Source organism: Chlorocebus sabaeus, chromosome 7, assembly GCF_047675955.1.
Source record: "Chlorocebus sabaeus isolate Y175 chromosome 7, mChlSab1.0.hap1, whole genome shotgun sequence".
Lineage (NCBI taxonomy): Eukaryota > Metazoa > Chordata > Mammalia > Primates > Cercopithecidae > Chlorocebus > Chlorocebus sabaeus.
Window position 1 is genome coordinate 139,977,127 of NC_132910.1, and position 144,179 is coordinate 140,121,305.

Consider the following 144,179-nt stretch of genomic DNA (forward strand, 5'->3'; position numbering starts at 1 on the left):
TTTGTGAGGAAAGAGTCCCCACATGATGCATCATTCCAACTTCTGATTGAAAAACAACTGCTACATTTAGGCATGAATATGTAACTTGTGGTAGTGATCACGAGGGGTGACCTCATTTCATGATAAAGCACCCCATTATTTTGCTTCTGCTTAGAAAAGTATCAGAAAAGTCAGGGACCATTAGGTTAAATGTAAAAAATAAGACATAAGCAGCACGCAGTAAAAATATAATGTGCTATTCACTGTTTAATATTTGTTAAAATGGTTCCATCAGTTCAAGGACTGCTTGTGCATTTCCTGTTTTACTTTCTGCCTTCTTTTTGTTCCAGAGAAATCAGGCACGAGTTACTGGGAATGCTATTTTTAAAGTTTATTAAAGAGATTTGATGAAAAAGAAAATAGTTTCTTTAATTTCTTATACTCGGATTTGCTCTTTGGAATAATTCCTGATTAGGGACAAATACTCACTGGAAACTTCTTGTGTGCAGCGTGTCAGGATGGAAAGAACGAGGACGTGGCGGCTGGAGTAAGAAGTTGCTTTCCGTTTGCAGCCGATGGCCAGTTGAGTGAGCATGCTTCACCTAGCTTATTTCTTTACCTTCATGTCCTTGTCTATTAAATTAGGGTGTTTCACCAATGGCTTTCCAAGTTATCTTTAGCATAATCTATAATATTAAGAAAAAAACTCTAAAAAGTTTTCAGAAACTCTAAAACGTAAAAGCTTATTATATCAAAATCAATAAGTTGATTCTCCACCAATATGCTTTGAATTTAACAAAATGTTTCTTATTTGAATTAGGTAATAATACATTTTCAACTAATATTCACTATCTGGAAATTTGGGGCCTTCTAGAATAGCACTAGCATGAAATTAATCACGAATAGGATGTTAAGATATAATAATGATACATTTGTCCCCTTTGATTGAGCAACAGTAACTCAAGACCTCTTCGATATGACAAAAGAACCTGTGGAGAACACGTAAACCTAAGTTTGTAAATGAGCAAGGATGTTCCTTACCTTTAACACAAGCCCAGACAACAGCAGCAGTGTGTGTGACCTACCAGTAGCAGTGTGCGTGACTTCCCAGCCCTTTACCTTTAACACAAACCCAGACAACAGCAGCAGTGTGTGTGACCTCCCAGTAGCAGTGTGCGTGACTTCCCAGCCCTTTACCTTTAACACAAACCCAGACAACAGCAGCAGTGCACATGAACTCCTGGCCCTTTATCTTTGCCTGTAATTTTTCTGGATTGCTTGTAAGTACGTGCAATGCTCTAAGACATGACTTAGATTCTTTTAAAACTGTAGACTCCCCCAGGAAAGAACTACTTCATCTTCTAGAATTGGGCATAAATGATTTTCAGGATTCTTGAATCTTCCAGAGTGGGAGAGAACGCACAGACCTGGGAACCTCGAGAAGATGCGACAACGTTTGTCTCCACCCCACTTTGCTGTGAGACAGTTTACTAAGATCAGTGCATAGCCCTGCAGTGTGCCCTGTGTTTACTGCTGAAAATTCAGGAGAGAAACAAACCAGCCAACAAATCAGAGTGAGCAACTCACTTCTATCCTACCTCTCACGAAATAATAGAATTTTTTTATAAAGGGAAAAAACCAAGAAAGAGTGTAAGAAGGTCTTTAAATCAGTTCAGGCTGCTATAACAAAAAATACCATAGACTGGGTGGCTTAAACAACACGCATCTATTTCTCAAAGCTCTGTAGGCTGAGAGGACCAAATTGCTGGCAGATGCGGTGCCTGGTGAAGGCTGCATCCTGGGTGAGGCCTGCTGTCTCCTCATTGTGTGCCACGTGGCGGGGCAGCAGAGAGGAAGCCAGCTCTCATGCTCTCTCACAAGAACACTAATCCCACCGTGAAGTCTCTGCCCTCATAACGTCCGCATCCAAAGGCCCTGTCTCCAAATGCCATCTCAACAGGGACTGGGGGCCCATAGAAGAATAATGGAGGGACAGAAATACTCAATCCACAGCAGGAGGCCTGCAGAATTCCTAAAAGAAAGAAGGCGTATTAAGCCAACAAAGAAAGAATGTGGGGGGAAAACAGCCTGGAAGAAATCTGAAAGCCGATGACAAGAAAATGCCATTGACTAGACATGGATTCCGAGGAGCTCCGAGTTAAGGCTCCACAGATAAAAACTGCTGTGGGATAGTTGTTGGGGGTAGTTAATACGGTAAGGACAACAGAAGCACCCGGACCCCACTGGCCCCTACATCTGCTTCCCCTTTACGGAGCAACGGTCAGGAAGAGCATTTGCCGCTGAGAAGGGAGGACGTGAGATTTCCTGAGCAAGAGATTGAGGAGCGTGCCCAGGGAGCTGCCAGCATGGGAGAAAGAACTCATCCATCCTAAGAGCCCTCAAATAGCACCTCACCAGCAGTTGCTACCCATGACTGACTCCTAAAACAGAAGGGCCAAATGGACAAGGATTTCAAAGGAGAAGACAAATCCACAAACATTTTGGCAAACCCTGTGCCAGGAATAAAATACACCAAACTCAACGGAAAGAAGCACTAACAGCAACCTAATTAATAAATATAACAAGTATAACTAATTATGACAAGGATATTAGAGAAGATGATACATACCTTACAAAGAGATACCTGGTGATCTCAGAATTTTAAAAATATAATTGTCAAAAACTTCATGGGTGATCTAAAAAGTAAAATGCACTCAATTGAAAAGCAAATTAGTTAAAATATGTTTTTGTAAAAGATTCTCCCAGTAAACTGGCCAAAAGATTCAAATATGGAAAGGGTTTGCGAGTTAGAAGCACAAAGAACATTCCAAAACCTTAGAAATGTCCATGGGAGAAGTGCCAATGGAAAGTGGAAATAATTACAGTAATGATAGAAATTGATTTCTAAAAGCTGAGAAACAACTCAAGTCTCCATATTTATAAGGGTCACTAAATGTCAAGAAAGATAAAAAATAGTGAGAGAGGCCAGGTGCAGTGGCTCACGCCTGTAATCCCAGCACTTTGGGAGACTGAGGCAGGCGGATCATGAGGTCAAGAGATCGAGACCATCCTGGCCAACATGCTGAAACCCTGTCTCTACTAAAAATTGAAAAAATTAGCTGGGCATGGTGGTGGGTGCCTGTAATCCCAGCTACTGGGGAGGCTGAGGCAGGAGAATCACTTGAACCCAGGAGGCGGAGGTTGCAGTGAGCCAAGATCACGCCACTACACTCCAGCCTGGTGACAGAGCAAGACTCCGTCTCAAAAAACAAACAAAACAAAACAAAAAAATAGTGAGAGAATCCTGATTTAGTCCATGTTTTACACCAAAAAGATAATTTGAGGAGTCCTTAGAAATTGGCGTATTAATGTGCACATGTGTGATACACGTAACACGGACCCTCCATTACACATCAGGAGAAGGCTCAAAAGGAAACACAAGTAACTGTTAATCGTGGCACTTCTGGGAAGATGAGCAGATTAAAAAGATGAAAGGATGAAGAAGGTCTTCATATAACTTTATATGGATTGCTTGAATCTTTTATAATTGAAACGCTTATGTGTATTATTTAATTGGAAACTAATTTAAGAAAATTAATACTATTTAAATTAATACTCTTTTAAATAGAAATTTTAAATTAACAATATTTAAATAATAGTATTTTACTTAATATTAAAAGTAGGATAATTTAACATTTAATAACTAGGAATATAAGAAAATAATATGAAATATTCCACCACTTACTATGTAAATTCATATCAAATATATAAAATGTGACAACTAAAAGAACTTTCATAATTAGAGAAAATTTGGAATAATAGGTCTTGTTAACCAGTAAATGTTTATAATGCTGTACCAAATATTGAGCTTTCAGAAAGTCATGCTAACAAGAAGAAGAAATTCTGTAGCCAAAGTCTTTTGACAATATGTTGGACATGGTGCCTGCACATATTAAAGGAAATGACATAAATTAAAGGGCCTCACACATTAAAAAGAAGTAGAAAGACTTGTATCAATTTATCCAACAAAAATAGCTTTATAACAAGTAGATCTGGTTTGCTTAGGAAGAAGTAACGGAGAATTTAAATGTCTTTCAGAAGGAAAGACATAAAGGATCATCCCGGCTTTTCTTTGAAATGGAAGTATTTATTAGCTGGCACTAGAATAACTTTCGGTAAAACTCAGGAGCCTAACCTCACTTCTTAAAATTAAGTTGATTTTATGGTGGCTCACTCCTGTAATCCTAGCACTTGGTGAGGCCAAGGCGGAAGGATTGCCTGAGCCCAGGAGTTAGAGACCATCCTGGGCAATATGGCGAGATCCCATCTTTACAAAAAAAAAAAAAAAAATGCAGAAATCAGCCAGGCATGGTGGTGCGTGCCTGTGGTCCCAGCTATTTGAGAGGGTAAAGTGGGAGGATTGAAAAAAAAAAAAAAAAAAGCACCCAGACCGTCAGCATGTGTTAGCTATAGCACCTGGACACGGGTCTCAGCAGCACTTTCTGAGTGAACGAGGGACGGGCTCTAACAAGCCCTCGCACGCCCACGTTGGATTGGTGATGCTGATGGTCCCCGCATGAGCAGAATGCCACCGTCTAAACTGAGGAGCACTTTGCTTTCAAGGCCGTGTCCACCACAAACCAGCTATAAAGATCCTAAGCAAATAATTTCCTGATTTTACAACATTAATATCTGTCTTGCTTCCCTTCCCAGTTCAAACGAGATGGTCAAATGAAGCATATGCTAGTGTTCTAAGGAAAAGGAATATTGCATAATAATAGAAATCATTCCAGTACAATGTCATCATTGCTACACACTACTCTCCTTTTCAATATTTCAACAACAAAACAGATTTTTACATGACTTTGCTCTGCAGACTGTGAGTGGTCAACGCGGAAAGTGCTGGAATTTCCAGACATTATATCTGTGCCTTGTAAAGTCACATGAATGACGAGACCTGCTGACCGATAATTTGGGTCAGGTGACATGATGTGTCTGCCCATACAACATGCGGGCTCGATCTTTAACCCCTCAGGTTAGCCTGTAACGTTGGGGAAAAAAAAGAAAACCAGGGCAGGGAAACTCGCCAAGAGCAAGGGACACAGTATGACGGCCACAGAGAAAGTGAAGGAGGTTAGAGACGGGCACGAGGCTGCCATTCACACCCAACAGAAGATTTAAATCTGAGCTTCTGACTACTGATTCCTCTGTTCACTCCCTGTATGCACCGAGAGAGGAAATGGATCCGTTCTTTTTTTTACCACAAGATTAGAAACAGCTATTCAAAAGAAAAGGCAATGCTGATCACTCACTGAGTAATCTGATAACGTTTTTAATTCCAAAGTAAATACACAAACCCTAAGTCATTCTCTCACAATCATAAAAAGGCTTCACATTTCTTACGGACAATATGTCTTTGGTTACAAAAAAATAGTTTGAAAAATAAGGTAGATAAACTTTGTACTGAAGTGAAATTGAAACACTACAGGAAATGCTTACATTGTATGGAATTAAAGGCATTTTTCATGGAAATATATCTAAGGCCCAATTAGCAATTCTAAAAAATGTGATAACATGCATTCACTAAGTTTTAGTCAGTCTTACAGCCTGCACAGATACTGACTTACAGAGGTGTCTATAAAGTAATGAGCAACTCTACAAGCTCCATGTAAAAATTAATAACAATATCACCCTATGGATTAATCACACCTCTATACACTTTACATGTATTAACTTATTCATTCCTCACAACAACCCAATGAAATAGCTGCTATGATTATGCCCATTTCAAAATGTAAAAAATGAGGCACATAAAAGTTAAAAACTAAAACTGTCCCAAAGCCAGCTCTGAAGATGTAGCATCTGGACCCTAATCTAGAATCTGGAAGCAGAGTTACTGACCACTGCATGATATCTTGCTCCACGCCTCACGCAAACATGCAGCCCTAGTCACATTGCAATTTATAATGTAAGCCATCAAGAAGAATGTGTACTGGAGTGGAAAGGTTAAGACTGTGAGAGGAATAGATGATCGAAGAGCGACTCTGAACTCAGTAGACTCAGGGCAGCTGTATCTGATATAAACAAGATTACAAGTCCTAAGAAGAATTCAACATAGGCTGAGAGTACACTGAGATTGGAACCCAAGCATTGACCTGGTAACAGTGAAGATGAGTTGATATTTTAAAAAATTACCCTAAATTCAGACAGTTGTAAAGGATTTAACTTCCAGCCTATTTTAATACTGAAAAATGTAAATAATTGGTTACATTATTAGCTTAAGTATATCCAGTGATATTTACGTATGTATAAAATTAAGCTTTTACACATAAGTGCTTTTAAAAGCCAGAAATTGTACATTGCTTTTTTCCCCTTAAACCCATTCCATCCTCACAGAACATTAATTTATGTAATATACTTATGCTTAAAAGTCTTTTATCAATAACCCAATCGTATTCTTCAAGCAACATTCTAGATATACATTGAAATTTGTTATATTTATTTCATGTGACCATAAGTCACATAAGTATTTAACAATTTCTTCAGAACTGTATTATTGTTATGGTTCTTAGAACTCAATTTTAAAAACACATGAATATTTTTTAAATTTTAAGTGATTGATAAACCTGAAGTCAGTTGTTATTAGAAATGCATCTCTTCATGAGATGAATGGAGCTGATTTTTTCCAGTGCGTCATATTTCCACGGATGTTACTGCTACCATGAGGTTGGATTCAACATCTGTTTAATTCCTGTTTTCACTTTTATAGATGTAATTTCTAAAACCTTGTTCCCATAAACAAGTAGATGGAAATTGAAGCAGTTTGGTTATAGCAACGTCACTCAATTGTTTTATATCCTTCTGAAGTATATGCTGAAAATTCCGTAATCATTTACATTAACAACAGTCATAGGTAATCATCCAGCAGCTTCTCCTCCAGAGCAAAGAAGCGGACACTACCTGGTCCACGAAAGCATTTTCACGCAGTCATCGGAGCCATGAACTCTCTCCACAGCGCTATCCCTAGTCCTTCCTTTAGGGCTACTCCAGGGTTTTATAACTTGGGTCAGGCTCACAAAAAGATTCCTACCTGGGAAGACGTGCTTTCCAACTGGGAACGGGGAGGCGGGAAAGGAAAGGCCAGTTCTTTCATGCCAGGAGTGTTCTCAGGGAGATTAATTTTAGGAAAAACTAAAATGAAGCTCGGATCTGAAAGTGATATCTCTTATACGAAGTCTTGCACCTGCTGAAAAGCCTCTGCTTACCCCCAAGACATACATTCCTGTGTGAGTTCAGGTCTGTGGATTTGGGAGTATGTGGGAAGGACACGCCCCCAGTTAGCCTCAGCCCTCCCTTCTGTGAACGTGGAGGTAGAGATCCCGCAGCCTTCTGATGACAATGACAGTGTCCGGCACATGGTGCTTGACACTGACCTAACACTCAGTGGCTCAGCACCTTCCCTGGTCCTTATCACTGCAGCTCTGGCTCCCTGCATCCTCTTCCCGGGGTCACCTCGAGGCCTCTCTCCTGTCCCTCTGCTCTGGGGTTAAAATGTCTTCTTGCTGCCTTCCTGCCCTCCCAGTCCCAAGTGGCCCCATCCCTGCTTAGCACAGTCTCCTGTTTTCTTTCCATTGTAGCGTCTAACCTTACATGATTGTCTCATCATGTTTTGTCTTGTTTGCTTGTTTCCTTTTATTACGTGTTGCCGACTCCTGGAAGGTTGGCTCTGTAGAGCAGGATGACATCTGCCCAGAGCGTTGAGAGGTGCCCAGCAGAGGAGAGCTGTTGTAAACGATTGTTTGATGAGGTAAAGGAGTGAGTGAATGCATTAGTTTGCCATGGCTGCCATAGCAAAGCACCATAGACTGGGTAGCTTAAACCACAGACATGTATTTCCTCACAGTCCTGGAAGCTGGAAGTCCAAGATCAAGGTGTTGGCAGGGCCAGTTTCTTCCGGGATCTGTCTCCTTGATGTGCAGGTGGCAGCCTTCCCTCCTTGCCCTCCCTCGGTCTGTGTCCATGTGCCTTCCTCTCCTCTGCTTCTAGGAGCCCTGTGCACAGACGTTAGTAACAACTGTATTTGTAATGGCCAGAGTCGAGACACAGTCCAGTGCCCATCTGCTGGGGAATGGACAAACGCACTGTGGGTCACCTGCATAAGAAAGACACTCAGCAATGAGAAAGAACGGCTGACAGCGAAACGACTCAGATGAACCTGGAAGCAAGATGGTGATAGACGCCAGAAACAAAACACTCTGCAGAGGTAGGTCCAGTTGTGTGACACTGCAGGAAAGGCAAGACTTTAGGGACAGAAAGTATATCAGTGGTGGCCAGGGGCTGAGGCTAGAGAAGGGGGTTGACTTCAGAGGAGCACTAGAGGATTTGATGGGAGCTGGAAAATTGCTGTGACTTCATTGTGCTTATGGTTACTGGAGTATATATCTTTGTCAAAACCCATCAAAGGTACACATAAAATGGGTAAATTATATACAAATTTAACTCAATAAAACTGATTTTACAAAAATCAGCGCATATCAAAGATTCTTTAGAATCCATGTTTTCATACAATAGCCTACCATGGAATTTTTGCAAATATATTTTTCACATATATTTTGGGGGAAATACACACACACAAACACACACACACATTTATAGGTAAACAAAAGCAAATCGAATGGTAGGTTTTATTTGCAAAATTGTTGAGAACACTAGGGCAGTGGAGGGCCATGTCAGGCTGAACCTCGGCTCTCCCCACAGCTGCTGAGATGGTGCCTCACACGTTCCCTCGTTTGACTTCCCAGACCCCAAAGCCTCCTGAGCAGTCAGCGAGGACGCCGAAGGGCCCCCCGAGCCATCGTTATTTACCTCCATTGACAGAAGCACATTTAAAATTCGGTGTACACTTTCCCCTCCATATCATTTAATAATGTCATATTGAACTGTTTCTCCAAGCAATAAAAAAAAAATCCTTTAATGCTATAGACAAAGTATAATAGCACTCAACAGAGAGAAAAGAAATTTGAGGGGCCTAGATTTCTTACTCTCCAATGGAAAAAGTAAGAATTTTGGGGAAAAAGCACTTTTGCCTAGAAGAATGTAGTCCACAGAGGACAGATGGAAAGGATATTTGTGTTTAATTTAAATGTTCTGCAAAAGTTCACACTTCCAGCACCACGGCAACACCCGCAGGTTTCTGGAAAGCGACGAGAACACTTTATGCTGAATCCTCAGCAGGATCTGAGACCTATTAGGGGTTTTGAATCCATCTGGAGCCTGAGGAATCTCTTTGAAATGAGGCAAACCAGGAGAGGGCTCTGAGGAGACTTGCACACAACCTCCAATCACACACGCAGCCCGAATTCCCCAAGTTTCATGTTCTGGTTAATTAGAGATCCCGGTTTCATAGTCACTGACTGCTCTTTCTTCGGGGGCTGGTTTGGTTTAATGATTCCTGACATTTCATCCACCACACCAAGCTTTTTTACAGCAATAAAAAATAACAGCCTCTCTCCCTGACAGCAGAGCAGGTTATTCGATGCTGTAGCTAGAGGAACGGTTATGGCTCTCCTCTGTGCTAACTCACGGCACGATAGGTGGAACATCAAGAACAATTACATCAAATGGCCATGGAAACAGATTCGCAGGATGCGCAGGTGAACGCCCGTTTCAAGCTTGACACTCTCTTGTGTCTTGTGCCGCTTCCAGCAGCAAAGGGTTCTCACAACTTTCCACTCCTCGTTTGAGTGTGGGAAGCTGCCAGGAAGCCTCCTTTTGAAAAGCTGTGATCTGAGGGTCCAACCAAACCTGGGGCTTTGAGGACTGTCCCCAGGATGCAGCCCGGTCAGTGCCTGTGCGGAGGCAGTGATCAGAATAAGAGTAGTGTGGCAAATGCAAAAAACTGGTGACAATCCACTGTTTGGGGCCAGCAAGGACTTGTTGAGGTCGGCGCTAAGAACTGTGGATAATGACACAAGCAGCTGCCCAAGGGAGCCTGAGGGAGAACAAGGATTAATGACCTCAGAGACTTGTTCTCTTTCTAGTCTTTTCCTGAAATGCCAAACCATGGAGCCAGTTATCAATCAAGGGGGTGAAATATATCCATGGATGGGTTTGGTTTGCTACAGTGACAGCCAGCTTCGCTTTTGAATACCCTTTGAAAACAATTTTTACTGTGCAATGCTGGAAAAAGCCAACAAATAATAAACCTGTCGCAGTACTCACCAAGAGCTCATAAATACAAAAGTCAGCCTTGCAGCTGCAAAGAAAAGCCGTTCCTAGGCTTGAAAGATTGTCAGTACTCAATCATTGCATCTGACATCAATTTTCATTTCAGGCTGTGATTTGGGGCGACTCTTATCTTCAGCACTCCAGAGGCGGGAGCCTCCTGCTCCCACTGCGCGGTCTTGGGGTTTACCGTGGAGGTGCTGCCATCAGAGGGAGAGAACAGCAGTTCTTTGAGTTCTTTTTAATTTTCCCAGCTGTGCTACAGCTACACACCAATAAGCTCATCTTTTCATTTAGTTCAAAAAACTATGCTGAACTGCGCTAATCCTGCAATTTTGGTGATAAAATTTCAAAAGTAAGAGAAACGCGTTTAATGACAGCCATAGGCCCTGGGCTCTGCCCAGGAGCCCGGTGCTCCTCCTCCTGAAGCAGTTCTCATTATGCCACGTTCCCCGAACACTTTGTTTCTGTCTATCCGATTCTTGTCCGCCTTCTCTGCCCTTAGGGAAAAATCATCACACAAACCCTGTTGAGAGAAATGAGAACTTGGCTGAGGAGCCCTGTTTCCTGTAGCTTTCGTGGGATTCAGCTGAAGCAAATGTGTGACCAGATTCTTCAGAGGAGGACCAGGAAGCTGCCTGCCAGGTTCTTCGGAGGGTTCACTGTGAACAGGAGCAATTTGCTTCCAGGAAGGCCAATGTTGCTTCTAATCAAGGGAAAGTTTCCAGGTTCTCAGAAGGTTCCCATTTCCTGAGAGGTGCCAGGTCACATACTTTGGTGTTGAAACTAAAAGTTACTGGGTTTGGAAGTGACAGCCACAGGCCTGTTTTCCTCAGCAAGGTTTTTCGCAGTAGTGAGAGGTCGCTTGTTAAACGAGTTGTCTTTTTCCACGTTCGGTTTCCTCAAGCCTGGACCACGTGGGTGGCGGAGAGGTACCTACAGCCCGCGGCAGGGCCTGCTCTTCTGTGAATCTGATACAGGTCACCTCGTGCTTCCTAGGGAGCATCTCCCCTTGTCGAGCCTCCATGTGCAGTTATTTTTAGACCATCTCCCTCTGTTGAACCCCTCTGAATCGAGTAGACCATTTGTGTACAAATGTGACCATTTGTTTTTTAATTTTCAGTTATTTTTAACTTCAGGTTCCAGGGTACATGTGCATATTTGTTATGTAGGCAAACTTGTGTCTCAGGGGTTTCTTGTAGCCAGGTACTTATCTTATCACCCAGGTACTAAGCCTACTACCCAACAGCTATGTTTTTCGGATTCTCTCCCTACTCCCACCCTCCACCCTCAGGCAGGCCCAGTATCTGTTGATCTCCTCTCTGTGTCCATGTGTTCTCATCATTTAGCTCCCACTTGCAAGTGAGAACATGCAACATTTGGTTTTCTCTTCCTGCGTTAGTTTACTAGGGATAATAGCATCAGCTCCGTCCATGTTCCTGGAAAGGACATGATCTCATTCTTTTTTGTGGCTGCATAGTATTCCATGGCATGTATATACTACATTTGCTTTATCCATTTGGCTTGATTCCCTCTCTTTGCTATTGTGAGTAGTGCTGCAATGAACATAAGCATGCATGTGTCTTCATGGTGGAGTGATTTACATTCCTTTGGGTATGGACCCAGTAATGGGATTGCTAGGTCATATGGTAGTTCTGTTTTTGGCTCTTTGAGCAATCACTGCACTGCTTTCCACAACGATTGAACTAATTTGCACTCCCACCAACAGTGTATAAGCGTTCTCTTTTCTCTGCAACCTTGTCAGTATCTGTTTTAACTTTTTAATAAAAGCCATTCTGACTGGTGTGAGATGTTATCTCATTGAAGTTTTGATTTGCATTTCTCTAATGATCACTGATGTTGAGCTTTTTTTCATATGCTTGCTGGCTGCATGTATGCTTTGTTTTGAAAAGTGTTCATGTTGTGATTTGTTACTGTGGTTAAGCAACTATGTCCCAAATGGTTAAGAATAGATAAATCGCTCCCAAGAAAGACAAAGAACTACACCATTAGTGGTTACCTGGTAGCATACAAGACCCTCAGACCTAGAGGGACTTCCTCCAGGGACGAAATGCTGACATAGCAGGAACCCTACAGGCTGTCTCTCCCGACGCCCCAGTGCGCTGCTTTCATGGAATGGTCCCACAGATGAATGCTCAGTCCTAGCAAAAGAAAACTCAACAACAAAACGTGTTTCTCTAATAGAAAAAGTAATGTTGTCTGTCCAGAATTTCCACAGAAATACTGGTTTATACACTCACTATTGACAAATTAATCTCATTTGAAAACAAGTAAAATATAGCTGCGTGGTATACTAAAAACATATCCCTTTTTGACAATTGCTATATCAAAAATAATTTACTCAACTACTTTTTACTGGCTGAACTGATCCGTCGTTAAAGCCAAAATAACCTGGAGTCATTCTTGAACTTGGTCACATCTAATCAACCTAAAACCCAGCAATACAGCCTTCAAACTGTGTCCTGCATTGACCAATTTTCACAACCTCTACCAATTGTACTTAGTCATCTTATGACTCCAGCCTTTTTAATACTCTTCCAGTTTCTGTCTTTCCATTTCAGTTCATTCTCTACACAGCAGCCAGGAAGCTCTTTGTAAAACATAAGCCATATCATGCCAGTCCTCTCCTCGAGCACTACAAGGGGTTCCAATGTTTGGGTTTGGCAAACTTTTTCTGAATGTGGCCAAGTAATAAATAGCGTAGGTCTTATGGGCCATGTGATTTCTGTTGTAACTTCTCACATTTTCCACTGGAGCATGGAAGCAACCACAGACGATGCTTAAGTAAATGGGTGTGGCTTTGTGCTAATAAAATCTTTGTTTACAAACCCAATGCAGGCTGATTGTGGGCCAAATTGGTGACTCCTGGAATAAAAGATCATACATGACCTTGCTTCTGGCTCCCTGTGCTAAAATTCTCCCACTTAGTAACTTCACTTTAATCGTAATGCTCTCCTTGCTGTTCTGGAAAGTGCCCAATACAATCTCACCTTGATTCCTCTGCAGGTGCTATATGCTGTCTTAAAACACTTGATTTACATACATGTGTCTGTGTAATAAATCATGCTGGAACTTGGTAGCTTAAAACAATAAAGACATGTATTATCTTTCACTATCCTCTGGGTGGACTGTGCTCAGCTGGGTGGTTCTTCTTTCACATGTGGTGTCAGGGATGCAGTCACCTGGAGGAGGCTCAACTGAGCAGAAACACAACAGACAGCTCATTCACCTGCAGGCAGCTAGTACCAGCTGGTATCTGGATGCTCAACTGGAGGTAGGTCCTCCTCCACATGGCCTGTTCATGTGGCTTGAACTTCTTATAACATGGTGGCTGCATTACAAGAGGGAATGTTCCAGGAGCACAGCAGCGGAAGCTACACATCTCCAAGGTTCCAACCTTGGAACTCACAGAGCATGATTTCTTCTACAGACTGTGCATCACAGCAAGGTTCAGGGGAGGAATCTGAAAACACCTTTCAAGGGAAGGATGAGGACACAATTTGCATCCCTCTTCAATCCACTAAATGTTCTTCCCTGACTGTCTGTTTTCTTTAGGTTCAAATGTGACCTCTTCAGACAGGCCAGTTGTGGTCACCCTTGCCCTGTACTCCAAACACTTTTTATCTGCTTGACCTAATTTTTCTTATTGCTATTGTGCATTGTGTATATCTGTTTGTTCATTTTCTTGTTTCCTTTTTCTACTGCTAGAACAATGTGTGTTCCCTCTTTGTCTGTCTGTTCATGATTCTCCCATCAGTTCCTATGATAATTCCTGACACAAAGAGGGCATTCACTAACTGTTTCCTGAGTGAAGAAGTGTCAGCTCTATAATATGGACTGTGCCAGCCATAGAGGATAAAAAGATTAATCAGATCGTGTTTCTGCTCTAAAAAATCTCATGACCTAAAACTGAGAGCCTGCTGATCTGGAATTGATGCTGTGGCTTCTCAACTCCAAAAGTTTGGAAGAGAATCACAAAGTTGTGTCATTTATAGGCAAAGGTCAAAGTGCTAAAAACAAATAGGAATACTACACATTTAAATGCATGAGAATACATAGGGCTTCCCACTTCTGCCAATAGCAGGGACTACCAGAGCTTCTAAAGGCATTTTGAAGTTCACTGTGAGGAGTGTCAGACTGATTACCATTTTCAGCCAACACTGTTGAAAGTGGCATTTACCAGGTTTTTTTCATTTATATTTTAATTCTTAAATTAAGGAATAAGAAATATATTAATAAACACCTTAGTGATATCTTCATGGTATAAAGTATGACTTACTTTATTAATCTACTAGCATGTCTTATTTTCTGTGATATTTATATCCTGCTAAATGTCAGGGAGAGAGATGATATCAGGACTGAGAAAACATGTTACACCATACGTGATATTTTCATTAATATTTAAGACAATTTTATTTACTAAATAGTGAAGCTCACAGAGAAATACAAAATAATAGCAATAAACAGTAAAATTTCCTAAAATCTAGATATCCTATTTTTCATTTCCAGTTTTAGCAATTTCTTGATTTTAAAGAATAAGAGGCTGGGTATGGTGACTCATGCTTATAATCTTAGCACTTTGGGAGGCCGAGGCAGGTGGATCACCTGAGGTCAGGAGTTCAAGACCAGCCTGGCCAACATGGTGAAACCCTGTATCTACTAAAAATACAACAATTAGCTGGGTGCGGTGGTGCACACCTGTAATCCCAGCTACTTGGGAGGCTGAGGCAGGAGAATTGCTTGAGCCTGGGAGGCGGAGGTTGCAGTGAACCGAGATCGTGCCACTGCACTCCAGCCTGGCCAACACAGCAAGACTCCATCTCAAAAAAAAAAAAAAAGAAGAATAAAAGAATAAGAGACACATGTTCACACTGTATATGTATTTTGGGAAAGCTAAAATAAAATGATATGTAGTATATACAAATATCTGATGTGTGTATATACATACAAACACACATATACCATATATATGGTGGACAATTTTTAAAAATGATTTTTGCATTTAAGATTTAATCTTGTTCTCATGGTAGCATAGATCTTAAGTTAGTATTGGCCAGAGGTAAATCACTCCAACAAACCTAGCAATGCTGCTGCTGTTTCTCAGAAAGATCAGAAGAACCTTGAGGGAACCCAGAAAAAAGAAAAAGGTTATGGGACAGCAGGTGTGGTTAGAATGATGAGCATTAGGGTAAAGGTTAACTGTGCAATAAAGAGACAAAAATAACATCACTCAAACAAGATAGAAGTTTTTTTGTTTCATACGGCAGTCCACGTGCGGGCAGGCAGTGGAGGGCAGTGAGGTGCACCTTCTCAATAGTGCTTCCACTGGATCGAGGTGGCTTCTGTAGCATTGGTTCCTGCGCTGTTATTGAGTACCTTGTTTGCACCTGCACACTGGAAGTCAGATCACCACCACATTCCCACATTCTTTATCCTCGACAGCGAGAAAGTCTGTGTGCAGGGCAAACTGCTTATTTTCATATATGTAATCTGGAATTTACACACATCGCTTTCGGTTGCGTGTCTGTCAGCAATGTTTACACGCACAGCTCCAGATGCGGTCTCTAGCTGGGTGGCCAAGAGCCCCACAACAATTCAGGGGGTTATAATCCTAAACGGAAGGAGGGGAGAATGAAGACACAGAACACTTAGCAGTCCGCAGCTTGGTGTAGCTAATTCTCCCATCCCCCAAACTAACTGATTATCTTTACTTAATCTAGACGAGAGAGTAGTATTTTTAGTACTTGAAGAATTTAATAATAGTGCCTTTGTTCTCTCAGAACAGAAAAATAAATTGAAAGGAGATCACACTAGAAAAAGAATACCTTTTCTCCCTCTCCAAATGTAGACAACACGCAAAAGTCACAGACCTGCAGGCCACACAGTTGTAAGCACACACACTTGCAAGCACACCCACCTGCAAACACATGCACATGCAAGCACACACACCTGTAAGCACACACCTGCAGGCACACACAGCTGCAAGCACACACACCTGCAGGCACATGCAGCTGCAGGCACACACAGCTATACAAACACACACGCCCGCAAGCACACACAGCTGCACAAACACACACGCCCACAAGCACACACAGCTGCACAAATACACACGCCTGCAAGCACACACAGCTGCAAGCACACACACCTGCAGGCACACACATCTGCAAGCGCACACACCTGCAGGCACACACACAAAATGAGCGTAAGAGAGAATGTGCTCAGTACTTGGTCTGGTATTCCTTGATAGAAACAGAAATAAAGAGAATAAAGGCAATTATGTGTTTTTAGAGCTGCAACATGAAAGCAGGGGTGGACGGGGGGCGGGGGACGTTGACTGAAAACCGAACCAAACAAAAAAGCGCAGGGGAGAACACAGGACCAATTCTCTCATCAAAGGATCTTCTTACTGTGGCCGAGTGTGGTAGCTCATGCCTGTAATCCAAGCACTTTGGGAGGCCAAGGTGAGTGGATCACTTGAGGTCAGCAGTTTGAGACCAGCCTGGCCAATATGATGAAACTCTGTCTCTACTAAAAAACCCAAAAATTAGTAGGGCGTGGTGGCAGCGCCTGTAATCCCCGCTACCTGTGAGGCTGAGGCAGGAGAATCGCTTTAACTCCAGAGGCGGAGCTTGCAGTGAGCCAAGATCGCGCCACTGCACTTCAGTCTGGGCAACAGAGCAAGACTCCGTTTCAAAAAAAAAAAATCTCATTTTGAACTCCCACTCGAGAAATACACAGCCTAAGTCGGGTGATTATACACAGTAGCCATGTTCTAATATTCTTGGATTAAACACCAAAAAGTAAAAGTAAACCATTTTTCATTTAGAAGATATTCACAGACCTACTACTGATACCTTCAAAATTTCATTTTTATAAAAGAATCTAAGAACAGGTTTCATATATTCAACAGATTTTTCAAGGGAAAAATAAAAGATCCAAAGAGGATGACAAGAAGAGATGAAGAAAATACTAAACAAATAATTAAAGCTGTAAAATCAGCCTCCTAGATATAACTTTGTACTTGCCAACCTATTTTATATTGGTAGTTTGTTTTTTCAATGATACATATAACTTTATGTAAGAGAAGGAAAAAAATGTGTACATAAAACCTCAAAACCTATTTATTCAATGTCATTGGATTTGTTTTAAAACAAATCACTTTTAAAAACTATCAAGACACTATGTAATAGTCTGGTGTCTTGTTATTTCCCATGGCTATTATATGAGAAAGCAAAAGGAAGAAAAACGTTGCAAAAAAAGGACAAGAGCTGAATGAATTTATATAAATTATTGACAATAAATGTATATCACCGTCATTCATTACATAATTGAGGTTCACTTTTAGAAATCTATTTTTTGTGGTTACATATTGATAGTTTATATAAGGAATTCATTAAAAATATTTAATCATAAAAATTGAGAACAGAAAAAGACATTAAAAGTTGAATAAAATTTCTTAAAATTTGTCTGCATTTCTATCATGATTTCATTTGAAAATATTGTGAAATTAGCAAACAAATATGTTTTACTCCTTTTATAGTAAACCGAGAAGCTCTTCTATCAACTGCACAAAGTAATTGACTTAGAGTGAGATTAGGTTAGACTCTGGAGCCTGAACAAAGCTTCAGAACAGGGATTAGCATGCTTTATTTTTATTTTTATTTGATTTGATTTTACTTTATTTTATGAGATGGAGTCTTGCTCTGTCACCCAGGCTGGAGTGCAGTGGCATGATGTCCACTCACTGCAACCTCCATCTCCCAGGTTCAAGCGATTCTCCTGCCTCAGTCTCCTGAGTAGCTGGGACTACGGGCGCCTGCCACCACGCCCAGCTGATTTTTGTATTTTTAGGAGAGACAGGGTTTCACCTTGTTGGCCAGGATGGTCTGGATCTCTTGACCTCATGATCTGCCCGCCTCAGCCTCCCAAAGTGCTGGGATTACAGGTGCAAGCCACTGCGTCCGGCGTAGCACGCCTTTTCTATAAAAAGCCAGAGAGTGAAAATTTTAAGCTTTCTCTGTTGCATTCTCTCATACATTCTCTGTTGCAACAGAACAAACTTTCTCAGCTTGTGGGCAAATAATAGTCCCAGGCCTTCTTTGCTGATCCCTGCTCTACAGGATTAGCCAGGCAATCGGAATAATTCTCAGTTCATACATTATCTCCCCAATGAATATGTAATTACCTATATACGTAGTTACATTTTTTTCTCGTATAACACTCATGTTCATTGCTTAAAATTTATTTACAGTGCGTTTTAACAAAACTCCCTCTCCTCTCCTTTCTTACAACAGCTAATCATCAGTCATAGGATTGCTTTTGTTTTTACTTTGAAAGTTTATAATTTATCAAATATCCCAAAGTTCACACGTATTTGTCCTTGTATTTGTGTGGAAGGAAAGACTAACCTACCATATAATGCTGACTGACACTCTAGGCCTTGAAGGAAGCATATCATGCCTGCTATCTCGGTTCCTCTCCACCACCGTGCCAGGAGCTGGGTGCTGATCCACATGTGAAGCCTGGGCCCACAACAGCTCCCTGAGTCTCCCAAGGTCACACAGCTGACAATCATAATGTCAGAATTTGAACCTTTCTCCTAAATGTAAGGCTAATCCCTTCTACCTTTCCTTTGAAAATCCTGAGCCGGGCAGGGTGGCTCACACCTGCAATCTCAGCACTTTGGGAGGCCAAGGCGGGCAGATCACGAGGTCAGGAGTTCAAGACCAGCCTGGTCAAAATGATGAAACCCTGTCTCTACTAAAGATACAAAAAATTAGCTGGGCGTGGTGGTGCACGCCTGTAATCCCAGCTACTAGGGAGGTTGGGGCAGGAGAATCGCTTGAATCCAGGAGGTGGAGGTTGCAGTGAGCCGAGATTGTGCCACTGCACTCCAGCCTGGAAGACAGAGACAGACTCTGTCACACAAAAAAAAAAAAAAAAGAAAGAAAGAAAGAAAGAAAAATCCCAGTACCATCTACATACTTAGGAATTTCACAATTTACATGACCAGAGCATAGGCCAAATTTGTTCCTTGCCTGTTTATGTATGGCCCAGAGCTAAGAATGGTTTTTATCATTTATCATTTTAAAATGATTGGAAAAAAATTTAAAAAGTAATATGTCATGACAAGAAAATTACATACAGTTTAAATGTCAGTATCTATAAATAAAGTTGTATTGGAGAATAGCCATGCTTATTCATTTACATGTTGCATGTGGCTATAGGACAGAATTGATTAGTGGTAACGGATACTGTAGAGCTTACAAAGCCTGAGACACTCTCTACCTGCCCTTCACAGAAAAGCATGCCAGCTCCTGGTAGAGTCTAGAGACTACTTCTCTCTCTTTTGCACTCAATCTATCCTTCTAACTAGGTATTTCCCTAGTGCTCTTAATCATACTCAGCCCACTTTCATTACAAAAAAAAAGACAAAAACAGAAACAAATCCCAGGCAAACAAAAACATCTCCCACTTTACCATTTATTCCCTTCCAGCTACCATCTTTCCTCTCTCTTCATAGCCAAGTTAGTCTGGAGAGCTTTCAACACTTGTCTCTGTTTCCTTATGCCCCACTCGCTCATCAACCCACACCATATCGGCTTTGGCCCGTCACTTTAACAAATAAGCTTTTAGTAATGCCACTGCAGAACAGAGATATATTTCAGTCCTTATTTATCTTGTCCTCTCAGAAAGATTTTGTACTACTGACCGTTTTCTCAGTTCTGGAGCAAGTTCGTTCCTTTGCTTCCATATGCAAAAATGTATTTGCTTTTGCTCCAACTTACTTTGTGACTCTTAATCTGGTCCTTGTTCAGATTTATTCTCCTCTTACCCGAATTTAAGTATCATCATTCCTCAGGAACCTGGAGATCCTCCTCTCTTCTTCCAATCTCTGCAACCCATAGACAATATTGCAAGGCCCGCTAAGTTGTCTGAATATGAACCAAGTCAGAGGACTTCAGGAAGGATAATTTCACAAAGACAGCAAATTTGCTTTAACCAATTACATGATGAAGCAACAAGATGATGTCAGTGATAAAGTAAAAGCATATCATCATTTTTCAGAAGAGGGAAGAAAAAATGTAATCAAAATCTTTGGGGAAAGCAACAATAAAAGAGTACAGAAAGACACATGGTCTCCATGAAACAGAATAAAATGTAATATCATTTTCAGAAATTAGCTAAATTTTTTAAAAAGGGAAACTATTTAAACATGGCACTTGGTATATTCACCTTTGAGCGGTCAGCCTTTCCTTTTGACATATATCTATAAGCAGCAACTGGTATATATATATATAATGGTAAGAAATACATTCTATTTTTATATTGACTGGTTTTCAATTTTTAGATCAATCTATACACAAAGAAGAGAAGACAATATAACGCTGTTCTTATACAATTTTAAAAATTTTAAATTATAGTTGATAAACAGTAAAATTTCTGCAGTTGAGGGCTGTAGAAGGACATTGAGATCCTGAATTTACATGGTGGGTAGTCAAGTTATAAAATAAAGACATTGAAATTTAAGTGTGTTAATATCATAAGGATATAAAATGAAAGGAATTGAGTACAGTTCTACCAAATATTGGGAAGAGAAACAAGAAGTGCAGGAGTGAGGTGAGATGAGAGAAAGTCAGCTGAGCTTGTTATCTGTTGTCCCAGGAAATCACTCGACAGAGCTTGTGGTTGATACAGCAGGTAAAGGGGGAACATGGTATCTGTGACAGAAATGTGACCCCCGGGAGAAAACTAAACAGGAGGGCTCTGTGCAACCAACAGGAGCCAGGCGAATGGACTCTGCTCTTGCTTTTTCATTCTGAACTCTTTGAATTATCTATTTACATTGTGGACTTATTACTTGCATAATAAGATAAAAACAGTAATTCAAACAAGTAAATTGGAGTTTGATTCTATTTAAATATTAAAATTTAAAAGGAACAAAACTAAAAGTCCTGGAAGTAAAAATTAGAACGCCACAAGAAAATAGATAAACTAAAAACAATTTGTTGAGATATTTATATTCTCAGGCATAAAACATCTTAATTTCACTGCCAAAATAACATGATATATTCTTAAAATAATATAAAAAGTGTATGTTAGAAATATATAGAATCACAAAGCTATTTGTCATTTCACTTCAAACAACAACAACGAAACGGTAAAACCGTCTTCAGTTCTAGAACAACGTGAGATGAGAAACCTTAAGTGTTAGCCATCCTTTGCTTACGTGATCCCCGTGGGCCCCACAGCGTCCGGATCTATCCTTTGCTTACGTGATCCCCGTGGGCCCCACAGCGTCCGGATCTATCCTTTGCTTACGTGATCCCCGTGTGCCCCACAGCGTCCGGATCTATCCTTTGCTTACGTGATCCCTGTGTGCCCCACAGCGTCCGGATCTATCCTTTGCTTACGTGATCCCCGTGTGCCCCACAGCGTCCGGATCTATCCTTTGCTTACGTGATCCCTGTGTGCCCCACAGCGTCCGGATCTATCCTTTGCTTACGTGATCCCCGTGTGCCCCACAGCGTCCGGATCTATCCTTTGCTTACGTGATCCCTGTGTGCCCCACAGCGTCCAGTATGCAAATCTTTCCTCCGCTGTGAAACACCGCTGGGCAGCACAGTGTGCCGTACATAGCTGTAATCTTCAGTAATGGGGAAGTGCTCTGTAGATTCCCGCAGGTAGTTTCATTACTCCCAGAAGCTTTTAAGCACCTGTTGTTTTTTAGTCTTAAATTCTCATGAATATCTTTTACATTTTATATCTAAGGAGAAATAAAAGCATAATAATTATATTTAATTATTGAATAGCTTTTTAATCACAAGTATCTATGCTGGAATCTGAGGGATATTTAATGCAAAAGTCATACTTGCCCTCCATAGTCAATTTCTTTCTGCAGTGAGCTTATTGCAACATGCCCAGTAGCGATAAGTCCATTTTCCGTATATACACAAGCATAGAATCTAATTTTCCAAAGGCCACCTAGGAACACAGTCTGAATCACACCAGATACATACATTGCTTCTCTTTTTTGCTGAGAGATTGTTGTTCAGCATCTGTTTGCACAATTCCAGTGATGGGGAGAACACGTAAACAGATAGTGGTGATTTGTTATTGAGAAACACTAGAAACACTAGTTATTAGAATATTCTATCTTATATTGCATTGAAATTTGCTTTCCCTTTAATCCTATTAGTCCTGGTGAGGTATGACCTTGATTTTTATTTTTATTTTTTAAATGTACTTATTTTGAGACAGAATCTTGCTCCATCACCCAGGCGGGAGTGCAGTGATACATTCACAGCTCACCACAGCCTTGAACTCCTCGGCTCCAGCAGTCTTCCCATTTTGGACTCCCGAGTAGCTAGCACTACAGGTACATACCACCACAGCTGGCTAGTTTTAAAAAAAAATTGTAGAGATGGGATCTTGTTACGTTGACCAGGCTGGGTTGAAACTTCTGTCCTCAAGCAATCTTCCTGCCTCTTTAAAGCAACGTAGACTAATTCTATTATTTCTTGCACTTTGCACTTCTTCAGGCATTCAGAGTTAGCCTTAAGGCTTTGAAGGCTTCTTTCAACTCAGTCAAATACGCTGTTTTATACTTTGGTTCAGGGCACAGTTTTGAAATCAGACAGACCAGAGTTCAGGTTCTGTATCTGCCACTGACTAGCCATAAAGCTTGGGCAAGAGGCTTAATGTGTACAGAGCATCATGGTAAGTGATCTATAAGTTAGTTGTGGGATAACACATATGAAACACTGATAAATGACTGATGTGTTTGAATCATTTATCATTTTTGTAATGTTAATATTTCACAGGATGTTATGAAGATCAAACACTATAATCTGCAGGACATTCTAAAATTTGTCAATGCTAAAGCATTGTGTAATAGTAGTTGTTATTTCTAATTATCTTTCATCGCTCAATTATAATGGTCAACCTAACTGAAGACAAAACTAAGAGTATTACATTCACAAGCTAAGTATAACAACCCAAACTACTAGATATGCTACACTTTCTGTTTTTAGAAATGTCTGCTAATGACTTACAATCAAGCATTAGTTCTGAAATAACCTTTACAAGAATTTTTATCCTTAACATATATTGGTTCTCTATGTAAACTATTATGAAAATGAGCCAGAATTGAATATTTAAAATAAACTTTTTGTGGAACCACCAACAGTTCCTAAATATTCAATATGACAATTGTAGAGTAAAAATGAATGCTATTATATCAAGGAACGCATATTATTATTTTGAGTGTCTACTCAAGAACTTTATGATTTTCAACAGTAAGCATGGTACTTTGTGTCTCTTTCCTTGGAGTTTATGAGTCTCGCCAAAGCCCACTGACATGAAACTAATCCAGGGGCCACTAAATCATGTCATTATGTAACTGTTAGCCCACAACTAGCAGTCATCTTAAAAAAAAAAAAAAAAAAAAAAAAGACACATAGAATTTTATCACAGTATATTTTATCAAAATTTGTTTCTTTTTTTTAATATGAGTGTTAATGAAAATAGTATTCCAGGTAACACCTGGACAATTCACATACAAATGTTTGTTAGAAATAAGCAAAGAAAGGAAAATACAGCACTTTACACTGAAATAAATAAAATGCCTCTTACTTTCTAAGCTTAAAAGTGTAAATTGCACTTAAGTATGAATTATATTTTATATCTTTATATTTAACTTAAGTTAAATATAAAGATTTAACATTTTGAGAGATTTCTCCATACATCAGCTATTCACTTCCTTTAGGCTTTATTTTTTGTTTTCATGTGCACAAAAAAGCAAACTAAAAAACCAGAAACATCAAACTCAAAATACATATAAAAGTGGTCCATCTATGTAGTTTATAGTCCAAAAGTTTCTGATTGATCAAAGGGAATCATAAATTATTATTTCAGGGATTATTTCCATTCCTCCCTAGAATCATTTACCACCTTTTAACTTATTGCCAATGTCTGCATCACCAGTGACTATGATGTCACTTCGTGAATTTTCAGGAACCTAACGTCATGCAATCTTAGGTAAAATGGGGAGAATATTTGAAAACAAACCATAATTCAGACATTTTTGTGGTGGCATTATCTCACTGATTCATTGTATTACTTACAATTAAGGATGAAAGGTAGACCAAATAGACCTACCTGTCAATGGCCCCTCTTTTATCAAATTAAGACATTTTGCTTTAGAAGACCTTTACTTCACTATATCAGAATATAGTAATATTAACCATCAAGTATAAAATCAAACTTCATTTTAAATTAAACACACATGTGAATATGACAAAATTTATAAAATATGTTTGTTGTTATTTACAGAGTTGATTATGCCAAGTGGAGAAGTAGGAAAAATAGCGGGAAATAATGCTTAAAAGTATGTAAGAATTTGTAAAAGAGAAACAAATTTGAACCATAAAAATAAACATTAATGCTAGGGACTGAATTATGTCCCCCTAAACTCAAATGATGAAGCCGCAGCCCCCAGTGTGATGGGTATTTAGAGTTAGGGTCTTTGGAGAAATATTCAGGATTAGATGAGGTTGTGAGGGTAAAGCCCCCCAGCCCCCAGTGTAATGGCATTTGGAGAAAGGGTCTTTGGAAAATATTCAGGATTAGATGAGGTTGTGAGGGTGGAGCCCTCATAGTGGTATTAGTGCCCTTACATGAGGGCTGCCAGAGAGCTTGCTCCCCACCACCTGCCCCATGTGAGGAGAAGGCAGCATCTGCAAGCCAGGAAGGGAGACCTCACCAGACACTGACCATCCCAGCACCCTTACCTTGGAGTTCCAGCCTCCAGAATTGTGAGAATAAATTTCTGTTGTTGAGCCACCCAGTCTATAAAATTTTGTTACAGCAACCTGAGCTGACTAAGACAACTAATATGTTTTGAGCTCTTATTATATTCCATTCACTGTGCCAAATGCCTGACATGCATTTTATCGTTTGATCTCCATGAAAGCTCCTTGAGATAGTTATTTTTACTAATCTGTGTTATGATGATAAAAGCAGAGCCTTAAAAAAATGTCTTAGGGCTGGGCGTGGTGGCTCATGCCTGTAATCCCAGGACTTTGGGAGGCCGAGGCAGGCAGATCACGAGGTCAGGACATCAAGACCATCCTGGTCAACACAGTGAAACCCTGTCTCTACTAAAAATACAAAAACAATGAGCCGGGTGTGGTGGCGGGTGCCTGTAGTCCCAGCTACTTGGGAGGCTGAGGCAGGATAGTGGTGTGAACCCGGGAGGCAGAACTTGCTGTGAGCCAAGATCACGTCACTGCACTCCAGCCTGGGTGACAGAGCAAGACTCTGTTTCAAAAAAAAAAAAAAAAAGTCTTAGTCCATTTTGTGTTGCTATAAGAGAATACCTGAGACTAGATAACTTATGAAGAACTGCAATTTTTTTCTCACAGTCATGGAATCTTGGAAGTCTGAGAACAAGACACCAGCAGGTTCAGTCCCTGGTTCCAAGTTGCACCTTGTTGCTGTGTCTTCTGGAGAGGAGGAACACTGTGCCATCACATGGCAGGAAACAGAAGCAGCAAAGTCTACTCCCGCAAGCCCTTCTTATAGCAGCCTTCATTTATTCATGAGACAAAGCCCTCATGACCAAAACTCCTCCAATTGGACTCCACTTTCCAACACTGTATCATTGAAGGTTAATTTTCCAACACATGTTTTCATGCTGCTGATAAAAGACATACCTGAGACTGGGTAATTTATAAAGAAAAAGAGGTTTAATGGACTCAGAGTTCCACATGGCTGAGGAGGCCTCACAATTATGGCAGAAGACAAAAGTCACGTCTTACATGGCGGCAGGCAAGAGAGAATGATAACCAAGAGAAAGGGGTTTCCCCTCATGAAACCATCAGATCTCATGAGACTTATTTACTACTATGAGGACAGTATGATTCAATTACCTCCCACTGAGTCCCTCCCACAACACTTGGGAATTATGGGAGCTACGTTTCAAGATGAGATTTGGGTGGGGACCCAGCCCAACAATATCAACGTGAATTTTAGAGGACACACTCAGATTATGGTAAAAGGTAAATTAACGTTTCCTAATTCAGATAGCTAGTAAATAGCTGAGCCAGAATTCAAACACAGATCAGTCTGAGGCAAAATGCAGACCCATAACTGCTATTATTTATGTCACTGATTTACAAAAATAAGTTGTAAAATAAATTTAGTTACTAATTACCAGTGTTTTTTGTTGTTGTTGTTGTTTGTTTGTTTGTTTTAAAGAAATCGACTAGGATCTAATTGAAATTATACAAATATATTACAAAAAAACGAAAATGTCATTTTATTAAACTTCTATTTCAGGAGATAGATATAGATAGACAGATGAGTGGATGAGTGGGTGGATGGATGAATGGGAGAATACATGGATGGATGGATAGATTAGATAGAGATAGATAGATAGATAGATAGACAGACAGATAGATAGATAGATAGACAGATGCAGACATACAGGTAGAGGCCATGTAAATGCATTTCTGCTGTAGAAATGCTATGTTCCAAAAATTAGTAGATGGAGAAATAATGGGGGATGGATCACCAACCAATGGGCATTAACCTATTAGACTGTTGTGAGAATTGAATGAAATAGTAGATACTACCCAGGATATAGTGAGTGTTCAGTACAGATACAATTATTTTTGTCAATAAAGTTTTAGCATCTTCACCCTACCATCCAAAAAGAGCTAAGGCTGCCTCCATGTTAGGCTTTTACAAGCTTTGGGGGTCTCTCAATATTATCTAATCTAGTAGTTTCTAAGATTTTACTCCACTGTATAAGGCAGATGTAAGCAGCCTAGATGAAGTGAGGTGAGAGTCTTGTCTCTGAGCTCAGCCTGCCCTTTATGATCACTCAAGCATCAGTCCCAAGTCCACTGAGGAAGTCGTTGCTGGCTACCCCATCCACCGCTTGACTTATCACCCTGCTTGGGTCACTGCTTGATAGTCTCTCCTTCTCTATCTTTATTTATTGATTTTTTTACTTTTTCCCCACTTCCACCAAGAACAAATATTAGATCTATGATAGTAGGACTTAATTTCTGTCGTTCATCAGCTTGAAATATGCCTGAAACACAGGAGACAATCAATAAATATTTGTTAATTACTTATAGACAAGGTCAAATCAGTGGAATTTACTTTGATGCCCATCCAATCTTCCTTAACAGGGATGTTCGGGATCATTAGAACCCTCACCAAGAGATAACCAATATTATTGTGAGGTGCATTAGAATTTTAGGAAGAAGTTACCTCTGATTGGCACTGCAGTCCACAGCTCAGGAAGGGCCAGCGAGGAGATCCAGGCAGAGCTGCCATCACCAGCAGAGACTGACAGACAAATCGCTCGGAAATCTGTCATTCCCTCTTCTATCCCGGGATTTCCCAGCTGTGATGACAGCACATTCAGCTCTTGTGTCAGACCCGGGAGGAGTGGAAGCAAAACAAAAAATGTATTAAAATTCGACTCTTATATAAATGAGAAAGACAAATTTAGTATAAATAAATATTGCCTTTTTTGTACACCAGATCCCTTAAGGATAAAGTGTGTTTTCTTATATAAATGAGTGATGTCTGTTAACCAGGAGGTTCCAGAATCCCAGTGCAGCTTGTGAAATTTATTGAGTGCTCCCTTAAATTATCTGACAAAAATAGAATTAGTTTTAAAAAGTATCATTTTAGGATCTGCCCCAAAGTTTGTTTCCAAAGATATAGGATTACATTTTCCCTCAATTCTACCAATTTCTTTTTAAAAAGATCCTAAAATGATAATTTTTTTCACTTTTTCCCCATATCTACCAAGAACAAACATTAGGTCTATGACAGCAGGATTTAATCTCTTTTCTTCATCAGCTTGAAATATGCCAGAAACACAGGAGGCAAACAATAAATATCTGTTAATTACTTATAGACAAGGTCAAATCAGTGACTTTACTTTGATGCCTATCCAATCTCCCTTTACTTAGCATTCAATTTCTTCACTGGAAACAGCCTTGCTCCCCTTCTCTAATCTCTGAAACCTGGTTTTAAAAAGCCCCTAACCCTTGAATGGGATATGCATTTGAATGGAATGTGCTGGAAAGTTCCAGGCTGGCAGGTGCAGAATAAAGAGGAGAAAAGATTATTCAGATAATCACCTTCAACCCTTAGGAATCTGGCATAAGTTGACCAGGGCACAAGCTGCCGCCCAGCTCAGAGCAATAATACCTCTCTGAGGAGAAATGTCACAAACTTTTTACACAGACAAGTGATGTTTGATTTTTCAGTTTCCTCCTCTTGTGAAAAGGATGATCTCAATCTCCTTTGTCCCTCATTCTCAAATCCTTCATTGGTAATGTGCCAGTCTGTCTCACTTCTGTTCCAGGTTGGCATCGTCACTCAAAGCTCTGCACTGAGGATCACTCCTTCCCGGGCTGTGTGCCATGTTAGCCCGAGCTGAACCGTTTGCTATTGTTTAGATGCAACCCTACCGCTTCGTTCTATGGTTCCCTGGAACACTGTGATTATCATAATGGGTGTAATTCTAGGTGAGCAAATAACTTCTCAGAGAGCATACTTCATGCCCCCAAGGAGCATAAACCCTTCTAAGGAAACAGGAGCTCGTTAACTAACCTAAATGAGCACATATGCTTAACGGCACCTGAAACCGCCCTTTCAGGTGGCAAACTACAAACCCTGAGTTCCAGAATGTCACCAACATCAAATCACAGGACGTTTCAAAGAGGGGCGATCCATGTAAGAGCCTTTGTAGACATTGTCTGTGTCTGAGCATGGGTTATCAACCTGCAACTGTATCATCCCCAGTCAAAGATGTGGCAATGTCTGAAGATATTTTTTGTTTGTCATGATTTGGGGAGTGAGGATGGTGGTTGGGAGGAAACACCTCTGGGATCTGGTGGGCAGAAGCCAGGGATCCTGCCTGTATTTGCCTTCTGGGCTGCGGTAACACCACACCACAGACAGGGGCTTATACAACAGAAATTTATCTTCTCACAGTTCTGGAGGCTGCAAGTCCAAACATGCGAAGATGGGGCATGCTTTCTCCTGAGGCCTCTGTTGGTGGCTTACAGACGGCTGCCTTCCCTCTGTGTCTTCACATGGCCTTTTCTCTGTGCATGCATGCCCCGGTGTCCTTCTGTGTATCCCAGTCTCCTCTTTTTACATGGACACCAGTCAGAATGGATTACAGCCCACCCTGATGGCCTCATTTTATCTGAATTACCTCTTTAAAGGCTCCATCCTAAAAGGTTTGTCTGCAAAATCTCTGTCTGAAGTACTGGGGATTAGGTTTTAAAATATGAATTTGAAGGGAACCAGTTCAGTCTTTACTCTCTGGACCTCCAAAATCAATCCGTGTCCTTCTCACTAGCAAAACATATTCAGCACTCCATCTCAACAGTCCCAAAGTCTTAACTCATTCCAGCACCAACTCTAAGTCCTAAATCTCATTTAAATCTCCTCTAAATCATATGCGGGTGAGACTCGAGGTATGATTGATCCTAGGGAAAAAGTTTCAACAGCTGGGAAACCAGACAAGTGAGTTACATACTCCCGTTGTGAGACAGGCATAAGCTGGGCATTCCCATTCCAAAAGGGAGAAATCAGAAATAAGAAAGAGGTCGGGGATCCCCACGAAGTTCAAAACCGAGGGGAGCAAAATCCATTAGATTGAAAGCTCAGAATTATCCTCTTTGGCTTGATGATCTGTTCTCCACACCCACTAGGGCGGAAGACACATCCCCAGACCCTGAGCCCAGCAGCACTCCCACCAACCTGGGCGTAGCTTGGCCCCTGAGGCCCTGGGGGAAGCTGGCTCTGCTAAAGCCAAAAAGGAGGCAGTCTTGGCACCCACATCTCAGGGCCAAATTCTGTTTTTCAGGGTTCTCCAGTGAAAAGAAATTAATCCATCTTAATGACCCAATCGCCCCTTAAAGGCACCACCTCTCCAAAGTGCCACATTGGGAACCAAGCCTCAGCATGAATTTTGATGGGGACAAACCCTATTACTGTCCTTTAACAAGACTGGGTGAGTTCTCATGGGAGTGGACTGCTTCCTACAACAGTGGCTTGCTATAAAGTGAGGTGACCTCTCATGGTTTGCCTTTTACACAGGCCTGCTTCCCCTTTCTCTTCTCTGTCATGTATTGATGCAGAGGAGGCCCTCACCAGAAGCCACCAAATGCAGTTGTCAAATCTTGAACTTCCCAGCCTGCAGAACCCTGAGATAAATGACCCCCTTTCCTTTTTACATTACCCAGTCTCAGGTGTTCTGTTACAGCAACACAAAGCGGACCAAGACTCTTGGCAAGTCCAAAGTCTGATGGAGTGGGCAGGGAGGCTGGAAACTCAGGAAGGAGTTGCATTCCAAGTCCAAAGGAAACCTGTGGAATAATTTATTCCTGCTTGGGGGGGGCCTGTCTTTGTCTTATGAAGGCCTTCAACTAATTGGATGATGTTCACCCACATTATCGAGGGCACCCCCTTTACTCAAAGTCCGCTGACTTAGATGATAATCTCATCAACACACACACACACTCTCTCTCTCTCTCTCAAAGAAACATTCAAAATAATGTTTGCCAAAACACTTTGCCACTGAGGCTCACCCAAGTTGAGACATAAAATTAATCATTACACTGACTCATCCTATAATGCTCAAGGCAGTCCCCCAAAATAAAGAATTATCTGGTTCAAAAAGTCAATACTGCTAAAGTTGAGAAAGCCTAGCCTAGAAGGATAAAGAGGGTATCAGAAAGGGCATTATATAAACAAGAGAGCCTAGAGTGGAACAAAATAGAATCTAGATGTTTTGAAGGCAAAATTATTGGTGTACTCATTTTTCAGGTCACTTGCACATAAATCTCAATAGAAATGCTCATGAAACAGTGTGTGCTGACTGACAATATGTGGGCTCTATGAGTGAAGCAATGAGAGGAGAAACATCACTAGTAAGAGTTTTATTTGCTTTTACAAAAAAGTAGCTGCAAGGTTATCTGTAGTGCTTTATAATTACAAACACACTTTCAAAATTAGATTTTCTTTCCTTTTCCTGAGTTTAGTAAGCACTTTCGTTTCTGGTCATTTAACCAACTCCTTTAGTTCTCGAGTTCTATAAAGTTGACTCACAGAGGAATTGAACCCTTGACTGGGGACTGACTGCTGGCCATACCTTCCTAAATATCATCTCCTTACTAATCACCTCCTTACTAAATACTATACCAATCCTCAGATGCATATGTTTAAGGACAAATCTTAATTTGCAGAATATTTCTCAAGCTGGTTGGTAATGCCCAAGTGGTCCTCCTTTAGGCTGAGCAGTGTTAGCTGTTCATGATTACCATTTCTACTCTTTTGTTGCTGTGGTTAAAATAAAAATAAATGTATACAAGGTGTTTTGCTTTCTTTGAGTCAAATAATTTTAGTTCAAATAAAGAATACATAAGGAAAGCTAACTGATTTGCATCAGTGATTAAACCCTCAGATGAACTTGTGATTAACTCAGCTTAGAAGTGAGGTAAATTTAGACTTAGGGAAGCAAGATAGTGTAAATTTATATTGGACTAAAGTCAAGTGATGTTTTATATAAATGTGACTGATAGAACTGGTTAAGACTATTCACCTTAATCAACTGTAAGTCAGAGAAAGCATACCCTAGTTATGGAACATAATGCAATCAAATGTATAGATTCGTTGTTTCACATTTGGATTTGTCATGCAGATGTTTCTCATTAGAAAGGTTTCTGAGATGGTTTGGCTCTGTGTCCCCACCCAAATCTTAACTTGAATTGTAATCCCTGTAATGCCCACATGTTCAGAGAGGGACCAGTGGGATCACAGGGGCAGTTTCCCCCATGCTATCCTCATGATAGTGAGTGAGTACTCATAAGATTTGATGGTGTTATAAGTGTTTGACAGTTTCTCCTTCACACACTCTTTGTCTCTCTCTCAGTCTCCTGTTGCCTTGTGAAGAAGGTGCCTGTTTCCCCTTCTGTCATAATTATGTGTCCTGAGGTCCCCACAGCCATGCGGAACTGTGAGTCAATTAAACCTCCTTTGTTTATAAATTACTGAGTCTCAGGTAGTATCTGTATAGCAGTGTGAAAATGAACTAATAAATAAATTGGTACCAAGGTAGTGGGGCACTGCTATAAAGATACTTGAAAATGTAGGTACAACTTTGGAACTGTATAACCCACAGAGGTTGGAACAGTTTGGAGGGCTCAGAAGAAGACATGAAGAGATGGGAAAGTTTGGAACTTCCTAGAGACTTGTTGAATGTTTTTGACCAAAATGCTGATAGTGATGTGGACAGCGAAGTCCAGACTGTGGTGGTCTCAGACAGAGATGAGGAACTTCTTGGGAATCAGAGAAAAGGTCACTCGTGCTACTTTAGCAAAGAGACTGGTGGCATTTTGCCCCTGTGCTAGAGATCTATGGAACTTTGAACTTAGAGAGATGATCTGAAATTGGAACTTGTGTTTAAAAGGGAAGCAGAGCATCAAAGTTTGGAAAATTTGCAGCCTGATGATGAGGTAGGAAAAAAAAAAAGTTTTTTCTGGGGAGAAATTCAAGCTGGCTGCAGAAATTTGCATAAGTAACAAGGAGCCCAATGTTAATCACCAAAACAATGGGGAAAATGTCCCGAGGGTATATCAGAGATACTGGAGGCAGCCCCTCCCATCAGAGGACTGGAGGACTAGGAGGAAAAAATGGTTTCGTGGGCCAGGCCCAGGGCCCTGCAACTGGGTGCAGCCTCAGGACTTGGTCCCCTGTGTCTCAGCCTCTCCAGCTCAGCTGTGGCTAAAAGGGGCCAAGGTATAGCTCAGGTCGTTGCTTCAGAGGGTGCAAACCCCAAGCCTTGGTGGCTTCCATGAGGTGTTCAACCTGCAGGTGCACAGAAGTTATGAATCAACATTTGGGAACCTCTGCCTAGATTCCAGATGATATATGGAAATGCCTGGATGTCCAGGCAGGAGTCAACTGCAGGGGTGGAGGCCTCATGGAGAACCTCTGCTAGGGCAGTGCAGAAGAGAAATATGGGGTTAGAGCCCTCACACAGAGTCCCCACTGGGGCACTGCATAGTGGAACTGTGAGAAAAGGGCCACCATCCTCCAGACCCTAGAATGGTAGATCCATTGACAGCTTGCACCATGCACCTGGGAAAGCTGCAGGCACTCAACACCAGCCCATGAAGGAGCTGCCCAAGGCTGTGGGAGCCTACCCCTTGCATCAACACACCCTGGATGTAAGACATAGAGTCAAAAGAAATTATTTTGGAGCTTTAAGATTTAATGACTTCCCTGCTGGATTTCGACTTTCATGGGGCCTGTAGCCCCTTTGTTTTGGCCAATTTATTTCATTTGGAATTCAAGCATTTATCCAATGCATGTACCCATCGTTATCTTTGAAGTATCTAACTTGCTTTTGATTTTACAGGCTCTTGAGCAGAAGAGATGTGCCTTGTCTCAGATGAAACTTTGGACTTTGACTTTCAGGGTTAATGCTAGAATAAGTTAAGACTTTGAGGGAATCTTGGGAAGTCATGACTGGTTTTGAAATGTGAGATGGACTTGAGATTTGGGAGGAGCCAGGGGTGGAATGATATTGTTTGGCTCCGTGTCCCCACTCAAATCTCATCTCAAATTGTAATCCCCATAAACCCTACGAGTTGAAGGAGAGACCTGGTGGGAGGTGACTGGATCAGGCGGGTGGTTTCCCATATGCTGATCTTGTGATGGTGAGTGAGTTCTCATGAGATTCACGGTTCGTAAGTGTTTAGCGGTCCCTCCTTCACACACACTCTCTCTCTCTCCTGCTGCCTTGTGACAAAGGTGCTGCTTCTCCTTCCACCCTGATTGTGAGGGTCTGTGAGTTATTTAAACCTTCTTTGTTTTATAAATTACCCTGTCTCAGGCTGTATGTTTGCAGCAGTGAGAAAATGGACTAATACAGATTTTTCTAGAAAAACTTATTTTCATTTGTAATACATTTAATTACATAGTAGTCGACTTATCCAAAGACACATTGTTTCACTCATTACAAAGTAGTGGTAAAATATGTACCTTTCTTTGAACTAAACTGTACTTTTTAAAAACTTTATTATTTTGGAATAATTTTATATTTATAGAAAAGTTGCAAAGATAGTCCAGAGAATCTCTATCCACCCCGTTAAGATAATTAGATGAACACCATTAGGTTAGAGTGGCTAGAGTGGCTCTAGTGCCCTGTGATCCCACATAAGCAAAGTGGAACTTGAGCTGGCAATCATAGGTCACCAGCTGTGCGTTTTCCGACTTCAACCAATATGCAGTTCCTTTGCTCTGTTTCCACATTCACCCTATAAATCCCCACAGCCCCTTTGGTGAAGCCCTTCAGAGCTTGTAGTTTGGTGCTGCCTGGTTAATGAATCCCTGTTTGTTCAAATAAATTCTATCTTTTAAGAGTCCTTACCTAGTTTTCCTTATTACTAACATTTCACATCACTATGGCACATTGATCAAGACAGAAAATGATATTGGTATCTCTTTTACTTTCACAGGGCTGCTATAACAAATTGCCATAAACTTGAGAGTTTCTAGTAACGGAAATGCATTCTCTCACAGTTCTGGGGTCCAGAAGTCCAAGACCCAGGTGTGGCAGGGCTGCCCTCCCTCCCTATGGAGGCTTTAGGGGACATTTTGTACCTTGTCTCTTCTGGCTTCTGGTGGCTGCTGGAGTTTCTTGGTTTGTGGCTCCTATCTCCAGTCTCTACCTTCATGACCACGTTGCCTCCTCCTCTTCTCTTCTTGGAAGTCACCATTCAACCCACAACCCTGCATTCCTATTGACTAAACTTCAGACAGTTTTTCCATGAATCTCCTCTTTCTGTTTCAGCATCTAATCAGGGAACCACGATGTTGCCCTGCCACATCCTGTATGTGATGGCTCCCCCACACGTTACCTGTTTTCTGTGACCTTGAGAATCTTGAGGTGTACAGGCGAGTTATCCCACAGGAAGACCCCCATCTGGGTTTCTTTGGTGTCTTTCTCATGGGATTTGGGGAAGGAATTTCACAGAGATAAAGTGTTTTCCTTGTCACATCAGATTAGGGACACATGGTATCCACATGACACCACTGAGGATGTTCACCTTCATCACTCATTCCATGTGGCTTTGCCAAGCTTTTCCTCTCTAACTGTGCTACTTTGCTTTTCTTTCTCTACTCTGTCCTGTGGAAACAAGTCACTAAGTTTAGTATATGGTTGGAGAGGAGGATTAAGCTCCAACTTCTATAGAGTAAAATATCTACACAAATAATTTGGAATGTTTCTGTAAAATAATGTAACTTCTTCCCCATTCATTTTTTCATCATTTACTACTTATGTCAACATGGACTTGTGTATATTTGTTCTATACTTTTGGTTATTTCCCAATACTCTGTTGTTTATTTTACTACTCAAATGATTACAGCATTAAATGCGGAGCCCCTTCAGGTGGGCTTCTCTTTCCCTCTGTCACACTCCCATTCTCTGGGGGGGGGGGGTTTCATGCACTTTTTAACTTTCTGGTTCTACAAAATGCCCCAGGCTTTTCTCGTATGCGTGGTTTATGTTTTAAAGCCAAATGAAACATTAAATGCTCAACTATTTGATCGTGCTTGTCTGAAATGAGGAATGGCATTTATGGATACCTTCTGTGACTTTGTAAGTAAAAACAGGGGCACAGTTTCATAAAGTAATGATTAAGCAAACAGCCAGTCGAAGGAGTTACGTGAGACACATAACTGCTTTTCTTACAACTAAAATGTCTGTGCCTTGGGCAGAAGGCAGGGCAGTAACACTGAATTCTAATAACAGAGTTAACAACCTTTAGCTCTAGCACAGACTCCGCTGAGATGATCAATTCCCTGTTGGTACAAGCCTCTCCTGGCTGTCGACTCAGAGCTCCCCATTCACCTACATTTAACCTCTGTCAGTGGTTGTAAATGTACAGACAATTCTCTCTCATAAAATCACCAATTCAATGATTCGTGTTTTCGTAGAACAGTTTTGGCTCTTGAAACACAAAAAAATTTTACAGTGTAGATGTGGGTCACTTACCCCAGAAATGAACTGCAACCAAACTGCCCGTGGAAGCTGCACGTACACATTTGGAATAATCAGCACCACCCAGGATTCTAACTTCTGTATTTGTTTATATTTTCTCTAAAAGAAAGAAACTAAGAGAAATTTCCTTGATTGTGGCTAGACTTCTCAGGAAGAAGGCTGTATCTTCTAAATACTGCTTGGTCACCAGCACACAAAAACAAATTAGCCTTAAGGTATTATATAGCAATAAGGATAACTTCTGTAACATATGATATTTCACTGTTTTCAGCATACACACGTGTGTGCACACACACACACAAATGCATGCTTATTACTTCAGGTAAAGGGTCCTTCCAGATGGGCAAGGAAAGTATTCTCAATATATTCTCACTCTGTGGATGAGGAAGCCATGCTATGGACATGGATGAGGAAGCCACACTATGGACGTGGGTGAGGAAGCCACGCTATGGATGTGGATGAGGAGGCCACGCTACAGACGTGGACGAGGAGGCCACACTACGGACGTGGATGAGGAGGCCATACTATGGATGTGGATGAGGAGGCCATGCTATGGACGTGGAGGAGGAAGCCATCTCTTACTCTGTGGCTTGGTAAGAGAGATGAAATTTCCTGGCACAGCAATCACAGTTACTTAATTGCAGAGCCACAAATTCAGGAGGATTCAGGAATGTTCTCTAAAATCCCTTTGTATTGACAAAGTATGTGCAGAATATCAAAATATGCAGTGTATCTACAATGTTTTTTAATGTTTTTATAAAACATAATGGGTTTAACCCCAATTAGAAATCCAAAAAATCTGCTATTGAATAGTCAATCTGTCTCAAAACTCAAACGGAATGTATATGATCCAACATGTTTACAGCCTGATTAATGAGGCAGTTTTCCAAAATTTAGTCTGGCAACAACAAATATGCTAAATCCTTGACATGTAATTTCAAGGAAATTACGTGCATATTAAAGTCAAGGTGGAAAAACATGTGGGTTACTTACTCTGGAGCAAGGAGTCATTTCCATAAAATGTTTCAGCAGGATGTGCACTGTGAAATGTAAATTAAGAGGAATGACAGGGTGTGCTCTTTTGTCTTTCAGCATAAAATTTTTTAAAATACTGTATTTTGCCTTGTTATTTTCACAAAAGCATTCAGCAACCTTTAAGATTTTCAACATTACATTTTGACAAGCAAAGAGAAGAGTAATCTGCGGGCGGCCCCCTGAAATAATAACCAGAGGAGTGCTATAGGAAAGAACACCGTGTCAACTGCTAGAATCTTCACCGACTACACTTCTCTGGGAGTCAGAATGAACGTCGTCATGACTACTTATTACACAGAATGATTTTACTTTTGAAATCCAGATGAAGTCACTAATTCTTAAGGGTAGAGCATCCCAAGCTCTGCAGCCACCTGTTTAAGAGTAAAGGAAGGAGAAAATTAAGCAGCCAAATTATTTCAGGTTTTTTCTCTACTTGTCCCATTAGTCTTCTTTTATTCTTCCCGCTGAGATAAATATGATGTAAAATCGTCAAATACAAATTGTGATTAACTCTCTCTGAAGAATCAATCTAATGTATTTGGATGTTTGGTTTTTAAATGCAGTTAAGAAATTACATCCCCTAAACTGTTAATTAATGCTAAAGCTGGCAATTATTCTGTTTATTTTCAGCATCAGTTTTGGAGAATGCTCAATTTTCTTCAGGTTTTCAGGTTGTGAAAGCAATGGCATATAAACTGACTTTCTTTCTTTCACTTCTGCCGCTGGCATGGACTAAGGGTTAGTGTGGCACATCCTTCCACCTGCCGCTCTTTCCCACCTACCTACGTCTTTATATTAAAGTGGAGGGCAAGTAGAGGACATAGAGTCCGGTCTTGTTTTGTAGTCACTCCTGATATCCTGCCTTTTAATTAGCATATTTAGACCATTCATGTTTCATGAGATGATTGATAAAATTGGATTAATATTTACCATGTTTGAAGATGTTTTTCATTTTTTGAATTTATTCCTTGTTTCTTTGAGTTTCCCCTTTTTTTCTTTCTTCTCTTGTTTAAATAATTTATATGATTTTACTTTATCTTCTCTTTCACCATATCATTATTTTTTTTAAAAAAAAAAAGGCTCACACCTTTAATCCCAGCACTTTGGGAGGATGAGGCGGGCAGATCACGAGGTCAGGAGATCGAGACCGTCCTGGCTGACACGGTGAAACCCCATCTCTACTAAAAATACAAAAAATTATCCGGGCGTGGTGGTGGCACCTGCAGTCCCAGCTACTCGGGAGGCTGAGGCAGGAGAATGGCGTGAACCCAGGAGGCGGAGCTTGCAGTGAGCTGAGATCACACCACTGCCCTCCAGCCTGGGTGACAGAGCAAGACTCCGTCTCAAAAAAAAAAAAAAAAAAAAAAAATCTTAGTGGTTTCTTGAAAGTACGTAACACACAGTTTTAAATAATCTAAGTCTATCCACAACAGCACTATCCTACTATACATGTACTGTGAATTTGTGGAGCAGGTTCACCATGCACTGGTTAGCAACTTGTCTGAGTGCCAGGAGATAGAGCACACTTAGGGGCAACAAGTCAAGACTGAGAATTAGCACATGCAACAGAAATGTAGGATTGATCATGAGCTAGTCCCTCAAAGCTCAGGAAAGCTACATAGAACAGACGGAGCCTCGTCTGTGTGTGACCCACTTACCCTGCAGCTGAGGAATCCTGGGAATAAGGCTGCCCTGGGATTTACACTCCAAGAGTCACATGAAGTGCGGGGCTGAGGTGTTGAAGAAACTTCTATTTGTGGGGAGGAGGGACTGTTCCAGCCATGCTCTCCTTATACCAGGATGTTGCATTTCTGCAGTTATAGAGCAACCTTCTACTGTTGTTCTTGAGAACTACAAGCGAGAAAGGGAAGTTAACTGGGTCAGTCCAAGACTGCCTGGAGAACTGTCCTTCACAAGTAACAGAGTATTTCCAATGGCTCCTTCATATCTCTGTGACAGGCGGTCATGCATTTCACTTGTCCACATGCTATAATCACTCAACACGTTGTTACTATTACTGATGTAAATCAAGTTACTTTTTAGATCAGTTAAGAATGAGAAAAGTAAAAGATTGAATTTTACCTTCATTTTCTCCTTTTCAGCACTCTTCCTTTCTTTGTGCAGATCCAGGTATCTAACCAATATTATTTTCCTTCTTCCTGAAGAACTTCTTTTAACATTGGTTTCAGGGCAGGTCTTCTGGTGATGAACACTCCCAGATTTTGTTTCTCTGAGAAAGTCTTTATCTCTTGTTCACTCTGGAAGAATCATTTCTCTTGTCGTAGACTTCTACATTGGTGTTTCTTCTTCTTTCATTATCCTCTCCCCTCCACACTCCTCTAGATTGCGTGATTTCTGATGAGAAGTCATCTGTAATTCTTATCCTTGCCTTTCTATAGATAAAATGGCCCCTGCCCCAGGTTCTTTCAAGATTTCTTTTTGGGCCAGGCACAGTGGCTCACGCCTGTAATCCCAGAGCTTTGGGAGGCCGAGGCAGGTGGATCATGAGGTCAGGAGATTGAGACCTCCTGGCTAACACAGTGAAACCCCGTCTCTACTAACAAATACAAAAAATTAGCCAGGAGCTTGCAGTGAGCTGAGATCCTGCCACTGCACTCCAGCCTGGGTGACAGAGCGAGACTCCATCTCAAAAAAAGAAAAAAAAATTCTGTCTTTTTGAAATTGCTTTTCTACTATTTAAATATGACACCCCTAGATGTAGGGTTTTGTTTTCCAGTATTTGTCTTCATGATCTTCTCTGAGCTAACCTGATAGGTGGTTTCATGTCTTCCATACATTTTGGAAAGTGTTTTGCCATCATTACTTCAAATATTTCTTCTGCTCTATTCTCTCTTTTTTGTCCTTTGGTAAGTTAAATGTATGTTTTGCCTTTTGCAATTGTCCCACAGTTGTTGGATGTTCTGGGGTTCTTCTTCTCACTTGTTTTCTACTTGCATTTCCATTTGGAATCTTTCTATTGACGTATCTTCAAGCTCATTATTTTTTTCCTCAGCTATTTCAATCTACTGTGGAGATCCTCAAGGCACTCTTAATTTCTGTTGCTGTGGTTTTGATTTCTAACATTTTCTTTTGATTTTTAAAGTCTCCTTCACTCAGTTAACATGTATCTCTTTTGGCATGTTATTTGATATTTTATTAGATTCCTTAAGATATTAATCATAGTTGCTTTACATTTCCTGTCGGCTAATTCCAAAATTCGTCCTTCTGATACTGGTTCTAATGCTTGCCTTGTATCTTCAATCTATAATTTTTCTTGGCATTATCTGTAATATTTATTGAAAGCTAGTAAATAGGTAGGTAGAGAGAGAGATTCATAGATAATAGAGACAGAGGTACATATAAACACATAGATATACATCAATGGGTATATATCTATATCTATACATATATAAATACCAACACATACATTACATGTAAGTATACACATACACACACACACACATACACACACACAAAATGGGAACTTAGGTAAATTGGTCTTCAGTGCTAGGATTTATGTCAATTTTGCAGGTCTTGGAGTTTGTTTAGTGTTTGTTGGAGCTATGGGTGCCAGGGGTTTCAAATGCCTCTGATGGCCTTGTTTTTGTATCTTTGGTGGTTTTAGTGTTCCTGTAAGATAAAGTCTGTCTTTCAGCTCTTTCACCTGGAATCGATTGTTACTATCCTGGAGCCTGTTGGTGTTGCAGTGAAATGTTGGGGAGAGAAGCACACTCAAGTCTCCTGTGTAAGTATGAGTGTTTTAGTGGCACTTTGTCCCAGGCTGTGACCTTTATAAGTGTTTCTTAACTTTCCTTCTCCGCTCAATGGTGATAAAAGAAGGCAGAGGTGGCTGGCTCATAGATACTTTCCTGCCGCAGGAGGAATGGGGCCCTGGCAGTCTTTTTTCCCGGAGAGCAGGCTTTGGTTATAGAGAAGACCCTGGGCATATTTTGTAAAGATTACCTTTCCCTTCCTTCTGCCACAGCACCGGGGATCTCTCTTGCCTTCCACCTTGAGGCCTGGTGGCATTCCAAGTTCCAACTGGGTTGGGGCAGCGAGCAGGGGTCCCTAACACTAGGGTCTCCAGAAGGTTTTCACTCTCAAAACAGTCTGCATTCAGCCTCCAGCAATCCGTCAGAATTACCACTTACATGTTCATGCAGGTTTATCACTCCAGCTGCTCCTGCTCTAGGGAGGCTGATCTCGATCATGACGCTCTGCATTCAGCTGCATCCTCAGCTTCGGGCGCCAGCGGCCCTGCGACCACAGGTCTTCAAGGAGTCTAAGAAAAGTCATTGATCTATAGTTTGTTCAGTTTTTTTCTTATTGTAAGAACAAAATGTTTGCCTCCATGCTCTTGATATGTCAGAGGGAGATTGTAACAGGAAGTCTGCAAACGTGGCCTTCGAACATTTTCACTTGGTAATCTCACTCAGGACAGTTCTGGAAAGGTATCACTCTCTAACTCAGGACTAAAGGCATACAGGGCCAATAGTGTATTTCAAGAGCCAGGTGTTCTAGCTTTAGGCAGCGCTACCCTGAAGTGATTGAAGACAGGTATTTGGCTATTCTCTTAAATCTAAGGAATTAGACTAATTAATCAATCTTAATAACTAATTTCAGTGAGTAGGAAATTGGACTACTGGGATATTATGTTTTAAACTAAATTATACTTCATATTATACTGCAATATATAACACAATCTAAGAAACTTAGGGCGTAGATGTCACCTCTACTATCTATCTATCTATCTATCTATCTATCTATCTATCTATCTATCTAATCTATCATTCTTTTGAGGGAGAGACAGAGAGACAGAAAGAATGTGTGTGTGTGTATGTGTGTGTGCATACGTGTGTGTGTGTGTGTGCGTATTTTCCCTGCTTTAGCAATTCCATATCCGTTCTCCACCCTCCTCCATCCCTCAGGAAACTGATCAATAGAGACTAAATTGAAATGATCTCTTGCCTTCTGGCTTTTGGTTGGATTCACCAAAGGACAAGAACACAAATGGAGAGAAAAGTCTGAAGTTGTTGCCTTAATTCCCTGAGCTTATTTCCTGTGTGTTCCCCTGGGATTAGGTACACTCTCCAACACAAATGGAGAGAAAAGTCTGAAGTTGTAGCCTTAATTCCCTGAGCTTATTTCCTGTGTGTTCCCCTGGGATTAGGTACACCCTCCAACAAAGTGCATAGCTCCTCCCTCCTGCTGTCCTTTTCACAGGAGTCATCCCTCTAGGGATTTCAACTGCCCCTGCTTGCTGCTTAGTCATATGCGATTTATAAAAGCCCAACTGTTTATGTGTTTGACCTCTAGACCAATCCCCAGGGTCTAAGGCCGAATATACACAACAAAGGAGATAGGGTGATAGCATCATTCCCAAAGCTCCTTTTCTTTACCCTCATCTGTTTCTGAAGACTAGACTACATTAATGTGTCAAAAGAGGAAGGAAGAAGGCTGAGTTCTGGCTGCCCTGCAGGGAGCATAGACACAAAGCAGCCATTGCTGGATGTTCTAGGGAAGTCCTTGTATTTCTGAGCCCAAACCAGTAGCTCTTTTTTTCAGGAAATAATAAGTTCTATTGGCTTTGTAGTTTCTGGAAATTTCTAACAAATTCTGGTAGTGTTGATTGTCACATTTGCTTTAGATGGTTGAGAATTTTGCCTTTTAAAAATATCTTAACATATGTTTGACTGAAAAGTTAGGAAAGAATATCAGAGTCCATTTTAAACCCAAGACAGACTATTGAATTAACAATGACTATTAAATAAACCACATACATTTTCCCTCCTAGGAGATGTCGAGCACAATATGGAACTTATCTCTTTCTGTACTTTATACTTGAGCTAGGCAGTGTATATATCCCCCGAGCTAGGCTGTGTATATATCCTCCAAGCTAGGCTGTGTATATATCCCCCGAGCTAGGCTGTGTATGTATCCCCCGAGCTAGGCTGTGTATATATACCCTGAGCTAGGCTGTGTATATATCCCCCAAGCTAGGCTGTGTATATATCCCTTGAGCTAGGTATATATCCCTGAACTTGCCCAAATTCATGACTTAGTTTTCTCACTTTCTGTTAGGATCTTCTAAGCTTCAGTTATACCTGTTGAAATTCTATACTTTATTCAAGGATTATAATGGAGAGCAACTTCCCTATGAAACATATTCTGATGTTTTCAGTCAGATATTTATAGTCTTTCCCTCTTTTGCACAATCATTGTATATTATTTATTTCTGCTTTATTGTCTTTACATTATATATACATATATATAATATGCACACACACATATATAGAGTCAATATTCATTATATTCCTATTTCATAGGTTCGTTCTCTGAAGCTGCTATTAATGCTGAATTTGTGAACACTGAACCATGAATACTGAACTGTGGCTCCCGTGGAAAACACAGGGTTAAACCCCTGCAGGTCTTTGGTCATATTATTTTTTTGCCCACCCCTATCCTGGTCACATTTTTGTCAATGTATCAATACATAATCTTGTTTTGTAGGTTTCTGTTTAAAGTCACCTTATTTAATACATGCTGTGATTCATTAACTTCGAGCTCATGGCCAACAGCATTCATGCCTGAGTGAAGCTTATCTTTCACATCTGTTTTCTCCATGAGGCACACACAGCCTTCTTGTGCTTCCCTGCTCTAGTCGCATTTCTGCACTATGCTCAGGGGCCACCTTAGACAACAAAGTCGCAAACAAAAAGCACAAAAATGCAAAAAGCACAGCACTGTAAAGGCTGCCGAAAGGACATTCACTTGCAGCGTGAGGGCTGACACGGGAAGGCGGAGCATCTCCTTCTTCTACCTCAGCTGAGAACAGGCGTGTTGGGTGGCAAATCTTCCGCCATTCTGCAGGTGCCTTTCACAGGGAATGACTGTGAAAGCACCGCATTGTTGATTTGCGTCTCACAAATAAATTTTAGTCAGTAGGCAAATTTGCAAATGTGGAATATGTGCAGAATGAGGATAGACTCTGTGTGTGTGTGTGTGTGTGTGTGTGTGCGCGCGTGTGCGCATGCCTATTATGTTCCTGCTCTATGCCAGATACTGGGTTAAGCATTGTGGTTTACAAAGGAGGATATCACAATTTGGAAATGAAGATAATCAAATAAACTGGCACATACAATGTGGTATAAAATACTCAAGAGGAAAGCACGTGGTACTGAGGCCTCATCACGAGGTTACCCAGTGAAGCATCCACCTTCAGGAAAGGTTTCCTGGAAAGAGTTGCCAGTGAGTGGAATCCTCAAGGACAAGTACAGCAGAAACCTTTCATGCTTTATGTCGTAGCAGCATCTAGTATGGTGTCCAAATACACTACAAGTAAACAAAGATAAAGCTTTAATTAACAAGGTCCACTTAGGTTACAAATATGAAATAGGAAAATATATATATATATATCTCTCTCTAACTGAAGCTTGGACATACAATGACTGCTAAAGTCCTGGAGATGCATTTCCGCCGTGGTAATTACTGAAGCCAAGCAGGGCACTTTCCTGGTGGAGAGACATGAGGTGAGATGACATCACGCATGACTAAATGGGGACAGGCAGAGCATGAAGAGACTGAGAGCAGCCCAAATCCAGGGAGACTTGTCTGTTATGCAGAAGAGGAGGAGATTGAGAAGGAGTCATGCAGGGAGTAGAAAGATCATCTGTTGTGGCATTTTAAAATCAAGGTAGACATTTTAATGGAGAGAGTGGTAAGCATTGGAAAGAGTACAAGTAGCATGAAGAATGAGAAGCATCCATTCACTGAGGTTCACAGCTAGAAGGTCATTACTGACCTTGGCAGACAAAGTCTCAGCCGACAATTGGAGTCAGAAGCTAGATTGCAGGACACTGAAGACTGCAGTGAATGCCATGTGTATGTCTTGACCTCTAACTCCCAACACACTGGCTGTTTCCACCTCCTCTAACATGCTGTGCTTCCTCTGAATCGGGGTGTAAACATTATCTTCCTTCTTATTCAGTTAACTCCTCCTTAAAGGTACCTGGCTCAGATGTTTCTCCTTCACTGCATCTTCCCTAAACACCAGCTGCCATATCCGGACTTCCTGTTACACATTCTGACAGCACACTGTCACAGACTCTCGTTCCAGGTCTACTTGATGATCTGAATGGGGTCTGCCTCCCCTTCCCACCACTGGACGAAGACTGGGCTCATGCCTTGTTTTCCTGACAATGGTATCCACAGTACCAGAGATGTTCCTGGCACATGTGTTTTATTCAACTGAGAACTATTTCCTATAAAATACTAAAACCTCCTTGCATTTAGTCATTCATTTAGCTTCTCTGCAGTGCCTTTCATATGCAAAAGTGCTTCATAAATATGTTTAAACAACCAAACAATAGTTAATTAAGACAGAATAAAAAACGAATAGGAACTATTGAGTTGGTCACAGAACATCTAGAATCTTCCTCCAATACAATATGATTGGCGTTCTTTGGTCATCAGTCTGTCATCTTTTCCAGGAATAATGCCTGGTACAGAGTTAATGCATAATAATTTTTGTTGAATTAATAAGTGAGTGATTAAAGTATTAGTTATGGTCTAATTTATGTCTTAAGTTTATAAACTTATAGGGCAAATTTCCAAAAATGTCAGAAAGAGCTCCGCAAGGCAAGAAGAGTATTTCAAAGGGAATTCTGGGTCTTCTTGTAAACTTTACTATGAGTAAGAAAATAAAAAGGCATTTAAAAATCATAAGAAGGATTTTTCTAATGAGCTCAAATTTGAAAGGCTTTGAATAAGACACGTAAGACTTGAACATTACCAAGGACACATATGCAGTAAAATTATGAGTATTTTTTAAAATATGCTAAAGCCAGAATAAGGGGAATGATTAAAAGTAAAAAAAAGTTACAAATTTTAATTTATCCACGGAGTGATAGGAAACATTAAAAAATGGAGTCTAAGGTCATCAATATCTTTAATACTCAAAAACATGCAAAATTAAAAACACACATAACAAGTGTGACTACACGCTCACTAGCATGGCTGAACAAAACACTGATAATAGCAAGCCCTGGTGAAAATATGGAGCAACTGGACCTCTCACATGCCATTTATGGGAATGTAAACTAGTATAACTACTTGGAAAACATTTAACATGTTCTTATAAAGTTAAATATAAACTTATATTATGTCCCAACTTTATTACTGTGAAATGAAAGCTTATGTCTGTAAAAAAGACTTGTACTTGAATGTTCATGGCAGCTTTATTCATAATAGCTCCAAACCAAAACCAACTCAAATATCCATCAATAGGCCAATGGAGAAGCAAATGATGGCATACCAAGGGATGCATCTCGAAAACAAAACAGAATGCATACATTTCCTCAAAACTATTTAAGTGAAATTATTCAGATTAAAACACTACAGACTATATGATTCTATTTGTATGAAGTTCTAGAACAGATAAAAGTAATACATGGTGATAGAAATTAGATCAGGGTTTGTGTGGGATGAGTGGTTGGGAAGGTCATTTGGAAGGGACAAAAAAGGATGTTTTGGAATGATGAAAATATTCTTATATCTAAAACGTGACGGTGGTTACATGGCTGTATACACTGTCATGGGCATATACATTGGTGTGTTTACAATGGGTGTGTCAATTGTATGTGGGTGTATACATTGGTCAAATGTATTATACTCTGTGCTTAAAATAGGTGCGTTCTTTTTATTATATACAAATCATGTCCCCATAAATTTTTTAAAACTTTTAAATTTCAAATTATATGTTAACTATAAAAAGAATGAAAATAGACATCTTCAAATCTTGTTTTATTTCTACTCTTACTGCTGAAAAATAGTTGGTAGAATTGACATTGATAAAAAAGAAAACCAAAATCAAATTAACACAGAAGATTGTATGGTAGCATCTAGCTCTTCTAAATAAGTTCAAATTTTAAAACACAGATATTATACCCTGTGGATGTTGGTCAGTGTTCTTCGTTGCCATAAGCAGAATTCACTCTGGTGGATTTAAACTGCTATGGACTGAATCGTTTCTCCCCCACAATTCTTACGTTGAAGCCCCCCCTCACTGTTCCTGTATACAGAGATAGGACCTTTAGGGAAGCAGCTGAGGGCTATTGACGTTGCAAGGATGGGGACCTGAGTTGATGAAATTGGTGTCTTTCTAGAAAGGGAACCAGAGAGCTCACTCTCTTTCCTCCACGTGAAGACATAGAGAGAAGGCGGCTGCTTGCAGGACAGGAAGGGAGCCCTCCCCAGAAACCAGCGTGCCAGACCTTCACCCAGGAGCTACAGCCTCCAGAACTGTGAGAAAATAAATTTCTGCTATTTAAGCCACACAGTTGATAGTGTTTTGTTGTGACAGCCTAAGCAGACTAATTCAAACTGAAATTCTTTATTATAGGGCACTGGAGATCTTAAAGAATCTCTGGGAGGAAGTCAGTTTTGATTGTTTCTCAAAGATCTACTGCTTAAACCTCTGCTGGAGCCCCCAGGAAAACAAAGTGTCTCTGGCTCACGTCCACAAGACGAGCCCTCATTTCTCCCGTGGTCACTGTCTCAGCTGCCACCGTTCATGTGCCCCTGTCTCCCACCGGGTGTGTGCCTGGCAGAGCCTGGTGGTCCCGGCCCCAGTGTCCACACCCCCAGAGCATTGAGGTCCGCTGCTGGGAAGATGGCTGAGCTGCATCCGGGGACTGTGAGGAGCACTTCAGGGAAGACGAGAAAAGACTGGAAATATTCTCTAGCCAGAAGAGAACACAAGAATCACACAGCAGACCTGTGATTCTTCAGGTAAGCCTGACATTCCTTTGCCAGATTGCAAAGCAGGCTATTAAGGAGATAGATTTTGAGTCTTATAATGAAACAAAAGTAATAATAATAATGAAAGACAACACAATTTTATCATGAACTAGGTTTCTCAGATTGGTATACCTGGGTGGTCTCAGAAGGACATCTGAGAGTCTCCCATACTATAATTTGCACAGGATTCAAAAATGTGAGAAGTTTTTTTTTTTTTAAAGTAAAAACATTATTGATTGATTGATATCATCCTGAAAAGAAGTTCATAGGTAATCAATATAAGAATATGAGCAGACACACATCAGCTTATCAAATTTGCGAATGACACAGTATCCAGGCACAGGTTAAAAGAGGTTGCCTCTGACAGCAGTTCTAACTTTTTTCTGCTGCCTCAGCTAGTGTCTCCCCTACTGTCCCCACCATCACTCTGACCCTTTCTGGGAGCACTGGGTTAGGACGACACTCCGTCCACTGTTGATGTGTTTGACCGGGGCAGTCCATTTCACCTCCCGGGGCCTCCAGTTTCTCTTCTGCACACAGAGGTGACTCCCAAGGCCTCTTCAACTTTTCGTCCTCGTAACTCTTATGACACCTCTTGGGCCTGGCAGCTCTTTTTCTTTTCCTCCGAAAACAGTTTTTAATTTGCCGCTAACTGCAGGTGGGTTCCCTGAAGTTATCCAACTGATACGTCACTGAGCATTTGGAAATTGTTGGTTTTGAAGGGCAGATGAAGAGTAAAGTTTTTTTTCTGCAACATCTTTGTTCATGACTGTGCCTTGTAGTATACCCAGGGAGGGATTTAAAAACAAACCAAAAACTGGAGGAGCAAGAAAGAATGAGGAAAATGATAAATTGTGTTGGAAATCATCTAACAATGAGCCCGTTTCAGGAAATCCTTCACCACAGGGAGGATCTTTACAGGGTGTGGCGTATGGAAATCCTTCTGGGTGAATGCCAGAGAAGGTGGAAGCCACCATGACTCTCACAAGAGAGGGGAATCCAGGCAGCCTCTGCGCTTGGACCCAAGGCCAGGCCGAGACAGTGACACCCTCCGTCTGCTTTCTTACTAGCACTCTCGTCACAAGAGCAGCAGCCTTTACAGTTAAGCAAAGTGCAAACTCCTCTGACCTTCGGGTCTTCTGCAATAAGGTCAGTTGGCTGTTTTTAATATTTCATTTTACGGCTTTCAGAAAACCCCCTCCCATGTGAAATGTGAAATTTTGAAAGGGTCCAAGCCGTATCTCACATGGAAAGGGACACCAGATAGCCATAATTTACATCTTAAAGTTATGAATACAAAATTAATTAGAAGATTGTACCAGGGTGACAGGTAGTGAGAAAACAGCTGTTCCTGATTTAACCTCGGTTTCATTTCTCCCACAGAGCCTAAATCTCAGGGAGCTAGTGAACTCAATTCCCCTAAATCGTCTCTATGCGAGTGCAGTCATGCTAGTTCAACGCTCATAAACATCGAGGTCTAGCATCACTTGTTCGAACAATACATTCGTTCTGGGTCTCAATGGGAGAATGTCAATAAGCCCTTTGCATAACTCTAAAGAGTGTATGTAGCACTGTGAGAAAATGAATCAGAATAAATGGAAACACCGAATCTCCAAATTCATTTCCAAAATTAAAAACCAGCTACCCACAATTGATATTTTATACGTCTGTATACTTTCTGGTAAAACATTCTTTCAAATAAATTCACAAGTCATGATCCTTGAGCAAAAACTAGCAATACACTTTCTTGGGGCCATTTGACTTCTCAGACTTGCAGAGAGAGGAAATGAAGACTGTTAATACAGAATTTCTAGGTTTTTGTTACAGTGTTTGTGAAGGACCCTGATCCTGTGTGCCCCACCGGTCCCTTTTTCCATAGACACGTGAATCAGCGGGAACTGAGAACTCACGTTGAACACCAGGTTCTCTGGCCACGCATAAAAAGCAAATCCTTTCCCCAGAATGCTGCACGTTTCAGCGTAAGATCTCTTCTTGCCGAACATGCTCAAACTGTCCATTCCCTTGCTCTGTTACCTGCTCTTCATATCCTGCTGAGAACAAATGTGTCAAATGGACAGATTGCTCTGCCAGAGACAGTCAGCTTCTGTCAAACTAGGAAAATTAAACCCAGGCCTTCTGAGGAAAACAAGGTTTCAAGTCTGTGCCCTGCTCACAGCTGCACACCCCCCTGGCATTCCAACATTGGCCCCATGTTGATTCCAAGCTCAACCGATCAGAAATCTCTCAAGCAGCCTCTGCTTCAGCTGACACAGCCAACTGGCTACGAGCAAGTGCTGTTTGTCAAGCCCCAGTCGGAATTGCTGACCATAAAACACGAGATAATGATAAAAATTAGCTCCAGAAGAGAAGTTTCAGTTGTCTGCACTTGTCCTTTCCGGGTTTTATGGCCCCTGGAAACCCAGGTATTCTTTACTTCATCCTCTACCATGATTTAGTATTTCAGGGGAGTTTGTGATATTCTCTAAATTGGTGTACCTTTCATTGAGGATTAGGAAAATAGCTGAATTATCATTAATAGTGTGAGTCTGCTAATTTATTTGTGACGGTGAAGAATTCCCTATTGAAGAAGATAGTCAAAGATTCTTCATGGGGGCTGTATCCGCTGGAGCTTTTCCCTCTGGGGTGTTTCTGGTCCATCTTTGACCCAGCGTATCTGAGGCCTGTCTAGTGCCCTGAAGGCTTTTTGGTGAGCTCTAGATGGATTTTAAGATTTTTACATAAATCTCAGGGTTCTTTATTTCCTCTACATGAATATCCCAAAGAACAGATGGCTGGGAAGTTGTTGCAACACAAAGTAAGATAGAAATAGAGATGACCTTTCTTGCTCAATTACTGTCATTTGATGCTGGCTAATTTGAAAGTAGCAAAATGATGTCTACCTCTGGGTATAACTCAATTTCCAGACAAATTATATATTGCTCTAAAGGTAAAATCTATATTCATACTCTTGTATGTGAGACAAAATTTTTTCTAAGAAGAAATGAGTAATTTTTTAAGTAATTTTATAACCAATTCTACCTGTGTTTACCATTTGCTTCCAACCAAAAGTTTTATTTGGACTTGATCTTTCAGAAGATTGAAACATTGTGTTCATAAATACTGTTTTGTTCTTTCGGTTTTAATGGGCCGACCTAACCCCTACCCCCGTTGAAGTTTTGTGGTATATTTATTTAGCAATCAACTATTGGGATGAAAAAATAATGGCCCCTAGGACACGAAACCGTGAATGTATTGCTTATTACGCTTTGCTGGAATTTAGTATAAACACACAGAAACAAGCATCATATTAAACAGCTATGAAATTATTGTACAATTGACAAATGAAATTTTTTTAAAAAACAACATACTTCTTTAAGTATCTCTCAGTGTTCATTCTTCCAAGAATAATTTTCTTTAATTAATTGGTTAGGCATTTATTTAAGCCATTTCTTTAAATTCTAGGGCAGAGACAACAATCTATGTCTAATTTGTTTTCCCAACCACAAGTGGATTTGAACTGAAAATTGAAAGGTGAACTGGAGCTGCAAACTTATTTTAGGAAATCTTGCAGTTACCATAAATTAACCAAACACCAAAGAACTTTCAGATTCAGCTGGTAGTAAGAATAGTGTGTATTCAAATGTGTTTATGAATTTTCATCTTGTTTCTAATCTTTAGATAATTTACTGTCTATCCTTTATATGTTCTTTCTCAGCCTGTTGCAGTAACTAAATAAAAAAAAACTATTCTGAAATCATAATGACTCCAAAACTAAATCTCTCCAGCGATTAAACAGTTCTCTTCTCTCTACACTTTGCCTTATAATTCTCTCAAGGCATCTATGTAATTATTCATTTGTCCTTGAGGTTTTGGCAACTTTTTATTTGTTATGAGCCCATGAATTCAGTATCTGGAAGATGGCCATTACTCCCACATTACATTTGACCACATTACAGGATCAGACATAGTAAATATAATACACAAAACTTATGGGTTTTCTAAGGAGGGGCCCATACAATACCCAACAAAGTGTGAGAGGTGAAAGAACCTTGAAGTGGTCATAGATGCAAAAAAATATGTGAATATAAGTTCTGATCTATGGGAGCTGAGGGAGCTAGCAAGGACATCTCCTGATTTTATAGTTGGAGCATTTAAGGACAGAAGATAAAGCAGAAATGTGATTTGTAGCCACCACAAAACACACCTTCCTTGCTAATACCTGGCCTTTTAACAGCCTTCTTTTGAAAACACTTTCTGTGCTATGGATGTGTTGTATTTCTATGCTTTTGACAATTGAGTAGATTGCTAATTAATCTCCTAGGAAAAGGATCCAACCTAATTTTTATTGTTAGTGAGGTAACTGCTAATCACACAGTGGTTTACTTAACAGAGTGAATGACTAACACACTCACCTTAGGAAGTCTGTGAAACAATAAAATTCCAATTACTCCAGGCAATTTGTGTTGTTCTGCCTAGTTTTTAAACAATTCTTTTAGCAGCTGGGCCTTTTTAAAAAGGGCATTACTCACAAGAGACTAGTGTACAGAATTGATTACAGTAAGGACAGCACATTGGTTGCCTTGTTCTCCTCGAGGGCTTGACATGGACCCCATGTGGGTTTGTACACACACACACATTGCATGGATCCCCTGTAGATGCATACACACACACACTGCACGGAACCCCTGTATGCATGCACACACACACACACACTGCACGGAACCCCTGTATGCACATGTACACACACACACACACGCACGCTGCATGGACCCTGTACCTGCATGTACCCACACATACACAGTACACAGAACCCCTCTATGCATGTACACACACATACTGCACAGACACACACACCTCCCGCACATGGAAACCTTCTCAAGGTCACTCAGCAAATGATACAGCTAAACCTTGAAATCATGCAGACCGGCTCTGGAGTGAGGCCATAGTATAGTATCTTCAAGGAACAAACTAAAACTGGTGATGACAAAATGACGAGCAGCACTTTAGGAAAAAAGAAAACATTTACTAACTGGCTGGAAGAGATCATTTAGCAGGTTCATTTTCAAACCGCATCCCTTAGATCTCCAGTTTCTTAACCTCTTTGACCCCGTGTGTTCTAATCTGTAAAATGATATAATAACCGTAACTACCTCAGAGGATTGTTACATGTATTAAATGATTTAATCCACATGGAGCCTTTAAAATACTGCCAGGCGTATAGTAAGGACTTAATCAGCTTAAGCTACTATTACTCAATTCGTAAACCGAGTGCCTACAAAGAACAATGCACTGAGGGTTTTAGGGGATAAAGAGAGTCAGTAATACATAATCCTAGCCCACAAGAAGTTTGCAGCATACTTAGACAGGAACTAGATAAGTGCTTTAAAAAGTTTCTAAGTTTTGTAGGATGTCAATACTCAAAACTTGCCCCAGTCCGCTGGGCCCTTAGTGAAAGGGAAAGGAATGGGTGCAAACTGCGACATGTGGTTGCCGGCGTCCGATTCCTTAGCAATGGGCGGCAAAAGCCCAGTTGCTCCAGGCAGCAGACTCTCAGATACACTACAGTGTAGCAAGGAGGACCACTACTCTCCCTCCACAGCCTAACTACAGGATTGGCATGAAGCCAGGCAGAGGAGCTGCCCAGCCAGCGGCTTGAACCAGACCCTAGCTTGTGTCATGCCTGGAGAGGTCCCAAGCGCACCACACCAGAGTGAAAAACAACAACAACAACAAATAGGTCCTGCCTGAAAGGTGAGCTTTGGCACCTCACCTTGCTCACTAGAGCACCATCGCTAATGAATGCCAGGTTCTCACCAAACTCACCAGATTATCAGTCTGCCTCCTGAAAGGAGGAGCAAGTAAGGGGACTCAGTTGTCCTCCAGAGAGTCAGATGGCACCACTGTGGGGAAGAAGAGGTTCAAACTGAAAGAGGTTTTAGGTTCACACAGTGACAGGGATACCAATTGTCCTGAAATGAGAAGTACAGTCTTGTAAAATGAAGAACGGTCGTGCTCACTGTGTCACTGATGCCCCCAATAAGAAACGGTAGAAAGAACAACAGAAACACACTCTCCAAATGCCTCCCTGGAGAATTAGGCTAATGGCAGGAAGTCCCTTCTCTACGACGCTAGGTGCAAAAGTAGGGAGAAAAAGAAAAGCATTCTCCACCCCAGCCCTAACACACACACACACACACACACACACACACACACACACACACACGATCACTTCTAATGGCAATCATGAAGTCTCCCAAGGAAAAAATTCAAGTTCCTAGCAACAATAACTTTTTTTATAGATGTCGAGATATGCAAGAGGCAGAGAGGGTATAGTATGAGAAAAGAATAGGGACAGAAAAATAAAGGGTACAGGCAAGACAGGGCAAATGAGAGTAATGTACAAGTAGGTGCTGGAGCTGGAGAAGCATGGGAGCTGTCTTCTAGGTCCCTGGGTCAGCATCCATGGCTGGTGACCGTCCTGCAACGCTGGATCTCAGCCTGTACACAGTGGAGAAGCACCGACTATCTGGATTGGGGAAAGTAGACAGTCAGACAAACAACAGACTAAAAGGATTCAACTAATAATAGACACAATTCAGAAGGCTGCTTTGGTTGTCCCAGCAAGAACATCACAGCTTTTCTTCCTCCTTCAAACTTAGATCAACACAATTTTTATACGTGCAAGTTGAATGTTTGTATGCAACACATCTTAGCATACAAGTACATAATGTTCTTTATAATTATTTTATCCAAATTGCACTGAGATCATTCTAAGTCTGAATTATAGAACTGGAGCAAGCCTTGGCAGTCATTTGATCCAACCCTGTCGATTTCTCGCCGTAGGAATCAGAAGATAAGGAAAGTTGAAAGTATATTCTTACAAGGTCACAGAGATTCTTACAAGGTCACAGAGACAGCTAACGACTTTATACGTTTTAGAAAACAAGTACTCTGCCTTGCATTTCTAATAGACCGTTATTTAATTTTGAAAACATCTTTTAATCCAGCACTTCGAAAGTGATCAGCTTTTAATGGAATACCTTTTGCCCATGAAAACTGAACTTTTGAAAATAACATCTGGTTAAACAAAACAAAACAAAACAGAAAATCCTCTCACAACAGATGTAGTGTAACTAGATTACAACTTAATATCACAACTGACCTTAAAAGAAAATGCTAAATCTCTGTGTTCAGACACTTCCTGAATGGGTAACTACGCTATCATTTCAAACACCCTCATTACATAACAAGAATGTCGCCCTGACTTCATCCAATCACAAGATTTTTGACATAAAAATATTTCCCATAAATATAAAAATTATTGTCTATAAATAATAAAGCCATGAACAATAGCCATAGAGCTGAGATATTAAATCTTAAGAACAAGAGCCATAAAAAAGGATGAGTTTGTGTCCTTTGTGGGGACATGGATGAAGCTGGCAACCATCATTCTCAGCGAACTATCGCAAGGACAGAAAACCAAACACCGCATGTTCTCACTCATAGGTGGGCATTGAACAATGAGATCACTTGGACGCAGGGTTGGGAACGTCACACACCGGGGCCTGTCGTGGGGTGGGGGAAGGGGGGAGGGATAGCATTAGGAGATATACCTAATGTAAATGATGAGTTAATGGGTGTAGCACACCAACGTGGCACATGTATACATATGTAACAAACCTGCATGTTGTACACATGTCCCCTAGAACTTAAAGTGTAATAATAATAATAAAAATTTTTTAAAAAGAAAGAAAACAAAAAGAACAATAGCCAAGAAGCTAGGATATTTAATATGCCACATTTTAATTGTGAGAAAGGTTCTGCTCTTGGTATGAGCTCAGCTTTTCTTTCTTTCTGGAAATTTTATATTACTGGTACTTGATTTAAAGAGATGGAAATTTTATATTACTGGTACTTGATTTAAAGAGATGAATTCCTAGAATAAAAATATGGCAAAGAACTCACTGGCCAACTTTTCAGATGTTTTGCGGGTTTTGCGTATCTAAAAGATAGCTAAGAATGTAGCCCTCCTGTGATCATTAGATTGTGCCTTGTGTCGAAAAACAACATCTCTTCCAGAATAATCTCTGTAAACCACCTCACACACTTTTCAATGAAGCTTAAATAGAAATGTTCATTAATTAAATATACAATATGCTTAAATACTTCCTTGGTTTTATTCTATCTCCAAAGTGACCTCTAAGCAGGTTTAAGCAAATGCTTTAAAAAATATCAATTATTGGAGGTCCGAATGCTTTTAGCTATAGCTGCCCAAGTGAGTTGGCAAAAGGCAGACAAGGTTTTCAGAAGCTTTGGGACAAGGATGTGCTCTCCCCTGGCCATGGAGTAACAACCCTCTGATTCCTTCACTGGTTCTAAAGTCTATATTTAGTTTAAAGATGTTTTAGAATAACAATTCATGACTTTTTTCTTTTTTAAAAAATTTCAATTTAGCTACTTTGCAGACAATATTTTGTGTATTCTACCATTTTCCTCAATTCCAATGATAGAAAAAGACAATGATTTCCCATCCCTCAAAGTTTCCAAAGAAAGACGAAAACTTCCACTCCGCTCCCAGTTGGGAAAATTATAAAAGCAACATCGTTAGTCCCCCTTTAAACCCTTCTGCTGTCCCCAAGGAGGCAGGAACGACTGTTAATTAGGGCCTTAGAAAAGAAACGCTCTGGGTTTACTTTTCTTTTTATTTTAAGATCTTCTTGTTCAACAGAGAGCTGAGAACTTCCGCACCACTGCTAACTGACCAGCATGTAGAGATATTTTTATGTTCATCTGTATGATTTATCCCTCTTTCTTCTCCTTTTCTCTCAAATTTCAAATGGCTTAGAATTGGGAGATACACAGATCAGAAGACAGCAAATTCAATCACAAATTTACAAGGAAAACTGAAGTACCACATTGCAAGATACACTCCAAGTTTAAAATGGCCAACATAGGGAAAGGAGAGTACGGAAAACACAGTAGTTTGGAAAATATTTAACAGACATATTATATTATGTTTATTTTTTCCACCACAATTTAGTATCTAATTGGTAACCAACATTTATCTAAGGGAAGATGATGCCGGAGCTTCAGGACATTGTGATGACAGGAGTAGCACCTCTCTTACCTCCCTTAGCCACAGGGTCCCACGGTTGTGTTTCTCCTGGCAGCATCATGAGGACTAAAGCGTCAAGCCTTCCTCCCGGGTATCAGTCTGTGCCCCAGCCCCACTACAGCTGTACCGACTTCTCAGCTAACATAAGGTTGTCCTACAAGGTTACGTAATGATTTTCCACCTTCCTCGTAGTCTTCACCGGTGCCATCTCAGGCTGTTAGCCCAATCAGGTCTGGGGACTCGGGCAAGGGGACACGGGGTCTCACTACAGAGGTGGAGTCTGAGTGCATCAGGCAAGGAATGAGGCACAAGCACAGATGGGCCTCGGACTAGAGAGAAGACGTGGAGCCAGGTCCCACCAGACCCTGAAATTAGAAAAATCCAGATGATGTCTGGGGGAACGTCATACCCAGTTCAGGATTTTTCAAATTTGAGCCCCACACGATGGTGATTGCAAAGCCTTACTGTGAGTACCACATGGAAAAAAAACTCTCTACAGAGGGAAGCTCACAAATTCATCTTGCAAAGACAGTTTAACAGCCTAGGAGGCTCTGGCTTCCACATAAGAATACATAGATTTTCTTAAAGGAATTATTTATTTAAAATATAAATTGTGTCCCTCAGAACAAAAGATGTAAGATAGCTAACAATTCTAACTAGTTTCAGGGAAAAACAAGTAAACAGCATAATATTTAGGTGTCACCAGTTAATGACCCCATAATAAATAATCTGCAGTTGAATAAATAATCCTTTAGGCTGAGCCCTGAAATGCCAACATTGGCAAAATTCATGAATCTTTTATAGGACTTAGTTAACAATAGATTTTAGATCAGCCAGGTGTGTGCTCCAGGAAAAGCAGAACTCCGGGCGTTGTAAGACTCTCTGGCCCAGCTCACAGATACCATGTCAACTATGGCGCCATTCTTCTAACAAAGATAACAGCATTTCTTTTGATTAATGAGTTGAAGTTTTTCAAATTTTTTTCTATTAATGGGTAATCCAAAATAGTTATTTTAGGCTGAAAATAAAGCAAAAAGCAACAAGGAGCTCACAGCTGTATAATCTGCCCCTTAAGGGTTTTGGTTCCAAAATCAGATCGATGAGGCTGGAGTCCGTGCTCAGCTCTGAGTCTTTGGGCAAATTACTTCATCACTCTGCCTCTGTCTTCTCATCTTTAACATGGTCAGAATAATGGTTTTTACTTCACAGGTTACGGTGAAGATCAACTGATGCAGCTGGTGATCTGAGAATAGTACCTGGTGCGTATGATGTCCTCAGCACATGAAACATTCGTAATATTGTTGGTTTGAAACTGCCCTTGCAAAAGCTGTAACAGAGAGAAAATTATGACGGTGAAAGAGATCTGATGAAGCCGACTCCATCTTTGCTTCCAGCCTCCAAACTGCCCTTGTTCATTTCTGTCCAAGCTAACTAAGGAGGAATTCAGTTCATAGTTTAACTTTGAAACAAAGATGATAGCAGTCCTTTCCTAAAACAAACCCCCTCCTTGACTGGGGGCAGAAACACCTTTGTGAAACTAACAAATCAGCCACCAGATTAGAAATGATGGCTCAGGAGTCACGCAGTCGGAAGCTAGAAGATCACTGCACTTCCCCGATTGCTCCAATGGGTAACATTACTGTTGTAAAACCTAAGATTGCTGTTCCGGGCATTTTTCAAACCCTGCATTCTTATGGATGAGCTGGTGCCACCCAGACTGGTAAACTGGCTCATCCTGTCTTGTGGCCCCTACCCAGGAACCGAGTCAGCACAAGAGGACAGGCTTGACTCCCTGCAATTTCATCCCTGGCCTGAACAGCTTTGACTCACTGCGATTTCATCTTTGGCCTGATCAATCAGTGTCTCCGTTCCCTGGCCCCTGCCCACTAACGTATCTCTGAAAAACCCTACCGTCTGAATTTTCAGGGTGGCTAATTTGAGTAATAAGAAAGCCTTGGCTTGACCTTTCGCCAGCTCCACACATACGAAACTCTCTGCTGCAATCCCGCTGTCTTGATACATCAGCAGTGGGCACAAAGAACCCACAGGTGGTTACGGTGTTAACAGTGAATTCACTACGAAGAACCCACAGGTGGTCACGGTGTTAAGGTGTTAACAGTGAATTAACTGAACCTCTTGCTTAACTACAGAAGCAACAAAAGAGAAAAATACAGTTTTGTCTACATTCAACTTTGGTTAAGGTGCAATGGAACTGATCATTTAGAATTGCAGCTCACTATAAATATTAAATAAACTAATTTATTAACTCTTAAGTGTTTAAGACCCTGCAGTCAAACAGGTCAAGCAGGATCTTGCAAGTATTTAAAAGTTCTTGTCTTTAGCCATTATTTTCTCTGATAATGCAGTCAAGGAGGCATCATTTTTAAACCACAAAATGTTTGAATCAAAAGAGTCTGTTTTTGTTTTGTTTTGTTTTGTTGACACAGTGTCTCGCTCTCTGGCTTAGGTTGAGTACAGTGGAGTAATCTCGGCTCATTGCAAACTCTGCCTTCTGGGTTCGAGGGATTCTCCTACCTCAGCCTCCTGAGTGGCTGAGATTACAGACCTGCACCACCACGACAGGCTAATTTTTGTATTTTAATAGAGATGGGTTTTCCCCATGTTGGCCAGGCTAGTCTCGAACCCCTGACCTTAAGTGATCTGCCCACTGTCGCCTCCCAGAGTGCTTGGATTACAGGCGTGAGCCATTGCTTACAACAGCCTGTTTTTCTAAGTACATTTATTCTCTTTGTGCCTGTCGCAGAGCACAAGTTTTGCTGCTTGGCTATGATGTAATTTTTCTTTTGAGCATCTCTGCATACACTTTGACTGTGGCCTTCATCCCGTGTCAGGTTTGCAACTGCAATTTTCACTAATCCCCATGAGCACTTTCCCTGACAAGGAACAGAGAGCCAAGGCTGTTAACCTGTCAAGGGGGCTGGGCCACATTTTAGATATCACAGGCCTTTGATTCCAAGCAATACTTTTCAGTTGACCGTTCACTGAGAATTTAATACATATTTAACAAAGATCATAGAGAGATGTTTACCCCAGTTGCCCCCCAGAAAGAGTCCCTACACTAGAAATTCTGGTTGATTTCAGAGAAGCCTGTAACCTGCATTAAAATTCAAAAATATATTTTCAATAAAGATGTTGGTTCAAATGTATTTATTTTCCTTGAGTAGGCGATACATGCAAGAAAAAAATAAACAGAATATACAACCTCTCGACTTTAAACTTGAAAAAAACTCATCTGAAGAAAAACAACCTGAGCTTAAGCCGTGGAGCTGGTTGGATCAGTGGCTTGGAAGACCATCCCCGCATCCAGTTGGAAGACCATCCCCGCGTCCAGTTGGAAGACCATCCCCACATCCAGTCGTCTGACACTAACAAGGAATCAGAGGTTGCCAGATCCACTCATCTGTTTCCACTCATCTGTTTACCTGTTAATTCAAAACCTTGAATATTGGGTTCTAATATTTACATTTTCAAAAAAATTCTAACAAGGTTAGGGCTTATTAAAGGAAGAAAAAAGAAACAAGTTAGCTTAGAAACAAGAAAGTATAATTTTTTCTCTCATGAACTTTCTTTTAAAAAAGACACTAAGAAAAAAGACAATCAGAGAGAGAGAGAGAGAGAAATAGATTTTCAAGAACAAAGCATACTCAGAATTAAAAAAAAAAAAAAAAAAAAAGAGCCTCAGTCAAAACACTACCCATAAAGATAATTTGTTTCAGGATCAGACTGACCACCAGGAAATTTAGTGTTTGAAGCAAGTTTGGTATTCAGAATAATAATTGTAATGAGTTGAGAGCTACTTTTCAGTCCAAGTTTTTAGCATAATAAGCAATAATCTATTAACACAGGCAGAAGTCAGCACGAAGTGAAGTGTTACTTACACATTACATGCGTTACACTTGCTGAAATCTGGGGAGTGTTTTAATTGTTATTCTTGAAGAGAAAAATGTCGAAGAGAAAACCTGAAGGTTACTTAGAGTCTGTGAGGGGCTGTAATGCATGACTGGAGCCAGAGCTTGTCCATGAAGATAGTCCTGGCATGCTGTACCCACGGGAAACTACGCCAAGCTTGCTGCTCAGAGATACTCCTTTCAACCTTGGATTAGGCAAATTTAAGAACCGCAAGCTAAGAAAATAGACGTGGACAGTAAGACCCCTGATTCGAAGCACAGGACAGTTGTTATGCCCCCTCCTGTAGTGAACAGATGGTGACGGTTAGCAGATTTCCCCATCATCATTAAAATGAGGGCATGGAGCCAGGTTGCATTCATGAAAGGAAAACAGTCTTACTAAAGGACAGTAACTTTTCATTGTTGCACCATCTACCCTTTCTCTGAAGCAAAATGCAAAGGGCCAGGAGACTTCAGAAAGCCGAACACGACTCGCCGCGAGCTGACACAGGCCCCCCTGTGCAGAAACTCCTGTATTTCTTTGCCTCTGCTTGGGTAGCACAGAGACACTTCAAATTTACAGGCACAAGCAGGAACCCTTGTTGACATCACCTCTCAAGAAGTCCTTTCGCGGTGACCTCCTGCTCAGCAAATAGCAGCTCCTGAGCTGTTGGAGCCAGGATTCCGGTGATCCCCCTTCATCCTTCACACAGTCTTGTCTCTAGATGCCCCAACTACCATCTAGTCCTGTTGACTTTTTGTCCACAAAGCATCCTGGGTCAATGTATTTTTCTTCGCTTGTACCGCTATTCCCTTCCCGGGGTTCATCTCGCAGAGGAAAGGGCCATCGTCTCTGGAGGAAGGCAGCACCCTAGTGAGCCGCTCCAGTCACTCCGTGCACAAGGAGCTGCCTTCAGTTAGAAAGTGTTAGGAAGGCAAGGCCCACGCTGCTCTCCCTGGGTGTCACTGACGCTTCTTCAGGACCCAGGGGCTCTTTCGTCAGCAGGTGATGGATCCTGCCAGGACTGGTCCTTCCCTTCAAGGTACTGGGTTCCCTTTTGGCCCAGGGTGTGCCTAGAAATTTCATCCAGGAGGTGGGGCCTGCAATGGGGGCCTCATGACTCTGCCCACTGCACTATCTTACCGTAGATGAGCTGGTATCCAAGATGCGAAATGAAGTCTTTATTCTTTGCTCTCCTTTTCTTAAGCAGATAGGAGGAATCTCTTTTGTTGCTATGATCTGTACCGCCTGGGGTTTGGGGAGGGATGGCACAAACAGTCCCTGAGCCACACCAGTTGCTGTCTTTCTAGAACACATACCCTCCCGCTCCCCGCCAGTCCACTGTCTGTAAGCCCAGTCCAGCTCACCTAGGACCTCAGAGGACTTCAGCCCACGGTGGTGAGGCTTGTCGAGAAACTCAGGTTCCTGCTCCTGGAATGGATGATTACCGTCGGGCTCAGGCTGGTCCAAATGCTCTCTGCATATGTGGGTGCTGGCTGAGCCCAGCATGGCTTTCTCCTCCATGGCGACAAGGCAGTACTGAGTTCAAAACAGTCCCTCCCACCCCAGTTACTGCGCTCTCCCTCCCCAACGTACACAGATTCTCCCTGCCACTCCTGCTGCCCGGAGATGGGGAGAAGGGCATCAGCAAGTCAGGACTGTCTCCCCTACTCTCCTCAATACCTCTTTCAGCAGTGTCAGGTTAAAAGCAGGTGCTGTGGTGGCTCACCTGGTTTTTGGCTTTGTGACAGTGCTTTTCTGAGCGCAGAGGGTGGTTAAATGTGGCATTCCAGTCAGGGACAAACCGTGTAGGCTTCGACCCCACCATCTTACTTGCTCGTATACTTACAGTTTTTGATGCCTTTAATTTGATTGTTCTTTCTTTTTCTTTATTTGGTTGCTGTTGGGGTGTTAGTTCATTTTGGGCAGCTATAAAGGAATACCTGAGGCTGAGTTTTTCTGTACACATTTCTGCAGGATATACAAGAAGCATGGCGCTAGCATCTGCTGCTGGTGAGGGCTTCAGGGAGCTTCCAATCATGGTGAAAGAGGAAGGGGAATTGGCACGTTGTGTGGTGAGAGAGTGAGAAAGAGAGAGCTGCCAGACTCTTTCAAACAACCGGCTTTCACACGAACTAACAGAGCAAGGCCTCATTCATCACTACAGGGAGGGCCCAAAACCATTCCTGAGGGATTCACCCCTTAGGACCAAAACAGCCCCCGCTAGACTCCACCTTCAACACTGGGATCACATCTCAACACGGGATTTCCAGGGGATACACAGCCAAACTCTATTCGGGGAAATTTCGCTTTGTCAGAAGAACTCCCTTTAGCATTTCTTTTAATGTAGATCTATTAGTGACACAGCTTCTGTGTTTTTTTCCTTCTCTGGAAATGTATGTATTTGACTCTCATTTTGAAGACTGTTTTGCCAGGTATAGAACTCCAGACAGCTTGTTCTTTTTCATCTCTTTAAAATAACATCTATTTTGTTCTATTGAGAAATCAACTGTCAGTGTTATTGCTGTTTTTGTGATTATAATGTTACTTTCATTCTCTGGCTGCTTGTTAAAACTTTCTTGCCTTTGCTTTTCAGTAGTTCATTCACGTTTTAAGTAGTAGTTTTCTTAGTAATCATCTTTGTGATTCACAGAATTGCTTGAATCTGTGACTAATTCTTTCTTTCATAAATTCTGAAAATTCTCAGGCATTACCTCTTCAGGTATCATGTACTACCACATGCTCTCTCACCTTTCCTTCTGGGACTCCAGTTACATGTATCTTAAACTTTTTCACCATGTCCCATATATTCTTTATAATCATCTTTGCTTTCCATCCTTTTTGCTCTCCATTCTTCAATCTGGACATATTTTTACTAACCTATTTCCAGCTCACTATTTCCCTTCTGTTGTGTCCAAACTGCTATTAAATCCATTTCGGGTATTCTTCATTTCAGTAATTGTACTTTTCAGTCGTAGAATTTCTATTTGATCATTTTTTATAGATTTAAGTTCTCACACAAAATTCTCAATCTTATTTTATTGAACACACTAGTTGCAGTTATTTTTAGATGCATGTGTGATAATGCCAGTGTCTGAATCACCTTTAGATCTGCTTCTACTGTCTGTTTTTTATCTTGTCCTAGTCTTTGAAATGTGCTAATTTTTTTTATCGAATGTAGTAATTTTGCATGAGAAAAGAATAGAGTCTTTGGATGTTTTCCACCAGAGGGGAGTCACTCTATTGTCCTCGGAGAGCTGACATGGAATATATAAAACATCTCACATCAGTGTCATCACAGATAACCATGCCGTTCTGAGATGGTTGTAAAGATCTGAGATCTTATAAAGGATGCCACCAGAGGCTTCCACTAAGAGTCTGGGTGTTTCCCACAGCTTTTCTTCCTTGGCCATTCCTAAATTCCAATTTCAGTTTCCTAAATACCTTGAGATTGCAAAAACTCTGCTGCTTTCTTATCGGCTTTTCATTTTCTGACCCTACACATGTGAAGAATTCAGAAATGACTCAATGGATGAACAACAAATGTCAACCTTCCCTCTCTATGCTCCCTTCTCTCTGGGTTCTTGGCACCTCTCTGGCTGCCGTGGCAGTCTCAAACCTCAGTTTTTATTCACTGATTTCAAATCACTTCCATAAGATAACCCAATGCTGTCCAGCCCCCTCCACCTCCTAGCAGCCCTCCCCTTCACAGCTTCTCAGCCTCCCACCCTGCTCCCCGTCTCTGACTCCTACTCCTGCCTCAGCAAATAACCCGAGAAAAAAGCAGCACACAGAATGTGGAGTCTATGCTCAGAGATCTTTCCCTGTCTCTGGATCTTCATTCCTCAAAATCTGGCTGTCTCAGAGGCACTCTGGTGCTGTCAAAGAGACACATTTTCATAATTTATTGAGCTTTTCAAGTTGTTCTCAGAGGGATCATTGGCAGAACTAAAGGGAAAGTCTCTGTCATATTTAAATTTTTCTTTCTTAATGAAAATAGTCTTTCCTTAGTAGATAACATGGGCAAATGAATAATTTTCTTTCACCATCCACTAAGTTTGAAAAGAGAAAGTAAAAAGATACCATATTATCATTGCATAAGGAAAAATTGTATGCACACTATCTTGTTTGAGAAAATGTCCATTTAAATTTGCTTTTTTAAAATGTAGATCTCAATGGGATCAGAAATAGGGGCAAACTTACTGCATCTCTGTCCATCCCAGAAAAGTCCCAGTTATGTGCCATCATCCTCTATGATATACACTTAATTTCACGAAAGCAAATTGTGACTTACCTTTTTAATTTTTCTTGATTGCAAAACCTCTTCTGATTAAAATTAAATACTGTAATTTTGGATGTTTTTTTGTTATCAGAGTGCCTTTGTTGTATTCTTTGTTACTAGCAAAACTAGGGATATTTGGTAGTTAATGGTCCTCACATCAAGAAAAACGTGCAGAACTCATCCACGATTCACTTAGAAATAGGCAATCTGCCTAGTTCAGCTCACACCAAACAGAGGGCTTGAAGAACTAACAAATTTCTTCCAGAACTAGAGTGAAATAACCACTGGGCATAAGAATTTCTAATACTGAACACAGAAATAAAAACAGCACATTTTTCTTTCTTATTTATATTATTGTCTCTTGAGAATGTCACGTTATATTTTCTATACAATTAGTCTATTCTTACCTATGTTTACATACATACCTTATGTTTGCCAAATAGGTGTTACTGAAGAGTTTTGTAAAAATCAACACACATTTCCAACTCTACAAATGAGCATTGTATTTAAATGAATCACGTTAAATAATTTCTAAATGGAAGAACCTCCCCAGTTACTTTTCAGACATACAGATGGCCAAATTAGTCACAGTAATGAGTTCTGACTCCCCTTCACTATTCCTCTCTCCATCTAGTAGGGTTTAATCAAAGGGCTTGTAAGGATTAATTCCTTATTAATACATTAAACCAAGGCTGATTGATAACCTTCTATGGACTTTTTTGGAAGTTTTTCTCACTAAATGACACCTGTTAGAGGATCCTAGCAGATAAGTCATGAAGGCAACCTTAAAATGAATAGCCACACTTAACCTCCCTGTATATTTATTAACCAATCTGTCTCACCCCAAGTAGAGTGCAGGGCACCAAATTAAAGAATGGCATGTCTTCCCTGCTGGTTAAGCAAGCAAAGTACCATCACGCATTGCTTAACGACTGGGATAGGTTCTGAGAAACGTGTCGTTAGGCAATTTTATCATTGTGTGAACACACGTGGTACTTACACAAACCAAGATGGCACAGCCTACTGTACACCTGGGCCACATAGTATAGCTTACTGCTGTGAGGCCACAAACTTGCATAGTATGTGACTGTTCTGAATACTGTAGGCAAGTGTAACACATTGCTAAGTATTTGTTTATCTAAACATAGAAAAGATACAATCAAATACAGTACAAAAGATTTTAATGGTACACTTACCATGAATGGAACTTGCAGGACTGGAAGTTGCTCTGGGTGTCACTGAGTGAATGGTGAGGGAATGTGAAGGCCTAGGACATCACTGTCCACTACTGTAGATGTTAGAAACTCTGCACACTTAACCTCAGCTTACTGTAACATTTTTACTTTATTAACTTTTTGACTGTTTTGTAAGAACATCTAGCTAAAAATGCAAACACATTGTACCATTGTACAAGAATGGAAAGAAAAACATTTTTTAATAGAAAGAAAAACATTTTTTCTTTCTGTTCTTATTTTTTCAACCTTTTTTGTTTTAACTTTTTCTTTTTTACTTTAACTTTTTCTTTTTTACTTTTTACACTGTTTTGGTAAAACTTAAGACACAAATACACATGTTAGCCTCGGCCTGCGCAGGGCCAGGATCATCCACGTCACTGTCTTGTACCTCCACATGTTGTCCCACTGGAGGGTCGTCAGGGGCCACCACACGCACGGAGCTGTCGTCTCCTGTGAGAGCAATGCCTCCTTCACATACCTCCTGAAGGACCTGACATTTTACAATTAACTGTTTACGCTTCACGTTTTTCTAAAAGTAAGAGGAAAATACTCTAAAATAAGTATAAAAGTATAGTATAGCAAATACACACAGCGGTAACACAGTTGTTTATCATGATCAGTTTTTATCTATTGGCCAGGTTGGTCTCAAACTCCTGGCCTCAAGTGGTCGGCCTCCCAAAGTGTTGGGATTCCTGGCGTGAGCCAGCCTCAATGCATTCTTAAACTAATGCTGACCGTGTTGGCAGGGCGATCAAAAGAAAGACAGCCCTCCCTGAATGACTGTGGGTAGTTATGAAGCTTAGTGCAGTCATGCACTGGATGAGGACACTTCAGTCAACCACGGCCTGTGTATGTGACTGTGGTCCCATGCGATTATAAGGGAGCTGAGCAATGTGTGTGGCCTATGGCGTTGTAATCATCTCAAGGTCTCAGCACAACACATTACTCACGTGCTTGTGGTGATGCTGCACCTGCCATTCATAGAAAAGTATAGCACCTATAATGACACACAATAGATAAAAACTTTTTATATAAAACTGATGAGTTCAGATGGTGGCAAGTGTTCCTCAACCAGGAACCTTCAGAAGCCTACGGTGTGTATAAAGAATGCTTTGCACTGCACGAGCTTCAGATAGCTAAACAGACTGAAAAATATCTTACCGGTAAATAAAGCAGTAATTGAGCAAAAAACTTCTCTAAACAAATTTAGTCTTCAGTTACTTATTCAATTAACTTTAGATAGAGGTTGACAGAAGCAAAAATGACTGGAGCCCTCATTTGGAGGGGATGGTGGTAACATGATCAATTTCCAAAATGAAATGTGAAGATACACTAGCAACTTGATTAACACTCCCCCTAAAATAAAACCAATAGAATTTGAGAAATAAAAACTACCATTCAGGCTGTTTATATGAAGTCTCATTAATATTCACAACAATCAAGAACCCAAATTCCTAAGTAACTCTTGTGCCAGGTACTCCCTACCACTCCGGACTGGAAGAACCAGGATGGAAACTGAGCTTTGTAGACTGACGAGACCTACAGTTATTCAGTCAAATCGGTCCAGTCTCCAACCCCTCATCCAGTGGTTGAGAGATTTGAGTTTGTTTTGCCTGATACTGTTTTAGTTTTAGAATTTGTATAAAAACTAAAAACACATTAAACTTATTCTGTTGCTATTTTCCACATTTTGAATAATGCATATTTTTTGGTTATAAAATGTCAGAGAAACACAAAAGAATAGAGCAATTCAAAAAGCAGAAAAATCACTGGTTATGCCCCTCGGCAGACACAATCATTGTTCACATTTTGGTACCTATTCTTCTTCTCTTTTGATGTATGTGTATGTTGATGTTGATGTTGATGTTGATGTATACTCATTTTAAATGTCATCACTTCCATTGTCATCAGACTATCTTGAAAACAGGATTTTTCATGGCTGCCTTTTCCCATTTTTTTGGTTATACCACCACTTCCTTAGACACTATTTCTGTTGAATCTTTATTTCCAATTTTGTTTATACAAATTCTGTTGCTACTTTTTTCTAAATTTATGTCTTTGGAAGCCAACAACTGAGCTATTTAATCAATGAAAATATTTTTGATAACAATTCTTTTGCAAGAAAGACTTGTGGAAAAGCTGGTCCTCTATAGAAATTGATTGTCATTTTATCACAACTCATGGTTTGTGAGTTTGATGAAGTGCTTATATATTTTTAAGCTCAGATACAATCAGACAGCATTTCCTTCTCGAAACGTGTGATGACCATTTCTTCTCTAATTCCTTCAATTGTTTATTATTGAATGCTGCTGATTCCTTTGATACACTTTCCAGTGAGTCACCTAAACACAATAATCCCACACTGAGGTGATCGATAGAAAAGGCCGCTCTCAAAAAATGCTTACAAAAACCGATACCTTTGATGTGTCTGATACTCAAAGCGCACTCAGGCTAAACACTAGGGTTTTAAATTAAAGGGATTTATGATGGTATGCTGTCCAAACATTTATAATTGCCAAAAACAGACTTCTAAGTTTAAAACATAATGCAAAAAGAGTACATAATGCATAATGCAAATCATTTCACCTGCCATCCATCAGTGCTTTAAACCAAATTAGACTCTTGAGAAGCAAATATATATATATATATATGATAACTGAGAGGAATTTTTGTTACATGAGAGGAAATCAACAGGACTCAAATTCAAATCAGTGAATCCATTTGAAAAGATATATAAATACAAAATTGGCAGATGATAGCACTGGGCTAGCAAACAAAGGAGAAAAATCAAGTATAATGAATAGAAGCTTTTTGGAAGGTTTAGCCAGAAACCGCCACGCTAGGTTCTTTTGGTCAACACGTCTTCCAAATTTCCATCTCTGACACTGGCACACACTCCAGGCATGGAGAGAGGCCAGAACTAACAGAAGAAAACGGAGTTGCGGGAAAGAGTGTCCTCAAGCTCCGAAACAGAAGGTACAATAACCAGAGACTTACATATCTGCAGAAGCTCCAGCACCAACGCCATTTTACTGAATGCTGGAAAATAAAGAAGAAGAAAAGTCATGAAAATGTCAAATACTCTTAAAAGCATGTATTCCCCTTTAAAAAAGACAATGTCTTAAACGTTAGAGGTCTTATACTAAATAAGCAACAAGGAGAATTATCAACTGCATGCTCACAGCAACATCTGAGTTGGTATTTTGCTTTGTGTACTCAGAGGGCCAAACATGTTTGCAAGAAACTGTCTTTAAGTCTACCCTGTCCCAGAAACCCAAATGGGGGAAAGAAAATCCAAGGCTGAATTTGGAGAATTTAGTATTTCAGAAACATTTGCTATATGTGTCACTTTGTTTACCCTTTCTATGATTTCTTTTACTACTGGATCTTTAAAATATATATATATATATATCAAAAGGCTGGTTCGTTTTATTTCCTTTTCAACTCAGACACTATTTTCTTCCTTCTCCCTTCTTTTCATTTCTTTTCTTTTTCTCTTCTTTCTTGTCTTCTGCCTCTTCCTTTCTCCTTCTCTTTCTCCTTCTTCATCCCGTTTGCCTTGCCTTCTTCCTCCTCCTCTCCCTCTTTCTCCTCTGCTTCTTTCTCTCTTTTTCCCCTCTCTCTTCCTCTCCCTCTACCTAAATCCAAAATTGCAGCAGAAGTGTTTATACTGGTGTAAAAAGGTCATGTTAGTGGTGAGATTTTGACTGACAGGTGTCAATTCTGGTGACAGCCTATAGAGTGGACTTGAAATTGGTTTTGTGATTATAGCACTTTGACCCAAAAAAGAAGAAATATGGTTTTTTTTTTCCCCTGTGGGCCAGCCTACAGGTGAAAGCAGTTGATCACAAGGCCAGATCATGCCATTTGGATTCTTCTAAAAAGGTACAGAATTAATAAACAGGAAGATTTACAAATCCTAGTATTGGACATTTTCCAATTCCAAAAATTGCTTATTTTTTCTTTGCTAGTGACATTTTTTCAATGTAAAATTACCGAGAACATGAGGAAATACTGTCAGCAAATAGCACTGGAGGAGAAACACGCATCATCCAACTTCTGAATTTATTATTCAGGGTAAATAAAAATGTAAACTGATTGCAAATAAAGCTGCCAATTAAACTTATAAAATTTTCAAATATTCCTGTGATGACAGAGGCAAAAGCTTTTTTCCTTTTTAATTTACTTATGTTCTGAACAAAACAGAAGCCATGCAACAGAGGAGCATCAGGCAAGAAAAACAACAGGTAGAGTGATGAATGTTAAAATCAATGTGTTTCTTTCATGCCTGGCGGGCAACTCACGCCTGTAATCCCAGCACTTTGGGAGGCCGAGGCCATGGCTGGGCGCAGTGGCTCACACCTGTAATCCCAGCACTTTGGGAGGCCGAGGAAGGTGGATCACTTGAGGTCAGGAGTCCCAGACCAGCCTGACCAACATGGTGAAATCCCATCTCTACTAAAAATGTAAAAATTAGCTGGGCTTGGTGGCGCACGCCTATAATCCCAGCTACTTGGGAGACTGAGGCAGGAAGAATCACTTGAACCTGGGAGGCAGAGGTTGCGGTGATCCAAGATCGCACCACTACACTCCAGCCTGGGCGACAGAACAAGACTCCATCTCAAAAACAAAAACAAAAACAAAACAAAACAAAACGATTTCTTTCAGAGATTAGTGATTTTCTTAGTGTACATCATGAAAAGAACAGTGTATTTACAATGAGCTACAAGTGTTACCTATATTTTGTGGAGATTTACAATATTGCATGTTTTTAATTCAAAATAAAGAAAACTATGATGTTCACAATGAAAATCAAATCGCGTAGTCAAAATTCAGCAGGATTTTTGTTACTAGCAATTAGTGAAATACCTCGTCTCTTGAAACAGGTGTCATTCATTTTCAAGTAGGTTTCTAGGTTGAAACCTTTTTTGGCTTTTTAATCTTAGGTCAATAGTGGAAATGTTAGCACAAGGAAAGTTAATACCGATTTTCTCACCTTAGACTAACAAGATTTCTGGATTGCATTGGCAAAGTGTTCAATAGAAATTTAGAAAGGATACTTTAAGAGCAGGAAATCCCTTGTCAGGCAGAAAGCACTACAGGCAGACAATTCTCACGTCCAATGACTTCTACATTAAAAACAAATGTTTCATACAATGGAAATCATTTCATTACCCAGCTCATTCCTCTTATCTGGAGGTAATTTTTAACAGATTCCAGCCTCCTTTCCAGACACAAATTTCCAGCCACTCTCCTTCAAGCCCCAAGAGGCCATTTCATAAGCAAGCTAACATTAATTCAAACAAGATTCATTTTTTCCATCACTTTATACCCTAGAAAACTGATACAGACTTCCCCAGATGAAGTTTAATACAGAACATAGGTTTATGAAGTGTGGAACCTCATTTCAAATGTACACATAATATATCGATATAGACTTTGGGAACATTTTCAAAGAATACAAATGTGCTGGGCTCAAGGCTTAAATGGTCCTTTTCACTGAAATACAGCTCATAAAAGATTTCAGAAGGTCAGAAAACTTTAAAATTTAGTGCCCTTGTTTGAGCTTTCCCAGAATGTTTTAATTTAGAAACTAAATTGTATATCCAGCATGCAAATGTGTAGTGTAAGCAATTCATTAGCTTAAACGTATTTGACCACTGAGGACCTGATTATGAATTTCAAAGCCTGAGTGCTTAGAGAAAAGGTGCATGAGTGAAAACCATGATGACAATCAATAATATATGATAATACATGAATAATAAAATGTCCCCAGACGCAAGAATGTGTTTACTATTAGTAGATATGCATTGAAGACCATGGTTATTCAAATTCTATATCCTGCCTGAGAAATGTCAACAAGGAATCTGATGTAATGCATACAATTGTCTTTTACATGACATCTTTCTTAAAAGCTTGGAAATGTACACCAATCATATCCACCCTTCCTTATGGGCATGATATCTATTATCATACCCTTCCTATGTAAATTTATATTTTATCCTGAGAAATATGCTCTGCAATTAAATTGGACTATGCAAAAATAGCTTTTTTTTTTTTTTCACTTAGTTCAAATTGTCATTTCTGTTTAATGGTTTTCTCTCTTCAAGGTAAGCATCCACTTCATTCATCCAACAAATGTTTGTTAGTGCCTATTTCGTGTTGAGATATAAGACTGAAAAAATATTTTGCCTTTCAGAAGCTAAAAATTAAGAAATCTGGAATTAGGTTTAGGGATTTTTTGCTTTTTCTTTTTAAGAAGATTTGTTCAACTTCCATCCATATGCCTTTCATAATATTTTTATCTGACTTACTTCCATTATTTTTGTTTTATGCTGATTTATAAACATGATTTCTTCTCAAAAAGATGAACTTAAGAGGATGTGATGGTTAATCTTATGTTTCAAGTTGACTGGGTTAAGGGATGCCTAGAGAGCTGGTAAAATATGATTTCTGGGCATTTCTGTGAGCGTGCTTCCAGACGACGCTCCCTGCTTCCGGGGCAGCATTTGAATCAGCAAACTAAGTAAAGAAAGCTTGCCCTCATCAATGTGAGTGGACGTCATCCAACCCACCAAGAGCCCTGATAGAATAAAAACAAATAAACAACCAACAAAGAACAGAGGGGCGAATGTGCTCTCTGCTTGAGCTTGCACATCCTTCCTTTCATGCCCTTGGGCAAAGGTACTGCTGGTTCTCCATTCTTTGGATTTGAATTCTACTAACAGCTTTCCTTGTTCTCCAGCTTGCAGATGGCAGACTGGGGGGACTTTTCAACCTCCATTATTGCATTAGCCAATTCTCAATCTCTCTCTGACTCTCTACAAACACACACACACACATGCACACACACACACATTTGGTTTCACATCTCTGGAGAACCCTAACAAAGAAAAAGCAATCTATGATTCTACTACTCAGAAAGAATCTCTGCAATTGATTTGTGTGCTCTCTCAATGTTCCTTCCACACCATCCTGCTTGCAAGTTTATCCATCACAGGGAGGAGCCCTCTAGTCAGAAGCAGATTGACCGTCCCTCCACTGACCTCCAGGCCTCTATTTGTAGAAGTCAGGTGGGATATTCCCAGCTCTGAATACTCCTGACCAGGTCTCCTAACCACTGCCTGCCTCACTCCATCGTGACTAATCTCACTGCACGGTTTATCCCTATTTATGTCAGGCACACGAGAAGCCGAGTCTTCCCACTTTTTCTAGTGTCCTGGCTTCTCGTCTGCTCCTGATTCGCCTTCTCAGAACTATACATTAATATTATTCTTAACTTATACTTTCCCATCACCTCAAACCCTTACTCTGTGCCCCCAGAAGCTCTCATGCCATCAGACTTTCATTCAGTCCTCTTTATCCTTAATACATTTTCTTAACTATTTTTTGGTAGCTTTCTGCTCTGAGGATACTGTGTCCCCTGAAGCCTTTCTTGAAAATGAGAGTCTTTTTGGCACCTCGCTGCTGCATCTGGACCATTCTCCTACAAACACTGTGCTTTGAGTCTCATGTGGTTGGAGGCTAGTCACCTCCGAAGGTGGAGTTGAGACAACCAGGTGGGAGGGGGTTCCTGGGGAAACTCCAACCAGCCTGCCCACTGAGGTGCAGACTCAGGAAGTTCAAGACCTTTGCATCAGGGAGGAGCCCAGCCTCTGTTTCCCTGGATGGAACCTGGGATTCAAGCTGCTGGTGGGAGGGCTCTAACAGGGACTCTGGCTTAGTAAGAGTCTCTGCTTCTCCCTTTTCACCTAATAAAACCCTGTCTCACTCACCATTCAAACTGTCTGAGAGCCTGAATTTTCATGGTCATGGGACAAAGAACCCTGTCTTTACCTGAACTAAGGAAAAGCCCTGAACAGAGTCACCTCTCATTCCTGGCAGAGTTCCCCTATCCCTCTGACCACTGGCTTGCACATGCCCCTGGTTTTACTTCTAACTCACTGACCACTTCTCAGCCACCTTTGCTGCTTTCCTTTGTCTCTGATCTCTAAATGTTGGAGGGCTTGGGTGCTTAGTCCTTTGATCCAGGTCTAATTGGGTCTCAGAGTCCTAATTGCCTCCCAGAAAGCCATCTTGATTTCTTCCATCTAAATTAAAATTGGTCCCATTCTTTCGGTTGCTCAGACAAAAGCTAACATCATCCTTATAGAGGTGTCCTTGACTTCACTCTTTCTCTTTCACAGTCATCTAATACATCAACACATTTATGTCCTAAATGCCAAGTTCTACAATCTCTAACATATGTCCCTTGTCACATTTTAAGATCTCGAAAATTGGTTATGGAAAAATGAATTATATCTTATCTCAATCGGAAGTTCTAACTGAGAGCCTCAATTGTGTATTTTCTTTGTGAGTTAAAATTCTTTGCTTAAAACCTTCCATGGGGTTCTGTTTTACACTGAGTAAACCCAAAGTCATTAAAATCACTGAAAAATGCCCACACTTTCTGCTCGCCTTACCTCTGTGGGAATTTTCCCTTTGGTCAGTTCTTTCAGCTATGTTGGCCTCGGGGCACACACGCGTCTCAGGCACTTTCCACTTTACTGTTCCCGCGGCTTTCGACGCTGGTCTTTTAGATAGTAATGTGTGTCACTTCCTCGCCCTCCTCAGGTCTTTCCAGGAAATCCTCATCTCAGTCAAGCCTTCCCTGCCCGCCATATTTAAACCCGCAGCACCAGTCCCTCCAGTGTTCCCTGCTGCCCTTCTTCATTACACTTTACACCTTAGCACTCATTACTTCATGACATGCCATGTATTTACTTGCATATGTTGCTTCCCTTGCTATCGCTCTTCTCCTGCTAGAAAGTGTCATAAAGGACAAAACTTCCCAGTTCTTCGTTTTTGTGTTTTATTTCCATAGCCTTTGTGATAAAACTACACTGGGTCAAAAATTGGTGCTTAATACTTCTTTATGAAATGAATGAATATTTAATGTAGATGTAATTCCTTTTTTATAAAATTACGGCCAAGTAGGGTATGTGTCTCCTCCTCTTATCAGTAGTAGTTTGGAGAATATACAGTTGATTTTTATCTGGGATACACTAAATTTGAATATCTTAAATATGTATTTTAATTTTAAAAAATATAATTATAGATTGTTATGATAATTATAATTGATATTATAAATATTATAACAATATATGACAATTGCAGATCACATTTAGTAAACTTTGATATATCAATTTTTATGCTAAATATATTTATTTAATATTTGATTCAGTTTTCATTACATGCCTTTGAGTTAGGTGATATAACTGTTTTAGAAATTGAAAAAGTAATTCTCAGAGAAATTAAATGAGTAGCTCAAGTATTCCAGTAGCACAAGAGCTAGAAGGCTGGCATTCCAATTCCAATCCAACCCATCAAAACCCTTGTTCTAAATAATTCATTATTCTGTCTCTGAAAGTCAAAAGCAGAAACTATGGGGAAAATCACACTGGTTGTATTTGCAACACTTATTCAGATGTACCCAGTTCTGCTGTTTATCACCAGGCCTTCTATCCAGAGGCACCCCTGTTCATGGGTTCTTTATTTGCATTCTCTTGCAATCAGCTGCTGTGATTCATAGACGTATATGTGACCTTTGTAGAGGTTGGGACTCCAACATCATCTACGATACTCTGTAAATAGTCTGGTTTTACTTACTGATTTTTTGTTTCTTTCCTGTTTTGTTTTGTTACACTATGGCTGCCTGCACGAAGTAGAAATACATGCTTCCTTGTTCAACTTTGGTGAAGAGAGAAAGCATCTTCCACAGCATGAAAGCCTTTGACTTCTGTCTGGTTGAATAAAATAGGACACATGCCTTCTTATGGACCCACAACTGTCACCTGGGGAATGCTGGCCTGGATGGACAAAGCCTAGTTTCCCCAACCAATTGGCTGTTAGAGGCGTAGGGTCACTGTGACTAGCTTAATCTAAGATGAATTCATGCTTGGAAGTGAGGATGGAGTGGCCTTCCAGGAGGGAGACACTTGAGGTGTGTGATTGGAAAAGAAAAGATGCTCCATGACTTGCCAGGATTAGCTTAGGTCAGACAAGCTGAGATTTCATGAGGTGGAGATCAGCCTGGATTCCTGTTTATTTCTTTCAGATGCAGCTTCTATGAACAAAGGGGAGTTGACATTTGCTCTACATTTTCTCTGTAGCTTGAATATCTGGTAGTCTGCAGGGGGTAGTGAAGAAAGCAGAAAACGAAAAAAATCATGCCAAGAATTTTGGTTTTTTATACTGCATCTCCCATCACAGTTTGGTGCAGCAGTGAGAGGTTAAGTTCCATGAGGCCCCCATTTTTCTGGTACTATTATTTCTGGTGTCTACTGAGGCTGTGCCCTGCCCAGTGGTGACACCTAATCTGTTGGTGAGAGCAAGAACATGTCCCCTTCCTCTGACCCACTATCATCAAGATCCTCACCTCTCAGATGAAGGAGCTCGATATGGTTTACATCTGTGTCCCCACAAAAATCTCAGGTTGAATTGTAATTCCCAGTGTTGCAGGTAGTAAAGCCTGCGGGGAGGTGATTGGATTATGGAGACAGTTTCTCATGAATGGTTTAGCACCATCCCTGGTGCTGCTGTTATTGTGATAATGAGCAATTTCTCATGAGATCTAGTTGTTTAAAAGTGTGTGGCCACTCCCCCCAGTCTCTACTACCTTCTACTCTGGCCATGTGAGACAGCTTGTGCCCCCTTTGCCTCCACCAGGATTGGAAGATTCCTGAGACCTCTGCAAAAGCAGAAGCTGCAATGCATATTGTACAGCCTCCAGAACTGTAAGCCAAATAAACCTCTTTTCTTGTAAATTACCCAGTCTCCAGTATTTCTTTATAGCAGTGTGAGAAAGCACTAATACAGAAAATTGGTACCAAGGAGTGAGACATTGCTGCAAAGATACCTGAAAATGTGGAAGTGACTTTAGAACAGGTAATGGACAGAGTATGGAAAAGTGTGAAGGGCTCAAAAGAAGACAGGAAGATGAGGGAGACTTTGGAATATTCTAGAAACTTGTTGAATGGAGTGATTTGGGCAATGAAGAGGACTCCAATGGAAATAGGAACTTATTGGGAACTGGAATAAAGGTCACTTTTGTTAAGCTTTAGCAAAGATCCTGGCTGCATTGTGCACCTACTTTAGAGATCTGTGGAATTTTGAATTGAGAGTGCAAATTTAGGGTATCTGGCAGAAGAAATTTCTAAGCAACAAAGAGTTTAAGAGCTGACCTGGCTGCTTGTAACAACCTAAGCTCATGTGTGTGAGCAAAGAAATGATCTGAAACAGGAATTTATATTTAAAAGGGAAGCAGAGCATGAAAGTTTGGAAAATTTGCAGCCTGGCCATGTGGTAGAAAAGGAAAGCCCATTTTCAGGACAGAAATTCAAGCAGGCTGCAGAAATTTGCATAACCAAAAGCAAGGCAAGTGCTGGTAGTCAAGACAAAGGAGAAAAGACCTCTAAGAAGTATCAGAGACTTTCACGGCAGACCCTCTCATCACAGGCTCAGAGGCCTAGGAGGACGAAATGGTTTCCTGGGGAAGGCCCAGGCGCCCAGGACACTGCTCCCTTAATAACAGGCACTCCAGCTGCAGCTGTGGCTCAAAAATACTTAGGTACAGCTTGGTCACTACTTTATAGGGTGCAAGTTGTAAGGCTTGGCAGCTTTCATGTGGTGTTAAGCATGCAGGTACACAGACTGCAGGAGTTGACCCTTGGGATCATCCACCTAGATTTCAGAGAATGTCTGGAAAAGCCTGTATTTCCAGGCAGAAGCCTGCTGCAGGGGCGGAGCCCTCATGAAGAACCTCCACTAGGGGACTGTGGAGGGGAAATATAGAGTTGGCTCCCCACACAGAGTCCCCCCTGGAGCACTGCCTAGTGGAGCTGTGAGAAGAGGGCCACCATTCTCCAGACCCAAGAACGGTAGATCCACCATCAGCTTGCACCCTGTGCCTGGAAAAGCCATAGACACTCAATGCCAACCCATGAGAGCAGCCATGGGGGCTGAACCCTGCAAAGTCACAGAGGCAGAGCTGCCCAAGGCCTTGGGAGCCCACTCCTTGCATCAGTGAACCCTGGTTGTAAGACATGGGGTAAAAGGAGATTATTTTGGAACATTATGGTTTAATGACTGCCCTGCTGAGTTCTGGACTTGCATGTGGCCTGTAGCCCCTTTCTTTTGGCTGATTTCTCCATTTTGGAACAGGAGTACTTACCCGATGCCTGTATCCCATTGTATCTTGGAAGTAACTACCTTATTTTGATTTTACAGGCTCATAGGTGGAAGGAAGTAGCCTTATCTTAGATGAGAGTTTAGACTTTTGAGTTAATGCTGAAATGAATTAAGACTTTCGGGGACTGCTGGGAAGGCATGATTATGTTTTGCAATGTGAGAAGCCCATAAGATTTAGGAAGGGCTAGGGGAGAAATGATATTCTTTGGATCTGTGTTCCTGTACCAAATCTCATGGCGAATTATAATCTCCAGTGTTGAAGTTGGGGCCTGGTGGGAGGTGATTAGATCACGGGTATGGTTTCTCATGAATTGTTTGATGCCATCCCTGGTGGTTCTGTTCTCAGGATAGTGAGTGAGTTCTTGTGAGATCCGTTTGCTTAAAAGTGTATGGCACCTCCCTGCTCTCTCCCTTTCTTCTCCTCCAGCCATGTGAAGTGATTTCCTCCCATTTGCCTTCTGCCATGATTGGAAGTTTCCTGAGGTCTCCCCAGAAGCAGCAGCAGCTATGTTTCCTGTATACCCTACAGAACCCTGAGCCAAAAAAACTTCTTTTCCTATGAATTACCCAGTCTTTAGTACTTCTTTAAAGCAGTGGGAGAATAGATTAATATAGAGGTATTTCCAGAATCTTGCCCAGATTTTCTCCACCCATTTTTCACATTTTGAATTGCCCTAAAGTCTTTTGGCTCTCTGTATAAATTTGCCAAATACTTAGCAGATATTCTTAAGTTTCTACCACTTGTATGACAGGCTTTTCTAGGATTCAATAATGTGGACATTTTTCATTGCTTTTCTTCTTCTCTAACTCACTTGTCATGCCAATAAAACACTGAAGAAGGAGAAGAGAGAATTGGAGAACTCGGCATAGGAAAATAAGGTTCTTTCTGGTTAAGAGGCTAGGCTCTGGAATTGGGTGAAAAGGTCACATGCCAGCCCTGTTGCTTACCGGATTAGACAGTTATTCAACCATGGGGCCTTTCTGTCTGCCTCTGTAAAACGGGAATTATAGTAGTGCCAGCTCCACATGATGGCCAATAGGATTAAACAACTTTTCACATGTTAACTCAGAAGTATGTTAAACCAGTGAATGTCTAATATTATTACTATTATGTCTTACCTAAACCTAGTTTCAAAGATGTCTTCTTAAAGTTTATATTTATACAGTATACTCTGTTTCTTTTACTCATTTGGTTGGCCTTCCCTAACCCACCATAGTTTCCACAGACCTTTGTTGAAATACAGTAAATAAAATAGATACGATATCCCCAATGTTCAACAGGAGAATGTAATATCTGTGTTGTTTCTAGTTTTGTTTCTAATTATTTATTACACTGAAATACCAGATATGGCTAACCTGAAATTATTTATAGTAATTAAGGATAGCAAATGTACCAATAAACAGAATATCTGAAAACTAGAATTAAAAAAATTAGTGTACCTTTTGTAGTGATATTAAAACACAATTCCAAATTCTCTGACTTGCCTTCCATCAAGAAATGGATCTAGGTCCCCTCAAGGGGACAATTTGGTTGCTTGGTTAATAGAATACAGTAGAATGGATGATGACCCAGATCTCAACAAACTGATAGTGTCCAGTTTCTGCCTCTGAAAAACCTCACTTTTTTTTTTTTAATTCCTAAGATTTTTATTAGAATTACACTAGTTTCTAAATTTACTGTTATAATTTTGACATTAAATGATTTCTATTTTAACTTAACGAAGTTTTTCCCATAAGTACTTTATAAATGCTTTAAAAATACAGTTTTTATAGAATTATCAAGTAGTTTTTCTATTTTTTTTTTATTCTACTTTAAGTTCTAGGATACATGTGCACAATGTGCAAGATTGTTACATATGTATACATGTGCCATGTTGGTGTGCTACACCCATTAACTCGTCATTTACATTAGGTATATCTCCTAATGTTATCCCTCCCCTTTACCCCCTCCCCACAATAGGACCTGGTGTGTAATGCTCCCCTTCCTGTGTCCAAGTGATCTCATTGTTCAGTTCCCACCTATGAGTGAGAACATGCGGTATTTGGTTTTCTGTTCTTGTGATAGTTTGCTGAGAATGATGGTTTCCAGCTGCATCTATGTCCCTACAAAGGACACAAACTCATCCATTTTTATGGCTGCATAGTATTCCATGGTATATATGTGCCACATTTTCTTAATCCAGTCTGTCACTGATGGACATTTGGGCTAATTCCAAGTCTTTGCTATTGTGAATAGTGCCACAATAAATATACATGTGCATGTGTCTTTATAGCAGCATGACTTATAATCCTTTGAGTATATCCCCAGTAATGGGATGGCTGGGTCAAATGGTATTTCTAGTTCTAGATCCTTGAGGAATCACCACACTGTTTTCCACAATGGTTGAACTAGTTTACAGTCCCATCAACAGTGTAAAAGTGTTCCTATTTCTCCACATCCTCTCCAGCACCTGTTGTTTCCTGATTTTTTAATGATTGCCATTCTAACTGGTGTGAGATGGTATCTCATTGTGGTTTTGATTTGCATTTCTCTGATGGCGAGTGATGATGAGCATTTTTTCATGTGTCTGTTGGCTGTATGAATGTCTTCTTTTGATAAGTGTCTGTTCATTTCCTTTGCCCACTTTTTGACGGGGTTGTTTGTTTTTTTCTTGTAAATTTGATTGAGTTCTTTATAGGTTCTGGATATTAGCCCTTTGTCAGATGAGTAGATTGCAAAAATTTTCTCCCATTCTGTAGTTTGCCTGTTCGCTCTGATGGTAGTTTCTTTTGCTGTTCAGAAGCTCTTTAGTTCAATTAGATCCCATTTGTCAATTTTGGCTTTTGTTGCCATTGCTTTTGGTGTTTTAGACATGAAGTCTTTGCCCATGCCTATGTCCTGAACAGTATTACCTAGGTTTTCTTGTAGGGTTTTTATGGTTTTAGGTCTAACATTTAAGTCTCTATTCCATCTTGAATTAATTTTCGTATAAGGAGTAAGGAAAGGATCCAGTTTCAGCTTTCTACTTATGGCTAGCCAATTTTCCCAGCACCATTTATTAAATAGGGAATCCTTTCCCCATTTCTTGTTTTTCTCAGGTTTGTCAAAGATCAGATGGCTGTAGATGTGTGGTATTATTTCTGGGGGCTCTGTTCTGTTCCATTGGTCTATATCTCTGTTTTGGTATCAGTACCATGCTGTTTTGGTTACTGTAGCCTTGTAGTATAGTTTGAAGTCAGGTAGCATGATGCCTCCAGCTTTGTTCTTTTGACTTAGGATTGTCTTGGAGATGCGGGCTCCTTTTTGGCTCCATATGAACTTTAAAGCAGTTTTTTCCAATTCTGTGAAGAAACTCATTGGTAGCTTGATGGGGATGGCATTGAATCTATAAATAACCTTGGGCAGTATGGCCATTTTCACGATATTGATTCTTCCTATCCATGAGCATGGTATGTTCTTCCATTTGTTTGTGTCCTCTTTTATTTCACTGAGCAGTGGTTTGTAGTTCTTCTTGAAGAGGTCCTTTACATCCCTTGTAAGTTGGATTCCTAGGTATTTTATTCTCTTTGAAGCAATTGTGAATGGAAGTTCATTCATAATTTGGCTCTCTGTTTGTCTGTTACTGGTGTATAAGAATGCTTGTGATTTTTGCACATTAATTTTGTATCCTGAGACTTTGCTGAAGTTGTTTATCAGCTTAAGGAGATTTTGGGCTGAGACAATGGGATTTTCTAAATATACAATCATGTCATCTGCAAAGAGGGACAATTTGACTTCTTCTTTTCCTAACTGAATCCCCTTGATTTCTTTCTCTTGCCTGATTGCCCTAGCCAGAACTTCCAACACTATGTTGAATAGGAGTGGCGAGAGAGGGCATCCCTGTCTTGTGCCAGTTTTCAAAGGGAATTTTTCCAGTTTTTGCCCATTCAGTATGATATTGGCTGTGGGTTTGTCATAAATAGCTCTTATTATTTTGAGGTACGTTCCATCAATACCGAATTTCTTGAGCGTTTTTAGCATGAAGGGCTGTTGAATTTTGTCAAAAGCCTTTTCTGCATCTATTGAGATAATCATGTGGTTCTTGTCTTTGGTTCTGTTTCACTTATGATTTTTATATTCCATCTGCTTTTGGAATCTTAGTCATGAATTCTTTGCCTAGGTTAATGACAAGAAGAGTTTTTCCTAGGTCATCTTGTATAATTTTTATGGTTTCAGATCTTATATTTAAATATTTGATCCATCTTGAGTTAATTTGTGTATAAGGTGTGAAATAGGGATTCATTTTCATTCTTCTACATATGACTAGCCAGTTTTCCCAGTGCCACTTATTAACTAGAATGTCCTTTCCCCAATTTATGTTTTTGTATGTTTTGTGGATCAGTTGGTTGTAAGTATTTGGCTTCATTTCTGGGTCCTCTATTCTGTTACATGTGCCTACTTTTATACCAGTAGCACACTGTTTTGGCAACTATAGCCTTGTAGTGTAATTTGAAGTCTGGTGATGTGATGCTTCCAGATTTGTTCTTCTCATTAAGATTGCTTTGGATATTCAGGCTGTTTTTGATTCCGTGTGAATTTTAGGATTGTTTTTTCTAACTCTGGAAGAAATGATGTTGGCATTTTGATGGAAATTGCACTGAATCTGTAGATCACTTTGGGCAGTATGGTCATTTTCATAACATTGATTCTACCTATCGATGGGCATGGGATGTATTTTTATTTGTTTGTATCACCTATGATTTCTTGTAGAAGTGTTTTGTAGTTCTTCTTTTGTAGATCCTTCACCTTCTTTGTTAAGTATATTCCTAGGTATGTTATTATTATTATTTTGCAGCTGTTGTAAAGGGTATTGAGTTCTTAATTTCATTCTCAGCTTGGTCATTCTTGGTGTATAGCAAGCAGTACTACTGATTTTTATACATTGAATTTCTAACCTGAGACTTTACTGAATTCACTTATCAAATCTAAGAGTCTTTGGAGGAGTCTTTATGGTTTTCTAGGCATATAATCATATCATCAGTGAACAATGATAGTTTGAATTCCTCTTTTCCAACGTGGATGCCAATTATTTCTTTCTCTTGCCTGATCACTCTGGCAAGGACTTCCAGTACTACATTGAATAGAAGTGATGAAAATGGGTATCCTTGTCTTGTTCCAGTTTGCAGGGGTAATGCTTTAAACTTTTCTCCATTCAGTATAATGTTGGTTATGGGTTTGTCGTATATGACTTTTTTTATTTTGAGATAAGTCCCTTCTATGCCTAGTTTGTTGTGTGTTTTATGATAAAAGAATGCTGGATTCTATTGAGTACTTTTTCTGCATCTATTTAAATGATCATTTTTTTGTTTTAAATTCTGCTCATATGATGTATCATATTTATTGACTTGTGTATGTTAAATGACCCTTGCCTTCCTGAGCTAAAACCCATTTGATTGTGGTGTATTATCCTTTTTATGCGCTGTTGGATTCAGTTAGCTACTATTTTGTTGAGAATTTTTCATCTATTTTCATCCAGAATATTGGTCTGTAGTTTTCTTTTAAATATCCTTTCTTGGTTTTGGTATCAGGGGGATATGGCTTCATACAATGATTTAGGGAGGATTCCCTCTTTCTCAGTCTTTTGGAATAGTTATAGAAAGATTGGCAGCAATTCTTCTCTGAATGTCTGGTAGAATTCAGCTGTGAATCCATTTGATATGTTTTGGCTGTGTTCCCACCCAAATCTCATCTTGAATGGTAGTTCCCATAATCCCCATATGTCATGAGACAGACTTGGTGGGAGGTAGTTTAATCATGGGGGCAGTTACCCTCATGCTGCTCTCATGATAGTGAGTTTTCATGAGATCTGATGGTTTTATAAGGGGCTTTTCCCTGTTTTGCTCAGCACTTTCTCTTGCTGCTACCACATGAAGAAGGACATGTTTGTTTCCCCTTCCACCGTGATTGGAAGTCTCCTGAGGCCTCCCCAGCCATGATGAACTGTGAGTCAATTAAACCTTTTCCCTTTATAAATTATCCAGTCTCAGGTATGTCTTTATTAGCAGTGTGAAAGTGGACTAATACAGTAAATTGGTACCAGGTAATGGGGTGGTGCTGTAAAGACACCTGAAAATGTAGAATCAACTTTGGAACTGGGTAACAGGCAGAGGTTGGAAATGTTTGGAGGGCTCAGAAAAAAAATGATAAGAAAATGTAGGAAAGTTTGGAACTTCCTAGAGGCTTGGAGAGTTCAGAAGACAGGAAGATGAGGGAAAGTTTGGAACTTCCTAGAGACTTGTAGAATGGCTTTGACCAACAGCATTTTGGTCTCAGATGGAGATGAGGAACTTGTTGGGAACTGGAGTAAAGATCACTCTTGCTATGCAAAGAGACTGGTAGCATTTTGCCCCTGCCCTAGAGATCTGTGGAACTTTGAACTTGAGATAGATAATTTAGGGTATTTGGCAGAAGAAATTTCTAAGTGGCAACGTGTTCAAGAGAAAGCAGAGCATAAAAGTTTGAAATATTTGCAGCCTGATGATGCAGTAGAAAAGAAAAACACGTTTTCTTGGGAGAGATTCAAGTCAGCAGCAGACATTTGCAGAAGTAATGAGGATCCATATGTTAATCACCAAGAATGAGGAAAATATCTCCAGGTCATGTCGGAGACCTTTGCAGCATCACCTCCCATTACAGGACTGGAGGCCAAGGAAGAAAAAATGCTTTCCTGGGCTGGGCCCAGGGCCCTCCTGCCATGTACAGCCTAGCGACTTGGTGCCCCGAGTCCCAGCTGCTCCAACCATGGCTCAAAGCGGCTTTGGTACAGCTCAGGCCATGGCTTCAGAGGGTGTGAACCCATGCCTTGTCAGCTTCCACAGGGTGTTGAGCCTGAAGATGCACAGAAGAAGTGAGGTTTGGAAACCTCCGCCTAGATTTCAGAGGATGTATGGAAACACCTGAATGTCCAAGAAGAAGTCTGCTATAGGGGCAGGGCCCTCATGGAGAACCTCTGCTAGGGCAGTGCAGAAAGGAGAAATGAGGTGTTGGAGCCCCCACACCAAGTCCCCACTGAGGCACTGCCTAGTAGAGCTGTGAGAAGACAGCCACTGTCCTCCAGACCCCAGAATGGGAGATCCACCGACAGCTTGTGCCATGGGCCTGGAAAAGCCACAGACACTCAATGCCAGCTTGTGAAAGCAGCTGGGAGGGGGGCTGTAGCCTGCAAGGCCACAGGGACAGAGCTTCCCAAGGCCATGGGAACCCACCTCTTGCATCTGCGTGAACTGGTTGAGAGATATGGCATCAAAATAGATTATTTTGGAACTTTAAGATTTAATGACCACCCTATTAGATTTCGGATTTGCATGAGGCCTGCAGCCCCTTTGTTTTGGCGAATTTCTCCCGTTTGGAATGGGTGTACGTACCCAATGCCTGTACCCCTATTGTATCTAGGAAGTAATTAACTTGCTTTTGATTTTACAGGCTCATAGGCAGAAAGGACTTGCCTGGTCTCAGATGAGACTTTGGACCTGAACTTTCGAGTTAATGCTGGAATGAGCTAAGACTTTAGGGGACTGTTGAAAGGGCATAATTTTGTTTTGAAATTTGAGGACATGAAATGGGAGAAGCCAGGAGGGCAGAATAATATGGTTTGGCTGTGTTCCCATAGAAATCTCATCTTGAATTGCAGTTTCCATAATCTCCACATTGCCATGGGAGGGACTCAGTGGGAGGTAATTTAATCATGGAGGCGATTACCCTCAGGCTGTTCTCATGATATTGAGTTATCACAAGATCTGAGGTTTTTATCAGGAACTTTCCTCTCCTTTCTTCAGCAGTTTCTCTTGTTGCTGCTGTGTGAAGAGGGATGTGTTTGCTTCCCCTGCCACCATGATTGTAATTTTCCTGAGGCCTCCCCAGCCATGCTGAACTGTGAGTCAACTAAACCTCTTTCCTTTGTAAATTGCCCAGTCTCAGGTATGTCTTTATTAGTAGCAAGAGAATGGCCTAATATATCATCTGACCATAGGGTTTGTTTTAGTTGTTGGCAATTGTTTTTTATTACATATTCAATCTCACTGCTTGTTATTGGTCTATTCAGGGTATCTATTTCTTCCTGACTTAATCTAGGAGGGCTGAATGTTTCCAGAAATTTATTTATTTTCTCCAAATGTTCTAGTTTGTGTGCATAGAGGTTATTATTGTATTTTGAATAATCTTCTGTATTTCTGTGGAGTTGGTTGTAATGTCTCCAGTTTCATTTCTAATTGAGTTTTTATGTATCTTTTCTCTTTTTTAGTAATGATTAATCTGTCTAATGATATATCATTCTTTTAGCTTTTCAAAGTACCTGCTTTTTGTTTCATTGATCTTTCGTATTTTTGTTTGTTTTAGTTTCATTTAGTTGCACTCTGATCTTTGTTATTTCATTTCTTCTGCTAACTTTTAGTGGCATTTATGACTGTTCCTCTAGTTCCTTGAAGTGCAACACTGTGTTATCGATTTGTAATCTTTCAGGCTTTTAATGCTGTAAACATTCCTCTGAGCACTGCTTTCCTATATCCCAGAGGTCTTGATGAATTGTGTCACTCTTATTCTTCATTTCAAGGAATTTTTAAATTTCCATCTTGATTTCACTGTTTCCCCCCAAATAATTCAAGAGCAGATTGTTTAATTTTCATGTACTTGTGTAGCTTTGAGGATTCCTTTTGTAATTAATTTCCAGTTTTTTCCACAGCTGTCTGAGTAGATACTTGATATTATTTAGATATTTTTAAATGTATTGAGAGTGATTTTGTGACCTATCATATGGTCTGTCTTGCAGAATGTTCCACGTGCTGATGACAAAAAAATATACATTCTACAGTTCTCAGGTAGCATGTTTGGTAAATATCTGTCGGGTCCATTAGTCGTAGAGTATAGCTTAAACCCTTTGTTTCCTTGTTTTCTCTCTTGATAAGCTGTCTAGTGCTCTCAGTGGAGTATTGAAGCCCCTGCTGTATTAGTTCATTCTCATGCTGCTATGAAGAAATGCCTGAGACTGGGTAATTTACAAAAAAAAGAGGTTTAACTAACTCACAGCTCTTCGTGGCTGGGAAAGCCTCAGGAAACCTACACTCATGGGGGACGGGGATGCAACCATGTCTTTCCTCATAAGGTGGCATGAGAGAGAATTGCAAGCAGGGGAAATGCCAAAGGCTTATAAAACCATCAGATACCATGAGACTCACTCATTATCATGAGAACGGCATGGGGAAAACTGCCACCATGATTCAATTACCTTTACCAGGTCCTGTATTTGACAGGTAGGGATTATTACAATTCAAGGTGAGATTTGGGTGGGGACACAGAGATAAATCGTGTCACCTACTATTATTCTGTTGCTGTCTATCTTATTTTTTAGGTCTAGTAGTAAATGTTTTATCGATCTTGGATCTCCAGTGTTAGTTAGATCTAAGTTTAGAATTACAATATATTCTTTTTTGGATTAATCTTTTTATCATATAATCACTTTCTTTTTTCTTTTACTGTTGTGTTGTAAAGTCTGTTTTAATCTGATGTAAGAATACCTACTCCTGCTTACTTTTGATTTTAATTTGCATAGAATATCTTTTTCTACCCCTTTACCTTTAGTTGATATGAGTCCTTATATGTTGGGTGAGTATCTTGAAAATAGTAGATATTTTATTTGTGATTTTTGTTTTATCAATTCTGCCAAATTGTATCTTTTCAGTGGAGCACTTAGGATATTTGCATTCAACATTAATAATGAGATGTGGTGTATTGTTCTAGTCATCATGTTAATTGTTACCTAGATACTTTGCTTTCTTCATTGTATTATTGTTTTATAGGCTTTGTGAATTTTATGCTTTCAAAAGGTTCTATTCTGGTGCATGCATATCAACCTTTTGTTTAAAAATTTAGAACTCCTTTTAGCATTTCTTGCAGGCTGGACTGTTATTGACAAATTCTCTCAGCACTTGTTTGTCTGACAATGACTTCATTTCTTTTTCATTCCTGAAACTTAGTTTTGATGTATACAAAATTCTTGACATGCAGTTATTCTGTTTCAGGAGGCTAAAGATAGGATCCCAATCCCTTTTGCCTTGTAAAGTTTCTGGTGAGAATTCTGCTGTTAGTCTGATAGGTTTTCCTTTATAGGTTACCTGATGCTTTTTTCTCACTGCCCTCAGAATTATTTCCTTCATGTTGACTTTTGGTAAATGGATAACTATATGTCTTGGTGAAGTCCTTTATGTGATGAATCTCCCAGGCATTCTTTAGCTTCTTGTATTTGGAAATCTAAATCTCTAGCAAGGTCAGGGAAGTTTTCTTCAACTATTCCCTCAAATAAGTTTTCTAAACTTTTTTGCTTTTTCTTCTCTCTCAAGAACACCAATTATTCTTATGTTTGGTCATTTTACATGATCTCATATTTCTTATAGACTTTTTTGTTTCTTTTTTTCTTTTTTCTTTATTTTTGCCTGATTAGGTTAATTTGAATGCTTTGTTTTTGAGCTCTGAAATTCATTATTCTACTTGTTCTGGTCTTTTGTTAAACTTTCCATTGCATTTTACAACTCCCTAAATGTGTCTTTTATTTTCAGAAATTCTGATTGGCTTTTTTAAAAAACATCCATCTTTTTAGAAAATGTTTTATTCATATCCTGACTTGATTTTTAATTTCTTTATGTTGGTTTTAACCTTTCTCTGGTATCATGTTGAGCAGCTTAACAATCGAACTTTTGAATTTTTTACCTAGTATTTCAGATGTTATCTTGCTTTGGACCCATTCCTGGAGAGCTAATGTAATATTTTGGGGGTATTACGGAATCCTGTTTTGCCATATTGCCAGATTATTTTTCTGGTTTCTTCTCATTTGGGTAGACTATTTTTTCTAATTATTCTTAAATTGTTTATTTGACTGGTTTTTTAAATTTCTTTTTTCCCCTTAAGGATGTGACTTTAATATTTTTAGTTTATTGTAGTCAGTTTGGCTCTTTGTGCTTTCAGGAGTAGGACTGTGTAAGTTTCTTGATTACATAGTCTTTGTATGATAGCTTTCTCAGATACTGGTTGTAGTAGCAATGTGCTTGGTGTGTGTGCAAGTTTACTGTCACCTATGGGGTTGGAATGAAAGAGGCCTCTTGAAGCTCACCTCATTCCCCCATGGTGTGCATGCTTTTATTTATTTTTTTCTCATTATTTTATTTAGTGAGTCGAATAGTTCAGGATTCAGGCCAGTAGAGGGGGTGTCCCTGAGTAGAAACCAGTTGTGGTAAAAGCACATAGGTATGCTATTTCCAGTGGCAGGTAGAGGTCCCAGCCTTGAGAGAGATGGCTCGGGGAACTGTCAGTAAAACACACTGATGTATTATCAGGGGGAAGGGCCAGACCCACTTTAGCTCCCGTGCCAGGCCAGCAGGAAAGTCATCCACCTCCCAGACACACTTCTGACCCGGTGTTCTAGCTATTCAGATCAGACAGGCACATCTTTTTATCTGCAGGAATGTTGATGTTCCAGGTAGAGAGAAACTGAGACTCTACCTCTTCTCTTGTGCAAGCCTGAACCTACAGGGTTATCCATCTGTGGGAATGCAGTCACCCTGAAGTGTCTTGAAGTGCTTCAGAAAGGCTATGTGTAGTTCTACCATGCTGAGCTCCCATGGAAGAAGCCCCAGTTGGCTCTGCTGTGTGGAAAAGGGGGAAATCTCCTTCTCTAAGACCCTTTATGAGCACCAGGGCTGCCTGTCTGTTGAGCTGTAGGCTATCCCTGCTGAACCCAGCACTGCAACTGGGTCTCTGTTGAAGTAAACTTGTCACCAGTGGAAAAACCTGGGACTCAAGGCCTGCCATCTATAATCTTTTGTCCTATGGGATGTTCCCTTGATGTGGTTCACTTCCTCTTCTCCTAGGATTAGGAGTTCCTGATAACCAGACTAGAGTGAATGTTGCTGCTCCTCTCGATCTAGCTGCCCAGCGAGGCTGCCACAACCCAAGCTCGTGTTGGGGGATGTCTTCAAGGGAGCCAGTGATAGAAACTACCCTCAAGTCTCCCAGCAGTGGGTACCAGCACTCACTCTGATGAGTGTGGCAGGGAAGTGACAGACTCTGTAAAATTCTTTGGGTGTAAATAGCCTTAGTGTGTTGGCTTTCTCAAATGCTGATTGCAGTAGTAATGAACTGGTCACACGGTCACACTCAGGAGTTCCTGGTTGGACAGGGTGGTGAAGGCATGGATATAGCTGAGGTCAAATACAGTGGAGATAGCCAGGGTGGTGCAGGCAGTGGAGATAGCTGTGTTCTCCTTCCTGGATGCAGTGTTAGTCTTCCTGGAGATGCTGAAATGGACGGTGTCAGTTGGCTTCCAGCCAAGAGGTGGAATTGCAAAGGAGAACCAGTTGCAGTAGTAGTGGTAAGATTTGCGTTTGCCTTATGTTACCCAGAGAAAGTATTCTGGTTTCTAAGGTGATGGGAGGAGCCATAGGGATTCCAGAAGTTTCTATCCTTTGCGTTAAGCTACCAGAGTAGGTGGAGAAGCAAAGTCAGGTGGGGGATGGGTCAGGCAGCTTCAAGTTCTTGATCTCCACTTGCAGGGCAAGCAGACGTCCCTGAGGGGATCGGGGGCAGTTCTCTGGCCACTGGGGTAATGTTCCGGAAAGGAGCATAACTGCCTCTCCTTCACAGAAGGGTTCACACAGGGAGTGGAGAAGAGCAGGCCAATGTAAGCCTCACCCAGCTCCCACACACTTGGCTCAGCAGGTCTGTAACCCTCAGTATTTGCTACCAGCAACTAGCTAAATTCCACGCAGTCTATGCTCAGAACTCAAAACTGCTCCAGGCTCTAAACCTTTTCCCAGCTGAGACAGGAATCTGGGGTTTCAGGCCATTCTCTTCCCTGTTCACCTGCAAAGCTAGGGCACCCAGGTCCTGTGCCCACGGCAGCAGCACACTTTCCACTCACCCCCAGCAAGTATTTTTCTAATGACTGCATTTAACATGTATCACTCTGACTTTTGTCTATAGTATTTTTATTCTTGTTTATTTCCCTTTTTATTTGAGAGTTGTACAATAGAACTTATAATTTCCAGGTAATAAAGTCTTTTTGTTTCATTTTCAATTTCTAGGGATACTGTATTATGATCAGAAACTGTAACATTTACATTGTATGGAATATACATATGTTTTTTCTATGCCCTAGTATATGATAAATCTTTGTGAATTTTCCATACATACTTAAGAAAAAATATTTTCTATTTTTATGGTGTGTTATTCAATATACATCTAAAAGTTCTCTTATTATGCTGTTTGTTTAGTTTTTTTCTATTTTAATATATATTTTGTTCATTTATTTGTCTTTTGCAGAGAGCAGTATGTTAAATATCATCTATATTAGTGTGCATCTATGTATTTTTCTTTGCAGCTTTTACACTTCTTATTTAATATAGGTATTTGCCACATTATTTTGTATGTGGATGCCCATGACTATTGTATTTTCATTCAAGATTATGGTGTTTACCATTGCAAAATATTCTTTTTTATTTTATTAAATGCTGCTTGAATTCTACTTTATGTAGTATCAGAGGCTTAATATTTTCTTTCTTGTCTCATTTGAATTAGTAGATCTTTAGTTTGTCTTCTAGTTATATCATTTCTAACCACTGAATTTTTAGTGTTCCCCTTGTATATGACATAGATTCGGTTTTGTTTTATGAGTTAATTTGAACGTATTTTTTCTTTAGTAAGCAAGTCAGAGTCATTCACATTTATTGATATGATGGTTATGTTTATTCTCAATTCTGTCTTTCATGTTATATTACAATTACAGTGCAAAATAAATTTAGTGTGACTTTCTGGATTTCTTAAAATTTCTTTCAGTGTTTGAGAAAATTTATACCTTTATTTATATGTTGGTGGTTAACTTTGAATTAATATTTTAATAAGTTTTCAATTCCTTTTTTTCTCATTTAACATGTTAGTATTTGATATGTTGGTTTCTTTTTTTTCTTTTTCTTTTTTTTTTTTTTTTTGAGATGGAGTCTCGCCCGGTCGCCCAGGCTGGAGGACAGTATCACAATTGATATATTGGTTTCCTATAGTATTTATTAATTCCAATATTCTAAGATGAAACAATTAAAAATTACATTCTACTTTTTCTTCTTCTCTTCCTTCTCTCATTCATTGGTTTTATTCCTTCTACTTTGTGTGGACACATAATGGATAATTTTTAAATACAAATCTACCCATGACCCCACCCTTGTGTTACTCTTATACCTGCAATGAACTTATAAACTCCTCAGCCTTTTTGCCAATGATTTCCAAGTCATTTTTTTTAGATGAAGCTCATCTTCTAGTAGATACCTCAGGAAGTGAAATTGTGTGCAGTGTTCCATTGTATAGAATTTTTTTTTAGATGAAGTTCATCCTCTACATACCTCAGAAAGGGAAATTATGACAGTATTGAGTTCTGGAACATTCAGATATGTGCCTTCAGCCAGGTGCAGTGGCTCACACCTGTTATCCCAGCGCTTTGGGAGGCCAATGCAGGTGGATCACCTGAGGTCAGGAGTTTGAGACCAGCCTGGTTTATGTGGCAAAACCCTGTCTCTACTAAAATTACAAATATTATCTGGACATGGTGGCTCATGCCTGTAATCCCAGCTACTCAGGACGATGAGGCAGGAGAATCTCTTGAACCTGGGAGGAAAAAGTTGCAGTGAGTCATTGCACTCCAACCTGGGAGACAGAGAAAACTCCTCCATTTCAAAAAGAAAAGAAAAAAAAAAAAAGAAAAAGAAATGTGTCTTGACACTTGAAAGACAATTTGACCAGACATATTATCTTTGACTGGTTCTGTCTTTCTTTAAGCTTTTCTGAAAATGTTATTGCATTGGTGGCTTTCTTTCCATGTTGTTTTCAAGGAATCAAACCCCATCTAGGTTGTTTTCTGATTTATAAGTAATTTTATCTTTCTGCTTGAAAATCATAACTTCATTTTTATTATTGAAGTCTAACAGTTTTATTAGAATATGACTGAAAGATAATTACTCCAAGTTATTTTCCTTGAAAATACATTTTCATTGTGTACTTTTGGATATAGTTCAAAGTATTAATTTTGGTCATTGTTTTGGTTTTCTACTCCAGAAATATCAATTATATATATGTTGGACCTTCTTTGCTGTCTGTAATTCCTCTTTATTTACTTCTTTCTCTATATCATATTTATTTTCTTGATTTTCTGATATTCTGTAACGCTCATTATTAAATTTTTAATGTATCTTTGGGGGTCTCTAATTTAGTCTTTAACTATTGTGTAATATTGCCTTCTATTTCTTACTTTTCAAGTTCAATCAACTCATTTAATTTCCTACGGTGTTTTTATAATTTGACGTTGTAGAATTTTAATGTTTTCTTGTTTGTTTTGTTTTGTTTTTTTGTTTTGTTGTTGTTGTTTATATTCCCAAATACTTGCTTTAAAATATGTAATTCATCTTGAAGTACTGTGTTACAGTTTTTGAGGTGATGTTTAACCAACACAAATGCTTTTATTTATTTATTTATTTTTACATTGCCCTGTGTGCAATCTACTTTCTTCTATTCCTATTCATTTTGTGGACAGAGTTCCTAGTTTGAGAGTTTCTTCTGCCAGTGTGGCATTCTGTCAGGCAGGACGTTTTGTGGACAATGGTGGTGGTGGTGATGGTCGTATAGGAAAAAGGAAAAGACTGAAGCATCACAAAATCCTAATTTTTCTCTCTGATTCATTATTCCTCCTCACCTTTTTGTCTCCAATAAGTGTCACCCCATGTATCTGAAGTGACTATCTATTGCTACAATTTAGCACATGTTTTAGTATCTTTTTTACAGCATTTCTCTGAATTGCGTCTCAATCTGTGTTCCTTATTTTGGCATTTATTAGTGCACATTTTCTTACTGAGGCATGATTTTTCCTGTCTTCTGCACATCTTTCACATTCATCTACATTCTTATTGCAGAGTTATTTAAACTCCTCCAACCTGCATCCTCAGATGTCTAATAGGGTTTACGTGAGCTCTCTTGACATTGCCTATTTTATTCTCTCCTGTGGTAAATTGAAGATTTCAATGTTAACATTCTCTGTCTCCATGGATTCTATACAGTTTTGTTTGCTCTCAGTGTGAACTTTATGGATTTTTGGAGAGGATGTGTGGGAGATTCAGAATCAGTCTGTCAACATTATTTTCCAAACCTGCAAATCTGAGAGTTAATTTTGTAAGAAAAAAATAAGGACTCTCCCACATATACACTCTCCATAAGTGTGAGCTGCATACGGTTACTTCCTTCCAAAGAACATAATACGGAAAGGAGGAAATACAAAGTTCTGGCAAACACTTTGAGACCAGCCTGGCTTATGTGGCAAAACCCTGTCTCTACTAAAATTACAAATATTATCTGGACATGGTGGCTCATGCCTGTAATCCCAGTTCTGGCAAACGCTTTCACCAAGTGACTAAGGTGAAGATCAGTGGTCATGAATCATGCTACTGGACTATGCCCTTGATATGAACATGGCAACATATTCTATGATCTTCCTCTCCAAAACACATAAATCCAGTTTAGTCATGAGACAAACATCAGATAGATTTTAATAGAAGAGTGTTCTGTAATAGTTTACCAATACCCTCCAAAACTGTCAAGGTCAGGAAAAACAAGGAAAGTATATGAAACTGTCACAGCCAAAAGGATTCTAAGGAGACATAAAAATGAAATATAATGTGGGGCCGGGCCCGGTGGCTCACGCCTGGAATCCCAGCACTTTGGGAGGCCGAGGCGGGCGGATCACGAGGTCAGGAGATTGAGACCATCCTGGCTAACATGGTGAAACCCTGTCTCTACTAAAAATACAAAAAATTAGCCAGATCCCCTTCCTTTCACCACATATAAAATTAAATCAGGATGATTAAAGACTTAAATGTAAAACCTAAAACTATAAAAACCCTGCAAGAAAACCCAGCAAATATCATGTTGGACCTATTTCATGATGAAGATGTCAAAAGCAATAAAAACCAAAATCGACAAATGAGACCTAATTAAACTAAAGAGCACAGCAAAGAAACTATCAGCAGAGTAAACAGACAATCTACAGAATGGGAGAAAATATTTTCACACTATGCATCTGAAAAAGGTCTATCCTTAGGGAAATGTCATCCAAAGCTACAAAGAGATCCCATCTCACACTAGTCAGAATGGCTACTATTAAAAAGTCAAAAAATAATTCCCTTTTCTTGTAGAGAAAAGGGAACACTTGTGTGCTGCTTGTCAGAATGTAATGTAGTTCAACCATTGTGGAGAGCAGTTCAGTAATTTCTCAAAAAACTTCAGATAGAACCAGCGTCCAACCCACCAATCCCATTATTGGGTATATACCCAAGGGAATATAAATTTTTCTACCATAAGGGCACATGTATGTGTACATTTATCTCAGCACTATTCACAATATCAAAGACATAATATCAAAGAAAATGCCCATCAATTATGGGCTGGATAACTAAACTATGGTACATACACACCATGCACTACCACGTAGCCATAAAATAGAATGAGATCATGTGCCCTGCAGCAGCACGGATGGAGCTGGACACCGTTATCTTAAGTAAATTAATACAAGAGCAGAAAACCAAGTATTGCATGTTCTAACTTATAAGTGGGCGTTAAATATTGAGAACAAATGGACACGAGGGAAGAAGGAAACAATAGACGCTGGGGCCTGTTTGAGGGTGGAGGGTAGGAAGAGAGTGAGGACAGAATGACCTATCAGGTACTATGCTTATTACCTGGGTGACAAAATAATCTGTACACCAAACCCCCGTCACCCACAAATTTCCTAGATAACAAACTTGTACATGTGGCCCTGAATCTAAAAAGTAAAAATAAAACAGTGTTGATAAGATTTCTGTTGCAAATCTCCTATATGAGTAGTTATTGAAATTCTAAAAACAGAAACTTAAAAATAATGCTATTCAGAAATTTCAAAAAAACTCTAGTGCTCATATAGGTTTGCATTATCTTCCAGTCATCAAATTAAGAAACAGCAAAAGTGAAAGAAAAGCCTTGACTTGAGTTCTGCATTTCAGTGATGTGGACCATCTGCTCCACATGTTAAAATGAAGATGGGGACTTACTGCTGCATCTTTTTCATATGAATAAAACACAACTCAGATTTCCATCACAGAACAAACCCAAATTAATTGCACAGTGAGATAAATACAAATACAAACTTTTCAACATCCTAAGAGAGAAAAGGCAGTTCTTAACTGATTACAGTAAAAATCAGATACAGCTCAGATTGATCAGGGTTTTTAAAACTTATATGAAAATAAAACAAAAATGTGAAAATCTTAATGAGATTCTCCAAAAGAATAAAATATTTGTCAATTGGTGCTACAATCATTAAGTTAAAATTGAATGCCCATAATCAAATAAAAGTCTTATTTTAAAAGTTTCACATAATGTGGAAAGATGAACTGGAAAATCCAATGAAAATATTAGGTGCTGCTCTCCAAAAACAAAAAAGATAAAGAACTTCATTTGAAAACAGAGATTGCTTTGCTTTTTTCTGGAGATCTAGGGAAACTATGAGATTATTTCTTTGATATGTTTTTATGTTGTCAGATTTCCCAAATGCCCGCAAAGATTTTGTATAATCAAATAATAAGAAATATGCATTTAAAAAATTCCATTTAACTTTTGGAAGTCAACAAGCTAAATAAAGTACACTTACTGTCGTTGTTCTGTCTTTTGTTCCCCATTTATCTTAAAAGCTGCTTCTTTCTTTCTCTGGTTCAAAGAGACAAGTAAGTAACTCTGGAGACATAAAAGTGAATTACTGGCGGAGTGCTGACCTCATAATGGTAGTCTCTAGAGCACCCAATAAAAAAAAATCACGTATGGTGTAAGTTCAATCATTTCAGACTTTTGCAATTTAAAATGCCTTCTTTTGTGTAAGGAGATGACAGTGGCTGCATCGACAGGGCGTCTGTTTCTGTGCTGCTTTTCCAGGTGGATGCACATCTAACATCTTCCTTGTGGTCGTTCCTGTGAAAAATTACTGACTTTGGGAGATGGCTGTGGCTAAAATAGCAAATTTACTGGCCCTCTGGGAGATCAACATTCTCAGCATTGTTTTTGTTGTTGTTGTTGTTGTTGTTGTTTTTAGCTAAAACTGAAATAATGACACCTGACTTGCAGATTTTATTTGAGTTAAATCAGATTTGTTAATGTTTAGACCTCAACGTTAAAACAGCACACACCACATGGTAAATGCAGACGTGCGTTTGTTGAATGTGAAAGTCTTTGTCTCATTAGTGACCACATTCACCATATACCAAAAGTGTGGGGAAAAAAGAATCACTTCTTATTAAAAATAGATTAGCTGCTCTTAGAGGCAAGGACTTTAGTTATTTTAGATTTTAAAACAAAACTGGCCATTAAAAAACATGGAATTAATTGTTGTTTTATTCCTGCTATTGTTTGGAGGGAGGAAAGTACATTTATGGTCCAAAACTGAGAACCAAAGCCACCGATCACCACACATCCGAGTGTGCATTCTGCTAACAGTTTGCCCACAGCTGGGGCCAGAGCCGGCCGGAAGCACTAAGGTACGGAGAAGGGCCAGATCAGATTAACCCCCAAAGCAACACCGCTTATCACCAATAACGACGAGGAGATGAGCTTGTGGCTAGAGGGATTCCTAGAACAAAGTTATGCAGAGAGTCTCTTCACTCTCTTCCGTCCCAGAGGGAGTCCAAGAGGAGAGATGTGAAGACGGTGATGTAAACACGGCGATGCCTGCATGCACAGGAGATGGGAGGCATGTCTGCTTAGCCAGTATACCTACCAGTTATCTGCTGTGTTACCAGGCATGGCCGGGGGGGTCTGGGAGAGTAGGTGGGGATGGTGAGGAAGTGCGAGTGCTCCGTGGGTATGGTAGAACCACGCAGCGTAGCTGAGTGTGAAGCTTCTAGCCAGCATTCTACTCAAGATTCCCGTGTAGATAATGGATCCCAGCAGCAAGAAGGTCATGGCAGGGGATATAGAGGAGATGGAGGCAGGTTGTGTAGAGGTGGCCAGGAGTGTAGAAAAGGCCAAGTCTGAGCTGGGCAGTGGGAGGTCCCTCTCTTCTGTGGTCCTCTGAAGAGTCCACACACAAGCCCCAATGAGAGAACTGGCATTTAAATGAGAAATGAGAAAGAGCAACAGCCAACCAGAGAGAATTTTGCAATTTCCTGTTTAACTGGGATTTTTAAAATTATACTTTAAGTTCTAGGGTACATGTGCACAACGTGCGGGTTTGTTACATATGTATACTTGTGCCATGTTGGTGTGCTGCACCCATCAACTTGTCATTTACATTAGGTATAACTCCCAATGCTCTCTCTCCCCCATCCCCTCACCCTATGACAGGCCCCAGTATGTGATGTTCCCCTTCCTGTGTCCAAGTGATCTCATTGTTCAGTTCCCACCTATGAGTGAGAACATGCGGTGTTTGGTTTTCTGTCCTTGCGATAGTTTGCTAAGAATGATGGTTTCCAGCTTCATCTATGTCCTTACAAAGGACATGAATTTATCCTCTTTTATGGCTGCATAGTATTCCATGGTGTGTATGTGCCACATTTTCTTAATCCAGTCTATCATTGACGGGCATTTGGGTTAGTTCCAAGTCTTTGCTATTGTGAATGGTGCTGCAATAAACATACGTGTGTGTGTGTCTTTATAGCAGCATAATTTATAATCCTTTGGGTATATATCCAGTAATGGGATGGCTGGGTCATATGGTACATCTAGTTCTAGATCCTTGAGGAATCACCACACTGTTTTCCATAATGGTTGAACTAGTTTACACTCCCACCAATAGTGTAAAAGTGTTCCTATTTCTCCACATCCTCTCCAGCACCTGTTGTTTCCTGACTTTTTAAAGATCGCCATTCTAACTGGTGTGAGATGGTATCTCATTGTGGTTTTGATTTGCATTTCTCTGATGGCCAGTGATGCTGAGCATTTTTTCATGTGTCTGTTGGCTGCATAAATGTCTTCTTTTGAGAAGTGTCTGTTCATATCCTTTGCCCACTTTTTGACAGGGTTGTTTGATATTTTCTTGTAAATTAGTTTAAGTTCTTTGTAGGTTCTGGATATTATCACTTTGTCAGATTGGTAGACTGCAAAAATTTTCTCCCATTCTGTAGGTTGCCTGTTCACTCTGATGGTAGTTTCTTTTGCTGTGCAGAAGCTTTTTAGTTTAATTAGATCCCATTTGTCAATCTTAGCTTTTGTTGCAATTGCTTTTGGTGTTTTAGACATGAAGTCCTTGCCCATGCCTATCCTGAATGGTATTCCCTACGTTTTCTTCTAGGGTTTTTATGGTTTTAGGTCTAACTGAGATTTTTTAAATTTTATTTTTCTTCTTCTTACATTCCCCTCAAATGCACTGAAGGAGCTGTCACCTGGCAAAAGAGAAAAGGGCCTATTAAAGAGCTGATAAACTCCATCTTTTCTCCCATCGCCACCTCACACACACACTCTTAGCCACAACAGCAACAGGCTACTCTAACCATGTTAGAAAGAACAGGAGATTTCTTTGGTAGAGCATCACAATAAATCCTAAAACATATGTGCAAATGCAAAGGACAAAAAATAGTCATAACAATCTTAAAGAACAAGGAGGAAAAATATACACTATTAGGTTTCAAGACTTTTCAGAAAACCATAGTAATGAAGACAGTGTGACGCTGGTGTAACAGACAGTGAGCTCCACACTGCCTTATTACTATGGTATAATGAAAAGGGAGCTCTGAAATAGACCCACATACATGGTCCCCTGATTGGCCGCAAATAATGGTATCGGAGCAATGGAATATCCATATGATGAAAAAATTAACCTTGACACTCATCTCACATTATGCACAAAATTTACTTGAGGTGGACCATAAACAAAATGTGAGATGTTCAACAATAAATCTGCTAAGTTCAACTGTGTGCCAAGTTGCTTTGGAGAACTGCAACAAACTCAGCAGCAACTGCAGCAAACACAAAAGGTGCCGTGGGATATTCTGCGTTTTGGAGGGAAACAGAGCAATACAAACTTCTGTCAAATTCCTCACAAAATATCAGCTAAGCTAATTCACACGTTCAGCATCACATTGTGCCACATTTTATTCTGTGCATACCTTAACAAAATTAGGTGTTCAATGGTGGCTGTCAAAGAAAGCAAGTACTAAGAAAAAATTAGTATGGAAGAGGGTAGGAAATTTTGATCTAAGTAGTTACTTATTTTGTACATAAGCAAAAATTTAGAATTGTCATTTTATGTGCTTTTCTGTATTTATTTTCTTTTATTTTTTATAGTATTACTTTTTTGAAATGGAGTCTCGCTGTCACCCAGGCTGGAGTGCAGTGGCGCGATCTTGGCTCACTGCAAGCTCTGCCTCCCAGGTTCATGCCATTCTCCTGCCTCAGCCTCCCGAGTAGCTGGGACTACAGGTGCCGCCATCACACTCAGCTAATTTTTTGTATTTTAGTAGAGATGGGGTTTCACCATGTTGGCCAGGCTTGTCTGGAATTCCTTACCTCAGGTAATCCACCTGCCTCAGCCTCCCAAAGTGCTGGGATTACAGGTGTGAGCCACCACGCCCAGCCTGTATTTATATTATGTCTCAATAAATAAATAACCAGAACTTAGTTTTAATTAGTATAATAAGACAATTCTAAATTTATGTCACTACATTATTATTTAATCTGACCAAACTAAGTGCAAAGGCATTCAACATAGGGCAGTTAATGGCAGTTATTTACAGAAATCTTCCGTATTTACATGCCCTACAATGTGATGTTTCTTCACATATAGTTTGTTTTATAAGCATAACATACCATGGTTCCTAAACCATGAGTTTGGGTTCTCGCTGCACTATTTATTGTTTGCATAACCCCGACAAGTTACCTCATCTCTTTTAAAACCAAGATAAAAATGTCACCATACCTTACTAGATTGTTGAAAAAATTAAAGGGGCCATGTATGCCTAGCAGAGAGTGAAAACTAAATGTTATATTTTGTCTTTATTGTTATTATCATTTCTCTTCCACAGATCTCTAGTAAACATGACTCGGCTTTTATAAATAATTTATGCAACCACAGGAATATAATTTTCAGCATAGACACAATTTTCGTCAGTGATTGAGATCATTGCAAAACCAGGAAACCAGATGGAAGTGGAGAAGAAAAAGGGCAGGTGACACTGAATGGATGGAGAAGTAAAAGGGCAGGTGACATTGAATGGATGGGGATGAGTCAGAGTGAAGGTGTTTGCAGCAGAACGTTGAAAGCGGGAGAAAACACAGAAGCACGTTGTCCCCACTCCTTCACATGGCACTCCAGTGTCTTGGGCAGGAGAGTCTGCCGCCACCATGGTGGAACCAAAGCAACCCAGCCCCATCGAAGGAGAGAGCTGAGAAACGGCCATTCAGCTGGACCAGCACCAGTCACTTCCAGAGTTCAGGTTACTCTGTTTCTCTGACCCGGAGATGGTATCAGCCGAGTAGAGAGGAGAGGAGTCATCACTGCAGAGCGGTGAAATCACTATGGCAATACAGATTTCAATATCTAATTAAAGAGAATAAGATTTGATACGGTTCACATAAAGCCTGTATCAAAGCAAAATTAATTCCAGTCATATTTTTTAAACTGTGGAAGAAGATCCTGAAGATTTTCTAGTGATTATTGGGTAATAAATGAAAATCAACCCTCCTGTATTCACTAATGTAAGACCTGTGAAATGATTCTGTAATCTAATCACTATGCTATTTTATTGGTTTTCATAAACAACCAAAAAATATTCATTGCTTCACGGAAGACCTTGGGTTCTCAGCCCTCCACTGTGCCCATATGACTTAAGTTTGTCTTCTGGGAATTCTCTTATGATAGGATTATTTTAGAGTGCTGAGCCGCAAAAAGTGGGACATCATACTTCAGCAAAACATCATTGTGAGCCAATATTTGCAACGCTAAGATTTCTAAGTCCACATAAGGGTCTCCAGACTGTCTGTAATTCCCCATTATTTATGATGAAATAATGGACCTGATTTTCCTTCTCTGACTACTAATCAGTAAAAATCCTTTTGCTTAGGATGAACTGGTTTTCAATGGCCACCCTGACCAATATATTTGTAAGCACTTTAAAGAGATGCTTTCTTCATTGTCTAAGGTAGAGTTTTATGAGTAGTAATGGCAAATACAATCTGCTTTTACCTCTGAGCAGGTAAACCCAGCTGATTGTGCTGACCTCTCCAATTTTCCCTCCATGTGCCTGTAATTCTGACCCCTTCATGTCCTATTTTTAGATATTAGGATCAGATCCAGTTGGAACTGACCTCTGAGGTAAATATGAACAAATTAAAGGATAAAAGATCTGGGAGACATTTGATGCATCCACCACGGGCCCTGAAATAATAGAAAACAAAGAAACCTAAGAGACCAGCTTCTTGGGCAAGAATGTGAAGCGTGTTTGACATTGCCTGGACGGCACGGCCGAAGTGAGTACACTAGCTGTTCTGGAAAAGCTGACGTGGGCTTGATGACATTGCCCGGATGGCACGGCCGAAGTGAACACACTTGCTGCTCTGAAAAAGCTGACGTGGGACGTGGGCTTGAAGCCCCAGCTGTGATAATAAGACCACGTGACCTGTGACGACGTCTTGACTGAATTGGTCTTGAATCTAATTATGATGTTAAGCAGAGGTGTTGAGCCTACAAAATGAAGGCATGTCTGGAAGAAGAGACACAGAAATATGTTACAGCCAAACTAGAACCTAAAACCCACAAGCGCATGTCATCGCACCTGCTGTTCGTTTCTGCCAGAGCCGTCATCCAGTGATCTAGAGACGAGAAAGGGGAGCAACAGCGCTGAAAAGCAATGACGTGTGGTGGGGAGCGAAGGCCGGTCTGGGGCTGAGCGTTCAGGCTCCTTGTTGTGTTCTTTCCACCCCTTCGGTGGTGCTCTCTGAACTTCACCCCGCATCTGAGAAACAGCTGGTTCAGCTGACAGCACACAGATCTCTACTCTTTTCTATTTTAAACAAAAAAACTACTAAGTGGTATTCCTCAGATCTTGAGCAATATTACACACCGAAAACTATGTCCTACTGAAAGTCAAAAGGTATTCTCCTGGGAAGTGGGCCCTATGTCTATTACACATACTTAGTAAAATCTCTCGCTGTGTCAGTATCTCTGGAAGGTGCTTAGCACTCACCAGGAATAGTGGTTGCCTCTAGGAATGAAATGGGACGACGGAAGACCTGGGGAGCAGTGGCAGGAGGAGACACTCATGATGCACCTTTTGGCCCTACGTAGTTATTTTCCACATGCATGGAGTGCCTTGTATTGACCCAGAACTAGTCATTATAATACCTTGGATTTATATAATTATAGTAATTCTAATACCTTGCATTTATATAATGTTTTACAGCTGTAACAACGTCTTCATATCAGTTCTCTCATTTGAGTCTCTGTGGGTTGCATGAGGTTGCATTACTAGCTCCATTTTTCCACTGGGGAAATTGAATTCAAAGGGCTTTAGAGATTTACTGTGAGGAAATATTGGAGGCCAAGCTAAAACATAAGCTTCCAAACACTCAGCAAATCTTTCTTCCACCACACTACATTATTCTCAAGGAGGAGAGAGAGGAGAACTGAGGAAAGAAAGCCAAATTTTTTCCTTCAAAGGTTAGTAGTTAGAATCATCAGTTTGGGAATGTATTATCAGTAAATGAACCGAGGGGATCTTCCTGAGGCCAATTTAAAATCTAATTCAAATTATTTGAATTATTAAACAATAAGATGTCTTCCCTTTGCATTTAATTCAACAAGCATCAATAACAGCATGAATTTTAATTATCTGGGAATAATTAGGAACACATTACTTTCCTATCACTCTTAGGGCCAAATCACATTTCTAAAGTGAAACCTAATCTAAGAACTTTCCAATACAATATCATATAATTAGGTAATTTAAAAATATATTTTGAAAATGAAATCTCCAAGCATCATTCATTAACAGACTCTGATATTCCCTTCAGTCACTGTCATGGCTAAGAAAGCAGCTCCAACCCACACACTGCAAATATGAAGGACCATGAAAAGCACACAGGCTCTGGTCTGCGTAGTGAAGACGAGCAACCGTGTTCCTAAGCATGAAGGACCACATGAGGATCCCGGACACCTACTGCATGAATGTATTAGCCCTTTCAGGTCTAGGGACCTGGTAACCCTTCATTACTTGTACTCTGACTTTCTTCCACTTCTTTCCCCAGTCCATAAATGTAACTTATGTGACTTATTAACCCTGACGGTTTGATCAACAATAGTAAGCTCTAGTTTCAGTCCTAGTGTTGGTGCCCATGCAGACATGGGATAAAGTCAAGGGCTAACCACCCTTACAAATTTACACTTTTCTAAAGGGTGCCTTGGGAGAGAGGGAGTGCAGAGCAGAGAAAACCTACCTGTGCAACTGACAAGGCCACTCAGGCCACGGGGACAGAGCAGGAATGCTCTCAGGAGTGTCCCCTGCACCTGAACTCGATTTCTGCCATCGCCTTCTACCTCCTACCCAGCGTCTCCTGCACAGTCGGTCAAGCGTTTCCACAGTACCAGCCATACCTGATGCCAGGAGACTCACTACACTTGGAAGCTCTTCAAGGTGGGACTTTCTGTCTTCTTCAGTGTTTCATTCTCAGTAGTCAACACAGGACCTTATACTGAAAGGAAATAAGTGCAATGTCCTAACAGGTGCCTCTGGAATAAATGAGCATTTGAAATGACAATATATCTAGAAAAAACAGAAAATATACACTGGACATATTTTAGGTGGCTGAGATTATTGAATTGGAAAACAGTGAGATTTTACAATTGTGTGGGTATCAAAAACGCTTCCTATATAACATCTGATTTTGCCCTTATCACAGAGAATTCATATAATCAAAACTATCTCCCTCCAAATGTCTTCCTAAACATGAAAACAAATTATTTGACTTCATAATGCCACTTTTCACCCCAGAGTGTCTGACCCTTTCACTCAACATTACTGAGTATTAAATAGGATATAATTTCTCTGAAATTCACTGAATATGATTTTCAAATGCTGTAATTTCTAAAAATAATATCTAGGCTGCCTTTAATTCCTCATGTCAGTAATAATTAATGTCCCTACGAAGCTTACAGGGAATCAGATACATTTGTTTATAACATACTGAAGAATTTTTAAACAACCACAGAATATGGATATAATAAGATAAAATATTAAATATTTCAAGGCATGGTTATCTTTGTGAACTGAATCTTGGAGAAAGAGGATTGAACATCAGAGTTATCTCTGAGGCTCCAGCACCTACGAGGGACGCCCTCCCTCTCCCCCATGGATCACCTGTCTAACCCGAGTGAGTCTCACACAGAAACCAGTCATGGCCCTGCCTTCGCTCCCCTTGAAATCACCCGAGAGGATGCATCCAACTCAGGCAAGCATAACTGACACTCACTCTGCATGCGACAGCAGGGGAATGACCTTACAAGAAACTAATGGGCCTCGCTCCCGGAGAATCACTGTCAGAGCCTGTAACATAAGATAAATCACAGCCAAGGATTTTTGAAAAGTTTCCTGATGAGAGAACCATGACCTTTTCAAGGGTAGTGATGGATTGATCAGGGCAAGCAACATGTAGATTTTTTAAAACAAGGCTAGCAAAAGAAACAGTGATATGTATCTACCAAAGTTAGCTAGAATACCCAGCTGGTGTCCCAGTCAGGAAACACAGGAAAAGGTTACATCTGTAGGAAAAAAAAACAAAAAAAAAAAACTTGTTACGCAAAACGATGCAGTTAAAAACCAAGCTCACTGTAAGAAATGCCGTGTGGGCCAGAGAGGACTGTCATGTCGAAAGTGCTCGGTGTTCCTGAAACTGGGTGGCCGGGTGTTTTAACACACAAAGGCCCTCCCTGCTTGGGGCCATGGGATAAGCCTCTGAGTGGAGACCCAGCAAGGAGCTCTGAAGTCTGCGCCGGGGGTGGAGGGTGGGAATCCTGTTAGAAGCTCTCCCTGGTGTGAATTTATGAAGCCCCGTGCACACTGTGACTTTTATAATCATAACTTAGCTGGTTTTAGCTCACGTCGCAGGTGTCATGACAGGCTGCTCCTTAACGAGCATTGTAATCTGGAGGAAAGAATCCAAATTCTTTAGTCACCACCCAACTCCACTTTCATTACCGTGTTGTACAGAGTGGAGTCCAAAAGCAACAACTGTGTTTATTTCTCCATAGAAAATAAACCTCCACCAAGGCACGTCTGTTCTATTGTTTTTTTATTCTTAACTAGACTGTTAATATAATTGTTGGTTGCATTGATTTCAGCTTCCCCACAGGATGCAATTGGTTTTCTGTGGCGTTTCACTCACACTGACCAAGAGAGACATCAGACAGTTAAAATACACTCTGGACCAAAACCGAGGGCAAGGGAGAGGTGGGCAGGCCAGGCATAGCTCTGCTGAGAGAGACTCTGGACCAAAACCCAGGGCAGGGGAGAGGTGGGCAGGCCAGGCACAGCTCTGCTGAGGCACCGGTTTGACACGTTGAGTCGAAGGGTTTCTACTCAAAACACCTGTCTCCCTGCCAAGGCGAAGGCTAGATGGTAAAAAAGAAAGTTCCTTTCTTTTCTGATAAACCTAGGCTCTCTCCATAGGAAGTGCCCTAAAGGCCCCCAGCTCTGACTCCCAGCGCAGACCCCAGACTCTCCTACTTTGAACGGACATGAAGCTTTATGCCCCTCGCCCTGGATAACGCGCGTGCCCTAGATTGTCTCCCAGGCCAAGTCCTCTCCAAGTTCTTGGCCCTTTGTCCCGAGGCTGGGTCTCTTCCTCTCGCTTCCCTCGCTCCGAGCTGTGTCTCTGGATACACCCCGTGCAAACTACGCTTCCCGAGCTCGGCTGGGTTCAGCAAACCCGAAGCCCAGACAGGGGACTGGAGAGCAGGGAGAAGGGAGAACAAGGAGATTTCTCCTCCTGCAGCACCCCCAGCAGCAACGGCGTGTCCTCCACAGTTAACTGGAAGAAAAAAACCTGAGTCCTGGTCTCCTGGGTGGCCAAAGGGTCTTCTCCTTAGACATGTAAATACACAATATATTCGCATTTTTTAGTAAGCCTTTAGAGATTTAACTGCCAGGATTTAACATCAGTAAAAACAAATGTAGCAATATGAAATTGCAACTCACTGAGGGCATTACGATTCAGAAAGTGAAGGACTGTGGGGCCAGCTCCAGCCGCAGCGCACCTCTCCCCATGCCTGGCCCCGCACCTGTCCACAAATCCGGCCGCAGCGCACCTGTCCCCACGCCCGGCCGCAGCTCACCTGTCCACAAATCCGGCCGCAGCTCACATGTCCCCACGCCCGGCCGCAGCTCACCTGTCCACAAATCCGGCCGCAGCTCACATGTCCCCACGTCCGGCCGCACACCTGTCCCCACGCCCGGCCGCAGCTCACCTGTCCACAAATCCGGCCGCAGCTCACATGTCCCCACACCCGGCAGCGCACCTGTTCCCACGCCCGGCCCCGCACCTGTCCCCACGCCCGACTGCAGCGCACCTGTCCCCACGCCCGGCCCCGCACCTGTCCCCACGCCCGACTGCAGTGCACCTGTCCCCACGCCCGGCCCCGCACCTGTCCCCACGCCCGGCCCCGCACCTGTCCCCACGCCCGACCGCAGCGCACCTATCTCCACGCCCGGCCCCGCACCTGTCCCCACGCCCGGCCCCGCACATGTCCCCACGCCCGGCCCCGCACCTGTCCCCACGCCCGGCCCCGCACATGTCCCCACGCCCGACCGCAGCGCACCTGTCTCCACGCCCGGCCCCGCACCTGTCCCCACGCCCGGCCCCGCACCTGTCCCCACGCCCGGCCCCGCACCTGTCCCCACCCCCGACCGCAGCGCACCTGTCTCCACGCCCGGCCCCGCACCTGTCCCCACGCCCGGCCCCGCACCTGTCCCCACCCCCGACCGCAGCGCACCTGTCCCCACGCCCGGCCGCAGCGCACCTGTCCCCACGCCCGGCCGCGCACCTGTCCACAAGTGTCCAACTCCCAGGCACTGCGCTTCAACACGCACCACGCGCATCCTCAGCTGGGCATTTCCAGAGGGAGCAAGTCTCCGAGAGGCAGGTCTAGCGCTAAGTTTTCAACAAGCCGCAGGCGACACTTCCGAACACAAAGAAATGAGAATGACTTCACATCTCAGCGGAGCCAGAAGCAGTAGACAAATAAGCAACCATGGGATTTTTTTTCTTCCCTCTTTCCGGACACACTCCTGCCTCCCATCACACCGCCCTGGAAACAGGAAGAAGGTGCGCATCTGGGTACAACCACCAGCCGTGCCCAGGTCCGCTTCAGTGGGGGACAGGACAGGGAGTGACATAAATGAACATGATGCGATGTCCCCAGAAGAGGAACATTACACTGGGAACATCCACAGATGGTTCAAAATTGCATCCATATTTAGTTATTACTTAGGAATCACTAAGGAAATAAACGCTTTCTGTTTCTAGGACTTCCTTTAAGAGAGGCTGGGAAAGCTTTCGGGTGTTTTCTGTCACCTTCCGCAATTTTAAATCGGATGAAATAACGGGAGATTTCGCTTTTAGGAGAGATTTTGTTTTTACAGCTTTCTCCTTTCAACTATCGTAACAAACATAGCTACCCACACTTCGCATGCTTTAGGCTGGATGGGACCATCTCTACATTACGGCCCAAACAAAATTGGCTTCTGGAACAAGTGTGGCTGTGTTGAACTCGATCCACTTGAGTCGCAGATGCGGTTGACAGAGAGAGGACCAACTGCATACAAAGCTCCTTTACGGAATATCCTGCTAATGTGACCTACGCTTCAAAGTGGAAATCAAATATTCGCTGCCACTGGAGTCTTAGTATTTCTGGGATTATCAAAAGGACGTTCCTCTGACACAGAAGGTGTCATAACTTCACTTGGGGTTGAATTCTGATTCTGCCACAAAATAGCTGTGCGTGACACCTAATCCTTTTCTCATCTTTAAGATGAAGTCCTGAAATTTCAGGACACTTCCAACTTCAAAACATCTCATTCCATGCGACAGAGAGGCAACACATTGATGAGACTCCTGTCCCAAATCATATTCTACCCTGTACCTTTCTATCAGTCGGTAAAATCGCAGATGCTGATTTAGACAACAACCTTTATATCACTGACTACCAAACAATGTCAGGTTGACCTTGTATGAAGGGGTCGGTTGGGAAACACCTGGCCAGTGCGGTGAAGTGTGGTTGGTGTGGGAGGGAAAGGAAGAGGAGACGACAGTCACATTAGGAAGCTGCTCTGCCCCGAAATGAGCTCAGTGATTCACAAAATGCCATCACCAAACCTGGCACCTATAGCCAGTCCCCAGTGACTCCCTGGGTAATAAAGAAATTCCAGGGCTCTTAAGAGTCATCATCTGTTTGAGGGGTAGCTCTAATGCCCCTAAGTCTAAACAGAACCACTTAGAATGCCAGCAGAATAGAGAGAAACCTGCAGTGGTGTCCCCTGACTTCCCAGCTTTCTAAGGCCTGATCCCCACCTACAGCTAAGAACGGATGTCAGAGGGCCAGGCGGCGGATCACGTGATCGGGAGATGGAGACCATCCTGGCTAACACAGTGAAACCCCATCTCTACCAAAAGTGAAAAAAATTAGCCGGGTATGGCGGCAGGCACCTGTAGTCCCAGCTACTCTGGAGGCTGAGGCAGGAGAATGGCATGAACCCGGGAGGCAGAGCTTGAAGTGAGCAGAGATTGTGCCACTCACTCCAGCCTGGACAACAGAGCCAGACTCCATCTCAAAAAAACAAAAAACAAAAAACAAAACAAAAAGAGTAGATGTCAGGTGGGCACAGGATCCAAACTATGAGCTAAAGTTGCCATTAAAAGCTTGCCTTGAAATTGCTTTACAAACCTATACTCTTTCTATCCACCGATTTTGACACCAGTGGAATATGAAACTTCACATGTAAACTCAGTATCATCCTTTCATGTGAATTCAGAAATTCCAAGTTGGTGATGTATTTTTATGTGACGTTAGCAAGAATTAAACTAACGTCTCTTTGCCTGGACTTCTTTTCCAGAAAGTGTCCTAGGGTGAAGGAGTGAAAGGGGGCTAGGAGGAGAGTGTATAATTTAGTCTTGAGATATTACAGTGGTATCAATACTGCTGTGCACACAGAGCTTTACTGTTTTAAATATTATTTTATGTAAATATGGGCTTAATCACTTTTGAAACAAATTAGCCAAAAAAGACAACTGATGCTTAAGCCTATCACTTAGCTAAATACATATAGGAATAGCTGTATTTCAATAAGCATAAAGACAAGAATAAGGATGAGATCATACCCTTGGTTGAAGCAAACCTTGGCTTAGTTCTCCATTGAATATTTTATTACAGGAATCAAAAAGTTGAGAAGATTCTGTTCTGCCATGTAAACTTAGAGCCACCCAGTAGATGAGAAATTGAAAACCACAAAGCTTGGGGGGAAGAAATGAATGCTTTGGAGCATAAATTTTTCCATTAAATTATGCCAATAAACCTAGGACCTTGAAAGTTACTATGCTCAAATATATTTCAAAAGGAAGAAAATGCTCTTTTCAAACTAGGGACTAGAAATTGAATGTATAGATTAGCAAGATTTTTTAATTCCACTAGGATAAATAAACCAATTTATTACTTCCTGTTAATTCAATATCAATCTGTTTGAATTGGATTTACATTTTTAAATATAGAAGATACCTTTGCAAAGTATTCAATTAAAATAAAATCAAGCCTAGGTATATGTCTATCTCTATCTTTTCTAAGCTTTCCAGATGCGTACCACATACTTGTTTTCCCACTGGTTGTGTAAGAATACCAAACATTAATTGAGGGTTGTTATATCAAAAAGAGTAAGAACAACTCCCAAGGTGTGAAAGCCATGGGAAGTCGCTGAGCTCAAGAATTCACCTCATACTAGTCAAAGTTAGGGATAGTACAAGAGGAAGGGTTGGGTTAAAGTGTAGGACCCCATGTTACTGCAATGATTGGAAGCCCCTAATTAACAGGAAGTATGGAGTGGAATAAAGCGAACTTATCATGAGGACCCCGGTGTTCCCTGTAGTACTTTCTCCTCCTCTCTACTGGACACTCTTTTTCTTCTTTGTCTCTTTTCATTAAATAAAAGCAAGCCATTGATATGATTAATATGATTCAATAGACTGTGGATTGAAAATCAGAATTTTGGAGTTGTTAGTAATCAACAAAGTAATCATCCAAGCATTTACTTTCACTATGAATTATAGCAGTTGAAATGATGTTTTCTTGTTATTCCTTGGTTCTACATTTAAAACACATTATTTTCCAATTTTATTTCAAGGAGGAATAAAATAGGAGAGAGAAAATATAAAGCAAAGGGGAATAAAGAAAGAAGCTTAAAATTAAATGCGATACATAATCCCAGGATTATCTTCAAAACATTCTTAAATCTTAGTTTGGTTGTGTACAGATTAATCTAGGTAGGCCCTCCTTCTGGGATTTTCTCATCTATAATAGAAATATTGATTCCACTACGACCTCTGTCTCTCTTGGCTGTTAGAACTCCAGATGCCAATAATGCAGGAAAAGGCAAAAAGTGAACATCTTTGTCAAGAGTCATGGATACAGCAGCCTCTCACTGTACAGTGAAGGGAATGCCCTCCTCTGTAGCTAAAAGATGACTCAATTTCTAAGTTGTTATTTCCACCCAAATATCACATTCTTCCAACCTTCCATCATCACCCACACCTACCCCTGTGCAACTTATGCAAATGTCAGCACCTTACACCAACCCTTTCCCACACCAACCCTTTCCTACACCAACCCTTTCCTACACCAACCCCTTTTCTACACCACCCCTTTCCTACATCACCCTTTTTCTACACCACCCCTTTCCTACACCACCCCATCCTACACCACCCCATCCTACACCACCCCATCCTACCCTACCCCTGTCCTACACCACCCTTTCCTACACCACCCTTTCCTACACCACCCTTTCCTACACCAACCCTTTCCTACACCAACCCCTTTTCTACACCACCCCTGTCCTACACCACTCTTTTCTACACCACCCTTTCCTACACCACCCTTTCCTACACCAACCCTTTCCTACACCAACCCCTTTTCTACATCACCCCTTTCCTACACCACCCCTTTCCTACATGACCCCATCCTACACCACCCCATCCTACACCACCCCATCCTACCCTACCTCTGTCCTACACCACCCTTTCCTACACCACCCTTTCCTACACCACCTTTTCCTACACCAACCTTTCCTATACCACCCTTTCCTACACCACCCTTTCCTACACCATCCCTTTCCTACACCACCCTTTCCTACACCACCCTTTCCTACACCAACCCTTTCCTACACCACCCCTTTCCTACACCACCCCTTTCTTACACCACCCCTTTCCTATACCACCCCTTTCTTACACCACCCCTTTACTACATAACCCTTTTCCTACACCACCCCTTTCTTACACCACCCCTTTCCTATACCACCCTTTCCTACACTACCCTTTCCTACACCATCCCTTTCCTACACCACCCTTTCCTACACCACCCTTTCCTACACCACCCTTTCCTACACCACCTTTTCCTACACCACCCTTTCCTATACCACCCTTTCCTACACCACCCTTTCCTACACCATCCCTTTCCTACACCACCCTTTCCTACACCACCCTTTCCTACACCACCCCTTTCTTACACCACCCCTTTCCTATACCACCCCTTTCTTACACCACCCCTTTACTACATAACCCTTTTCCTACACCACCCCTTTTCTACACCACCCCTTTCCTACATCACCCTTTCCTACACCACCCCATCCCACACCCACACCACCCCTTTCCTACACCACCCCATCCTACACCAACCCTTTCCTATACCAACCCTTTCCTACACCATCTCTTTCCTACACCACCCCTTTTCTTACACCAACCCTTTCCTACATCACCTTTTCCTACACCAACCCTTTCCTACACCACCCTTTCCTACACCATCCCTTTCCTACACCATCCCTTTCCTACACCACCCTTTCCTACACCACCCTTTCCTACACCACCCTTTCCTACACCACCTTTTCCTACACCACCCTTTCCTATACCACCCGTTCCTACACCACCCTTTCCTACACCATCCCTTTCCTACACCACCCTTTCCTACACCACCCTTTCCTACACCACCCCTTTCTTACACCACCCCTTTCCTATACCACCCCTTTCTTACACCACCCCTTTACTACATAACCCTTTTCCTACACCACCCCTTTTCTACACCACCCCTTTCCTACATCACCCTTTCCTACACCACCCCATCCCACACCCACACCACCCCTTTCCTACACCACCCCATCCTACACCAACCCTTTCCTATACCAACCCTTTCCTACACCATCTCTTTCCTACACCACCCCTTTTCTTACACCAACCCTTTCCTACATCACCTTTTCCTACACCAACCCTTTCCTACACCAACCCTTTCCTACACCACCCTTTCCTACACCATCCCTTTCCTACACCATCCCTTTCCTACACCATCCCTTTCCTACACCACCCTTTCCTACACCACCCCTTTCCTACACCACCCCTATCCTACACCAACCCCTCTCCTACACCATCCCTTTCCTACACCACTCCTGTCAGACACCACCCCTCTCCCCCCACCTGCTCATCATTCCCTCTTACATGTGTTGGTCTCATTCACCCTGGGCTCCACTCCCTATCCCTCTCCCTCACATGATCTTACAAACCAGGACACCTTCTGTTTCACATGCCCTAATCCTTATACCACCCCTACCCGAATCACCTCCCTCAATAAATACACAGAAGTTGGCCGGGTGTGGTGGCTCACGCATGTAATCCCAGCACTTTGGGAGGCCGAGGCGGCTGGATCACTTGAGGTCAGGAGCTCAAGACCAGCCTGGCCAACATGGTGAAACCCTGTCTCTACTAAAAATATACAAGTTAGTGGGGCATGGTGGTGTGTGCCTGTAATCCCAGCTACTCGGGAGGCTGAGACAATAGTCGTTTGAACCCAGGAGGCAGAGGTTGCAGTGAGCCAAGATCGTGCCACTTCACTTCAGCCTGGACAACAGAGCAAGAATCTATCTCAAAAAAATAAATTAAATAAATAAATAAAAGCACAGAAGTTATGCAGACAGCTGAACTATCATGAATAAATAATACACTAACTAATGTTTTAGTAGGGACACACCAGGAGTGAGTGTTCAGTGGCTGGAGGAAAAGAAGTCATGGAAATAAGTCAGTAGAAATGTTCCAGTTCTGGAAACATGGCATCATGCCTGAGATAGGATTTCCAAGACTAGGAATCAGATTCCGCTTTCTTAGGCGTGCTGGGACTAAGGATCCTTTCATAACACCAGTGTCTGTGGTAGTGGGAATCCCAGTGGCCTCACACAGCAATCCTTCATTACCGTCATGTGCAAAGCAGCTTCGAAGATGTCTGCTATGAATTGCAGTGTCTTCACAGAAAAGTGTGGGGAAGATCCCACTTCTGAGGCTGTAGGACACACAGAATGACTTTCCCTCTGGCATTCCCTATACAGTGCCATTGGTTGCTTTAACACGTTTTTATTACAACTGAAACTTTAAACATAGCCTTGCTAGTAGCTTCAAAAAGATACCAGCTAATCTACAAGCATGTCTGGCCCACCACTTTCTCAAATAACAACGAGAGTAAAATAAATAGGGTAATATGCTTTATCATTGCCTCAAGCAATGTGCAGAATTGTTAATAGTAGTAACTCCTCTCCCAGAAGGAAAAGAAAAATGTAAAATACCTGAAGCAGCCTTAGCAACAACAGAAAAGCTAACAATATATTTGTGTTTGAACATCTACTAAATTCTTTCTCACTATTGCGGCTGGAAGCTATGCCAGGCACAGCCAAATAATGTGGGCAGAGAGCACACAGTCCAGGCGCTGTATAAATGCTGAAATAAGGGAATGTGAGTGCTTCTTCGCTTCAAACGTCCTAAATCGGCTTATTTTTAATTAGCAACAATCGTCATACACACACACACACACACACATTGACATTGAAGCTTCCATAATAGTGTTCTTACATTTTCAATTTGGTTAATTGAATGAGAAAACAAATTCTCCTACTAGATAGGTGCTCCAAAGTGAAATTTATGTTTTCTGCTGGATGAGGAATGCCTTCAAATGGAACGTTCTTGATTGAAGAGCCTGGACAATACCATTCATGTTGCAGAGGGAAAATTTGGCTTCAGAACATAATGAGAACTGGTTTGGTCTGCAGTTGATGCCCAGTAAGTTCTGGCCACAAATCTTACACCAATGTTATGGTGTGCTTCTGGAAAGACAATGTACCCGGTTCTACTGGCAAATCCCACTGGACACAGAGCGATAAACAGGGAAGACTGGAGCACCAGCCAATCAGATCAACAGATAGGATTTTAAAACAAATCACAGCACATCACTTTGCATCTTGGAACACAGTGACTATTTAAATTCTGATCTTGTATTCTCCAGCAAATGAGAGCAGTGAATGTCGCACCTCAGGACAAGCTCAGGACCAAAGCACAGTTCAAATTCTGGAAGGACATCCCCATGGTCCCAAAGTGGGAAGGAGCCTGCTTCCCAGTCCTCAGTGCTGGGCGTAGCCAACAGCACACTGGAGGAGGTAGAAGGCAGCAAAATCAATAGTGAAGAGCCACACATGTTTTAGAAAGCAGGTGTACAGTTTGTAGCAGTTTTCTTTCCAGAGATATGATTTCTTTTTTATGTCAGAGTTTACAAATTTCAGAGCCAATGTTGGCTCCACTTATTATTAGCTTCTGTGTGTCTTTTCCTCATTCATAAAGTGAAGATAATAGCACTTGCCTTGCACACCAAACAGAATCTTGGCAAGAATTAACTGAGATGGTGCATATACAAGCACTCCGACAAGTACAAAGAATTAACTGAGACAGTGTATATGCAAGCATCCGGCAAGTACAAAGAATTAACTGAGATGGTGCATATGCAAGCACTCCGACAAGTACAAAGAATTAACTGAGTCGGTGTATATGCCAGCACTCCGACAAGTACAAAGAATAACTGAGACAGTGTATATGCAAGCATCCGGCAAGTACAATTAACTGAGACGGTGTATACACAAGCACTCCGACAAGTACAAAGTGTCTTTACAAACATGAAGTGGTCATTTAAAAATCATCCTTAAGTCAGGCACACACTGCAAACTGAGGCCTTGTTGAGGACGTTATTATAAAATTCATAACTGAGGACTCCAATTTCCAGGCAAAGTGGTGGCGGAAACCTGTGCTCCACTCCCCATCCCTCTCCCTCACATGATCTTACAAACCAGGACACCTTCTCTTTCACAAGCCCTAATCCGTACACCACCCCTACCCGAACCACCTCCCTCAATAAATACACAGAAGTTGGCCGGGCGTGGTGGCTCACGCATGTAATCCCAGCACTTTGGGAGGCTGAGGTGGGTGGATCACTTTAGGTCAAAATCACATCGAGGCAAGGGGCAAGTGTGGGACAGAAGGCCTCATGCACACCTTCGGGCATGTCCTCTGCAAGCCTCCCGAGCAGGCCCAGGAGCCCTTCTTATGAGCTCTGTGATTTTTCCTCCCAACCACTTCACTGGCTTTGTTGAAAACTGTGCACGCTAAGGAAGATAATGCAAATGCTGGAATGCTGCCACTTGCCATGCCAGCCAGCACTGGCTCCGGGAAAATGAAAAAGCCTCCGACACATTGAAACTTAGCAGCAACATTCTAACTGGGTTGAGGACAATATCCTCAATCCTCCCTCGAAAGATCAGATTAAATCAGCGGCAGGCTCTGTCACTGCCTGTTCTGATGAGAAACCTGGAGAAGTCTGCAGCTCTTCACGTTGTAACTCCTGTCTTTCTGTTGACATTCAGTGAGCAGTGATAAGACATCCCCGCGTAAGGGTTAGCTTCAAGACAGGGAGGTGCTGTTAGAGGAGAGCGGTGGAGAACAGACGCACATTTTGCCTACCATTCAATTCAGCTAAAAGCCATCAAATCTCACAGCTAAACTTCAAACATGACTCAGCCAGAGCTTTGATTTTCCTTCTCTTTTCGGCAAGGCAACACAGCTGTATATTTCAGCTCAAGCAGCTATGTATTTTAGTGAGTGTATAGTACAAGCAGATTCTATCAATCATTAATAATTCAGAAATTAGGGCTGCATCCATTGAAAGTTCTACTTAATGGCAGTTACAACTCGAGAGCAGTGGTTTGCAAACTTGACTGTGCATAAGAAACATCTGGAGAGCATAAAAAATGCAGATTCTAGGGGCCCACCTGCAGAGTCTCATTGAGTAGATCTGGAATGAGATCCCAGAAATTGCGTTTTTTAACAAGCACCCCAGGTGAAATGCATCCCACAGTCTTTCTATCTTAATGTGATTTTTATAATCCAAATTGCATTTAAATCTTTTGAAGAAAATGGAAGTAGGGAGGCAATCCAAAATGCATCTTGACAGTTTTGTAGATAGTCTTTCTCTGACGTTTAGAGACTTTAAATCAAAATTTTATGGCATATCAAGTCATAATATGAATGCTTTTTTTTTAACCAAACAAGTCAAACAAAGAAAAGATGTGTCCCCAGAAAATTATTCAGTTCCCCCAAGCAAGCATCTTTTTATATGGGCTATTTCAAGGAGCTGAGTTTTATATGTTCGTGTTAATAGTCTTCGCCACATTATTTAATTTAAGCATAAAGCTTTTGCATTCAAAATGGAAGTGTAAAACTAGTGTGACCAACTCAAGATGTTCAAATATCCATGGCATATTCAATCAACAGTGAAATATGACTTCAACTGTTCTCCAATATGAACCCTAATATTTGCCATCATAGTACCTAGATTTTTTTAATTTTAAAAGTCCAAGACCCTAACTACTAACTTTACATAATAGTAACATTAAGCATAGCCAATCTAACTAGACCAGTGGTATATAACACTAGTCTGTATAGTAATTGCTCTTTTCAAATCAACTTATTATTGGTCTTGGGAGGAAATATTACACTGTCTTCAGCAATTTAGAAATCTGTGAGGTATTGTTTATTTTGTTCTGTTCTTTGTACTTGAAATTGGGTTTTACTTTCTACAGTTTTTAAATTTTTTCTTTCTGCTTTTTCACTAGGCTTCGTAGAGCTCCCTTGCACATGTGCAATTTTGCTGTTAGCCAGAAATTTGCATAGTTCGTTCTTTGAATTTGGGTCTCATGCTTTCTGAGGTTGGCTTGTTGCTAAAACTTTCCTTTTAAATTTTCAGCTGCTTTTTCAGGTCTAAATTCCCATTTCTAACACTTTTAATCAGGGACTTCATTTTTTCTCCATTTATAAAAATTTTAATTTTCTACTTATACATAATGGATGTACATATTTTGGTGGTACACGTGATAATTTCATGCATTCATATAACTTGTAAAAATCAAACTCATGTAATTGAGTATCCAACACCTTACATATTTGTCTGTTCTTTATGCTAGAAACATCTGAATGATTATCTTCTAACTATTCTGAACTGTACAACAGTTTGTTGTAAACTATGGTTTCTGGGCACTGCCAGCCCCACGGGCACATGATCTGTGTGTCTGCAGAGACAGGCACTTGGTTTAATGCTCTACTTCAATGTCTTAGAATTCTTCATAATTTTTGAACAACGTACCTCACATTTTCATCGAACCTTGAAAATAATGTACCCAGTTAGTTTCCTTAATACTTTTTAGGTGTGATATTTAATGTTTCTTTCAATAAACATTACCAGTGTTAATACGCTGCTTGGTGTGGCCATAATGCACTAATGCATTTGTTCTTTGTCCATATGTTACTGCCAACGACTGAACTAAAGAAGGGAATAAAGATGTAATCCTTGTCCTCAAAGCATTGCAAACATCATGCAGGAACGTATTTTCTCTGTGTCAGATAGCATGCATTAAATATTCCCCGGGAATATTCTTCCTGAATGTGTAGTCACAATTTTATATGAATTTATTTATGCACCAACTGACACATTGTACCTATTATTCTAGATGCGTGGAGGTTGGGACGATGTCTAAAAATCAGGTCATATGAGGCATTTTGTGTCATGGAAAAGAACAGAATTATTCACTGTCCAGCTGATGATGGTGGAGTCGGGTGGCCGTAGCTACAGCGGTTCACGGTGGCTCCAATACCGCCCAGCGGCGTTTCTCAGTAACACCAGAAGATGACCCCTGAAGACACAAATGATTTTCTCTTCCTCCACTTGATGTGGATACTGATTTATCCATGAACAGGATTCCAGAACGAACCAGAAGCGTGTCTGATTCTGGTTTGACTCACACGTGTGCTGGAAATCCCTGCAAGAGCTTTGTGAGGACGGGCGCGAACGAAACCAGCCTGACGTCTGCAGAGGCCACACAGTGCGAGCCAAGGGCAGAGCTGACACAGATGCCAGAATTGTCAGAAAAGAACATTTACAAAGCAATTATTGCTGCATCTCACATCTTCAAAAGGTTAAGTAGAGGCATGAGAGATTAAAAAGGCCCAAACTGAACTTTTAGGGAAGAAAACTATGATTTCCTAAGTTCAAAAAATACACAAAGTGAAAATTACAGCAGATTAGACATTGCAGGAAAAAAAAAAAACTGTAAATTTGAAAGTGTGACAGTAAAAAATTCACAATGTAACATAGAAAAAATAATAGTTTAAAAAACCCAGAGAATTAGTGGGGCTAATCACAGAATGTGAGACTACTCCAAGCAGTCCAATATGTATGGAATTAAAATCCTCAAAGATGGAAAAAGCAGAAGTATTCAACCCACAGATCCCAGAAGTTTAGCCCCAAGCACAAGAACCATGAAGAAAACGATACCAAGACAGGTGATAACCAAATTGCTCAAACCAGTAACAAAAAGAAGATGCTGAAAGCAGCCACGAGGTGTGGGAGAGGGGAAGTTTTATATATATATATATATATACACACACACACACACACACACACACATATATATACACACACACATTTTTTTTTTTTTTTTTTTTTTTTGACGTGTCTCACTCTGTTGCCAAGATTGGAGTGCAGTGGTGCAATCTCCTCTCACTGCACCCTCCGCCTCCCAGGTTGAAGCAATTCTTCTGCCTCAGCCTCCCAAGTAGCTGGCATTACAGGTGCCTGCCACCACGCCTCGCTAATTTTTTTTTTGTATTTTTAGCAGAGATGGGGTTTCACCGTGTTAGCCAGGATGGTCTCGAGCTCCTGACCTGGTGATCTGCCCGCCTCGGCCTTCCAAAGTACTGAGATTACAGGCATGAGCCACCGCACCTGCCCAGTCAGATTCTACACAGAGGAACAAGGATAAGGATGGCCGTCTCTCTCTCATCGCAAGCAAGGCAAGGGAGGAGACATACGGGCAAAATCTGTCCAGGACAGAAGGGAAAAAAATCAACCTAAAATTCTCTACCAGTGAAAATACCTTTCAAAGATCAAGGTAAAATCAAGTTTTTCAGACATATAAATGAAGAAATAATTCATTACCGGCAGAACACACCAGGAAATGTTGCAGGTGACGGGTCCAGCAACATTGTTAGGACTGATTGTCCTCCAGGGTTGCTGAACTAGTGTTTATCTTACTCCTAAACAAAGTGGTTCCAGTGGGCTGGTTTTCCTAATGTTTCAGTTTGTGTTCCCAATGTTATAATTTTGTAGTTTTCACAAAACCACTAACAGCCTCTAGCCACCATTTCTCACACTTACCACTCTCCTTTTCTGTAACAGTCCATGTTTTCTGTCCTAATTTGCTGCTTCTAATCAGTGGTCCTAGAAACCAGATAAGAACATGTATTCAAAATGCAAATAAGTTAAGTCAAAATAGCCCCATAAATTGCAATCCATAGATTTTGTGTGATATACTTAGTCACTCAGAAGCTTTTTCCCAATCTATATTCTGAAAAATATAATGTAACAATTATTGTAAGGAAAACTATGGAATACTGAATGGCCACTGTGTGTTAGTCATTATTCTAAATATTTCACATTTATTATTTTTAATCTTTTTCATGGACTCTAGATTCTACTTCCAGAGTTTATAATGTATATATAAAGAGACAGAATGATAAAGTGGTTTTTTTGTTGTTGTTGTTTTGTTTTTTGAGATGGAGTCTTGCTCTGTCACCAGGCTGGAGTGCAGTGGCGCGATCTCGGCTCACTGCAAGCTCCACCTTCCTGGTTCAAGCGATTCTCCCACTTCAACCTCCAAGTAGCTGGGACTACAGTTGTGCACCACCATGCCCAGCTAATTTTTGTATTTTTAGTAGAGACAGGGTTTCACTATGCTGGCCAGCATGGTCTTGATCTCTTGACCTTGCGATCTGCCTGCCGCAGCCTCCCAAAGGGCGGGGATTACATGTGTGAGCCACCGCGCCCAGCTGGTAAAGTGTTTTAAAGTATCACCTTTGAACACAGGTATCTCTAGTTAAAATCATGGCTGTGTTGCTCCCAAGAGCTAAACCTGTGAACAGGTCACCCAGGCTCCATTATTTATGTTGGCAACCCCAAGGCTAGTACATGACCCTGTGATTACTGGAAGCACAGTATACAACAGGGGATTCAAATGGTAAACTAAGTATGTTTAGAATTTATTTACCTAGTGTCATAAAGTAAATGCAGGAACACTAAAAATTACCACTGATTCAAAAGTTATCTCCTGACTTGTCACTTTGATCTTATTTAACCAAATCATGAGGTCTAGAAATAGAAAATTTTAAGCACATAAATCAGATTTCTCCGAGATACCTAGATGAATCATTGACCTCTAGTCATCTCCCAAGGATCGCAAATGCCACACAGTTTCCTTAAGGAAACCCCAAAGTCGGACAAGGGAATCAGAAAAGAAAATTGGGCCTAGCGGCATGATGGATGGGTTGGATCCCACCTGCCACTCCAAAGCATGCTACCGGAATAATCTCCAGTGGCAGAGGCTTAGCAAGGAGCCATAACTCAAGTAGCACAACCAGCAGACTCGCTGCTAAAATAACCCCTATTTAGGGCTGATCCTCAAGACAGTGAAAGGTGCGCTGCACTTTTGAAGGCACATTAATTTTATCAGTGTTCACTCAGCATTTTACCGGCAGCAGTCTGCAGGAATACCATGTCATGTTTGCTTTTCAGATGTGTATTGAATTTGCAGGTGGCTTCTTTTCCAAATGATCAATGAATTTCAACACCAGAGTCTTCGAGTCAGAATAGGAAACCTTTAGTACATAGGTAGACCTAGCCCTTTGTTTGATTTCATTTGGACCTGAAATTAATATTGCTCTCATCACTGACACTGCAGTTCATGGAGTAATTTATACTCTGTGAAATTATTGTGACATGCCTTTCAGTGCAGCGTCTCTGAAAGCTAAAAAATGAAGTAAAGTGAAATATCTCTGAATACAGGCCAAAGAGTTACTCATTTCAAAGTGTGTTGGGAAGATCTGTAATGGACGGAAGGCCAGGGACCAAGTCAACACAAGAGGCCATTTCATATGAAGTGACCACTCATCATCCTCTTACACCCATTCCCACATTTGTCCTGTACCTTCCTTTTTCTCTGCTTCCGTCTCTGTTTTTCTCTATCGCTCTGTCATCACGCTCTATTCTTTTTTCTCTCTCCTTTTCTCTTTTCTTCCATTTCTTTTGCCCTTACCACTTCCTTTTTCTATCCTTCATTCTTTTCACTACTTTTCACATAACATAGAAGTAAGTCTCGATGTTGTATTCATCATGTTTTCGTGTCCTACTCTTTTGAAAATTGAAGCAAATTAAAAGGTTTGCCCATGTCTGAAAAAATAAGCAGTTTTTCCTGTGGCCTGTGATGCTTTTCTTTAGAGCCAATGGGCCCTTTATGAGGAAAGCATAAATACAAAGCTGCTTTTCGCTCAGGGCCCCCAGAAAGTCAAGACTAGTTGTATTAGTCCATTCTCATGCTGCTAATAAAGACTTACTAGAGACAGGGTCATTTAGAAAGAAAAGAGATTCAACTGACTCATAGTTCCTCAGGGCTGGGGAGGCCTCTGGAAACTTACTACCGAGGCAAAAGGGGAAGTAAGCACTTCCTTCTTCACATGGTGGCAGGAAGGGGAAGTGATGAGCAAAAGGGGAAAAGCCACTTATAAAACCATCAGTTTTCATGAAAACGTACTCACGATCACAAGAACAGTAGCATGGGGAGTGGGTAAGCAACCTCGTGATTCAATTCCCTCCCACCGGGTCACCTGGGGACTGTGGGAACTACAATTCAAGAGGAGATTTGGATGGGGACACACAGCCAAACAGTATCACTAATCTTAGTCTCAACTGCCATCATCAGAATACTGTCAGCACGTACTTTAATTCCCCATGTGTTCATGTCCCTTTTGTAATTCACTCTTTCTAAAGAACATTCTTCTCTTTGGCTACACAGCCCATCTTTCCACCTTTTATTTTTTAAGTATAACTTATGTAAAAACTTTAAGCCTTCTGTGTCTTTTCTGCTTTTTCACTGACTCTCTGAGGGGTCATCTCAGGTGCCAACAAAGGCAGTCTTCAGTCTGGATTCCTTTCAAGGATATGAAAAATATTTCTTCAAAATACATTAGGTAATTTCTGCCTGCTTTGGATTTTGTGACGGCTTAAAACAATACAGTTCACATTTTAACTGACAAGGTTAAAGGTGTCCGTGGTATTTGAGCTTTCTGTGCCTCAAAAACTCACCATCTCACACTGTTCATTCTCACCAGGTCTCATTGCATCTCAGGTGACTTCATAATGTTCTCAAGGCCAGGTGCTGAGGCAGGAGGAGAGGACACACCCAGAGGCAGAACTGTGAGTTTAAAGTCACCGCCAGCGCTTGCCCATTGCACTGTGCCCAGGACTCCTGTTTCCATGGCCTGGGCCGAACCATGCTGTAGCCATGGGCACTGCCTGCTCCTCAGAATTATCCAAAGCACCTGCAAAATGTGCGAATCCCTAGCCCTTAGCCCAAGGAATTTCGATTTATAAATGTTTTCTGCTTCTGAGTCTCAAACACGGATAATTTTTAAATCTTCTTAAGAAATGCTGATATGCAGCCAGGGTTAAGGACCACTGAGCGAGAATGCCCAGAAGGCTTGGTGGAACTCAGATCCCTGGACCCTGGCCCACCACAGCAGTCAGAGATCCCAGACGAGGCCACAGATGAACCCCCAGCTGGCCTGGGACCACACGTCGGGGACCACTGGGCTGGAAGATGCACAGCACTTTTCTGCCTCTTCTTAAAATCCCTTCTTCTGGGAAGAGAGACTGATCTTACCATTGAGTGTGGGAGAATGACATCCCCTCTCTCTTTTCAAATGTGTGAGCCTGGAGAAAGGATGTTTTTTTATCCACTGTGAGGATGACTTTTCAGGGCAGGCTCTATCTGCATGTGCAGGAGGACAGCCTCCAATTTTGTTTTGTTTTCCTTTGTTTTGTTTTGCTTTGCTCTGCTTGGCTTGGAGAAGCCTTAGCATAGACTTAGGGGAAGTGTAGACCACAGAGCTAAACTCATCTTCTTTGGCATGATTAGAATTTTCAAAACACATAACAAATGTTTTAAAATTTTGGTCTCCATTTATCTGTCTTCTGGGTCCTCTCCCAATGTATTGTGAATGCAAGGTGGAAAAAATTAGTGTTATATGTCAGCTTTCTAAAACCCCAGTATAATCCTATCTCTTTTCAAATGGTTTCACTTCTTGGTCCTTTGAAAGCAACATAGACAATTTCACTGACTTAGTAAACAGGGCTGTAAGAACTGAAGAGAAAGCACACCAATGCTGGATAGCGTCGATTCTTTGAAAGAGAAAGGAGACAAATAGACATGACACAACCACAGTAAACCGTCACTAATATGCATGGGAACGGTCCGTGCTGTGCCTCTCTGCAGGCTTCCACCTTATTTAGCTCCAAATTTCTAAGATTACTACAAGAAAAGGTACAGGAGAGGCCCCCTGGACACTAGCTAGTAAGAGTACCAAATCACACATATTTATGAAGCCATAATTAACAATAATAATAGTTACCTCTTCAAACGCCTGCTGTGAGCCACGTATTGTCTTAACCACCTTCTGCCTGTATCATTCTACTAAAGCACCTGCATAAGTGGGTATTACTTAGTAAGGAAACTGGGGCATAGCGAGCTGGACTAATACCTGGCAAGAAATCGGAAGTGAAGGCGGGATTTGGTCTTGTGTGTCAGGGAGGAAAGCGAAGGCTCTTTCCGCAGTGCACTGTGTAGATAAACTTGCAGCCAAACACCATTATAGAAGCTGTGAAAGATGCAGAGAAATGCAACACTTCTTATTAGTTCCCTGACCTCAAAATGCATGTAGTCCAGTTAAAGAGAGAAAATCATATAAAAGAAAAATTAAGTAACAACACTGTAGCAGGACCAGCCGCAGACAAAACTCCTCAGACACCGAGTTACAGAAGGAAGGGCTTTATTCGGCCAGGGGCATCGGCAAGACTCCTGTCTCAAGAGCTGAGCTCCCCGAGTGAGCAACTCCTGTCCCTTTTAGGGTCTCACAACTCTCAGGGGGTGCGTGTGAGAGGGTCGTGATCGATTGAGCAAGCAGGGGCACGTGACTGGGGGCTGCATGTACCGGTAATTAGATTGGAACAAAACGGGATAGGGATTTTCACAGTGCTTTTCTACACAATGTCTGTAATCTACAGGTAACATAACCGGTTAGGTCAGGGGTCGATCTTTAGCTACCAGGCCCAGGGCGCGCGCCGGGCTGTCTGCCTGTGGATTTCATTTCTGCCTTTTAGTTTTTACTTCTTCTTTCTTTGGAGGCAGAAATTGAGCATAAGACGGTATGAGGGTTGGTCTCCTCCCTTAATGCAAGATCTGAAGATTAATATATTACTTTTGACTCCAATCTAAAAATATTCCCAAAATAGTGAAATGATTGGGAGAATTCCAAATGCAAACAAGTGGAGTACTATAAAATGTGGTTAGTCCCACAGAATCCAGTCTGCTTCAGGAAATACTTTTCCTAATTGGAGCCTCTGAGAGACTGAAATCCATTCTGTGAAGTGTATTCTAGCCCTTCCCTAGTCTCCCAATGACTCTTTCCTCAGAAGACTCTTAATTTGGTTGATCACTTCTGGTTTCTCTCTATATTTCATATCTTGATCAAATTTTGTAATACAATCTTCAGGCCTACATTGTCCCAAAGAAAAACACTCTTCCTGCTATCATTTTGTCTATTTCCTTCTAAATAAGTAGGAGAATGGCACTTTGATTGATAAGAATGAAAAAATTATTAGGGAATTTGCCATCATATTCCAGGAGAAATGGAGTATGGCATGCACCCAGCACTGACCTTCAAACAGAATTGAAGCATGTCAGAGAAAAAGAATTGTATAGAATTGCTGGGATAACATGTAACACAAAAACATCTGAACTATAATAGGATCACGAAATAGAATCACCACTAAAGTCCGTCTCATGATTCAGCAGCAGGAGCAGGGAGCAGAAACAACCAAAGAACCATGGGCAAAGGGATCTGAGAAGCAGTCCTACTTGGCAAACAGCAATGTGATCCTGGCATCCAGTTTACTTCTCAGGGCCTTTGTTCCCAGGTAGAATTGGGAGATTGAGCTAGATCAGGGCTTCTTAGAAATCAGTTGAGGGGATCATGAACTTAATGAAAGAATGAATCTTTATTTCCTATGATCTTTAAAATGTATAGCACTTCCTCCAATTACGAATGTAAGTCATAAGCCACAGTACTACGAACCACACATGTGATACCGTTCCAGTATGAATTACAGATATTTTCACATTAGTACAACTTTTAGTTATCTCAGAATATCATTTATGATCACTAGCTCTTCAAATGTGCAACGATCATCATGGCCATAGCTGTCTCCCCTTAATGCATCAGGAAAGAAGCACATGCGTGACTGTGTCATAACGTCCTTAAAAATGTATTGATCAACGTTTGAGCATGATTGGCTTCCTCTATAATCAAACGTGTGTAGCTGACACTTTCTCAAATGTTTTTCTTAGATGCGACTTTGTCAGGCTGCCGATTTGGTCCCCTTAGTGTCTAAGGGCCATTTCCTTGAACACGGTGGAATTCTCAGCCTCCTGTCTCAGAAGCAGAGATGCCGAACTGGCTGGGATGCATTTCAAGGACAAGCAAGGGCAGGAGATTGGAATAACTGTCATAAGGCAGGAGGTGACAACAACAAACAACAGTGGCATTAAAATGACCCGAATGCAGCTTCAGGGCATGTGGGTAACTAGGAAATGCTAAGAGGGAATCGAGTAAGATGAAACAACTCACATCATCAGAAAGAAATGCCTGGCCAGGGCCAGGCGTGGTGGCTCATGCCTGTCATCCCAGCACTTTAGAAGGTCGAGGAATGCGGATCATTTGAGGTCAGGAGTTTGAGACCAGCCTGGCCAACATGGCCAGTCTCCATCTCTACTAAACATACAAAAGTTGAACCCGGGAGGCAGAGGTTGTAGTGAGCTGAGATCGCGCCATTGCACCCCGGCCTGGGCCACAAGGTGAGACTGTCAAAAAAAAAAAAAAAAGAAAGAAATGTTTAGCCAGCAAATGCACCAGGCAGGCAGACGGATACAGCCTCCAGAACAGCCTACTCCGTCGAAAAGTACAGCAGTGTGGTACTCCCAGCACTCATCGACAATCATTTCCTCACACGGGTTGTTAAGTATTAGCAAGGAACAGGTGAAAAAGCACAAGGAACGCTATGGTTACACAGATTACAACTCTGATGGAAGCTTATGTATGATGAGAATTAGAACTGCACGCTCGATTATGTTTAATCCGTGGCCGTTGTCTAGGTGCATACGGTAAAACCACAGTGTGCTAGAGGTGTGAGCCTGCTGAAATGAGACATGTGAACTTCTCAGCAAACCTATCCCAGCTTCTGCTGGCAAAGAAAACGACTGAAAGAGTCATCTACAAAGAGAGGCCCGAGTCAGCTGAGGAGGCTCCGAGCCGTGAGACAGAGGCGCAGAAGGGAATGAGTGAGTGGTGTCGCCAGCATCAGGGTGTTTGGTCAAAGTGCAGATGTTAGGGCTCCCCATCAGAGATTCGGAATCAGGGGATCTGGAGAATCAGGGGACCTGGAATGGGATCTTCAAACCCTGCATGCACTGGGCACCCCAGGCATGTTAGGATGCAGGGGATCTGCAAACCACACTTTGAAAGACACCAGCTGCGGCTCCTGTTTGAGGTATTTTGAGTCAGAAAAGTAACGTAAAACACCATCGCTGTGAGACCCTAGCTACTGCAGCTCAGCCCCAGGTGCAGGACCCTGTGTGTGGATAAAAGACTAGTCATGTGTTCAAAATACAGTGATGAAGAGGCCAATGAGAAGGTGGTTGTAAACGACGAGAGGAAGAGTGACAAAGGGTGATAGGATGTTCTCTCAGCCATCACACAATTTGCTTTCTTCAGCCAGCTCCATCCAAAGTATCCCCTATTAGAAACACTGTCTGCTTAGAAAGTAGTTTGTTGAGGGTTTTTAACAGAGAAAGAAAAGGCTCAGACACGAGCAGCCCTCAGGAAACAGTTGTATTCAAAGCAGATGTGAAAACCCTGCATTGTGTGAGGCACTGTCAATGCAACGGCACCTCAAGCACTAACTTCCATAGACCCTCAGTCTCTGGGATGACCTGGCATTTCCCTCTACCTGTGTGAACTCACGCAGGGCCCGTTTTAACAGTTTAGTAACTCCTTTTGGCATGGTGCACTGGCCCAATGGACTAAGTGTCCTGTTGAAGAATGCAATAGAAGCAGAGAGTGAGATTGGCCTCAACAGGGTTGCAGAAAGCCCTGTCTCAGCCTGGTCATGAATTCAGGTCAACGAGTGCCACTTTTATGAAAAGAATTGCAGAAGGGAAATCCCTGGAAACAAATACCCTGAAAAATCAGTCCATTCTGTGACTTCTTCAGAACAAAACCTGCACTTGGAACTCAGAGAAAGGAGAAAATCACAGCTTTTCATGTAAATTATATCTGATAAATCAAACCTTTGAATTTGAAAGAAGGCTCACTAGATAATGCCACTGGGAGGATACTAGGAATTAGTATTTTTTTGACCACATAAGTGCCAAGCTTCGAGCTAGGTGCTTCGTATGCAACGTCTCATCTCATCTGTTGGTACAACAATTCGGTTCAAAGAATCGCACTGTCAGAGCTGGAAGGGTCCTCAGAGATCATCAGATCCAAACTGTTCATTTGCATGTGAAAAACCTGAGCGGTGGCTCACGCTTGTAATCCCAGCACTTTGGGAGGCCGAGGAGGGCAGGTCATGAGGTCAGGAGTTCAAGACCAGCCTGACCAACATGGTGAAACCCAATCTCTACTAAAAATATAAAAATCAGCTGGGCGTGGTGGCTCATGCCTGAAATCCCAGCTCCTCAGGAGGCTGAGGCAGGAGAATCGTTTGAACCTGGGAGGCAGATGTTGCAGTGAGCTGAGATCACACCACAGCACTCCAGCTTGGCGACAGAGCAAGACTCCATTTCGAAAAAAAGAAAAAAGAAAAACCTGAGACCAAGAGATGAGAAGCAGCAGAACAGAACTCAATGTCTTCCTGTGTTTCTCTGACCTAACATCTTTCCAATGTACCATGCGGCCTCCCACATGAGCAATCAGATATGTACGTCACTAGACCCTAAGAAATTAAGCTCTTTAAAGTTAGAATGCATTTGTGGCTATCAGCCTCTGTCCAGAAATTAATGTGAATAAATCGTGTTTCTTATTTTTTTTTTAAAGAATTAGCTTCTGATTCTATTGGAATAATCAAGAAAAGTCAATGTCAGTATTTCCTCCCTACCTTTCTCGAAGTTGTATCTAAGTTCCAGGGCACCAGGTTTGGGGGAGCACCTGGTCCTAGATGTCCACTGGTCACTTCAGCATCCAATGAGATGCTGCCATTTTGTTGGGGTGCTCCCTCATCCATCCACACACACACATCACCTATGGTCACACATTTCTGTACATGTGTTCTCTTTTTGGTTGGTGGATCTCTTGACTGCTTCTGTACCACAGATGGAGACACAGGATCTGACCTTACATTTCTGTGGCACCCAATATTATGGGAGACTTCATGACTCTGTCTATGGCATTTCTGCCCAGGCTCTCTGCAGCCCTCTCCCTCCCCCTCCTCACTGCTCTTTCCAGACAGAGGTCATCTCTGCTCTCAGATCTCACAAAGCGTTCTCAGGATTTGCAGACAACCCAGAGCTGTGGCTGATAGACAAAAAGCAAGCCTCTCCTCTCTAGGAGCCCCTACCGAACACCAGCGTGCCCTGCTCCACACAGAGGAGCTCTTCTAGTCTTGGAAATGGGAGAGAAGTAACCCCTTTCTTCTGTTTGCTTCCTGGATTCCTCTTCTGATTCCTTAACAGCATTGATATTTACAAATAAACTCAAGGAAGGCCGACTTTTCTAGATTTTCCACACTGTCATATCTTGCCACTGAAGCAAGGAACACAGAATGGTCCACCGGCTTGGATTCAGCAGGCTTGGATTCAGGGGGAGAAGAAGGGCTGGGAATAAATTATTCCATGTATTCACTTCTGCTGTGGTTTATCACAAAGACCAAAGCCAATGGGAAATGAGGAGGGAGCAATAGAGATCCCTGGGGGAGGGGGGCATTTGAAATGTATCAGGCTGTAAGAAATGGTGCTTTTAAAAATATATTGAATGACACGATGCAGAGAAAGATTTTCTTGTTTTTCTTTTTTTTTTGAGACGGAGTCTGGCTGTGTTGCCTAGGCTGGAGTGCAGTGGCACAATCTCTGCTCACTGCAAGCTCTGCCTCCTGGGTTCAGGTGATTCTCCTGCCTCAGCCTCCTGAGTAGCTGGGATTACAGGTGCCCGTCACCACGCCCGGCTGATTTTGGGTTTTGCCCTGTTGGCCAGGCTGGTCTCAAACTCCTGACCTCAGGTGATCCGCCCCCGTCGCCCTCCCAAAGTGCTGGTATTACAGGTGTGAGAAACTGTGCCCGGCCAAGATTTTAAACAAATATAAGCAGCCTACCCTCAATATCAAACAAGTATTTTATTTCTCCTCCTTCTTTGCTGACCTTCCACATCCCATTCCTTTGTCTGGTGTGCCTTCCCTGTGGGCTTAGCCATTCCTTCCAGCTCGACCTTTTAAAAACCCAAGGTGAGCAGGAAGCACCTTGGTATTGATCTGCCCAGTTATGGCCTATAGAGTCGCTGGAGGTCCTGTTAGAATAGGATGGGCTATCACTTAATTTAAGTCTTACTCAACTCTATCTACAAGACGGTTACATTCTCAAAACTGGAAAATATTATGAACAGACTTCTGAATCCTGTGGCTTATCTGAGAATTATTATAATTATTTTAAATGAATTTAAATTTTCCATTTGTTGCCAGAATACTTAGAGACCTGCTAGTCGTGAATGTTTACTAGATCTTTGCTGATAAGCTTCATGATGAAGAGGAGCATTAGGGCTTTCTGACAATGCTTTCTAGAAATTTTCAACCTACTTTAAAAGATGACATTCATTTCTGCCTGAAAACCAAAGTAGGCTTTGCAGAGGCAAATTGAGAGCATGTTTAAAAGATTCATCTTGTGCCTATGTATAACAGCCTCCCAGGATGTCAACTGGAAGATCATGCCATTCCTGACAATTAGAAGGTAACAACGAATTTTCAACCAACTCCACATTCGTCCTCACACATCCCTTGGGCATATTTTTCAGGTTAAACTTGTGTACTCCATAATTCTTGTTTTTAGGCAAGGGTTTCTGTGGTGGTAATCATGACCTAAAGAGACTGATTCTCCAATCCTCAGGGAGCCAGGATTCCTGCCCAAAGTTAGACAGGCAGCATTTGAAGCAAAGTTTACTTCACGCAGTTCCTACTTCTTCTGACTATTCGTTTTGTATTTATTACAGCAGATTTATCATGTGCTAGATAATTTCACATTCATGGCTTTTCTAGTGCTCAATTTATCAAGGACACTGGTGCCACATACTCTTGTATTTTATCGCAAGTACTATCAGGAGCAGAGAGACAGGTTCTCTCCTGCAGTGACTGCTGCTAAATCATAATTCATAACGATAGATGCATCTTTCCTGGGTTCCATTTTTAATGTTTCCCTTTTTGGAATGTTTACATAACAGAAAAAAGAGGGAATTATATGTGAGTCACATTGCTATCACTCATGTGTTCTTTACTGAGAGAATGAAACTAGATACCTGAAAAATACTCAGCGATTTCAGCTACTCACTTAGGACATTTTTTATAAAGTTGACCACTTTTTCATTATCAAAGACAGGAAAAATGAAAAGAAGCTGAAGTGGTCTGAAACCATGGCTTTCATTTTCCTTCTAAGTTTAGAGAGTGAGTTGGCTGGAGGTATAGCACATTGATTATCTGTGACACGATCAGTCAGAAGCAGGACCACATGATTTAGTGAAGGGCCACTCTCCATCAGCAAACAAACTGCCTGGCTTTCCGAGCGATTCTTCACACTGTGAATGCGGCAACTAATAACACCCACTTTACTTTAGACAAGAGAAACAGAGTCTCTCATTTTCCCTTGAGAACAATGATTATTTCTTAATACTTTTTCCCCATTTCCTTACAGAGGAGTTCCCTGTGCAAGGGAAGCACATGGTAGGGTTCATGCTGCACGGAACATGAACTTTGAAGATCCTCATTTTGGTTTCCATGTGGGTGGTAAAGGTTCTCCAATTAAAGGCATTTCCAGTAAGGGTGAAGAGTAGAGAGCAGTGAGTTTTCCAAAAAGTTTCCAATTCCTCCTTCAAATGACTTCCTAATGAATATCAGAAGGCAATGTGTGGAGTCACAAGTCATTGGAATGGCACCCACTGTGTAATTTCAACCAATGTGTGGAGTCACAAGTCATTGGAATGGCACTCACTGTGTAATTTCAACAAAACACTTCATCCCTCTGAGCCTCTGGTGGCTCATCTGTAAATTAAGGCAATTTCTATCTTCAAATTTCATCATTCTTTGATTAACAACTTTTATTCAACTTTGTTGAAAAGAACAACAAAATTGCATCTCTGGTTGAATGTGGTGGCTCTTTTTCTGATTAATAAAAATGTGACTGTCAGAATCCCATCTCTAAATCTTTGTCAAACTCATGTGGCCTCTTTTGTCTGTAGTTTCCTAGTACAGACATATAATACTTGAATAAGCTTTTCCCCAAACTTCTGTGGTTTAAATGAGATGGTGGTTGCTGCACTCAGAGTGGTAAATGTGGTGGTCCTGAGAACATTTTACATAAGCACCTTGCCTTGTTATTTGGCGCTAGCATTGTATTTAAAAGTTAGTAGATATTTGTAAGCATTCTAGAGGCCATTTATTATCTACTCACTCTTTAAGTTAAATTCTTGTCTCCTATAAGAGTGACCTAAATTGTTCATTGAAAGTAATTTCAGTCCTGAGGTAAAAATAATCTTAATATTACCATCTCAATTACAATAATAAGGGTTCAATGACTTTAGGATCATCCAATAAGCCATAGGTTTATAAAACAAAAAGAGCTCAACTGATGACATTAAGGTAGAAAACAGCCTTTCAGTAGGAGAAGAAACACCCGATCGGGAGCAATACAGTGCCTGTAGGCACCTTAGTGAACACATTTGACCAACTCAACGCAGAAATTGCTGTTTGCAACATGGCCCCAAAATATGTTTTGTGTAGGGGAATCCTTACTTTACATAGTAGCCACTAAATAAATGTTAGCTCTCACAGTACAGTTTTCATTACACAGCCTGAGGCTCTGTTTTCCTGCTGGAGAAATTTCTACCACTGACATAGATTTGTAAATACTTTTAGTTCTTGTTTCTTGTCTGTTCTGCCTCAAGAAGAACTTACTTGTGAGAAAAATATTCAATTCTACTTCCTCACAAACACTTTAAATGAGGTGCATTGCTCTGGATTTTGTAGTGGTGGCTGTTGTTTCAGTTCCATTTTTATTATTTCTTGTCATTTTCTGACAAGCACACTAGCCACTTAATACCAAAACCATTTTTTTTCTTAGATCCTTTGATATCTCTCTTTGAAAGATTCTTTCCATTTAAAATCAAAAACAATTAAAAGTTTTATGTAGGTAACTTAGTACATGAATGTTGGAAGTACGTTCCTGCTGCTCCTCTAAGTTTTCTATCTGTAGGCTGTTAAGTAGTGGAAGGCCTGACAAAGCATGTTTATGCATGCATGGATATAGATACGCATGTGTATACAGCTGTCTACATGTACATATCTCTACACGCAGGATGTAAATTCAAATGTTAGAGGCAAGTCACAGTGGCTCATGCCTGTAATCCCAGCAATTTGTGATGCTGAGGTGGGAGAATCCCTTACGCAGGAGTTCAAGACCAGCCTAGGCAACATAGTAATAGTAAGACCTTGTCTCTATAAGAAATTTTAAAAAATTAGCCTGGTACAGTTGTGTGCACCCATAGTCCTAGTGACTTGGGAGGCTGAGGAGGGAGGATCGTTTGAGCCCAAAAGTTGTAGGTCACAGTGAGCTATAATAATGTCAGTGAATCCAGCCTGGGCAACAGAGCTAGATCTTGTCTCAAAAAAATTAAAAAGTGTTATTGTCTAAGAGAAGGGATGAGATCATATATTCTTTTTATCATTAAAAACTTTCGTTTTCTAAATTTCCTATGAGGAATATTTACTTCTTTACAAACAGTATAAACAACTAGCTTTAAAAAATAGTGTGTCTAGCCTGTGAAGAAAGAACAAGTAATAATCTTCATTCTACAGTAATGGTAATTCCCCCAAGATCATTAATTCTTCCAAACCTGTTTTCCCTGGATCTCAAATTGGGGCCTAGAGAAAGCATTTTTGCTAAAGGTTAGTTTACCGCAAGAGCTCAGATCAATGACACTTTTCTCAGCTTGAGTTTGGCTGCAAGGTCAGTTTTGGGGGTGTGTGGGTTGGTGAGAGGGCAAAGTCTTAGTCTATACATGTATATATACACACACACACATATATATTTACATAAATACATCACACACATATATATTAACAAATATATACTATTTCTATATAATATTTTACATATGTATGTAACTTGATAAACTTTCGGTATGCATGGGAGTGGGTTACCTAATTGTTCTCTATTAATATTGGAGTATTCTTTCTACCAGTGTGAGGCCATACTGTGCACACTGCTTCAGAGTCTCTTCTTTGTACTGTGAACGCTTCCAATGTCATCAGATATTTGCATAAACAACAATTCTAAAGTTGCCTAACAGATATATCAAATTACTTATTACATCCTTAGGTTGAATCCTTTATATTATTTCAAATTTTTCTCCATTACAAACAGGACTGCCATGAGCACCCTTACATGAATATATTTTTGTAAATATCAAAGAGATTTCCCCTAAGATCAGTCTCTGAAGTGGCACCGGTGATGAAAGGATGTGAACATGGGATTGAAATGTACAAGCAGATGTTGAGTTTCAGTTTCTCACTAATGCTAAGCCCTGAGACATTCCTCCAACACAGCACAGTCATTTAGACTCAGGCAGACCTGGGTTCAAATCCCAGTTCCAACTCCCTAGCTTGATGGCCTTTATACAATGTGGTCTCTACACTTCAGTTCCTTCATATGGAAAATGGGGTAATGACCACCTTTCACGGCTGCTGGGGAAACTACATGAGACCATGTGCAGAAGCTTCTGAGCACAGTTCCTTTGCTACACCTTAAGAGTCAAGAGCTATTTCACCAAGAATTTGCTTGAAGTGAAGGCTGTAAATCTAAGTGATTCAAATTTTGAAAGTTGGGGTTCTTTCCTGACATTTTAGCAAAACTTGCCACATGTGAGTACATGTCTTCCAGGAGCAGAACAGTCCACTTTGACCCGAGATATTGTCAATGAGGTATTCAGGCTCTGTAGTTACAAGTATAATCTACGGTGTGGTCAGTGGAATGACTGACTCCCATTCATCCTGCTTTCCTCATCCTGACTCAGACTTCCTATGGGTGAACGCACCTCCTCCCTCACTAACTCTGAGCTCAGCCTTCTGACTTGCTTTGGACACTGACACACGGGCAGATTTCCAGTACATTATGTCCAACCAGTTGCTCCCAAAGAGTACATCAGGCACAGCTTGCCTTCCATGCCATGAGAAGAACATGCCCCCAGGTCTGCTCTCCCACCTGGGTCTGGAAATGAAAAGTACATGGAAGAGTCCTAACTCAACCACAGGCAGCCCAACCACAGGCAGCCCGCACACCAGCCCGGGAGAATTGAACGTTTGTTACTGTAAGTTACAAGATGCGGATCCCTAGCAGGCTGTGAAATTCCACCCACAGAGGCATGCTGGACCGCAGAAGAGAACAGAGACAGCAAGGGAGAGGAAAATGCCTTTGGAGGGGGCATATTTGTAGAGACATTTACTAAAACTATGTCCAGTACAATGCCCCAGCCCTCCTTTCCCCATAATAAAGGCACGGCACCACAGGGTGTTGGCCAGGACAATATACCTGACAATCTAGAGCCAAGTCCCAAGGTGGACAGGTTAGTAATGGAAGTCTGCTTGTCACTGCGGTTATTTCTCTCCAGGGTGATTTACAAGGTGATAAAAGACTTCAAGATGCAAAAGGTACTTAGGCTGTTAAAAACCAGCCTTTTATGATCCCTTGTTCTTTATAGTACATGTTGTTTCATTAATCAAATGCTTATTCGATTAGAAGTCCCAAGCCTTTAAGATGGTGGGACATTTCATTTTTATTGCCCTGAATTGGCATTAAAATCCACATGGTCCTCGGCAGGCCACTGGTGAATTCCTCGTGTTCGAGCCCGTTCCACCCTCTGTCTTCTCTGATCCTATCTATTTCGTATTACTCTTTTAGAAGAATTTTTTTTCTTTTTGTATTGATGCTGGGCTAGATGCTGAACTGTTAGGCAAAAACCTTCTTTTTCTTCCCCTGCCCGTATTTGAAATCTGGAGCCAGTCGCTGATATCATTCTCAAGCCCGTGCATTTGCACTATGGACTCATCTCTTCTGGCCTCTTCCGCTGGCTCTGTCTTACCATCAGTGGGCAAAATTCCATGCTCCTGTTTGGTCAGCCCAGAGCAAAGCCTGTCCTTGTCCTCTCCCTTGTCAGCGGTGGGTCTCATCAAGGAATCTCTTACTGTTTATTTTCATGACCAAAATGATGAAACTTTGTCATTTACTTTGATATTTTCTAGTTTTTAAGACTATACTAAGTAAATTACATGATTATTTGTAAATATCAAGCTACAGTTTGTAATCATTATATAACAGCACCTCAAACCAAGTTTTAGAATTAAATGGAGTATGTATTCAGTAGATAGACAAACCGATAGAGCACAGATCAACGAATAGAGATTACATTGACATTAAACTATAACTCATAAATGCTTCAGAGCCTTTAGAAAGTTTCCAGACAACTGTCATCTCTGCCTTATTAATGCCTAGCCTGTAAAAGCAAGGATTTAAAGAATTTCTAAAGAAATGGCAGACTCTATGTCTGTTTTTAGAAATAAAGTTTTCTTGGAGCACAGCCACATCTGTTCAATTATGTGTTTGTCTGTGGCTGCTTTCAAAATGCAAAAGCAGAGTTAAGTAGTTGCAACAACTTAACTATAAGACCTTCAAAGCCAAAAATGTGAGCAATAAATTATTTTTTAATTTTTCTACTATAATTTTTAAATGTAGGAAATGATCTGCTTTACTTAAAACTTACGGCTCCCCTACTCACCGGTCGTATCTTTAATTGGCTCACTTTTCCCAAAATGTTTTGCCATCTTTTGTTTTTTATGCTTTCGTATCTTGCCTAAGCCACATCCTATCTGTTTTTCTGAACAAGTTTAAGCCCTACTTTCTGGATGACAACTGTAACCAATGGTGTGACTTCCTTTCAAATCTCTCACTGCGCTTCACTGTCTGTCGCATGCACATGGGCTCTTGACTCCCCACTAAGTATTTGCACAGCACCTACGGAGTACTGAGCCTTATTCTAGATCCCAGGAATACGACAGCAAGCATATAGATGTAAGTCCTGCCCTCAGTGGGTGCATGGTTGTTGGAGGAAGAGAGACAACCACATCACCACAAGGCAGTGAATTCCAGATATTACAAAACGGGAGGTGATATGGAGGAACTGACAACAGGGACATCTTCCCTCTTTGAGGAAATCAGATCTGCCCTCAAGGAGAAGTAGAAACTGAAGAATGAGGAGCAGTTAGCTGATGAATGAAAGAAGTGGGGACTGGGGGTGCTATGGGGAGGGCTGGATGAGGAAGGGGAGGTTGGTAGCAGAGAAGGGAAGCATATTTCAAGGACACAATATGGGAGGGAGCGTGGCACGTTTGAGAAGCTAAGTGAGAGGTTACAGTAAGTGTCACGATCTTGGGGACAGAGCACGAAACAATTTACAGAAGGCTGTGCAATCCTCATGGTATTCAATTCTGAAGTACACCGGAATGGCTTCTGAGTCAGGCAATGATGTGATCAGATATTTGTTTATTTATTCATTTATTTTTGAGACAGAGTCTCGCTATGTCACCCAGGCTGGAGTGCAATGGTGCAATCTCAACTCACTGCAACCTCTGCTTCTGAGTTCAAGCAATTCTCCTGCCTCAGCCTCTTGAGTAGCTGGGATACAGGCACCCACCAACATGTCCACCTAATTTTTGTATTTGTAGCAGAGACAGGGTTTTACCATAGTGGCCAGGCTGGTCTTGAACTCCTGACCTCAAGTGATCCACCCGCCTCAGCCTCCCAAAGTGCTGAGATTACAGGCGTGAGCTACCGCACCCGGTTGATATGATCAGATTTTATGTTAGAAAATGCACACTCGGGGCCAGGCGTAGTGGCTCATGCCTGTAATCCCAGCACTTTGGGAGGCCGAGGCGGGCAGATCACAAGGTCAGGAGATTGAGACCATCCTGGCCAATATGATGAAACCCTGTCTCTACCAAAAATGCAAAAATTAGCTGGGCATGATGGCGGGCATCTGTAATCCCATCTACTCAGGAGACTGAGGCAGGAGAATCACTTGCACCGGGAAGTCAGAGGTTGCAGTGAGTCGAGATCGTGCCACTACACCCCAACCTGGTGACAGAGTGAGACTCTGTTTCAAAAAAAAAAAAAAAGAAAGAAAGAAAGAAAAGAAAAAAAAATGCATGCTCGGTTGTCTCCATAGAAGAGATGGAAGTGAGACTGAGGGAAGACCAGAAGTGAGACTGAGGGAAGACCAGCCAGGAGGCTGCTGTGTCCAGTGAAGGCTGAGGAGAGCTGAGAGGGCCAGGCAGGGGAAATGGAGGGGAGGAAATATGTTTGAGAGGTTTTGGAGAAAGAGTCCATAGCACATGAGATAGCTGTATGGAATGAGGAAGGGAGAAGAGTCTGGAAAGTCCCTGGTTTCTAACTGGACAACCTGACTGGTGATGATGCTATTTACTATGATAGGGACACAGAAGCAGAAGGTGGAGATGTGGGCAGGGGATGGGGAACTGCAATTAGATAAGATTGCTTTAAGCTTCATGCAGCTGTGAGATCTCCAACCCATGGTGCCCAGGGCCAGTCAGAGCTGGCCTGTGACACTCAGGAACATGCAGACCTGGGAATCACCCAGTTCAAACGAGCTGTGGAGTCTAGGTCCCCTCTGTCAAGCTGGTAGAAGCTAGGAACACATACGCCAAATTTGCCTATAATTTCAGGCAACTCACAGGCCCAAAAGTTTATCCATGGACTCTAGGTTCATATTTCTGCTATGGATGATAATAGAAGCTGTAGGATTGAATGAGATGATCCTGGGAGGGAATAGAAGAGAGCACGTAGGACTGAGCCTCAGGGAAGCCCAGGGCTAAAGGAACCAGCAGAGGGAGAGGAGAGAAGAAGACTTCAAAGCAGACCAGTAAAGAAGAGCTGACATGGTGAACAACTGAAAAAGAAAAAAAAGGAGCCATGTCCTAGAGGGAAGTTGTGTTTGTATCAGTGGCATTCGGTCTATTATTTCCACATAACAAGTTGGTGAGTTCCTTAGAGGCAGGGGCTGCTGCTTCTTTTGTATCCCTGTTATCTCAAAATTGATGCTCATATCACAAACACTCAATTAACACAGTGTCTTTAAATAAGTTTGCAGATAATGAAGAATTAGTAGGTTGGGACTGACATAACTTGAAAATAGTCAAACAACAATTAAGCTATGGAATGAATACTGTGACTATATGGAGGCTTCGCTAACACAGCCTAGAACAGTCTGTCTTCAATATGGGTCTGTGGGAACAGCATGGAACGTCCCTGTGGATTAATGCAAGCTGTGTCACTTTAGCACAGAGGATACTAACTCCACAGGACCCTCATGTGCAGCCGTGTGGTCACTGAGCCAGGAATCGGGAAAAGTGGATTCCAGCCCCGATTCTGCCACTAAGCAATAGTGTTACTTTGGGCTAGTTTCTGCATGCCCCTGAGTCCGAGGTTCAAGTTCTGAAGCTCCGTATTTTTCCCTCTATGCCTTCCTGTTGACCATCAGGGCTCCTGCAGGTGCTAAGCTGGATGATGGGTGCCGGTAGCCAACAGCCTATAAATTCTATTTCAAGGCACCTCCTGTGCATTGCAGCACAAAAGCTATTGTTATCGAGCATTGCAAATCTGCCAACATGTTCTTAGGTTTACAAAAGATGGATTATTTCTTTTCTAAGTAGTTTTTCTACTGATTATTTTGGCCAATGAGCAATTTCTAAGAGTGGGTGACTGTGATTAATTGCCAAATGGTTCTAATCTATTATCTAACAACATTCCTCTAATGGAAAAGGGAAAATGAGTAAATTTGCCACTAATGTAAACCTAACATAAGTAATAATTAATTTTCTTTATAAAAAGCTGAGCTCATTGACTATATTGAAAGTATAAGCAGGAAAGTAAAACATGACCCTAACAACAAACAGATGGCATTCCCCTTCATGTGCCTGTGTACACTTTTGAAGTTTTAGAGAAACCACACAGCACTCATGCTTTCAATTATGTTTCCAACAGAGACAGACCCAGAATGTATTTTTTTCTTGATAACTGATTGCTCTTCCACGTCAGTCCATGTGCCTGAGCTGGAAATTTACCTCAGCAAAGGAGAGAGAAAGAAACCTCAGCAACCTCCTGGCTTGGCACCCTCAGAAATACTAGAATAAATTTAAATCATTATTTGGCTACGTCCCTTCTCCTCCTTTATTTTCTTCAAGGGAAAATAAAGGTACTTAAAAAACTGGATCCAATTAAACTAACTTTGCCTTTTCTTTTTCTGTTGGAGAAATTTGCTACACTGATACATATTAAACACACACGGACTGTTGTCTCTTTCTCCGTATCTTCCTGACTTTCTGCCCAGGCTGAAGGAATATCCACAGATACAGACATGGCATGTTTATTATCCTTGCCTGGAGCCTTCTTAGTCGTGCACAGTATGCACTGCAGTTTCTTTGGAAGTAGAGAAAAAGAGAAATAAGTAATTGGAAATGTGTAAAAATAATTCAAAGCAGTAGTAAGAAAAATGCATTTGGGTTCATTTACTTACTCAAAAAGCATTTATGGAGTGCTTCATTTGTTTGGGTACGTTTCTAGGGCTTGGAAATATGGCAGTGAGGATGACAGATGCGATATTTGTTGTCTTCAATCACCTTTTGTTCTACTACAAGTAGAAAGACAATGGACAGGCCAGCAAATACTCGATCAGGATAAATGTAGATGGTGGGAATTGTCATGGAGAAAATAAAAAGGGTACTGTGATAGCGACTGCACGTTTGGTAGGGTGGCTGGGAAGCTCTCTGGGAAGCAGTGCTTGAGAGGGAATGAATGAGAGTCGGCCACGCGGAGAGCAGGGCAGGCTGGCAGCCGGGAGAGAGGCTCAGGCCCGGTGGGAACAACTACAAGGATCATACGGTGGGCAGAGCACTGTGTCTTTCTAGTAGGCACATCCAAAGATGACAACGACTGGTCTACTGTTCCCAGATACCAATTGTTTTAGCTACGTAGTGATCTACGAGTTAAGAAGAAATCACTTAGGCAGATAGAAAGGGTAGGGGAGTCCTTGGTAAGGCCTTTCTTTTCAATGAAAAGCAGCCCCACATCATTTTCTATAAAGAGCAGCCTATGAAGTCGAGCTGCAGACATAGACAAGCCAGCTGGGCGCTTGCACGGTGAATACCGGCAGGAAGTAGGGACTAGACATGTTCAAGATGGTCTCCATCTTCCCTTCTCTTTGTGGACCGCCTGTACCGGAAGGAGCAGACAACATGGCGCTGATCGACTGGAAAGTCCATTTGCATAGTAAGATTGGGGTGGGGCCACCAGCCTTCCCGCGCACTATGTAAACGTCATGCCTGATGGAACCAATCCCTGAGCCCTATGGAAATCAGACCCCGCCTCCTCAAACCTGACGATAAAATTGGGCGTGTCAGCCACCGTCCCCTCAAAGACCCCTGTGTCTGCGGAGAGAGCTGTTTGCTCTTCTCCTCTCTTCTGCCTTTTCAGCCTCTGCCCCTAAACTCCTCGTGTGTGTCCATGTCCCAGATTTTCCTGGCGTGTGACAATGAACCCCAGGGTATATACCCCCGACAGTGTAGCCTCTTCAGTCGCATATCTTAATCCCCCAAAACTCCTAATATCCCCACTTTACAGGAGAGAAAACCAGTGGCCAGAGAGATGTCGCTTTCCAAGTTCATCCGGGAAATAAAGGATGGAGCTAAGAGCGGGTCACTTCCCGACTCCATTCACGCTACCTGGTCTCGGAAGAGGCTGCCTCTGAGGCGGGCATGCGGCTGGCCCTGCAGGATCAGGACAGTGGAGCCCGCTGGATTCCACTTGGTACAAGCGATGTGGTCTGTGTCTGTTTGGATTTCCATCTCAGAATGCAGTGGACACAGCGGCTTATAGGCCGTGAGGGATTGATTTCTCCCGGTTGTGGAGGTGAAGAAGTGCGAGGTGAAGCTGTGAGGAGACTGGGCCTCTGGTGAGGGCTGCCGTCCTGGCTTCCGGATGGCGCCTTCTCACTGTGGCCTCCTGTGGCTGAAGCGGACGGGAGCCCTCTGCTTTCTAAGGGCAGTAAGG